The following is a 115232-nucleotide window of genomic DNA, read 5'->3' on the forward strand; positions in this document are numbered from 1 at the left end:
AGGCATTTTCTGATGCTTGATCAAAAAAGTTTTGGGTAATACGTATTTCCTACGTAAAAGGGAATGTAAGTGTTGTAGCTTTCCTTGTATAGTCATTAGGTTTTATTGGCAAGCCACGCAGCAAATAGTAAGTACCATGTTAAGTCACACATATGGACTATATTGCTTTGTAATATCTCCATTGCTGTGGAACAGAAGCATAGTAGGTAGAAGACAGGATGGTCTGTGGGTGACTCTTCCGGTCACAGCTTTTCCTTGAGCCAGTACTTACTGTTCAGTGCAAGCGGATGGGGAGATCGGTTACTAAAAGTGGGCTTGCATCATTAACATGATCACTTGTTTAGTTGTCCTGTTGGAGTTGAGGCTATTGCACCAAATAAAGACCACTCTGGGGGCAGTACAAGGGGAGAGGAAAAGGTGGAGTTGGAAGTGATAGTCTTGAAGTCTGCAAGAGCTGCATTTAAGCAGCTTTAGAAATATCTCTCTTCTGCCTTGAGGAGCAACATGGGCTCTCAGGGACTGAGAATTGCATTTGAAGAGCAATCACTGCTCATTTTGGTGTCAACTAGAGAGGTCCTGTGGCAGCAGGTAGATGATTTTTGAAATGAAGTAGTGTGATTGAACCCAGCTAGGTTTTAACTGGAAAGAGGGAGCTGGAGATGAACGACTGTGCATCTGGCTTGCTGAGATTTGGGGACAGTACAATATTGGCTGTCACAATAGATTTCTCAAAGCTTATTTATTTTTGGTGGTGCAAGTTGTGCTCAGAAAAACAACAAAATAATAGCAGAATCTAGAGTTGAGTGTGAACATTTAACTCAGCTGAACTAATGTACTCAGGCCTGGAGAACTTCTTTTCATCCAATTATTCTATTTTCCTTTGAGTCATGAGTAGTAATTGAGTTGATCTGAGTAATTGAACAAGTTGGCAAGAAAGAAGCTCACCCTAAAGTTTTCTGGTTTTGAAAAGCTGAATCTGAACTGTTGTAAATGCAGAAAATGTGGCTGTGTGCTGTTTGTGTTTGGTTTGCTTTCTATTGGGCTTGAAAATAAGATTTGAAATGAGTCTTGTTTCAAGAAGCAGATGAGAGTGAAGAATTTAAAACAAAAAAAGCCTCAAACCCTCAAAATGCAGCAGGCTGCTGACCAAACTGATAGCATTAGCTGGCTGTCCTTTGTGCTGATTGATGATTTATCGCTATCTTAACTTCAAAATAGATTTTGCAAGAGAGCGTTCCTGCATTATTCCCATCGGGGAGACAGTTTACTTGAATGAGGTTGCTTAAAGCTCTGACCTATATATCAGAAAAAGAAAGTGGTTTCAGCCTTATTGCAAGTGGTTTGAATTTCGTGCCAGAAACTTGGCATTATGTAACCAGGTTTCCATTATCCCCACCGGAGAAAAAATTGAACACAATGTAAAATATACTTAAGATTTTCTGGGTTGTTAGTTTTGTGGGGGATCAGGAACATGCGGAAAGGTGTGATCAGCACCTGGCATTATAGAATTTGTGCGCACCACCACTCATATATTTAAGTGTGTCTGTGCACATTTGTTGATGTTTCTCACAGGTCCTTATGTCAGGCTCCAATACGCTCTAAACAGCTTATTTTAGATATTCCATAGAGGGAGCTCTTAATGTTTGTTTAATATCAAATTTAATATATTAGGCATTACATGTGATTTGCATTTAGAAAAGTCATACAACAGTATGCTGAAATCACAAGACAAGCATAATATAACAGTGGCCATATACAGCAGAATCACAACACAAATGTGATTCCTGTTACCAGTCCTGATCTGCTCCACCATCACCGGGAAGTAACATATGGGTTGATTCCAGCTCAAGGCAGTTGCTCTCTGCAAGTTTCATTTTGTGGGTTGCTCAGTTGTTAACATTCTGTGTGGGCTGAACCCCGTGTCCGCTTCCCCCTCGCTGGTCTGGCTGGCTCCGGAAGATGTGACACTCCAGTGTTTACCTCATGGACATGGTACTGCCATTAAAGATGGGCAGTACAAGGAAGAAGGTGCTTTCTGAAAGGGTGCGGGTTTTGTCCATAGCCTACTCTCCACAGACAGTGAGTGCTGTTATGAACTTCTACTCTTTTCATGGTGTGGGAAATGAGGACTTGCATTTCAACTAAGCTCTTGTCTCCTTTTGTAATTAACCAAATTCTTTTACTTCAGGGGAAGTTATATACTCTTAGCATACTGCTTAATAATGAGATTCAGACCGTAAGTGGAGGTTTTATTTTAGGAACTTCAGTTGGGTTTAGACATAGCTAAAATGATTCTTTTCATTCTTTGATGAATAGAAGAAAAATAGATCATTTGCTGTCACATTAGTATTCCTCCATCAAGATTCCAACTTAGTCCTCTACTAAGTAAAACGGAAGGTAGCATGAATGTTTTTTAGATATGCACCAGTCTATAAAAATAGCTACTTGCTCAACACCTCTCAAAAACTTTATAGAGGTCAGGCAGGTTAGCAAGCTGCAAAATGTTGCCATCTTCTGCAAAGTGCTTAGGAGGTAAAAGATGGGTCCTAAAAGCTTTGTAAAGTATATGTTCCACAGTCCACTTCCATGTTGTTGAACCAGAGTCACAATCTTCGTTCTGGAATACAGAAAAAGATAAAAGGACAAACAATTAAACTGGAGTTTTCTTGTTCCAGAGGGAAACACTCCTTAAGAAAACTTAGTAAGACTACAGCGACTGTCAAATTCCACTAGTATTAGAGAAGTTCATTATATACAATCAATTTTAAGCTCTGGAAAGTTACTTGCAGAATGGACTAGCTTAACTAAGTGATTAAACTGATACTTAAACAATCAGACTATATTTTAAACTTATATGCATCCTTATTCTTTAGAAATTTATCATAGCTCAAGAGGTTAAAAAAATACATCCCAAACTCAGATGCCAAGGACCATTGAGATATTAAATACACTGCAACACTCAAGAGGTTCTCTTAATACTTATAATACTTAATATAAGTCATGGTCTTTCAGAATCTTGCCACACTGCTATTTGATTCGCTTCACTGAAAGTAGAGTTAGGATTAGAAGTCTATAGTAGAAGTTTCCTGTGTGGTGTCAGTTCTTTGTTCATTTCTAGTTTCATATTCTTGTACCTGAGAGTCTGTTGGGTTGGCTTCATCTATTATATATTGCTTTCTAATAGAGTAGAACATAGCTAGTTCTTTACTTAGGCTTTCAAAACACTCCTTTTCTTCATCCCAATTTACCTGTTACAAGAAAGAGAGGTCACTTAATAGAATCTGGGTAGCAGTCAGAGACTTGATAGAAATTCTTAAAATGGAAAAGTCATAATAATGTCTTGGCCATTTTTGTGCTGGTAAGGTAAAGGCATAGAACAACAACAAAAGGGTAGAAATGCAAGCTTTCAAATAAAAAAATATATTCTCATTTGAGCAGGAGTTAGGAATGCAGAGGCAAAGCACAACTCATCAGTAAACACAGCAAAAATATCTGGAGCACGTTACAGTACTTTTAACCAACTCCAGCCCTTCCTTTGCAGCTTCTGATGAATTAATTTGATTCACTTCACTCTTTCCTAAACAGAAAAAGTCATTTGTGAATGAGTAAATTAAGAGAATATACCTCTGTGGCCAAGCGAAGGATAAACATAGGCAGTCCTTCCAGCGGTGGAACATAGTTGTCTATCAGAAGTGGTAACCCAGTAAGGTTTCCTTCCTGCAAGGCAATGCTGCTGCTTCAGTAAAAGAAAAAGGAAAGTTCTTTCTTGCAATAAATGCACCAAAACCATAACCTATTTATTTTCAGACTGATTCTTACCAATTTTAGTGAGCCTTAGGGATGTCTGAAGTTACAAGCTTTTAAAGCCTGATGCCAGGCAGACAGTTAGTGGCGGTGTTTTAACTTCACAAGGCCTGGATTTGAGCCGCTCAGCTCAGGGAAACCTGAATTCAGCTTCCCCCTCTACCTCTAGCCACTGACTACACAGATCCCACTTCCTAGGAGAACATGTGAATGAAGCGTCTTGGGTGATATGACCCTTGATGGAGCTGTTCAGTTCTGTATAGAATAACAGATTCATTAGGCCACACACAAAAAAGACACATTGAAACAAAAGTGATGCTGTAGCCCTGCCTGGCTAGAGACCCAGTTACGCTGCACACCTTGTTGGATAAGAGATCTGCATTCTAGTTACAGGAGCAATGACTAAATTATTTTATTAAACTTATTTGTGTAGCCCACTTTTAAAAGCAGCATTAAGTGCTGAGCATTTTGAATGAAAGGGGCAAGCCATAGTAAGTACTGCAAAAAAAACACTGCGGTTATTTGTTAGTAGAATGTAACACTATTCATTTACTGTTGAAGTAATAGCAGCAGTCACCTCATCGATTTCAAGAGAAAAATAATCTTTCAACATTTCACTCTTCTTTTTCAGAAACTCCACAATGTACTCAGCAAGCCCTTCTTTTGGGCCATCTTCTTCTGTCCACCCACTTTCAGGATTCTCTAAAGCAAGCATGGAAAGCTGATATAAAGGAGCTGGCTCCTAAAAATGGAGAAGGGAAAACTGTTGTTTATGATCACCACACTGCTGGAAACCTATAGCTTCTTCTTTCACATATATAAACTAACTATAATACACTGTTTCTGGTCTGCAGAGCAAACAGTTCTGCTTACCATAAACAGTCTAAGTAGTATGAATTTATTTCTCATATGATTCTGTGCTGTCCACAATCCTGCAAAGACATGTGACATTTACAGGATAAGCACTAGCATTCAACAGCTTATTTCTTACAGACCGTCTGTTAAAATTCTTTGTCTCAATGTAACGAGCAGAAGCAAAACTTGATGAATATTTAGAAGTGACACTAATAAAAAGCAGGCAGGATGACAACTTTCAGTTGCAGCTACAAAATTGCTAACAGAGTTTTCTACATTCTGTTACTGTAAAAGAATCAAAACACCACTCTTCTAGTGGACAAAACACACCCTGTAAGACCATACATTTTTCTGAAACAACAGGCTTACTATAAATAAATTTTAAAATATTTTTATCTAGAATATAATGTAAAATCATACTTACAGACAACCTTAAGACTCCAAAGTTTGCAAAGTCATAAATAAGTATCTGGTAAAAGAGTTCTTGGCTAAATTGAAATACAAAAATAGTTAAATTGACAGCATCACATTATCTCCAAGTTACCTTGATTAAGAGTGGAAAGTAAGGGTCATCTTGCAAATATGGATGGATACGTACATTTGATATTAACAAAAATCTTACTTTAACTAAACAATTTAAGATTTACACATGCTATCCAGATATTTAAAATTAAATCTGTTTCTTGCTTTCTGCCATCACCCACATTTTTTCAGAAATGTTACATACTCAGCATAGAGCTGCTGTCAGTTTATTCCCAGATACCTTGTACTTTAACCACTTTACTCCTTTGCTGCACTGCAAGAAATGCACAGGATCTTGGAAACTGATAAGACTTGTCAATCTTAAGTGTATTCTCTTATTTGTTACAAAATTTACACAGTTGGCCCAGTAAGAGAGCATGTGCAAAAATACAAACTTCGTGTTAGGATCATGTCCTACAGCTTCTCTTAAGGCAACTGGATGCAACGTTTTACGTAACTTTTCCGAAGCCTTTCCTTGCTCTTTTTTGTACAGGGTGCTGTAGCCCAGCTGCTGTAGTGGACAATCATGATGCAAATAAAATGTTTTTCCCCTTCTCCCAGTCTGTGAGCATGCAATACAGTAGCTGGCATTTTAATTACACCGATTCCCTGCAAGTTCTCCCAAGCACGCCAGACTTGTTTCCACTGTTCTGAACTGATTGCTTAATCTTTGGCCTCATAACTTTCCAGACAAGCAACAAGAAAATGATTTTGTTTTCCCTGTCATTTTCTGCCTTCTTCTAATTAGCTTAGTAATCAGTAGTTGTTTCCACTGCCAACAAGTCTAACAGCTTCTTTACCTGAGTTTTGTTGTATTGAGGAGGTACAGTTTGGTCTGATATTGGGCCAGAGCCCACTGAGGACTGACACAGCCAACAAAGGAATGATCATGTAGCATCTCCTGAAGATCTGAAACGATTGAGGGGGTGGGGAAGAAACAAAAGGGTATAATTTTACATTTGCAACCCTGCCCTAATGTATTCAGTTGAGCGGTTTGTGTCTTTTTAGTGTTAAAGCCTCAGATTACTGTTCAATCACCTCTACCCCCCGCTGCTTCTCGTAGGCATGTACTAGCAATTATCCACATTTTGAAATATTAATAATTTGTGTGCATACACATATACTCACATATATTAAAGCATAAGTGAGAATAGTTACATAACTGTTAAACTACAAACACAAATTTTAAAAAATTAACTGTTTGCCTTTAATAACCTTTCACAATTGGTTTGCAGCCACAGGAGATTAATAAGGGAACACAGACATACTTCAAAGAAAACTGCAGCTGTAAAACAATTTCAAACAAAGTCTAATATTGTCAGACTACAATTCTGAAAGTATGATAGAATAGATCCACAATTTATTTTTTCCCCCAAATAAGCACTGCAGTCACAATACGTACAAAGCACCACGCTCACTACCCAAATTCCATTGTTACCTTTTTCCAAAGGATCACAATATTACAAGAAGAGCATTTATTTCTTGCAAAGGTCTCTTGTACATATTTCTTACACATGTGAAGAGAAGACACGTCCTCAAGCAGCTGCACAAGTTCTACCATGTATTTTGTCACTTTTTTTTTGACATTTTATGGCTCAGGGACAACTGTTGGATTTTGGTATTCAGACAGTAACAGTCAGATATGGAATTACCAGCTCAGAATTACCATCCTAATTAAAACATTCTTCTGGAGCACAAGTGAAGTGTAAGTGCAAGCTTTCTAAAGATCAAGAATTTATTTAAAAGTTATTTATTACAGATATCTGTTAGTGCAGCCATTTTAGCTGTGGAGCTTCCCCAATTCTTACTACCAGAAAAATGAAAATAAATTCAACAAAAAACTCAGAACACAAGATTCCCAGCATTTAGACTGATTGGGTTATGTGACTCAGTATGACCCTGGTGGCAACTGAAGGAGCTAAGAGGGAAACAACTCTACGAAGAATTGCAAACCCTTTACCTTTTTCCCTCTTTCTTACCAGAAGAGAGAACAATATTTCACCAATCATTTCATAGAAGCGGGACAGATACAAATGAAAATGAAAAGCAAAAGCAGTAAATAAAAACTATGATTATCAAGCCTGTCCCAGTCTACTTCACAATAATACAGCTACGCAATTTTTTTTAATGACCATATTTTAGCTGCCACCTCTGTTTGAAAATGCCAAAATAACTTAGCTTTTCAAGCTGTGATTTTTCAGTGTTATGATGCAAGTTAAGGTTTGCAAGCTATTTAGAATGCATAAAATGTTTATCAGCTAACAAGGTACACTGAAGTTTCAAACAGTCCTGCAGTGTGGCTCAGTGAGGCAGCTCCCTGCTCGAAGATTGACCCTTGACATTTAACGAGTGGTTTTGGTAAAAGCTGACTTAGCAGCACAGTGAGCTGACTGGGCCACCTTTTAAATACCTCAGCAGCTCAAACACACCATGTTTAGTTGGTGGAATAACAATAATCTTGAGAAGCAAAAGCCTTGTTTACTTGCATGTGCCTGGTTACTAATTTCCTCCTGGAGAGTCAACACACTGGTCAAGTTGATAATTCTTCTTTTAGGGGTGCAGGCAGCTGTCATGTCCTTTCTTGTGTCATCTTCCTCCATTTCTACGTCCACATCTTTCCGTGGTCTCTTTCTGCAATACCGAAACACAATCAATGACGTTCAATTCTCCTGTCACTTTGGCAAAACACACATACAACAGATGGGATGCTCAATTCACATGCTGTACGTTACTACACAAAATGCAAAAAAAATTTCCCAAAGCTTCCCAGAAAGAAAGAAAGACTGTTTTCTTTTACTTCTGGGGAGTAATTTGCTAGGAAAAGATAGTTCATAAGAGAATTTATGAGTGTCTAATACCAATCACATCAGACATCTGTTGTTTAAGCACCAGGATAATTGGGCTCTAAAGGACACATTAAAAAAATGTTGATATTTCCAATTTTTTTTTAATTATCATTTTTCTGTAATACTGATGGGGTATTAGATTCCCTCAGAAGACTTTGGTTTCTTGTAACAGCTCCTGCAGGAGCTATAGAAAGATTACAGTGCTTTTATCCTTACTAGGGTAATGTCTGCAAAATTCAGTGATGTAGATTCTTTCTATCCCCTCACAAAAGGACGGCCTCCAAATTTAACAGATCAGTATGACCTCCCTAAAGTTAATGTCACTATTTATACTGTTTCCTGCCTTCCAGCATGCATGGAAATCCCATTCCAGTTACAAAATTTATCACAAGTTATGTAGTTTACAGTTCACAGATTAAGTTAAATTCCTCATTAAAATGCCATGGAACATTATTGCAGGAAAACTTCTTTTTTTATGACTAAGCAAAAGTGAGAAGAGATCAGAAAAATCTTCAGTTTCAGGGCCGTGAAATAAATAGGTAGCCTTGCATGGACAGATGAGACTTACCGAGGAGGCACTGTCTCAGGAGACAAGTGTCCACTCTCACTCAGCCCCCCAGGCACGACTGTGTCCTGAACATCAGCCACTTCAACTACATCACTGACATCTTCCATTTCAGCATCCTGTGGCCTGTCCACACCTTCCGGAGGTCGCGCGTTCACCTCTGTCGTCCCTTCAGTGGGGCCTGTACTTAGGGGGTTGTTCACTGGCTGAAGAAAAGCGTCTAATTTCTGCTCTCGGGAATCGGTGCGGACCATCTGATGCGCGTAAACTTTGTCGCTCGTTCCTTTGGTGACCGCAGAAGTGTTTGCTGCTGATTTCACAACCTCGCTGGAAGAACAGTCGGCCCCCGGAAGCAACGTCTTTGTTCAGATATGGGGAAGTAAAGAGAAAAGATTCAACAAGAACAAAAAAAAACCCACCACAAAGATCAGCTGCATTTCTTACAGCATCTTACTGCTTAGAAGTAAGTAACTGCCAAGCCCCACAAACACAGTGTCAGCTGCTTAAACAGGCTGCCAGTTTTGAACTCGCTATACATGTAGCACAGATGTCATCATCTTGGCAGTTAGGGAAATCATCAGCTAGCATGCCCTTGTCTCAGAGAAAATCTTTAACTTAAAAAAAAGCACATGGAATTTTTTTATACAATTCTTACACTATGCTCTATATAAAGAGAGATTAGGAAATCTTTTTCCTGATTTTTTTGTTTTTCATCTAGATCAAATCAAACATATTGTCAAATACACAGAACAATCAATTTCCTTGGTCACATTTCACATAAACAAAGGCAGAATAAAAACAATTTACCAGATGTGAAGGCTAATATACTTTGTCAAATAAAAGACCGAACAGATGCTTGACAAAAAGGTACGTAAAATACTTTTAAATCCAGCAAAACTTTAGTAAGTTCACTGCCACATTAACATTGGTATATTACAGCAATCTCTTCCCTGGAACAGATGATCTCAATCCACCAGTACAACACTGATGACTATCCATCCCTGCATAAATTATACTACTGAACTGAGTAAACATATCCACAACAGTTAAAACAGTGCAGAGCTGTGGTCACTTGAAACGTGTATTCTCACCTGAGTGAAGTACATCCTTGAAGAATTAGAGCCCAGTAACTTGTTCTCTACATGTCGTTGCACATGCTCTAGAATACTGTCTTCATGAAGGAAATGGACCTCATGTTTTGTAGGGTGCACATTCACATCTACATTTTGGGGAGCTATTTCCAGGCTGGAAAACATTTTAGAAGAAGTTAACCTAAAATTTGCCATGGATGGCAGAGAATGCACAAATTGGTTCAGTACTGTGGCCATTACTCCATGCAGAGAAGCCAAAATGGTCCTGAAACCTCCTAAAGCGACACCAAACAAATCTGACTGCAGTGTGTTAAAAAATAATTACTCTGAAGAACTCTTCCAAGCTCACCAAAATCTGCTTACAGAGGTAAGCTTAAACCAAACTCCCCATTGTACGACTACAAAACAGTTTTTAGAAATATCTTTTACTTGCAGTGCCTCATGAGTTAATGACTTCTGATGCCTTGTCATTATAACCTCAAGCATGAATTCAATTAAATGCTACAATGCAAGAATTTTATTGTTAGAAAGCACTGGATATCACCAGGTTTCATTAGTGAATAGCGAGATTCAACTGCTTAGCAATTACAAAGCCAGATTTTCCTTTCTATGTCCTTTAAAATTTGGAGAACAGTTTCTGTTCAATTTCAGCTATTACTTGACCCTAAAAAATTATTTATTTCTTGTAAGAAATATGCAATTCACTTTTTCCTGCATTAGGATACCAAAACCAGTAACTGTTAGAAATACAAATGTAAATCCTAGCAAGGTAAAACATTAATGAGTTTGTAATAAATGATCTGACTGGTCCTAAATGCTCTGCTGTACTCCTAGCGTAACACATTTTCCTAAGTGAAGAGCATCCATAATACGAAAAGGACTTAAGCTGAAATTACAGACACTCGCTGTTTCTGAAAATAAGCCCATCTTCTTAAGATTCCTTTAATTTGATTTAATTATCTCCCGTCTGGCAATTAGGTACCTCAGTGCAATGCTTAATACTACTATCAGGAACACAAATGCCCTTCTAAACTTACCCTAGCTATACCATATCCTACATGATAGTTTTAAAAGGCTACTTCTTCCCATTGCTTTACCTTAAGTATAGGAATGGATGCGTACTTTTTGGCAAATAAGCAGCATACACAGTTTCTATGGCTTTCCGCAAAGCGGCTGACTCAACCAATCGATCTGAAACACAGAACGAAATGCTGTTTTCAAAGAGCCCCACTGAAATACACTGCACAGTGTCCAATTATTCCTTCAGAACAACTTCATCACAGGACAACCACTATAATAATTTTTCCCAAGACATATTTATTCTTCATATAAAACCAGGAAAAGGCAATATCTTCCTAGTGTGTTTTCTATTTAGAAGTATTTATTTTCCCACAAATGCTGAAACAACCAGACTACTTTTTCATTATTTCATACAGTCAAGGTTTGTTGCATCTTATGTCTGTGTTGCTACAGAACGGAGAGACCACAGAACACAATTATAACCTTGATACTCTGCAAGCTTAAGTTTCTTTAGGCCTAATCTTAGCTGCTTTTACTATTCAGAGTACAAAACCTGATGCACATTACAAATAGAAAAACACCTTAAGCTCTACAATTAACTGTAATACTTATTATTCAATGTTTTTAAGAACACTCATGCATTTTATAGTTATTCAAAAAGTTTTGATCTTCTGATTATTATGTAAGCAACATATGACTGTACAACACACTGCTTATTTTTTTAAACTTACGGTTTATGAAGAGTAAAAATATACATTTCTTCACAGAGTAGTTTGCATTCGTGATGTAGCCTTTCAGTTTAAAGGCCAGACTTGCATCTTCACAGCCCACTTCTATCAGTTCCCTATTTACAGAAACATAAGCAAACTGAATTTTTCTGTTGATGCAAATTTCAAACAGTACCCACAAGTTGCAACTGTTCTATATTCTATTTATATCCTAGTTCATGAAAACATTAGAATTATCAGAGAGTTCAAACATTCATTGCTGAGTCACAAAAATGATTTAACCTGAACTGCCTTGTTTCTCCTTTCTAAGTAAATATAAAATAGTAACACACTATGACTGGAGTCTGTAAAACTATCCACAGTATCTTTTTAACACATTCACATATCACAGCATCCATAATATTATAACCATCTATTGATAATTCTAATATGCACTTCACTGTTTAAGCCATTGACAGTGATAGACAAGGACACCTCAAAGTTATCAGCAGCCAGGGAAAAACATTTATTTTCTTGAACTACTTTGTCCACTTTCACCAGGCTAATATTTGTAATTTTCATGATTCATTAGCCAAGGAAATCCACTTTGGTAGCAAGCCATTACGTCAGCTTCTAAAGTTAATATAGAAGAGGCTTATGGGCTACTTATTTCCAATTCAAGCCAAATATATACTGAGTGCCATTTTTATTTGGGTTCATTTTTTAAGTTGAAATAACAAGCTAGATTAAACACCACTTTTCAAAACATCTGGTCAAAACATTTAAGTTGAAGTGGACAATTTATTCAGAACTGTACAAAAGAAAAACTGTATCCAACAAATATTAGCAGTAGACAAAAAAAATGCATAAAAAATAAATGCAAACAACACTGCAAACCTTATCAGCAAAGAGCCTCTCCAGTTTGCTGTGTTTCATAAAGGTGCTTCCTTGTATTAAAAGTTAAATTCCGTACATGTGAAGTGTGACTTCAGCAACTGAATCAACATCTAAGTATTCATGGGACAAATGCATTCCAGAAGTCCATTTGATTAATTATTTACAGCTGAATGTCTTATAAAGAAAGAATTTTTCCTAAACTGGCAGATACATTTTTAAAAGATGAATGGTTTCATTTGTTTTCAACTTTTCTGCCTGGCTTACTCAGTATCAGCTAATTTAGCTTTTGTCAAAATATTAAACAATAAGATTTCAGAAAAACAAATCTGAGGAGACTTCAAAATTTATCCAATAGCAGACAGTGTAAGAAGTGGTCATATTTTCATGGTCTAGGAACTTGTAGAGAACAAAAGTACAGCTTGCTCTTTTCAAATGAAAGTTACAAACAGGTGGTTCCCTCTTAGTGCATTAAAGGAACAGCTTTGCAACTTCCCTCTTTGATATACTAGAAGAAAAAGTGTCACACATTCTACAAGACAAGGAATGTGTAACTGCAATGTGAATGGAGGAATGTGAACTGTAACTGCAACACTCCCTGTTCTCTGTATTTCGCATTGAAGGAAGCAGGGAAAGTTAGCACAGTCCACGCTCTTTAAAACAGAAAGAGATTTACTAGAAAACTTGATGTCAAAAGGAAAGTTAACATCAGCATACCTGCTAACAGCATTTCCAAAGATGGACCTGATGTTGTCCACTGTTGAGGCGTTTGACAACGTTCTAACATCTGACATGGTATCACCTTGCTAAAGAGAACAGAAATGAGTATGATCAATTCACAGTTCTGGCTGAAGTTTTAAAAATACATTAAACTTAACAAATACATTTCTAACACAAAGGCATGAGACTTAACATCATTAAAATGTGCTGTAGTATTATTTACTTATTTGTGTTCAGAAAAACAAGAGATGGTAAATGGCACAGGATTAAAAGATTTGCTAGATCATATGAGACCCATTCAGCCAGTGACTCCATCTGTGAAAGTAAGGAACATAAACAGTTTGGTAAATAATTATCAAGAATGCCAAAGAATGAAGGTGCTCTATCCCATCCTCTTTCACACAGTTATTAACAACCAGACTCTAAAAAGCAGCTGAAACAAAATAACACATCGACCACACAGAAAACCCAAAACTCCAAACAAATGTGTTTTTGTCTTGTTTACTTTTAACTAATGTGTTTTCTATCCAAATTGCATCAACATAGCTGTCAACATTTCAGTACAAGGGAAGGCTCTGTACACTTTTCCCATTGCAAAAGATGGAGTGCTAATTTTCTGGCATTTTCATATATCCACATTATATATATGTGTGTGTATATATACATGCACAAATATATAGAGACACACAGTGAAGTTATGAAAACTTTATTTGCATACCTTTTTAACTGAAAAGCTGATGCCTGAGTTATGGATGGCATACCTAAAAAAATACATAACCGTAAGACTGCAGTATGTGAAAGAAAAGGTTACTTTCCCTGAATGCTGAAAAGCAGCTAGTAATAGGAACAAACAATTTCCTTCCCTGTTACACAGTAAGGTGATGTGAGCCAAATTGAGCTTTTGTAGATTAAACAGCTATAGACTTAAATGTTTTCTATTTATAAGTGACCTGCAACAATATGAAATTCAAGGATCAGCTTAGCTTATTTCTCAAAAAAAACCCTGATGAGCTTCTATAGACCTGGTTAGTTCAGTTTCATTGCGCAGGTTTAACTTGAAGTACAGCAAAACCTCCTCAGTTTAACAGCATCAAGTCTCAACTACCCTCTCTCCCTGAAAATAAGACAGGGTCTTATATTAATTTTTTCTCCATAAGATGCTTACTTTTTTACATGTATAGCTACCTGTACACTATTTAAATTTACTTTATATATGAACTGTGACTAGGGCTTATTTTTGGAGTAGGGCTTTTATTTTGAGCATCCTCAAAAATCCCGAAAAATCATGCTAGGGCTTATTTTTGGGGTAGGTCTTATTTTCAGGGAAACAGGTACTATAGAGAAGGATCTGAAAAATTGCTGTCTCAACCTTCAACTTCCCCTACCCAGATGGTTCTGCTGTCTGAGACCTCAGGGCCAAGTTCTAATACCCTAAAGCTGCCTAACCCTGGCTCAAACTTCTAGGGAACTTGCTAAGTTGTGAGAAAGACCAGACAGTAGAACTTTGTAAGATGAGAAACATAAAAATGCAGACAGAGATCAGACTGTCGTCACTGGCACAGTTAGTAATTCAATAATTCAAGAGGAAAAAGAAAAAAAAGCAAAATCCTAATGGAAAAAAAACCCAACAAGTTGGAAGCCAGTAACTCAGCAAGACCTGAGATCAGCCTGTTCCACGGAGCAGCAGGACCTGACCCTTTGCTCCCGGCTGCAGTCTGCCTGGCCAGTAACCAGTCCGAAGTAGCTCATTCAGGGAGCAGACTAACACTTCACATACAGCCTTGCTGCTCTCTGCTGGCTTTTGTGTTTACTGAAAGCATAAAGCAGCTATTTTGGTTAAATTGTGTAGATCCTGCTTGCAAAGCCTCCACACGTGGCGAAAGATCTAACAAAGGGACCCAGGAAGGGAACATCTGGTAACTGAAGTGATACTAGTTTTGTTTTTCAGGACGTGAAACTGCCATTCAGCTTTTTCATATTCAGCCAAATCTCAATACCCTTGCACAGTTTTTACTTGGATTCTATTCAGTCCAAGTTCATTGAGAGTTGACTCAGTCAGGTCTATCACCATTTGTTTGCTGGAATCCAGTCATAGACTGAATACAGTGTTTCTCCGCTGGATTTTCTGTATCCAACTGAACTGTTATATTACACCATATACTAACAAACAGTTAAAAAAAAACCCTCAAAAACAACAACAAAAAATGACAACGCACACACATATATGCCAGTCGGTCTAAAAAATCAAGTACTCTCAATGGCAGCAAAAAAACCCAAAAAGAAAATGGAGCCTCCTATTTCAGTTTACCTGCTAACAACTTCTACTATTTTTGCATATTCTTCACTTGGATTTTTTAAAGCTTTCCTCCTTGTATTTACATTGTAAAAAAGATCTTCAACCTAGAGAGAAAAAGATCACAATTAAAAGTCATTTAAAAAAAAAAAAAATCTTCTCTCACTATATAATCCATCTAAATCCATCCTCTTTATAGATAATACAAAATTTTCTGAAAACATTTTAGTTTAGGAAGAATCAACATTCGATTTATTCCTTACCTGTTTAGCTTCATCTAACAAAATGCAACTCCAAAGAAATGTATGTTTTCAAATATTTTGATACATCAGATTTTCACCAATAACCATAACCTACAGCTCACTTTTCAGCGAAAGTTATATGCTTTCCATTGCAGATGACAATGGATTCCCTGATTACACTGTGTTTTGATGAAATGCAAATAAATGTTAAAACAGTTGCTTCAGTCAAGGCCATCAATGTCATTAAACCAGCAGCTTAAATTGCTCATTTTCACTATTTATTTAAACAATATGCGAATTATTTTTTTTTCTGCTATAGTAAGAAAGGCAGAAATTTAAAGTCCAGCTTTTTTTTGAAGATACATTATCCTAAATATTGACACATGAAGCTTTCTGGGTGCGTACTCCTGCTGCAAGACAAACACACAGCTGCAGACTTTCAGGCCAAGCTTCCCCTTTCACCCTACACTGTGCAACACGCACACTCCTTCCCATTCTGGGCTCTTTATTTGTCACAATCCAAATTCCAGCCCACATTCAAACCTTGCTATATGAAATATATGACTGAAAGACAGCAGGCCTGCAGACTATGCCAGCGCTCATTGTCCCACTCTGGCTTGTAAAAATAAACCACCCTACTACTATTCTGAGCTTCTTGCAGCCCTAAATGTCCATTTAGGCCTTCGGCAGTCCAGAAGGGTTATGAAATATTTCTGCTAGTGTATGACTATGCTATCCTCAGAAGAGAAAAAGAGGATCTTCTGATATTTACCTGTCTTTGGAGAAAAAGACATAGCAAAAAAAACCAAACAAACCAACATAATTTTGACAACATTCTACAAGGTGATACTGTCACGCACCTTACAATGTAACACGTACCAATAAGCGGTGCAAGCGTAACAACCAGGGAGCAGAAGAGGGGCAAGAGAGAACACGCACAAAAACCTACTGTGATCTGAGTTCCTTGGTTTCCAGCACAGGGTTTCGGAGGGCCTTTAATTTTTCCATCACTGTATACAGCTCTAAGCAGAAAACAATAAGTTGTAAGACATCTGGATTGGGGAGTTGGGGACAGAGGACAACAGCCAAAGGGAGAAAACAAAAGAAACCCCATCATCATCACTCTCCTCCCAGCGAAGAACTTGGGATACAGACAATTGGCTACAACTCCCTCCATTCTGCTAGAGGAAATCTGTCTTCACGGACTGTAGAACCAGTGGGTGAATGGGAATAACAGCAGAAAAAATGTGGCAGAAAACGGGACGTGTTCTGAAATTCCATTACCAAGACTTTTCTAGTAAAGGCAGAATCACTGTATTCTATCTTTCTTTAGTAACTAGACCTGGACTAGCAATAATTCTTCCACTAGACTTTACACTTCAGTTATACTAATAAGAAATTGTTGAATTCACATAAAAGATACATTTCCTTTTCACTTGTAACAGCATTTTTAGCGGAAAATATTTCTGCCCCACATAGGTCTTTCAGCAAGTTATACAGATGCATCATTTCACAGGCCATACTTTTTTGCCCTCTCACATATCCTACATACTTAATGCAAGAAAGACCATAGCTACACAATCTTTTGAAAAAAACAAAATGAAAAGCTCATTTTTCTCCTTCTTTTTCTTAAAAGTAATTGAGAAGTTAATGGATAGGTTTGCTTATATTTAGAGTAAGTTTGCAGAAGAATATTCAAAACTTTTTCTGAATAGGATTAGGCACCACACAAAACCAAACAAAGCTGTAAGTTCCTGTGTTCAGAGACTTATGAAATTTGCAAGACATGCTGACTGTGGATATACATAATTTTATCCTGAAATGGAGGGGAAAAAAACAAAAAAAAGGCAAAAGCTTACCCTACATTGGCTGTTGAAGTAGCCCCATATACACACACTCTTCTAAAATATATTGTTTAGCTAAAGCTTACCTTTAAAGCCGGGAATAAAAAAATCACTCAAACTATGTTCCCTCAAATTCTGGGTCTTTTTTGTAGCTACCCTAGAAACATATAATTCCTTATACCACCCTCCTTCTTAATAAAAGTACTGAAAAGATAACTAAATGCATCTATTCATTATCACATGTGGCAGAAGTTACTTGGAAAATAGGTAGCATACCTGTATGCACATTTTGCATCAGCTGTTTTAGTTGTGACAGTAACATGGGCAACATGACTGATGCTGGCCAATGCCTAAAGAAAGAGAGAGAATCTGTGTAAACTTTGCTCTGGAGACCATTAAAGTGTCCACACTTTAAACAGCATCACTAAATTTTGATACACCACTTGCAAGTTAATTAATAAAAACCCTTACAAGAAAATTGCAGGCTAGGAAAGCTTTAACGTATTTTAGTACCTATAACACTGACTTTTAGCCAGGACCTTCTTTTGGCTTTTCTAACAGTTCATTATGTCTGACAATGCAAGCCACTAACCATGTAACATAAGAAATCTGCAAAGTTATTAGTTGTGCCCTTTTCTTTCTTCCATGTTAAGAAATACAGCTGGAAGGTTTTAACCATTACTTTCTCATCCCTGCTCAAGTTCTTCTCCTGACTATACGCAGTATCACGAAGTTAGGTTACAATGGTTTTCCCAGAAAACTCAATGGACGTGTCTACACAGCCTGCTGAAACCAGCCTCAGGACCAGACTCCACTGGCTGTGGAGCTCTTACGCTGAAAGTGTGTGAGGAGGGCACTCAGTCCACTCTCCATCACACGCAAGGATCTATATATCTGAGCACAGGCAACATACTTAAATATCTTGTCGTCCATCTGGAGGGGAAAGCAGAACTCATCCTGGACTGTTCTTTCAGACAAGTTTAGATATAACCTATGACAGTCTGGAAAACTGGTATATCTGAGGGGTCAGAGATACCAGATTTGACTAACAGCAAAAGCAAAGAGGAGGACAAACGTGCATTTCAAACATTTAATTTTGAGTATGGTATTCAGACAAATATCTGTCATCAAAGATTCACCTTCCACTCAAATCTTTCATTGTCTTTACCTGTACGTTCCTGAAGCAACATTTGAGAAGACAGGCCTTGTCTTACTTTAAAAAAAATAAATAGATAGAATCATAGAATCGTTTCAGGTGGAAGAGACCCTCAGGATCATCAAGTCCAACCATAACCTAAGTCTAGCACTAAACCATGTCCCTAAGAACCTCATCTAAACACCTTTTAAACACCTCCAGGGATGGTGACTCCACCACTTCCTTGGGCAGCCTGTTCCAATGCTTCACAACCACTTCTGTGAATAATTTTTTCCTAATATCCAATCTAAACCTCCCCTGGCACAACTTGAGGCCATTTCCTCTTGTCCTATTACTTGCTACGTGGGAGAAGAGACCAACCTCCTTTCAGGTAGTTGTAGATACCAATAAGGTCTCCCCTCAGTCTCCTTTTCTCCAGGCTACACAGCCCCAGTTCCCAAAAACAATATATAGGTCTTCCTAGGCATTCATCTGATCTTGAAAGATATAGAAATGTATTTTGAACTATAGTCACCCAGCTGACTCTCTCAGAAAACAGAACCTTCTGTAAAGAGTATTGGGAAAGGGATAGTATGTAAACCCCACTACACCAGGGTAACAAACAATGAACACTTTTAAAACCTCACTGAAGAGCTTACCTCGCCCCTAAAACCGTACGTGGAAATGCTAGCTAAGTCTTCAAATTTTTGCAGTTTGCTCGTAGTAAATCTCTCACATACAATGTCCAGATCTTCTTTCTATGTGAAAGGGACAGGTAACAGTCACTTTTCACAGAAACATTTATAGGGCAAAATATTTTTTTTAAAAGTAGCATTAAACATCAGCATAGAGCTGTCAACTGTACTCACTCTGATACCACAGCCATTATCTTGGACTTGGATGAACTTCAGACCCCCTTCTTTAACTACTACCTGGATACTTGTAGATTTTGCGTCCAAACTGCAAAAACAAAGAAAACTTTCAAGAGAACAGTAATTCTAGAGAATAACAGACTATATGACTTCGATTTTTCCCACACAAGCGATAATTTGTTTCTACTCTAATTGTCACTCATATTGGAATTCATTCTGTTTCAAACGAATGTCTACTGTCTCCTCACTTTTTCTTGTAACCACTCTGATATATTATTCTAAATCACCATCCACAACAATTATGAAGAACTTTAATAAACTTAAAAGCTAAGAGCGTGCCTAGCCCAACAAAGAGACTGTCTCCTCATTACCAAAACCTGTTGCAAATTCTGCTGCTTGCTTTCACATGGCTGATACAGCTCACAACATTTACTAGTGAAAAGACAGACATTTTAATCCCAGATTTATCTTCAAAACAAATAACTGAATTGTTGACACTGAAAGCAAAATATTAATAAGTTTATCGAACAACAACAAAAACCAAACACAGATTTAGACATGCTTTTTGAACAGAGTTCAACATAGAATCATAGAGTAGTTTAGGTTGGAAGGGCCTTTCAAAGGCCATCTAGTCCAACCCTCTTGCAATGAGCAGGGACATCTTCAACTAGATGAGGTTGCTCAGAGCCCCGTCCAGCCTGGCCTTGAATGTCTCCAGGGATGGTGCATCTACCACCTCTCTGTGAAACCTGCTCCAATATTTTACCGCCCTCATTGTAAAAAGTTTCTTCCTCATGTCTAGCCTGAATCTCCCCTCCTTTAGGTTAAAACCATTACCCCTTGTCCTGTTGCAACAGGCCCTGCTAAGAAGTCTGTCACCATCTTTCTTATAGGCCCCTTTTAAGTACAGAAAGGCCGCGATAAGGTCTCCCCAGAGCCTTCTCTTCTGCAGGCTGCGCTCTCCCTAGCGCAGGCCCCACACTCTCGGTGACCGTCCTTCGTTACCGGCACCATCCCCTCACCACACGCCGGCTCCGCGAAGCGGCGGCAACAGCCGCAGGGCGCCCAAGGCCTCCAGCCCCTCCCGCTGCCCGGGACAGGACCGCGCTGCCCCGGAGCAAGGCCGGGCTGCGGCCCAGCGCCCGCCGCAGCCGCCTCTCCCCCTCCCCGCCAGGGCAGAACCCTCGTTACCAGTTTTCTATCATCTCCTTGATGGCGTTCGCCGGCCTCTGGATGACCTCGCCGGCCGCGATGCGGTTCACCACCGTTTCATCCAGCCGCCGGATCACGCCGGCCATCGGTGCCGTGACAGGAGCCGGGCGGGAAGGGCGAGGGAAGCAAAGGACGCCCGAGGCAGAAGAGCGGCTGCTCGGGCAGCCACAGCGAACGGGGTCTGAGGGGAGAGGAGCGGCGCTGGGGCTGCTGCTCGGCGGCGGGGGGGAAGCCCAGGGGGATTACTTAGGGTGCCCCTGTGGGCCAGCGGAGACCGCACGGCGGCTACGGGGAGGGGGCAATGCGGGTGAGGGCAGCGAGGGCCCGGGGCCGGCGGGAACAGCGCGGCGAGCGGGACCGGGTCGGGAGGTAAGAAAAGGCCGCGCGAAGCCGCTCCGGCGGCTCGCGCCAAACCACATCCCACAGCCTCCTGCCCCCTCGAGCGGGCGGCTCTCCGATTGGGCGACTCAAGTGTCCATCACACCAGCGCTTTCCTTTCCGCGGTAAAAATAAACACAGAGTGGGCAAGGGGGAGCAACGCGCCGCCTGGCGGCAGGAGGTTGCGCTGCGCGCGGGGTTGCTGCGCGCGTGACGCCGTGCGTCTCGGACATCGGCATGGCATCATGTCATGGCATCATGTCATGGCATCATGTCATGGCATCATGTCATGGCACTACGTCATGGCAGCGTGCCTTGGAGAGGGGCAGCTGTGACCGCAGTGTTTGTGCCATGCACTGATGTGCCCGCAGCCTGCATGTCTCTCCACGCCTGTGGCCACAGGAGGTGCAGTGACGCGTGTCAGTCACTGCAGTGAGCGCTGTGGCGCGTGTTTGTGGTGGCAGTGCTGGCTATGCTGTGTGTTCACAACAGCAGTACCTACTGCGCTGTATGGCTGACCACAGTACCTGTTCCACTAAATGTCTCCTGTAGAATCCTAGAGTAGTTTGGGTTGGAAGGGACCTTCAAATGTCATGTAGTCCACCCACTCTGCAACGAGCAGGGACATCTTCAAGCGCATCAGGTTGTTCAGAACCCCGTCCAGCCTGGCCTGGAATGTCTCCAGGGATGGGGCATCTACCACCTCTCTGGGAAACCTGTTTCAGTGTTCTACCAACCTCACTGTAAAAAATTTCTTAGTTATATCTAGTTGAGTGTAAATCTCCCCTCTTTTGATTTAAAACCATCACCCCTTGTCTTATTGCAACAGGCCCTGCTAAAAAAATCTGTCCACATCTTTCTTATAGGCCCCTTTTAAGTACTGAAAGGCTGCAATAAGGTCTCCCCAGAACCTTCTCTTCTCCAGGCTGAACAACCCCAACTCTCTCAGCCTGTTCTCACGGCAGAGCTGTTCCAGCCCTCTGATCATTTTTGTGGCCTCTTCTGGCCCCTCTCCAACAGGTTCATGTCTTTCCTGTGCTGAGGACTCCAGAGCTGGATGCAATATGCTTTCCAAGATATGTCTGATGACTGCATGCATAGCAATATGTGCCTATACAATCACAGCACACATTGTCAGGAATTTCTCAAAAATGTAAAGCAGACAATTATTTGCGGCATTGGTAAAACTTGGCAGCAAGCCCTGAGCTTTTGTGACTCCTGGGCTTTGGAGACACTTGTCTCATGGAGCTCTGGTTCTCTTCACCAGTGCATACAGCCCTGCCTGTGGTGCTGGGTCTGGTGGTTGGAGCATGGCTCCCTCGATTGCAGCTGGGGAAGGGACCACAGCTGTGATTAAATGAAACCTGTAGTCTCTTGCAGTGATCCTGGCCAGGAGATAATTGCAGGTGAAGGCTTTAGTGGACCATATATGAGTTAAACTGCTGCACACCCAGCATGGTCTTTGGGCCTGTGTTGCACCGCACAAATCCCTTGGCTGCAGGACAACCTCTGCTCGCTGTAATCAAGCAGCCTGCAGGCAGCTCCCCCTCCATACCAGCAATCACACCATCTGCATGGCCTTGCCCTTATCTAGAAATGCAGCAAGAAGTTCTCATGTGAACATCCTTCCTGTTTGACAGTAGAAATGATGAATGGAGTTGTTTTTCTGTAAGAAAATCCTACAATAGCTTGGATGACCAAAATGAGGTAACCATTTCTATGGATGGGGTCTGCACAGTGCGCTGCACGTGCACTGGAGGCCTATTCAATGCTGCACAACTTGAATTTCCCAGCATCGAAAGACACATAATATTATCTATACTATTCTCTCTCTGTTTATAGTGCTATCTCAAATAAGAGATGGCAATGGGATCATAACAAACCAACACCTCCTGGAGCAAAAACAGCTCATCATGGCATTTTCCCAGGTACAGAAAATGCCGCTTCTCTCAGGCAAGCTGCAAATGGAGCTTCGGAGAAGCAAAAACTTCTCCACGAAGGCAGATTCATTGCAATGCCTTGTCAGGCTGGTATAGTGAGTGCATCACTGTGTAAAACACCACAGTATATTCGTGTCTTTTATGAGTTGCTTGTAGCTGCAATGCCAAGAAATGGAAATCACTCCAGTTGAAGATGTTCTACTATTAGCACCTCTTCATCTCATGTAGTGTAACTTAACTGACACATCACCCTCTTCATAAACACCTGCCTTAATGTTTTTGACCATACATTAATTGCAAAGTGTTGACAGCAATCAATAAAGCAGTTTTGACTTTGCAGAAGAAAAAACATGCAAACAAAAAAGAGAACTAAAAATAACATCCTTAGAAGTAAACTGTCACGACATCACTTTGAACAAGAGGCTGATGGGCTCATGGCTGTGCCCTGGCCAAGAGCATGAAGAAGATACAGGCACTGGAAGGAATGTGTGAAGCATGAAGCAAAACCATTTTTTAGTGAGTGCTAAGGATTAAGTGGATTGCTGGTACCTTGCTATAAGGTGCTTTGCCTTGCAAGGACATTTTTCTTGTCAGCCCTGTCTACGATGGTTGCTATAAAGTATCAATCTGTCTAATTCCTGTCCATATGGACAGGTGTCTGTGGTGCGCCCAGGCATGAAAGATCTCCACAAAAGCCACTTTTACGGCTGACTTCAGGCTCCCCACTTGTTGTCCTTGGCAAAAATACCTGGGCTGATGGCAGCCGTCCTGCTCTGCCACCTCCCTGGCCATGGCTTCCCAAACCTTCTGGTTACAGTGACTGGGCCACGGTGCACTTTTGTTGGACTCTCAGGTAAAGGTTTGAGACTTGGGTACAAGCCTCCCTTGTAGCATGAGCAGGGCAGGTGACAAAGGATAAATAAGCACAAAGAGATGACAAGTGACTGTGCAGGAACCTTGGCTGTGTACCCACCCGGGGAGCATCAGAGCAGATGAATTTGGGTCTGCTCCAGAATTTGAGCCTTGGGGAGGGAATCTAGTTTGAGTGGCCTGGGACAGTCCGCCACAAGCCTTGGCCAGAGCAGCCAGTAACAGGAGCAGGAAAGCAGAAGGCATCTGCTGGATCTTGGTGCACAATCTGGAACAGACCACATTTACTCAAACTCTTCCTTGTCTGTGTGGTTGCTGACAGCTATTTGCACTGTCATCGACAAGCCAGCAGCAAAATTTCCACCTTTTATTATTTATACCCGTGTTTCAGTTTGTATCATACAGATGCAGTTCATCTTACTGGATGTTGATGCATGAAGATTAAAAATCTTGTGTTGTCTGTGCCAAACTCCCAACTTCCATGTTGAAGCTGATGTAGGTAAGTCTATTTCTGTTTGGCTGTAAGTAGCCATATTTGCATCTCAACTGGTCCAGCTGGAGGTCAGCTCTGCCTCTTCAGTATCCTACAAACTTTGCTCTGATGCATTAAAATTTAAACTGTTGTTTTGTGTGACAATCCATTAAAGAAGGGAAACATCAGGCACAATTAATCACTAAAAATAGTTTACCGGAGAAGCCTCATAGAGACATATGTGTCATGGTAAAATACCTCTTTGATTTTTAGTCTTTTTTTTCTTTTTTTTTTTTTTTTTCAATCTAAGAGGATAAAGAGTATGCAAATTTGTTTTTATTAAAGCAAATCAAAACCGAATTATCTAGATTTCATTTTGAATAATTTAGGAAGATTTAACCAGTATATTTTGATGCCAAGGCTCAGAAGTGGTGCCAGGGCAACAGAAGTGTTGAAGAATGAATGAAAGAAGCATCTTTGAATCTTAATGCTTTTTAAGATCCCAAAGAGGAAAGCTCATATATTTAGCAATCAATGCTAAGATATTTCAGAAAGCAAGGATTAGTTTCATAGAAACATATGAAAATTAAAACAGCCTCACGATCACTAGAGAAATGTAGTGAATTTTTGCCTTGGAGACACAGAGAACATTAAATTAAAAAGAAAAAAACAATGTAGTGGAAGAACTGCAGTCTTAAAAAAATCTTTCTCACTGCTGAGAAGATGCAGCCCAAGTGCCAGTAAACAATATGGATTTTGAATGTTTTGATTTTTATTATAATTTTTCTTTAATGCAAAGATCTGTCTAGTTTGAGGTCTGATAATCTTCATCTACTATATTGTATACCATTTTCAAGTCTTACCCGCTTATCTGCAGAATGTACTTACTATTCCAACTCAAACGTATTAAGAGGTTCAGAAAAGAGTTTTTAATTTATTTGTAATTTGTTAGTGACCCATTCAAAGTCAACATTGCTTTATTTGTCTTAAGCGATTAAAAGAGAGTATTAAGAAATAGCGAATAAGTTTTAAGGAAGAATTGGAACATGGGATTGTAGCACAGGGGAAACAAGTAAATCGTGGTTGGCACAACACTGTCTTCTCCTTTACAAAACAAGAACCCAAGACTACACCCTCTAACATGAGGCCAGGCTACAAAAAGGCAGAGACCTGCTACACTGGAGAAAGGACTGAAGGGTGATTAAATCCACTTGAAAGGTTACAATTATTAAGGATTTAGACTGCAGCTCAAGTAGAATAGGAGGTTAAAAGATGAGGATTGCTTGAGCAAAAAAAGCCTGATTTTTTTTTTTAAGAGAAGCAAGTTGGACGGCATTCCAGAAGTAAGAGGGTTTTTTCTACACTAGTACTTTTATAAAATTTCTTGCAAGAAACAGCATTTTTCATAGGTGATATTCCAGTCTCTGGAAATGTCTTCTCATTTGCCCTTAAATAATTTTCCTTGATGTGCATTTTAATGGGACATAGTATCTTTCACCCTTCTTACAGTTTTCGCTGCCAAACAGCAGCAAAATTTATGACAGCTTCTTAAAACTCTCTCCAGTTGGCTAGAAAGAGATAACTGAAAGAATGCAAACTAAATAACCTTGATTCACAGACCTCTGCTTCTTCTCAGCTTGTCTAGACAAGCACCCAGAGTGTCCAGGCAGTTCTTTTAACCCTTACCATTGCTTAATACAGACCTGCTTATCCTCCAGTGAAATTTCATGCAGCTTTAGGATACACAATAAAACACAAGCACAAAATTTGTGTTGTTGTGGTTGGCTATATGCCAATACCAAAAGCAATAGCACTGCTGCTACTGCTAAATTACTAAACTTATTTGCAGAGAAGGAGCTGCTCCTAGTTAATGCAGTGGCTACCTGAACACCCTCCTCCTCAAAAAAATATCCCTCCCCAAAGACAGAAAAAAGCATCAGATTCATGTTCCATTGAAACCAAATTATCCCATATATAATTCAAGACAGCTGGTGTTGCTCACTTGACACAAGATCACTTGTTAAAATGAAGTAATTATATTCTGAGTTGGTATCTCACAGCTCAGGGCCAGGTGAAAATGTGCTTCTACGAGTGGAAGAGTTGCGCAAGACCATGTGCCACATGCCTTCATACACAGGCTCAGGCATTTACACGTTGCAAGAGGAGTTTTTGCTAGAAAATATTGCCACAATTAAGATTGTTCACCCTAGTCTATAGTGCATTTTTATGAGTTCTGAAGGAAAGCAGGTTCTGGAAGCTCATAATGAGAAAATCACTTTGAAGTCCAAATGCTGTGTGTTTATATATTCTCATCATACCCTGTGCATGCAGTGCTGTCAGGTAAAGAATTATTATTAAGCCCACTTGAAAGGACCCAGATGAGCAGGATGATTTGTGCAAGGCCCCATAGGACATGCCTCATACAATTTGGAAACAAAGTTCATTCTTTTTGTCAGCATGTTAAACATAAAATCACTTATCTGCCTAGAATATGAGCATTTATTTACATGGACCTTAAGACATCCATAGTTGTCTTTCCTAGAGAAAGCATCATTTACTCTGCTATCCACAGTATTGTTACACTCCAGGTCTTACAACACATTGCATATGTGAAGTTAAGCATTTATTGGCATTCTAATCAACATCCAACAAAGTATTAATATTAGCCCAATTGTAGTACTACCACAGTTCACAGTCCCAATTAGTACAGGGAAGTCTCACTAGTACAGTTAAAATAGTTACATGCAAAAGGCTTCCCTCTTTCTCTGGTGTCCTGCTCCCTCTTCCAGCATCTCCAGCAGAGTCCATCACTGACAGATCAGCACCCCAGGCTCTTTCCTGGGAGGAGGCTGATGCCAGGCTGGAGGTTCTCTCCTCCTTGGTGTTGGACGCTGCCTGGTTTTAGTTTTATTAATATGTATTCTTTCAATACAATCTGTGAATGTGAACTTGCTCCTCAGTGGTTCTCAGTTTTTCAGTTATCTGTTCTTTCTTTGATATCTAAACTGATTTAACAAGATTGCCCTCCTGTAATGACTGCTGTGGTTTGTGTTCATAGCCTGGCACCTCTGGTACTATCCCATTTTTTATTCTTGTACCTGCTATTTTGTTCTAGGATAACAGATAACACAGTCACAGAAAAAAAAACTAAAGCTAACCTAAACCCAACCTGACCACTAGTTAATTGCTATCACCACTAAAATAAGGCAAAATCAGCTTAAGCCAATGTAAGCCAGACAAGTGCTGAGACCCTGCCCTGTTAAGCTAGTGCAAATCCTTCAGCTTTCACTTGCAATGGCAAAAATGGTATTTACTTGGCTGCAGACAAAGTCCTGATTGTTAGGGAGGGCACTGCTGTAGGCAAAGCATTTTGTAATTTTTCGTTGCAAACATGCATGAACATTACTTGTTATCTCTTATTTTCCTCTGACATTAAAAACTGTCACAAGCAGAACACTTATGTAAATTAATCACACATTGATACAGTGGCAGCATTTTCCATGTTCCTAAAATTACACAAAGATGGAACTTATGAGACCAAATTTATGCAACCTTTCTTTTTTCTCCCATTACAGTAACTAACTGCTTTGTTTGTTGCAGTGTTTAAATTTTTCCAAGCTACTGTTCATGATGATGCTAGTTTTTCTGATATTTATCTTTTCCTTTGAAACAAAAAATCTTCTGGGCCAGTCAGTAAGTATAAAACAAAAGCCCTAGTTTTTTTTTTCCTTCATTTTTGTAACTAATTTTCTGTGTCACTATGTATTCTGCAGAACGTAAGACTTTATACAACATTTTATGAGCTCTGGATGGCAACCTGTATGATGGTGTAATACTACTGCATAACATTGTACATATTCTATCAGTGATTTTTTTCCTCTGGGATTTAGTATATTTTGGAAGATCAGCTCTTTTGGCATAGCCTCAGCTAGGGAAAGCTTAAGATTAACTTTAAAGTGTTGTATTATATATAGAATTATTATATATTCATGGAAATAAATTTGAAGGGTAAACATTTTAAATTATATATGGGTGTCTTCATCCTGAGATATAAGAAAGAATTTTTTTACCATGGGAACAATCAATCACTAGAACAACTGCCCTAGGGATGGAGTAGAGCCCCCATTGCTGAAGGTTCCCAGCATGCAACTGGACAGGGTGCTAGATAATCTCATCTAGGCTCCCTTTCTGTCATGGACAGAATGAAAGGGATGCACTTCACTCGTAAGAGAGAAGCAACCATAAAATTTATTGATATAAAACAGTGAGGTAACAAAGTTCAATGGTAAATATGACAGTGGTTTAACAAGATTTGATGGCAAGGTACACATGATTACTTACTGCATAGGGGACAGGATCAGACAGGATTGTCAGGAAGACCCTCCTGTTGAGTCACAATGTTCAGAAAGGACCTTCTTGCTTTCTAAACTTCTTCTCAGGCTGGGGTCTAGGTGCAGCTGGATCCAGTCCTAGTCCCAGACTTGGTCAAGGGTTTATGTCTAAAGGATTATGTATGTGCAATCAATCTTTTATATCGCTTAGCTAAGATTTCAAATTTTAGCATGCTGTTAGTCACTTACCAAGGATCTGTTGCAGCAAGGAGTCTCTCAACCTTGAGGAGTAACCTTGAGAGGTGTCCCTACTCAAGGGAAGATCCTGGCGTGCAGCCCGCTGCCATGCAGGAGACCCCAAAGGGCTGTGCACTGTTTATGGAGTAAGATGATTGATTCATATTTGCATATCGACTGCAGATGTTAGTTTCTTCCAAATTGGGCTTTAGTCGAACATTGACCAGCACTGTGGTTAGGTGGGCTTGTTGCCATAAATTACCCCTTGGCTGTTGTGTTGTTATCTGTCTCCCCCAAATACACTTAGAGAGGGATGCAGCCATCATGACCAGACACATCCATCACCACTGCCACTGGTGGTTATCACTTGAGCAGGGCTACAGGACAAGGTCAGGTCAGGGGTGGAGACAGGAGCACACCACCACACTTTCCCACGAAAAGTTGGACCAAATGATCTTGGGAGACCCCTTCCAACCTGGCCTCTTCTATGGTTCTGTGATCATTGCACGACTGGACTGCAGGGAAAAATAATTGCTTTCTAATATTTTCTTTGGCAATAAATACTGGGAGTGTTTTAACCTAATTTTAATGTGATTACTAGAGGATGAAAAAGCCCCATTTTGATTTGCTCTTTAACTTAAATACCTTACAAGAATAGAGAAGATATATATGCTGAAGTTTCGATACCCTAGCCTTTCCTTTAGTAATGAACTAGCTCTTGAGAGATACCTGAGTCTGGGGCCAAAAGCTCTTTAATGACCTCCATATTCCTGAATCTTCTGAGATAAAATAAATGAAAAAAAATTAAAAAAGCTTAATTTCCAGAAAGAAGTGCAACAGAGGATAAACCATACTCTCTCACCTCGAGTCAGTACTCTGCATGCTCTAAAACTTATAACTCACTTTTTATTAAATATGTAACTATTCAGTTACTGGGCAGCATTTGGGGAATTTTTACCACTGCTGTTCTCAGGGTATTTAATTTTCCTTCAATGGATATCGAGAGTAGCAAAAGCACCATCAGCTGAGAACACATGCACGGTTTTGGATGCACTGGGATTTGCAGCACTGTGGCAACTACACTTACATTGGTAATTGAATAAAAATGACCTGGGGTTTGTGCATGGTTTACCCTCTTACTGTGCTGTAATTAGGAGGGGGGAAGAGAGAGGAAGGAGGAGGAAATCATAAGAGGTGAAAAGAGGCTTTTATGTTAGTGGAGGGCAAGTGGGGTGCTGAAGCTCTTCCAAATTTTCACTTCTGAGTTTCACTTCCATGGAGGGACCTTGTTCCTAATGACAATAAGGACTAAAGCAAATAGCTACATGTCCAACCAGGGGAAGACCCCATGCTGCAACTGTTGTTCAGAGGAACCACCTAACCAGAAAAGCACAGTGACCTGCAGAATTTGGTAAAATCTGCATCATATTCTGCAGAAACTTCTTGGGCTTTTAGTTAATAGTATCTGCAGTATGTAACTCTGAATTTGTTGCCTGCTTGTGCTATGGTGAGTCTGTGAGACTTAAAAGTGCTCTGAAAAATTTGGTGAGACATTTGAAAAAGGAGCATTCAGACATCAATTAAAGAGATCTTAGCCACTTTTGAAGGTAATCAGAGTATATTGAAGCTATATTCTTCAATTAGTAGGACAATAAATGTGCAAACAAGATGTGCCTTTTTGCAGGATATGGAATGGAATGAACCTCTTTTTCACCACTTTTTAAGCTTAACACAGTGGACATTTAGTGCAGGGGATGTATGTGAGGGAGAAGGATGGATATAGTGCATGGTAAGAAGTAAGTGATTCAGGAAGCCAAATCTCCAGCGGCTCCAAAACCAGGCAAAGGTCTAGATACTGACTGAAGAAGCAGTCCTACAGCTGGAGAAAACATCCTGCATGGATGGAACAGACCAAGGGGTGTGATGGCTGGATGCTCAGTTCTGTACAGGAGCCATCCTGTACCCCTGGAATGGAGGGGATCATGCTGGCTTTGTTGGAAGTCCTGGAGGATGGGTGGCAGAAAGTGTCCTTTTCAGTAGTCACTGTCATTAGCTGGTTTTGGAAGGCTGAATCACATAAGGGGAAAAGAAGAATTTGGAAAATCCGTTTGCTCCTCTGCACACGTGGTGGTGGTGCCCACTATTGGCAGTAAAAACAAATACCTTCTGCTTAAAAATTGGCATGTCCTCATTACAAAAACAAACATGGAAATTCCTGACAATGTCTTCAGGTGTGCAGCTAGGAGTGTGCTGGTGCTGAAACCTGGATGAGAACATCCTGTGCAGGTTCTTGACAGGTTTCCTGATGCACAAGTATCTCCCAGTCTTTGGGCATCTTTCCTAGGGGCATTCCTCTTCCTTTCTGTCACTGAGACACCTCTGTTTCTCATGAAATAAAGCTCAATGCTACTCTCTCTTTCTAAAATCCCATTCAGTTCTTGGTGTCTTAGATGGATGTATCCTTTGCTGATGCAGGCTTCACCTTCACACTCCAAAGCAGGTAGTGGCTCTTTGCTACTGTTATTTTTGTGATTGGCTTTATGTGGTCTTAGCTATCTTGGGGCTTATATCATTCCCATATCACACCATCCACGGGTGGCTGCACCCCATTAGATGGTATGGAAGCACAGTGGTGTGGATCTGAAGTTGTTGGCTTGAAATTACCCAAAGTAGAACTAGGGTAAATGTGTGGATTTACTTCATAACAAAAGATTACGAAAGTATGCATCTTTGTTTTATTATTATTACACATTTCTCCCAGGATGACTCATCTCTGATGACAAGCCCTGTGTTTTTGTTTGTTCTGTTGCTGCTGGCTGCTGATTGCCCTTCCTCCGAATTCCTTCAGGCATTGCTGCTGGGGAGACTCACTAGTTCCAGCCCGTACCAGTTAGCCCCAGGGTGTGCCTTTCCTCCAACCTTCATCTGCTCTGTTCTCCACCTTTCTCTTTTCTCTCCTCTGCTCCTACTTCCTCTTGTTCAGCTATTTTATCTCCAAAACAAATAGACTGAGATGACAGGTGCAGGAGAATGTTTCTTTACCCTGGTCACACCTATTGCTCTTCCTACCTGTACTTCATCACTCACTTGGTGTCGTTTCTGCCTCTCGTCGGGCTGGGTTATTCCACATTGTTTAGCAAACATAAAAGGAGAGCAGGCCTCATGGTGTAAAAGATTTTATTTCTTTCATAAGAAGTTATACAGTTCTTGCTGTCACAGGACTCCAGTCCCAGCTCAGGACACAACTGTTTTAAGTGTATAAAGAATAACACTGGAAAATGGCTGTGGGCTGCACTGGTGGCAAGCACAGGAGCAACAAAACCCCTTGTTTTGCAAAGAGCACCAAAGATTGTGTGTGGATTGCCAACAACTGCTTCTACAATGATACAGATCTTTTCTTGGAGGACTACAAAATGCCTTCATAGACAGTCAGATGTTTTACAAGTATACTAGCATATATGATGCTGACATAGGCAAGGTTAAGCAGTCAGGCTTTAAGGAAAAGGAGTAACAGAAAAGGATAATAAGCAAGATACATTAGACAAGAGAGATGTGAAGGCATTTTTTTCACCATTAAGGCAACTAGAAGGAAAATTATAAAATTGACATGTATTTGCCATTATTTGTGTTGCACTATCCTTTACTTATTATGCGCTTATGATTCAATTTAACGTTCTTTTAAAGTTATTATTGAGAAGTACCTGCTTTCTCTGGGACAGGTTTCATGAACTCAGAAATAAATTAGGGTAAACACAAGTTCATCACTAACATTACCACCTCAGTTTGGAGGTATGCTTCTAAAGTAAGCAAACATCCTGAAATAAGCAGCCTGATAGAAGCTGCAGCTTGGCTATCTCCACAAAACCACACCTACCACACCTACAACCACAACCATTTGCCCTCATTAATAATAGCTGGAGGCATCATTTATGGCTGTTGTATTTTTGTTGACTAACTCTCTAGCGCAGGGCTGTTATACCAGGAAAAACATGTATTTCTGTGTATGGTGTCAGGGAGCAGCAAGGGCCAACAGGTCCCCAAAGGACAGAGAGACATGGGGATCCCTGAGGGACCAGCTGGGCAGGGTCTTCCCCACCCAGGTTCCATCCCACTGCCCCCAGTGAGGGAACTGGGCAGACTGGGGGCAGCTGGGAACAGCCCCCTGCCCTGGGCATTAGACAGCTCTATGGGGATGAGCTGAGGCCAGGCTGGGATGTCAGCTTACAGGTGGGGATCAGGATCAGGCCCAGTGAGGGGAACTAGGGTCAAACACAGCCCCGTGATCACCAGGTCCACAGGCAGGAGCTGGGGGGTGACCCAGATGAGGTTGTTCAGTGCCCTTAAGGCTGATTCAGGTCCCCAGGGCCCTGAAGTGTGATGTAGTTTGTTGATTTACCAGTTCAGGTTCTGTCAGTGTTGGGTGCATGTTGCCACTACAATAAAGGCAACGCCTTCAGTTGGGAGCTGAATCTGCACCCCACCAGACACAAGTCTCTTGCCTTGAACCCTGTGTTCAGTTTTGTGCCTCTCATCATAAGAAAGACATTGAAGTAGTAGAGAGAGTTCAGAGAAGGGCAACAAAGCTGTTGAGGGGCCTGGAGCACAAGTCTGATGAGGAGCAGCTGAGGAAACCGGGGCTGTTCAGCCTGGAGAAAAGGAGGCTGAGGAGAGACCTTACTGCTGTCTACAGCTACCTGAAAGGAGGTTGTACCATGGAGGGTGTTGGTCTCTTCTCCCAAGCAGCAAGTGAAAGGACAAGAGGAAATGGCCTCAAGTTGTGCCAGGGGAGGTTTAGATTGGATATTAGGAAAAAATTCTTCACTGAAAGGGTGGTCAGGCATTGGAACAGGCTGCCCAGGGAAGTGATGGAGTCACCATCCCTGCAGGTGTTTAAAAGGCATATGGATGAGGTTCTTAGGGACATGGTTTAGCGCTAGAGTTAGGTTATGGTTGGACTTGATGATCCTGAGGGTCTCTTCCAAGTGAAATGATTCTGTGATTCTGTGATTCTACGATTTTATGTAGCAGGATCTGAACCAGGCTCAGCGCTGTGCTCTTAGGGGCTGGGAGATGCCGGCTGCTCTGGAAAGCAAGAATTGTTGGTGAAGCAGCTCCCTCAAGCTCAGCATGGCTGAGGGCTTGTGACACAAGTTGTAACTGCCTATGTGTTACAAAGGGTGGTCTTCCCCTCCAAGTCAGGTTTTTGCATCACTGAAAAAGGATAAGAGCTAAAAAGCATGATTTCTAGCATCAGCTTTGTGCCAAGGCCCATCCCTTCTATGCAATGGATACGCCTCCATCATGAGCTCAAATGTGCAGGTTCATGTCAGTGGTGACATGGCAGTGGCTGGATCTGTTACTCAATTTCCTATCAGAAAGAAATGTTTTCCCTTGGAAATGTACCTACCATAATGCCTGTACTCTATAGTTGTGACAGAAGGGGTTTAGGAGCTAGGTAGAGAGGCCTTTATGCATCATTTTATGCTATTTTGCTGGACTTTATGAGCATGTCCTCCCAGTGCTCCTCCTTCTGTGCCGATGCCCTCATATCAGCCAGCATGCCTGACCGCTTACCTGAGTGCCTGGGTGCACCTCCCCTGGTGGGTCCAGCCTTTCCAGTTTCTGTTCCTTCTCTGCTCTCTTAGAATGGTGAAATGCAATAATTTGTAGAGTCGGTAATCCACTGGCAATGTGTGCGTGTGGCAGGGACACAGCTTTGGGAAGTATTTTGCCCTTCATGAGAAGGAAATGCCCCGCTGCACACCAGCTTAAGGCTCACAAGCTGCCAAGGGTCATTTTTACTGCCGAGTTAAACAAACAAAAAACAGAGGTTTCGTTTTGTGTCTCATGACGTGTTTGACAAACAGACTCATGGCTTGCAAACATTGCTTGTTGTGCCAGTGTTTAGGTCAGTCTCCTCCAAGCCAAAAAGCAGCATTTTCCGCTTTCTGTACCAGAACTGAGGTGGGTTTGGTGTCTCTGCACTGAAGTGAAACACCCCTAAATAACAACGATAAGGAGTTTGGAGGTTACATGAAATGCCAGATACCTTAGTCCCCATCAGCCACTCATTCTTCTCAACATTTTTGTTCTGCTGATCAACACAAGCACTTTTGCCTGTCTAGGAACTGCAAAATTCCACCCATGAACTTTCAGTTCTTTAAGTCATTTATTGAACAATATTACAATGGGGAGCATGCAGTTTTCCCAACTCGTATTGATGCAACTCCAAAATATCAATTGTGGCTGTACTTCTGCCTGTCTTTTTTGTTTATTTATTTATTTTAAATTAAAGTGGCTTCACCTTGTTATTTCGATGCGTTTCATGTGGAGTGAAGTGGTAAACACCCCCATGCTAAGGTGAGCATTACTTTGTTTCTCCAGTCCCTAAATGCAGGCTAAGTTATGTGAAAACTCAGTGCAGAAGATAGACGATTAGCAGAAATTCATTTTTACATGAGAAAGATGTGCAGACGGTGATATTTGATGACAGAACAATCCCATTAAAAAATGTGGTGCACAGAAAAGTGAACTATTGGACCACCTCTTGTCAAGTAGTGATCTTTGGCTTATTGATCCACATTTCCCAATGGGAAATTATGAATTAGGAAACAATCACGACAGGAGACGCCTTTGCTCTTTGGGGTTTCCTTACACCGCGGAAGACCAAACCAGTGGCTTCTTCCTCTGAGCAGTCGTTGTCTTGAGAAATCACGGGTGACAGTCACGCGCCTCGGGATGAAGGAGTGACCGAGGGACGGACGCTGATTTTTCCACGTACGCTGAAGACATTGCTACGTCATTTTTCAAAAAAAAAATTGGCATTTACACTCCTGGCTGCGGCGTGGGGGGCATAAAGCCATCTTGCAGGTTTCTCAACGTCCTGTGAGGAAATGGTTGCCCGGTAACACAAAACAGCCACCCCCCCTACCCCGCCCGGGACCCGGCGCGGAGGGTAGGGGACACCACCCCCCCTCAATCCCCTCCCCGGGGGCGGGGCAGTCTCGGTTTCGATTCCCCGCGCTCGCCCCCTACACCCGCGGTGATGACGCGGGGGGCGGAGCGGGCCGCGGGGTGCCCGTGTTTATGGGCAGCAGGAGGAGCGGGCCCCGGGGACCTCGGTGTACGGCGGTGGCGGGGCCCGGCAGGTAGGTGCACCCCGCTCCGGGCATATGCGTGGGGGAGCGGCGGGGGCATCGGCGGCCCTGCGCCTGCCTGGCGGCACCGCAAAGCCACCGCGTCTGCAGCCGCTTCCTGCGGGGTTTTTTGGGGGGGTGCGGCTGATGGAGCCACGGTCGGGGTGCATACCCGCCGTGACTGGAGCTGCCCGCGCTGCCTGCCCCGTAGGGTTCTGCCTTGCATGCATTGCGCGGTTCGTCGTGCACTGCGCGGCTCTGCCTGCACAAGCAATAAGAGCTGTTGCCCCGGGGCGTAGTGGGTTCCCACCTTGGTGGAGCTGGCGTGAACTTCCCGTGTACTTAAGCGGGTGGTTCCCACAGATCAGGAAGTTGTGTGTGTGCGGGGAAAGGGGTCGCGCTTCGCGGGTGCGGGATTTAGCGTGTGGGGTGTCGGGGAGGGAGTGTGGCCGGGCTGGTTGGGAAACCTGCCAGGGAATGTGGGGGGTGGTTGGAGGAGAAGAAGGGAAGAGCTCATTCCTGCCCCTGCCAGGCGTCGGGGAGTGTGTGCCGGCCTGGTACAGCTTGCGCGGAGGAGCTGGGGGAGACGGGGTGATGGATCCGTGCTTGAAAAGAAGAAAGAAAACTCCTTTGGCACAGCCTGGAGCTAAGCATTGTCTTCAGTGGTTTTGGATCCTTTCCCTGAAAAGCAAAACTGTTTTACAAGGTCATGGAGTGGTCACTTAACAAAACAGACTTTTCGTTTGAAAAGGAGTTTGAGCACAGTGTGCACTTCAGAAGAAAAAAAAAGCAAAAAGATCTCTCATCAGTCTTACTATTTTTTTGCCAATTTACAGAAAATGAACTTCAGGTTGATAGAATGGGCTTATTGCAAATGGGAAGAGGCTTTGTTTTCTCATGAAAACGTGCAAAAGGGAGTGTTTTCTACCAGTGTTTTTGCCATCATGCGGTTAAACGTGTCAAGTGGTGGCTGTGAACTGTGCACAAGCTTGAAAACCTTGTTGTTTTGTTTTTCCCATTTCAGATGTGATATCATCTTGAGCTAATTTGTACCAAGGAAATATGAGGCTGTTTGTTGCCATTGCTTTCTTAGCCGGTCATCTCTGTTTGATGACAGGAACATTGTTAGGCTGAGCAAACAAATGCAGCAGGGTAAACACCTCCCTCTTGGACTGAGTTGGGTCTTGTATGGCTGAGCCTGACCAGGAATTTCAAGGTTGTTGTTTCAGAGAACAGGAAGCAGGGTTAACTTTTTCCACTATTTTGTGAGTTGTTTTTTTTTGTTTTGTTTTTTAATACAGTAGTGACACAGTTTAGATAGCATGTTGAACATGTTTTTGCATTATTTTTGCTGTATGTAAAACGGGAGATGATGCAAGTCCTTTCCTCATTTACTGTAAATCCTAAGTATATGTATGTATACAGAGAGTTCTTTAAAATGCAACTCCATACTTGCCTCAACTGTATGTTCTCTTAGGTATAGCTTGTTATTGGTAGGTTATAAAGAGGAGAGAATAATTTGAAACTGAAAGTGAAAAAGCCTGTTTCATTTCACGTAGCAAAACAGGGTGTGCTGGTGAACTAGGCCAAACCTGTCACTGCTGCAAGCTGTGAAACAGTCTTCAACAAAAGAATAACCAGGTGATCCTTGTGTTCTCTTCTAGCTGGGTATTCCATGACTCTATGGAAAGGTAGTGCACATGTACTCGGTGTGAGTTCAGCTTGCAAGAAAAGGAGGAAAGATATTCCGAGATGCCACCTTAAATCCAGGATGATATGTCGTGGCCTGGTGTGGATTATTGTGTCCAGTTCTAGGCCCCTCAGTTCCAGAAGGACAGGGCACTGCTTGAGAGAGTCCAGTGCAGGGCAACGAAGATGATTAAGGGAGTGGAGCATCTCCCTTATGAGGAAAGGCTGAGGGAGCTGGGTCTCTTTAGCTTGGAGAAGAGAAGACTGAGGGGTGACCTCATTCATGTTTACAAATATATAAAGGGTGAATGTCATAAGAATGGAGCCAGGCTCTTCTCAGTGACAACCAATGATAAGACAAGGGGTAATGGGTTCAAACTGGAACGCAGGAGGTTCCACTTAAATTTGGGAAGAAACTTCTTCTCAGTGAGGGTGACAGAACACTGGAACAGGCTGCCCAGGAGGGTTGTGGAGTCTCCTTCTCTGGAGATGTTCAAAATCCGCCTGGACACTTTCCTGTGTAACCTCATCTAAGTGTTCCTGCTCTGGTAGGGGGGATTGGACTAGATGATCTTTTGAGGTCACTTCCAGTCCCTAACAGTCTGTGGCATTTGTCACCAAATTAATCAGCAATGTGTTGAGGTCTTGCCTGTAAACAGAGAGCACTGTGATATCTTGTCTTTCAGTAGTGTTATTTTTCTTTGTAATTTTTCTAGAGGGCTTCCGAGAATGTGGTGTAATTTCAGTGGTGTGAAGATACCTTATAGACAGACTCAGGACATCCCAAGTGGTCTGTAGGAGCCACTCAGTCAGGTTTCAGTTGCCCTATTCATGGATGTAAAATTCTGTTTTCACAGGGTGTGCTCATGGTATAAAGCAGGTAGAGAACTGGTGTCCAGGGATCTGTGCACCCGTCTCATTTCATGGAAAGTTTTGCCTTGTTCTTGGTGATGTGCTTTTGATTTCTGTTTCCTTGCCATGTTCCTTCCTGGTCTAGAACCTTTACTGTGTGCATGTCAACCACAAGTCTCTGCTCAAGAGGACTTAATTGTAGCATTTTAGTAGTGTCCTTGTCCTGAGGTTTTGCTTGGGTGAGTTGGCAGGGTTGGCCCGGTACTTCTGGCCAGGTTTGGGTCCTGTTTTTGTGGTCTTGTTTGCTGGTCATGCATCTGAAGAGGAACTGAGCTTGCTAAACAGTGTGAGCTGCGTGAGTTTGGTGTGTGGCTAGATGCAGTTGTCAGACGGCTGGGCTTAGTTATGAGTAAATGTGCTGGTTTTGCAGGGATTAATTTTCTTAATAGTAGTTAGAATCTTTTCAGTAACTAGCACAGTCTTTTGTTTTGGATTTAGTATGAGAATAATGTGATAACACACTGAACTTCCCATGACTTTGCCTGAGACAGAATTAATATTTTCCTTTCCAGTAGCTAGGCTGTGTTTTGGTGTTGGTATGAAAAAACAATGTGAGGACTTGCTCGTGTTTTGGCTATTGCCAAGGGACCAAAGGCTTTTTCAACTTTCCAGCTGCAGGTGCATATAGAAGCTGGGAGGGGGTACAGACAGGACAGTACCTGGATTGATATCCAGGCTGGCCAATGAGATATTCCCTACCATGGGTGTCATGCTCTGTATGTAGCCGGAGCTGGCTTTTCTGGCTTGCTGTCTTTCTGGGATTTGTTCTTTGAGACCAGGGCACTGTTCTTCCGGGATCAGCAGTTTGGTGTGATCGTGTTTGAGTGCATACTACTGTCCAGGTCTCTGCTTTTCCAGGATCAGCAGTATGGCATCAGTGTTCACAAATCATTGCTCGGGGATGGGTTGGGTATCACTGGGTGGTAAGCAATTGCATTGTGCATCACTTATTTTTGTATCTGTTATTATTATTATCTCTTCCTTTAGTGTCTTATTAAACTGTTTGTCTCTCAACCCATGGCTTTCTTCTTTCCCTTTCAGTTCTCACACCCATCCCATTTGGGGGTGGGGTGTGAGTGAGCAGCTGTGTGGTCCTAGTTGCTGGCTGGGGTTAAGCCATGACAGCTCCTGAAATAAGTACATATTTTCTGCTTTTCACCATCAGGGTTATGCTTATATGCATTCAAAGGAGGCTGTTTTTGTCAATAAAGCAAATAAAACTGGCTAACAGGCAGAGCATTGCCTCTTCAAGTTATGGCCTGCTAGAGCCTTCTCATCCTATATTTTTCCTCTTTTCTTCTTGGTCCTGCCTTGACATTCACACATATTTATACCAGGACATATGGAACACGTTATTTGGAAGATGTATTTGCTGTGTCCTTTTGCTGGTTGACTGCTGGACTACCTGGATGGATGGTACCAGTGGTGGGCACATGGCTGGAGGGGTCCCTCTGATGTACCAGGTTTGGGTAACACGACAATATGTTCTCAGTGGCACCATGCTCTCTGAGCCAGTGTGTGATTGTTGGGCAAAAGCTAATGAGAGCCTGGAGATTGATAAGAAAACACGAGTTATTTGAATGCTGCTGAAATATATTTAGTTGTCACTCAACCACATTTTAGATGCAATGTTGGGCTTTTTTTCTCCTTACCTGTTCCCAGTTGGTAATGTCTGCCTGTTAGGTTAAGAAGGAAGAAAGTTTATTTATTCCTCTGCTTAATAGGAATGAGGAATGTACAGTCTTTAACAGTCAGAATACTTGGAAATAGGAGGATGCTCCTTTTTCACCACATTTTAAATTCAGAGTTACTAGATTGCTATACTCCATTTGTTGCTTACATTGTGGAAAGCTACTGTGCTTCAAGAATAAAAACATTGTTATACTACCAAGTAATGCCATAGGGATGGAATCTCAAAGTTTAACTTTTGGTATCAAGAATAATTAAAAGCATGTATTTCCAGGTTCAGATGTTAAGAAAGCATGAGCTGTCCTCTTGAGGGAGATAGCTGGTATAAAGAACACAGCAGTTTTCAAGAATGACAAATGGGTTTTCTGGGCAGTCTCTATTCGTGTTTTCAGGCTCATCTGCTTAAGCGAGAGTAATCAAAACTTAGCCTTTTAAACCCCAAAAGCTGCTCTGCTTCTCAGGACAGTCTGACTGAAGCAGTTCAGTAAGATGCTGACCATTACAATAACACAGGAGTTGGCAAAATGTGAAGTAAATAGGAATTTTGCCCACTGGCAACAGTATGGGTTGGAACCGATTGTTTGTGACTTAACCGTATAATATTTTGATTTAATGCAGAGGGATCTTGACTGGCTGGATCAATTGGCTGAGGCCAATTGTATGAGGTTTAATGAGGCCAAGTGCCGGGTCCTGCACTTGAGTCAAAACAATTGCAGGCAGTGCTACAGACTTGGGGAAGAATGGTTAGAAAGCTGCCTGGCAGGGAGGGATCTGGGGGTGCTGATTGACAGCTGGCTGAACATGAGCCAGCAGTGTGCCCAGGTGGCCAAAAAGGCCAACAGCATCCTGGCTTGTATCAGGAATAGTGTGGCCAGCAGGACTAGAGAAGTGATTGTGCCACTGTACTCAGCACTGGTGAGGCCCCACCTTGAATACCGTGTTTAGTTTTGTGCCCCTCATCAGAAGAAGGACATTGAGAGAGTGCAAAGGAGGGTGATGAAGTTGGTGAGGAGCCTGGAGCACAAGTCTGATCAGAAGCAGCTGAGGGAACTGGGGCTGTTCAGCCTGGAGAAAAGCAGGCTGAAGGGAGACCTTATCGCTGTCTACAACTACCTGAAAGGAGATTGTAGCATGGAGGGTGTTGGTCTCTTCTCCCAAGTAGCAAGTGATAGGACAAGAGGAAATGGCCTCAAGTTGTGCCAGGGGAGGTTTAGATTGGATATTAGGAAAAAAATTCTTCATTGAAGGGATTGTCAGGCATTGGAACAGGCTGCCCAGGGAAGTGGTGGAGTCACCATCCCTGGAGGTGTTTAAAAGGCTTTTAGATAAGGTTCTTAAGGACATGGTTTAGTGCTGGAGTTAGGTTAGGTTATAGTTGGACTTGATGATCCTGAGGGTCTCTTCTAAGTGAACTGATTCTATGATTCTAATTCTTTGGGTAGAAATTAATATGCTTCATTTTGCTGTAATGGTTGTGCTGGTGGCCTCAGTCCAAAAAAGTGAACAGAGTAGACCATCATATCTGTTTTTGTTGATTGTGTGTTGTGTTGTTGTTGTTATTGTTGTGGGTTTTGTTTGTTTGTTTTCTTTTCTTTGAAGGACAAGGTCTCAACAGTGTGCTGGGAAGGGTCTTCCAGACCTTAGAGTGTCCCTGCACATTTATGTGTTTCATGGACTCCATAGTTTAGGAGAAATCCCCGCTTTATTGTTTTTGGCTGGGGTGGAGTTAATTTTCTTCACAGCTTGTATGGTGCTATGGTTTAGATTAGTGACCAAAACAAGGCTAATAACGCTAATGTGTTAGGTGTTGCTGAGCAATGTTTGCACAGTGTTGGGGCTTACTCTGTTTTTCAGTTTACTTCCCCCCCCAGAGAACAGACTGGGGGGCCTGCAATAGATTGTGAGGGGCCACAGCTGGGCAGATGGCCCAAACTGACTGAAGGCAGAGTCCATGCCATGTAACGTCATGCTCAGCAATAGAAAAGGAGGGGAGGTGGCTAAGGGAGATTAGCCATCTTTTGCTTGGGACCTGGCCGTGCGCTGGTCTTCCTGTGGGAGGTGATGAATGATTGCCTTTGCATTGCTTGTTTTGTTTCCTTTCTCTCTTCTTCCGCTTCTCTTTTGCTTAGTAAACAATTTTTATCTTCCTTTTACTTTTCCTTTCCTTTTTACCCATCCCACTGGGTAGAGGGGGGAGGGAAGCAAGCACTTAGCTGACCACTGGGGTTAACCCACAGCACTCACCAAGACAAAATCTTTCATTATTTATACTCAGATGCAGTTGTGACCTTTACCTGTACTGGTTAACCCAGCACCTGTCCTAATTTTTGGCTGGGATAGAGTTATTTTTTTTTTTCCTAGTAGCTGGTATAGTGGTGTTTTGGATTTAGTTTGAGCAGAAGGTCGATAATTTCAGGAATATAAGGGAAGATTGGGAGGAGGATTGTAAACACGGTCAAATTACTTGCAACTGTGGTGCAGAAAAACACTTATATCATAGTAGTTGCTCTTTGGTCTTGTGTGCTTCACAAGTGGAACCTCTGTGTTTAGGTAACATAGGCCTGTGGTGGACTCAAAGGCACTTTATCGAACATGCTTGAGGTTCCTGCTCTGCTGTGAGGAAGATCAAAGCATGATGGAAAAACTGCAGCTGCATGAGTACTTGAAATACAGGTGAAAAGCATCAGGGTTGGTAATCCTCTAACATGGACTAAGCTCCTCAGTACCTGCATCTCTGCTTGCGTGCCTCTGCTGGAGTGCTGTGTCAGGGATCCTTTGGTTTGCAAGGTAATGAAAATAAATTTACTCTTTGCATTTCCTCCATGGTTTTGTAGTTGTTCCTGTGTACTGCCCGTGCTCAATCCCAGCAATAATATACTGGTGTTTTGGTTGGTTGTGGTTTAACCCCAACTGGCAACTAAGCACCACACAGCTGCTTGCTCAGCGCCCCCTGGTGGGATGGAGGAGAGAATTCATAGGTTGAGATAAAGACATTTTAATAATTAAAGCAAAAGCCACACACACATGCAAAGCAAAACAAGGGATTCATTCACTACTTCCCGGGGGCAGGCAGGTGCTCAGCTATCCCCAGGAAAGCTGGGCTCTGTCACATGTCACCATAACATGAGAAGACAAATGCCATCACTCTGAACATCCCACTCTTGTTCTTCCACCAGCTTTTTAACTGAGTATGACATCCTATGGTATGGAACATCTCTTCGGCCTGTTTGGGTCAACTGTCCTGGCTGTGCCCCCTCCCAGCATCTTGTGCACCTGGCATGGCATGAGAAGCTCAAAAGATCTTGCCTACTTTAGCAACAACCAAAATGTCAGTGTATTATCGACATTATTTTCATCCTATATCCAAAACACAGCACTATTCCAGCTACTAGGAAGGAAATTTACTCTATTCCAGCCAAAACCAGGACACCGAATTAAGGACATGTTAGCAAGGAGGCTGATGATAAACAAGAAGCTGGGAGGGGACTGAATTGGGACAGCTGACCTGGACTGGCCCAAGGGATATTCCATACCATATGATGTCATGCTTAGTATATGAATTTGAAGAGTTGTCCAGGGGGTGGTGATTGCTGCTCGGGGATGGGCTGGGCATTGGTCAGTGGGTGATGAACAGTTGCTTTGTGCACTGCTTGTTTTGTATATTGTTTTATTATTATTGCTATTAGTCTCCCTTCCTTTACTGTCTTATTAAACTGTCTTTATCTTGACCCATGAGTGGTTTTGTTTTGTTCTGTTTTTTATTCTCTCCCCCATCCCACTGCTGGGTGAGGGGGATGAGTGAGCAACTGTGTGGTTCTTAGTTTAACCTCAGCTGGCAACCATGACAGTAATAGCCAACATTTTTATGTAATGGTTGCCGCGTTCAGAAGGCGTAATATAATAGGACTTGAGTTAATCCACTGGTTTTGAGTTAAAATTGTTTATGCTTCAGGAAGATGTTAGGCAATAGCAAGACATGCTGTGCTAGTCAGTGCAGTGATTCTTTTGGATCATTAACTTAGATGGCAGATTTGCATGCCTGCATATTTCTTGGGTCTGCAAACTTTGGTGTAGTTGCCGAAGCCTGCAGCAGATATCCCAATTATTGAAATTACCTACAGTTTGGTGCTTTGGCTGGGAAACTCCAGTGCTGGAAGAGGATGGGAATTCGTGTTCTGCTGGAAATCCTGCTGCCTGGAGTGGGGAGGGGATGCTGGCTCTTCATATGAAACAGGAAGCTCAGTTCCAAAACTTCTCAGCACAGGGCACGTTTGAAAGTCCTTTTAAAATGTGTATTGCAATTGAGGGTTTTTTGTTGTACAAATAAATACTTTTTATTTGTAATTATTCTTCAAGTAGTTTAAAATGAAAAGAGAAGTATAATTCTGGGTAAAAATTTCACCCTAAGCAGAAGGATAGCCTTCTTAACAAACAAACAAACAAAACAAAAACCAATGAATGCTTGAAATTCAACTATGATTTAGAAAACCACAGGTTCATGTGTATTGCTGCATGAAGATCCTTTGCCATTGAATTGTCTGGGTATAATTCTTGGTGAAAATAAATTATGTAACCTTCTGATACTAAAACGTTGAAAGCTGAAAGAATTATGAAATCATGAGTTAGAACTATCTTTTAGCACTTGCACTTAGCAGTGCCATCCACAGCATGCCTCTTTGTACCTTTGTGTTCAGACTACAGTACTGATTCTCAGTGTTTCAGTGTCATCATGAGAAGTACTATAGAGAAGATACGCCAGTAGCATTTCTTAGTTTGTCCATAGGTTCATATACTTAAAAATATCTAGTTTGCTCTGTTGGGAAGAGACCCTGCAGATTATGTTGGCAGGTTGTGAAGTTACATACTATTAACTGGTTTTGTTCCAGGCCTACTAATGCGTGATAATAAGTGAATCTGTGCATTCCTTTTTGGTGAATTAATCTTATTTAATAGTACTGAGATTTGTGAGTTTCATATAGGTTTTTTTGCAGGTAATGGAGCTGGCTTTTAGTCATAAAACCCATCTGGTTACTAACTGTTAGAAGTTATGGTGACATTATTTACTCTAACAAGTAATGTACTGAAGATAATGAGTAATAGGGTATCTATAATGAATAGAATGTCAAAAGGATTTAAAACAAGGGTTAAATATCCTTGAATGTCAGTATCCTTATCTAAATTAACTTGGTATGTCAGCAAAGTTCCACAAATTGGTGTCCTGAAAGGGAACTAACTAATTATAATAAGAAAACCACACCTCTACTCTGGAAGTCGCCCACTACCTGAAGACCCCGACCCACTGAACGTGAACAATGAGTTTTTAAGACTCTGTATCTTTAAACGAAGGTGAGAAGACTCTTAGCCAATTAACGTATATAATAGGTAGAAATGCATATGTAGTAGAGAGGAGGAGTTCAATACAGACCAATGTATAAATAACCTGAGTCTTGGAAACTGAGGTGTGCTAGTTTAGCGGACTACCAGCTAGCACCCCATTCTGAGCAGAATTGTAATTAAATTAATATATCAACTCTGTGTGTGGATTGGGTGGAGAATCCATCTTTGAGACAACACATCTGTGAAGACAGTTCTGCACAAGACTTTAGCATTGGATTTTTCTCTTGTCTGTGACTTTGTGTTGTTTCTCAACATACACATAGCTGTTTTTCCTCTTTTGTTTGTTGCCCTTATCTAGCTGCTTGATCATGTGATAAGTTTTATGTAATGAACCTGATTTTGCAGTTCTAATGATTAAATATGTTTTCAGTCATTTGCAGTTAATGCCTGTTTCAGCTTTTGTTTTCTTCAGATGCTTGCAATATTCATTTTAATAACTGTTTTGTATCTGATTTGAAGTCCTTATGTACTACTAAAATACTTACATTAGTGTTTTCATGCAGTAATCCAGTTTCAATGTGGTTTTGTATCCCTTGGGTTGTTGAATGTATACCCAGAGAGGCTGAACAAAAGGCATGAAGATAAATAAAAAGCAAGTAAATCAGTTTTGTGTTTAATTGATTGAGATGTATAGCTTCATGTATTTCTTAAACATACAACCTCTGTTCTCTTGGGTATTTCCTTCTGCGTTTAGTGTGTGTGGGCATGCATTTAAATAATTTGGAATCTTAATTTTAAAAATATAGTTTGACTTGAGGAAAAGAACTGAAAAAGTGCATACCAGTGATAGATCTGTTTAGCTGAAGTTGATTAAAAAATAGATGGGAAGTTGAGGCATTGCCAGAAAAGAGGAGGCTGTCACCTGAGTTGTATTTTACTATTCCAACTGCAGCTAACAAAAAATGTGCTCTTTTGTCCTTCTTTTCAAATATGCAAAAACTAAGGTGAAAATGTAAGTGGATTTTAGGGACAGAAGTGTCTCATAAATCAGTGCTTCTGTTTGATTAATTTTTTTTCTCTTAATTAGCATGGATGCCATGGAATATGCACAACATATGAGACAAGCTGGAAACCAGGATTTTAAAAATGGAAATTATGCTTTGGCTATCAGAAAGTATGATCAAGCTTTAAATACGCTTGGTTGTTTAATACAATGGGTCCCGTAAGTATTCTTGAATTACAAGATTTAAACCATAAGACAGTCTGAAATTTTTGCAGTATTACAGTTAACTCAGAACTGTATTTCTTGCGCTGATACCTGATTTTCTTGTATCTTTTGTCACACTCTTCAGTGTACTAGTTTTATAATTGAAGAGGAATTGCTGTTCCTGCCACATATGTGGGAGATTAGTTAGTCACTGTAATCTGAATATTTTTATATAAGTATCAATTATAAATTAGTGTAATTAAAACACAAATTAATTTTCCATAAACCATGTTGGTTTCTGCTAAATTACTTCTGTTTCTTAGCTGACATGCTGAGATTCTGCCGTGTCTGTGGCCTGTTGCTGCATGGGTCATCCGACTAAAGTGATTCATGCAAGTTACTTTGTTCTTGTTATTTGATCTTTCTTAGTAATCTCAGATAATTTTTTAGCAGAAGAGTTCTTTGAGTATTTATTTCCAAATGTTAAGTGCTTGTTTTCATCAGTTAGCACCAGTTGCTAATGTTATTATGGATTAAATAGTTGAGTATTATGTTAACAATTAAATATTCATTACCATGTATTAACACTGCTATTAATGTAATTTAACACCAGCCATTCATTTATTTAGACTACTACCCATTTAGACTAAGTAGTAAAGTAAATCTAGAGCATATACAGGAAGTATGTGTGTATATATATATACATATATATATATGCACACTGGACAGAGCTGAGCAGGTTGCAACTAGCACCTGCCCCTCGCAGGCGGTGAGGCTTTGTTGTACCACAGGGATCTGCTTCTGAGCATCTCCTGTCCCCTTGCTGTAGGCTGCCTTGTCAGGATTTGCCTGTATGCAAGAGCATGCCCTGCATGTGTTTGGTGTAGTTGAAGCAACTTTCTTGAGTGTATATTTGTAGATAGGAATAAGATGAAGGATGCAGCTCTGTAGCACGTACTATTTATTTGACCACAGGCAAGACAAGTTTTCCAGGCTTCCCAGTTCCCCTGAACTGTAGTCCTGTAGTTTGTGTGTAACTCTTTCCAGAAAATCTGTTGGATCCAGCAGATGATTTACATACTTTAGTGTCGAGGGTTAAGACTGTGGGGTGACAATAAAACCCTGGCAGATGTATTGTTAACCCCCTCTCCCCCCCACTTCCCCCTTTTTGCCCCTCCCTCTTCCCCCCTTCCCACTCAGGACAGGTGATCGGGAGGGAAAGAAGGACAGAGAGAAGAGAGTTGGAAAAATTAACAATGTTTTACTAATGCTACTAATAAGAATAGAGAAAATAATACAAAATATACAAAACCAATCTTGAAAGTCTCAGCAACTGCAGAGCCGGCAACCAAAGTCCTGGATTGGACTCTGCAGCCAACTGGAGCTGGATTCAGTCTCTCACTAGGCCTCAGTTTGCAGGGACGACTAGCAAGGTCCTCTCCTAATGTCGGCCATAAGGAAAAAGGGAAAAGGGCCGAGATCCTCGTGATCTCCCACTTTTATATGAAGTATTCATGTGAATGGAATGTTATACGCAGTTGGTCAGTTTCTTGGTCACTGGTTTCTCGTTGCCCCTCTCGCAAGATGTCCATCCGTGCTTATCAATAAGTTTGTATTCCGTTGCTAGGTTTACCAAAACATGTGTCTGGTTCTCCAGGAAAATGCAGTTAATATGAAGGCTTTAGCTGACAGGCAAAATTCACTGAAAGAGAAACTTGTTTTTAACAAAACCAGGACATTTAGTAAATTCTTGTTCTCTAAAATATATTTCTTTGTTTCTTACCTGGTGTAGATGTGGATAATTCTGTTGACTTCATCAACTCGTGATACAGTAAAATGTGTTTAGGTTTTTTTTTGGTGACCAAAATGTGTTTAGCATTCTTTCCATCTAGCAGCTTCCATTTGTGTGTCTGTTTTCTCCCATTCTTGGCCACTGGCTTTCACTGAGACATATCTGGGCGTGTTAAGATGGTCTAAACCAGTGGGGTCAAACTCATTTTCACCGGTGGCCACATCAGCCTGGCGGTTGCCTTCAGAGGGCCGAATGTAGTTTTAGGACTGTATAGGAGTAGTTACATTTATACAGTATATATATACATTTATAAATGTAACTACTCCTATGTGGCCGCCGGTGAAAATGAGTTTGACCCCACTGGTCTCAACTCTTTCTAAATCCTGATACTGTGTTATTCCAGTGGGTTGGCTTTTTGCTCCAGAAAAGACCAGGATATCACTAAGGTATCACTTAGGATGTCACTAAGAGATTTTATAGCTGCTGTTCAAATGATCTTTGTTTGCTACAACTCCATTTTTACCTATGATTTTGTTAGGTACGTGGTATGTAGACCTTTTTCTTGTTGCTAACTATGAAGTACAATGCATCTTTTTTCAAGTGAGTAAACAGCTATAATGGTTATGCTAAAGACTTTTTTTTTTAGGTGTGCCAGGGACATAGCTGTGTTACACTGCAACAAATCAACTGCCTTGTACAATCTTGGTAAATGGAACGAAGCAGTGTTTTCTGCCTACCAGAGCTTACGCTGGGATCCAGAGTATATTAAGGTAGGCAGATGTTTAAATATCTGGGTTTTATTGTGTTTTGTTTTTGAGATGTGGTAAGCAAACATAGCATAAAACTCCAGGATGGGTGTCTGAGGCTGTACATGTGTATCAGAATTACTACTGTAATAGTACTTCTGATGAAATGAAGCAGTGCTCTTTTTCACCAGGAGATGCTGGTTCTTTCTGGGTCCCAATACAACGCTTTGCTTAAAGATAACTATTTCATTAATATCCCAGACAAGGTGGTAGCAAGTAATAAAATCTTATGTGCCCTTGTGATGCTGGAGACCCCAGGATGACACAGCACTGGCCACGTTTCTGCTGGGGACGCGCAACGCTGCGTAGATCCCATCAGTGGTGAGGTTTACCAGCTCTGTGTTCACCTATGGTCTTGCAGAGCCTGGCTTATGGTACAGATCCATCAGTCACTGACAGCAGCCAGGTCTGGGATGGGCACTTAGCTTTGAAGGCTCCCTTGGACTGTGTACCCTAATATTCTTTACATGTTAATGTGCCTGCAGTTCCTGGGAGCGGTACATGGTGCTCTAGGTCATGTTGTATTGCCAGTGGACAGAACAATACACTACACGTGCACTTGTGATTAAGTACACACTGATTAAATACACATTGACTCAAATACTCATCTGCTGGGAATAAATAGAGATTGTACGGTATTTATAATATGGAATCATAGACTTGGGTTGGCTTTTGTGTACAATAAATAGTCTTCAGGACTAACCGCTACAGACTCCCAGAGACTTTAGTAGAAGATATTTGATTTAGATATGGTAAAATTGCAAGCAAATATCAATTTAACTTGTACTGTATTGCAGTATGCCAAATACCTGGTTTAAGCAAATTGACTCCACTGTGACTCTGAGCCGGTATAACCTAGTTGTGTGGTTAATATAAACATATTCAGGTGCCATTGGCTGATGAATATATGTGTTTTGGTAAATTCTGCAAAATGCAGTGACCTGGGGACATACACTTATATTCAGGACCGTGTGATGAAAAATAAAATCAAACAACAAAACAAAACCTGTTCAGAGGAGGTAAAAATATTCTTCCTAAAAGAATGTCTTTCATCCTGTAGTTATTTTGCAAGTTTTGTATTCTGGGATCTGTCACTCATAGTATCTTTGACATCAGTAGCATATTGTAAATTTCAAGGGTGTTTATTGCACTTTTTTGGATCTATGTTTAAGAAACTGTAAAAATAGTACTACATGTCATTTTTATAGTGTAATTAGAGAATTTAGGAAAAATGATAACGTTTTATTTTGTAGTAAAGATCTCTGAATATTTTCCCAACAATGGTCTTTTTTGTTTTCCTTTTTTTCTCAGGCTTATTATAGAGCTGGCCAGTCACTGATCATGTTACCAGACACTTATGAGGCGATTTCTATGTTTCATAGAGGTTTGATTCTCCTGAATGCTTCTGCAGATCGAACTCAAGTTGCTGATTTTGTAGCAGGAATCTTCATAAGTGTCAACGGTAAACTCAAATAAAGAGTTTAATTTTTCTAACAGCCTTTCACTAGTGATGGCAATGTCACTACAACAATAACATCATCTTCATCAGGGCGTCCTCTGAGATCATTCATTTGATCCTTAGTGCCTCAGGTCTGTTTGAGGATTATGAATAAGTTGAGTGGCCTAATCAAAAGGATGTGGTGAACTTGGTCCAGTTTATATATAGCAGATGCCAACAATCCCAAAACACTGTGCAGGGGAGTGTGTTGTGTCACAAGAATACATCAATTGCGGAATAGTTAGAAAAGGTTGAAATTCAGAGTCAGAGAGGCAAGGGTTGAGATTTGTAGCTACAGACCCCTAAGGCTTTAGTGTTTTTTGTCCAAACCACTCTGCTTTTCTTTTAGCTAGGTAGATTTGAAAATAAGAAGATACTCAGCTTAAACTTGAGTTCACAGGGCAGTGTATTCCAGTGTGGGGGACTTTCCCTCAGCTAGCAATGGGCAGCAATGAAAAGAGGGAATTCGACATTTCTGTGGCATCATACGGGGGTTTTTTTGTACAATGTCCACCCTTTGTCTCCCTGCCTCTCCTCCTCTACTTGTGTTTTTGTCCAATTGACGAGCTTTGTCTGGTAGGGCCTGCAGGTGTGCCAGGAGATTTCTAGTTGTGCCCCTACTGCATTTACTTGAACTTATAGCCCTGTGTTAAGGACCTTGATTAGCTTTAGCAGCATCTGTAGCTGGGCTCACCTGCAGGTGGAAGAACCACCATGAGGTTCACAATGTCTTGAGGGTTAGAGGTGTTCCTTGAGGGCAGGGATTAAATTTATTTTTCCCCTTGTTTAGTGAAGACTGGCTGCTGATGACAAGGTGCCGTATCAGCTTGGTGGCTAGGGATATTTGAGCCCCTATTTGGTATTCTTCTAGGTATTAATCGGGCTAAAATTATCACTGTACAATGATGTACATTAGTTGGAGACCCCAACTTTTAAGTGCTGTGTATACTAAACAATTTTCTTGATTGCTTATTCTTGCAGATGAACAAGTCTTCCCACCAACTTTTCCCCCTGCATATGATTATATTTTCAGAGCAAGGTTTGATGCCCTGGTTTGGCAAGGGGTGATAGAAAGGTTGGCCCAGAAAGGGAAATGGCGGGTAAGTCTGTTGCTGCATTACCTACTGCTACAGAGTGGGTGCTCATGTCCTACCTACCTCATTGGGGCGAGCTCATGCTACCTTTAAAATTCAAAACAGGAGTATTTATTGTTTGCTAGTTAAAATGTCTTTGTTTTTAAGACTTGAAAAATACTTTAAGTGATAAATAATTTCTGAAATTCATTTCTCAAAGGGATACAGTGAACTTGAAGTCCTGCTTGTCTCTTGCTATTGTCTCTGCTGTAATTACAGTGCCATCTAGAGTCATTATTCTTGAAAGGAACCAGCGGGGAAAAAAATATGTGTTTATTTGTGGTCCCTTTTACTTTTCCTTCTGTATGACAAGCCGGATTTTTGAAACTGTCCATGAAAGACCCACAGATAAAGGGCCATCTCAATGGACCTATGTGGTTGTTTAAAAAAAACCCAGATCACTTAGAAAAATCAGAAGGTGAATCACCTGAAATTATTTTAATCTTTTTTATATTGACTGTAAAAAAAAAAAAAAAAAAAAAAAAAAAAAAAAAAAAAAAAAAATTGATCATTGTCAGGGTTACACCTGTATTGGCTGTCGGTGGTGAGGTGCTGGCAGGGGGGGCTGCAGGGTCTCTCTGAGTTTCAATGGCCCCACCGCAGGACATGACTGAGCCCCTCAGCTGTGGTGATTTTGCCTCTGGGAGAGGGTGTTTTAAAATGGGCAAAATCCTGCCTAGCAGAACAAAGGGAAAAAAAAAGTGAGAGAATCAGCCCTGTGAGCACCAGCGTGGCAGAAGAAGAGGAAGGAGGGGGAGGAGGTGCTCAAAGACAGGGGTTCCCTTGTGACCTGTGGAGAGACCATGCAGGAGCAGGCTCCTAAGAGGAACCTCAGACCATGGAGGACCCACACCGGAGCAGGAGAGAAGCATAAGGAGGAGGGAGTGACAGAGAGGGACTGCTATAGACTGACTGCAGCCTCACATTGCCCATCCAAGATCCCCTGCAGCAGACAGGGACGTATTCCGCTAAAATAGGTTGCTTAAAGCTCAGTCTAACCTGGTCTTGAACACTTTCAATGATGGGGCATCCACACTTTCTCTGGGGAACCTGTTACAGTGTTTCACCACCCATATAATAAAAAATTCTTCCTTATGTCCAGTTTAAACCTACCCTCTTTCAGGCTGAAACCATTGCACCTTGCCCTGTCGTGACAGGCCTTGTTAAAAAATCTTTCTTATAAGCCCTTTTTATATATTGAAAGGCTGCAATAAAGTCTCCCCAAAACCTTCTCTTCTCCAGGCTGAACAACCCCAACTCTCTCAGCCTGTCTTCATACCAGAGGTGTTCCAGCCCTCTGATCACTTTTGTGGCTTCCTCTGGACCATCTCCAATAGGTCCATGTGTTTCCTGTAGGGGGGCAGCATCACCTCCCTTAACCTGCTGGTCATGTCTCATTTGATGCAGCCCAGAATACAATTGGCCTTCTGGGCTAGAAGCTCATGTTGCCATCTCATGTCCAATTTTTCAGCCACCAGTACCCCCAGGGTCTCCTTCACAGGACTAATCTCAATCCTTTCATCTTCCAGTCTGTATTAATACTGGGGATTGCCCTAACCCAGGTGCAGGGCAACCTTGCACTTGGTCTTGTTGAACTCAAGGACATGCACATGGGCCTGCTTCTTGAGCCTGTCAGGGTCCTTCTGGATGACATCCTGTCCTTCAAGCGTATCAACTGCGTCACTCAGCTTGGTGCTATCTTCAAACTTGCTGAGTAATTGAATGTACCATGCAATCCCACTACCTGTATCACTGATGAAGATACTAGATAGTTTTGGTCCCAGTACAGACCCTTGTGCGGCACTTCTTGTTACTGGTTTCCATATGGACACTGAGCCATTGACTGTAACTCTTTGGATACAGCCATCCAGCCAATTCCTTATCCATCCAACAGTCCATCCATCAAACTCATATCTCTCCAATTTAGAGTTAAGAATGTTGTGGATGACTGTATTGAAGGCCTTACAGAAGTCCAGGTACATGACATCCACAGTTCTTCCCTTGTCCACTGGTGAAGCTAGGTGGGTTTTCAAGGAGCAGGGTAAAGTTTTTAGGGATACTGGGAAAACAGAAGAAGATACAGTATGCAGTTCTTGCTTTCTGCTCAGGATGTTGGTGTAGTTGGGTTGTCTCATCTCTATTAATGTAAAGGTCCATTCCTAAAGCAAAAGGTCACTGCAAAGGTGTATTGGAGGGACTTTTAAGGCCTGATCTTTCTACATGTTTGGTTGGTTGGTTTGCTTTCTGAGGAAACTTTCATCGGCCGCAGATTCCCACAGTCTACTGTGTATTACATTAATTCAGTTGGAAAATTAAAAAGGAGATACAGTGATCTGTTATGATCTTAAAAAAAGATCTGAAATGTTATTAGCTCTCATTTGCTTTCCTACAAGATCTTGTGAGGCAATGAAAAACAAAGTCTCTAAGTATGCTTTTAAGATCACTAATTTTCTTGTTGTTTGTTTGCGTTTCTTTCAGTCTTGTCTGTTGTTGTTGTCCGAGAAGAAAGAGTTGCCCACCAATCTCAGAGTCAACCAGTTATCCCTGAAGAATCTCTTTGAGGTAAAGTAGCATCCTTTAAATTTTGTCTATTTCTTTTCTTCCTGTTCACTTTAGTGAGAGATTTTCTGTCTTGTGGGCAGGTCTAAAACAGATATCAGAGAAATAAAATGGAAAATAATATATGGGCTTTGTATGATTATGTAAAATCATCTATTCTGTCCCTTTTCACCTGAGAATTAAAAAAAAAAAAAAAATCTTTAATTTGCATAATTTCTATATGTAACTTAATATTTCCTTGAATTTGATCAAAAGAAGACGTCTTTCTCTCAAGTACAGCAAGCTATTCATGTCACACTTCTAACCTGACAATTTAATGCTGAAAAATGCCTGACATCAGTTAAGTTGGGTATGTTTTCCAACAAGGAGAACATATATCATATGTGAGATAGGGTATTTTTATACTTTGCTAGCCTGTCTCTGAACTGAGTATGATTACAGGGAGTTGAGCTGGGTGCAGGGTTGGAATTTTCCCTTCCCTCAACACCCCAAATTTTTGGTAGGTTGCTTTATACCTGGGCAACAACTGCTAAACTTTCTCCCTAGAGGCTTTGACACATTCCACATGACTTTGAGGATTTTGTCAGGATGAAAGCATAGTCGTAGACTGAGTAACCACAATTCCTAATACCTTTTACTGAGATCGTCATTTGCAGATCACAAAATTTGATCTTTATGTTGCTCTTCTGAAACTTGCTCTTTTCTTTAGCTTGTAATTCCTCGTGTTCTGCCACATTAGTCTCTGCCCACAACTTTGTGTGAGCTAGGTGGCCTTGTAGGGCTTGCTGCTGCTCGCTCCTGTTTTTGTGCATGGATATCCCATCAAAACACTTTGGATGCATGAAGGGTGTGCACAGCCATTGCTTCTGGCCCCTTGGGAGCCAGGGTGTAGCTAGAGGCCAGTGGTGAGCCAGGAGCTGCTGGGAGTTCATCAGCTCTGCCACTCAGGAGCAGCCAGTGTCCATAGCAGTGACATATCAATTTTCTAAAGGCATCTCACAGTGCATGTGTGTTATCACACAGCAGATGTCCAACCTGTTTCAACTGTACTTATGTAAAGCCTTTCTTACAGACCATTAAAAAATTCTTCTCTATGCATTTTTTTTGTTTTATTCTTCCATTTCTTTGTGTGTAGAAGTTAATTGTAGTTCTGCTGTATATAACCTATTTTTAAAATATAGAGAATCATAGGATCATTTCAGCAGGAAGAGACCCTCAGGATTATCAAGTCCAACCATAACCTAACTCTAACACTAAACCAGGTCCCTAAGAACCTCATCTATATGCCTTTTAAACACCTGCAGGGATGGTGACTCCCACTTCCCTGGGCAGCCTGTTCCAATGCCTGACAACCCTTTCCATGAAGAATTTTTTTCCTAATATCCAATCTAAACCTCCCCTGGCACAACTTGAGGCCATTTCCTCTTGTCCTATCACTTGCTACTTGGGAGAAGAGACCAACACCCTCCATGCTACAATCTCCTTTCAGGTAGTTGTAGACAGCGATAAGGTCTCCCCTCAGCCTCCTTTTCTCCAGGCTGAACAGCCCCAGTTTCCTCAGCTGCTCCTCATCAGACTTGTGCTCCAGGCCCCTCATCAGCTTCATTGCCCTCCTCTGCACTCTTTCCAGCACCAAAACTGAACGCAGTAGTCAAAGTGCGGCCTCACCAGTACATGAGTACAGTAGCACAATCACTTCTCTAGTCCTGCTGGCCACATTATTCCTGATACAAGATATGGTTACCCATTCATTGTGAAATTCCATTAGACTTTACGCTGAAGTGTACTAGATTTCTAATAGTGCCGTGGTTCTCCTCTCTCTTCAGAGGGTGTTAACTGTAGGCTACACAGTACATTTACTTGTTGTTTTTTTTTTTTCTGGCTGGCAAATTAACAGTTTAGGGCATGTTGATGGAATCTACCAAAATTTGCTATTTGACTGTTGCAGTGCTTGTGGTACCTTTGTCATAATAATTTCAACTTAGGGCTTTTTCCATAAATGTATCTGAGTTCGGTGCCTGATGGAGTGAGCAGGAGTAATTCTGAAGAAGAAGGGAAAGGCAAAAGAAATAGATTGACATCTTTTCATAGGCTTGTTTATAGCAATAGGATAATTAGAATCACAGAGTAGTTTGGGTTGGAAGGGACCTTCAAAGCTCTTCTAGTCCAACCCCCCTGCAATGAGCAGGGACATCTTCAACTAGATGAGGTTGCTCAGAGCCCCATCCAGCCTGGCCTTGAATGTCTCCAGGAATGGGGCATCTACCACCTCTCTGGGAAACCTGTGCCAGTGTTTCACCACCCTCATTGTAAAAAATTTTTTCCTCATATCTATCCTGAATCTCCCCTCCTTTAATTCAAAACCATTACCCCTTGTCTTATCGCAACAGGCCCTGCTAAAAGTCTGTGCCCATTTTTCTTACAGGCCCCTTTTAAGTACTGAAATACAGTAATAAGGTCTCCCCAGAGCCTTCTGTTCTCCAGGCTGAACAACCCCAACTCTTTCAGCCTGTCCTCACAGCAGAGCTGTTCCAGCCCTCTGATCGTTTTTGTGGCCTCCTCTGGCCCCTCTCCAACCTGTGCTAGAGGTTCCAGAGATGGATGCAAGACTCCAGGTGGGGTCTCAGCAGAGCAGAGGGGCAGAATCACCTTCCTTGACCTGCTGGCCATGCTCATTAGCGGATGAGCATATACAAGCATGCCTTGATTAGCCATCATTTGGTAGGCATGCTGTCTTAGTCCCAACGGAGTAGCCAGTATGGGACTATATGCTACCCGCCGTCATCTGTTGTGTGTTTGCTCAGTTTCTTTCAGGAGGGGAGGGTGGCTCAGGGTTTGGTCCTGGATCACCCATGTCCATGGCCAGGCAGCAGCAGGGCTCTAGTGCTAGAGCAGCATAGCTGTGGTGGGGACAAGGCATCAGTGCCTGGGATTAAAGCAGCTCCCAAGCAAAGGTTCCCCTTGCAGCTGCTGTGGTTTGCAGCTCTTTGTAGTACCCCGGCCTGAGGCACAACACCATAGCAGTCCTGCAAGGGGTGTGAATGTGCTCCTCACACTGACACTAGAGCATGGTAGTGCAGCAGAGGACACATGTAAGGTGTCTTAGCAAAAAGTCCTTCTTCTAGGCAAGCCAATCAAAATGCCTCATTGATAGAGAAGGGTAAAAGTGGATCGCCTTGGCAAAATAGTATGCCCTTTGTTGCTGAATTGGCCCTACCAGTCTTGGCTATTCTAGTGGGTTGTTGTACATGTGAAGGACTGAAAAAGTCAAGATGAAGAATCTCTAAGCACTGCTACTCTTCTGCAAAAATTAGAAAATGTGGGTTTCTGACAACTTGAAGTTCCCCTGCTGCCATTACATACTGCCTGTAATTTGTTCTATTTTGATTTTGTAACTGTGCACAAACACTAATTCTTGCCAGTCAAAATTTGGCATGAGGTGTTAGAAAAAAAGGTTCATTTGTGGATGTTGAAAGCATGTGTGAAGACTGCTATTTAAAAATATGACTGGCACAAATGGAGAAATTATGTCTGAACGCTGTTTCCGAGCACCCCCTCATGTCCTGATCCTTCTGGCATATTGTCTCAATTTCCATCTGAGCTTCCTCTGCCCACCTCCAGAGTTCCCCATATTGCTGTAGCCCTTATAGACTGTGATTCTTGTTCATTAAGTCCTTGCTGGAAAATCCTTTTTCAGTTCAGCTACCTTCTGCTCAGGCTGTGTGCTTTCAATCTTGGTTTGTAAACTTCCTTGAAAATTCCAGACTTTTATCAGATCACCTTCTAGGAATTTTTCTGCCCAGAAAGCTGTCTCACTAGGCTTAACACCTTGTCTTTGCATGAGCAGTCATATTATCATTGTTCTCTTATTGATGCTAGATGCTTCCTGAGCTGGATGAGAGTAGAGCTTTGCCCTGTTCTCTGTCCATGGGGTTCCTGAGTTGTAGAAGGACTGGTTACCTGAGTTCCTTAAACCTTCTTTCCCCAGTCTCTAACTCTCTTTTCCCAGTTTCAAGTATTTCTCCAGCCTTTTCTTGCTTTGGAGTAACTGCCTGTGTAAGCTGCCTCATCCAAGCTTAAAAGCACAGTATCTGGTTACAGCAGTATTTGCACTGGGATACAGTAACACTTATGTAGACAAGTATAAGGAAGAAAGTTTCAGTCAATTACAGAGAAGGAATATAGAAATTATTATAAAAGAGACTTCAAGTTCAGTGTTCTTCAGAGCAGGACAAGATTGATTTAAGATAAATGTCTCTTGGGAGTATTTGTTTTGACCTTCTACTTGAATTGTTTAAGGTGTAATAGATGTTTCATTTTACAGTGGAATATGGATTGATTGTTATTGTTCCGCTGCTTCTTGTTGTAAAAACCATGGAAATTGAATTAAAAAAAGAAATGCCTTGTGTATGTAAAATAATGTGTTGTTCTCTTTGTTATCAGACTTCTGAGTTGTATGGTCACGGTGAGAAGATGCAAGAAGTAGCGGAGTTAGTCAAGTGGCTAATTTCCATGGGGGCGAAAGTTGAAACCATTGGAGTGTATCTACTTCATGCTGTTATCAGACTGTGTATCAAAGCAAGTGAGTGACATCTGCAGCTAAAATAAAACAACAGTGGCCTTCATCAGAGAACTGACAGCTACAGCTTTTTAATTGTTTATTATTATTTTTTTTTTAGACTAATGACATCACATCATCTAGGTATAACCTTGCATGTGTCAATAAGGCACTATTGTGGAAACGCTGTAAACAGTCTGTCTGATCATCTCTGCCTGATAGTGGTACAAGCCTAATATGTTTGTCCTCTTCCATGACTTGAAGCAAAAGTGTGATTGATGTGGGTCTTTCATAACCTGAATGTTTCAGCTTTGACAAAAATACAGTATTTCTTCCTGGCACCCCAGTGTGGAGCAACAGTTTCTGTATGTACTAAAGAGTTGTGAGTCAACCTCAGATTTGCACTTGCTGCGAGTCAGCGAGAACGTAGCGTCCTGTCTCCCACAATGCAGCTGGCTCTTACTGCGGTTTCTTTCACGTTTTTATCCTCTCTCCCACTACCCATCTTCAAGAAAAGGTCTCATACAGATGCATCTTGCCACTCCAGGATCTGTTTCTGCTGTATCTTTGTTTACCATGTATAACAAGTGAGGTTCTTTTATCATTTCAGGAAAGAACCATCTCTTCAGGTGGTTACTGACTCAGAGGCCAGACTTGAAGGAGAGGATCAACCAGCAAGACAGAGAGGGATGCACCCTCCTGCATATTGTGGCATCTTCCAGTGGATATTCCCAGAAACGCAGTAAATACAATTATTTTTGTGTGTGTGTATGTGTGTGGTGGTTTGTTTTCATATGGATAAATGAATAATGGAAGAAAAATTCAGACCCCAGTGTTTCCTGTTCCATGCTAAGGAAGAAAATAAGAAAGTCCTTTTATCTGAATGTAGACTTTGTAACGGTAACTAGTATTTAAACATTTCAACAACTCCCTTTTAGAACTCCAGTTGTGCCCCTTTTCTTTGCTCTTTGGTTTGACTGGTTGTGATTTTCCCACAACTATGCTGCAGTTTCTAGAATCATAGAAGTTACCTTTTAAAGTTTGTTGTGCCCTTAAAATCATATTAGACGACCTGGAGACCTATCCTGTTCTTTGAAATAGATGAAGATTTAAAACCTAAGTAGAAGTGTGCCTTGTCAGAGGAGGAAAATGAAATGCTTTCCTTCATGTTTTCTGTGGGATTTATGTTAATTTAGTCTTGAGTTTCTTCTTGTATTTTTTACTCTGCCCACTAGGTGGCAACAGGAAATAAACATCAATGCCAAGATAACACCAGACTTCCAGGTCATTAGATGCAATGACATTCTAGTGGGTCTTGTTAATAGTATGAAAGAAACGCACACAACGTATATCTAAATAATTTCATTTTCTGGAAAGGTATAACATGTCTCTTACAGCAGTTCCATCTGTTGCTAAATGACTCCTGTATTTTCCAGAATAGTCCATATATATATTTATTAAAGTTTATTTTTATATTTATATAGTACATGTATATTATATACAGAATAAATATTTTATATGTATTAATTTATTGAAGTTTATTTCTTTATATTTATATATTATATATATATACAGGGCATTTCAAAAAGATGGACCCAGTTTGAAATCCCACTGGTTTGAAATTGGGTCCATCTTTCTGAAACACCCTGTATTATACATTATTTTTATACATATATATATATATATATATATATATATATCTCAATATATATAATATATATTATATATACAAGTATTATAGTATATTTTAGTATATTATACTATATTTATTATATTTATATTTAGAGTATACTTGTAAACATATATAGAAATAAACCCCTGCACCCTTCTGTTAACAAAACCAGTCCCTAAAATAGCTTGAATGGTCAGTCTTAGAGAAACAAAGCAAGGCCTTTGTGTTAGTCTGCATCATTTTTCCCTCATCTAGGTTTTGCCTTTGGCACATGCAGTAGCAGAGGCCGTGTGCTGTGGTGGTGTGCCTAGGGGAAGTGTCATGGTCCAACACTTATTTGTGCACTGTCTCTCAGTCTTCTTCTCCATGACTTGGTGATCTGGTGCTCCTGCACTCTCCCGGCTGTTCTGAGGACGTGGCTTATAGCAAATATGCCTCTTTGAGGCAAGAGGAGCACAAGCAGGTGCTTGTAGGGCTGCAGAGTTTCCCCTGGTAGTGCAGTGTGACATACTATGAAGGGAGCATGTCATCTTCCAGAGTATTAGATACTGTGTCAAGGCTTTAAATCACCACTATATTTATGGTGTTTATCTGTTATCTGTAATACTTGTGAAATGCTATAGGGAATAGTAGTTTCTATTGAAAGTAATGGTACCTACAATTAGTCAAACTAGACATCTTTGTTATAAGGCTTATTACCAAGAAAATCATGTGGTTTATGTTCACTGGAATGAAACTCAATGCCTAGCTGTGTATATTCATGCCTAAATATGTGGAATGTTCTGGTTTATTGAGTCACCTTCCAAACAGTAGCAAAATCCCTTGTTTTGAATTTTTCTTTATTTACAGAGCAGTTTTCTTAGAGCCTGGAGAACAGGGTTGAGACATAAGGGAGGAGGTAAATTCCATATAATTCCTCTGGCTAGTGAGATGCTCATGAGGCACTCAGTCACTTTGTGTTTCTGTGCTTGCATTTCCCAGTTATTAATAATAAACACAGAATTTTCCTTTTTTTTGAAGGGGTTTCTTTTGGGGAAAAATACTTGACAATATGTCATTCTTATGACACTGGAAAAAATGAGATTTATTTTTTCAATTAAAGTTATGCTAGAAATTGTGCTAGGAAGTTAACAATAAAAACAAAAGAAATGGAAAAAGGCAAAAAAAATACCTGAACAATAAGAATTATTCTTCCTCTCATGTTTTTTTCATGTAATGTTTTAGGCCAAACAGAAGATGTGATCATGCTCCTGAATTTTGGGGTTGACCCTACTGTTCCAGATGCACGGTCAAGATACGTCATAGATATCTTGAAAAAGAACAAAAACTTCGATGCTGTAAAAGCAGTCAACAATCACATTGAGAAACGTACTTCCACTGAGAAACGGACAGGTACTACATGGACTGTGTGCTCTTCCTGTTTTGAAATGATATCCTTTAGATACAAAATCGTTTTATTTGTAGTCGGTAGTAGTATGTGCTTTTTATGTAACTCTTCCTATGAGTTGTCACCCTGATCTCCTATTAGTCAATGATGAACATCTTTTACTTGCCTGAAGGTGCATACTGTCCAACTGATGATCTTAGTATATCACCTAATAAGTAACTACAAGTTGCTTTAAGTTACTATAAGCCTTTGTTTATTTTCCTCACCCTTGGCATGATGTTCCCCCATCATAGAAACTGCTTCTTTTTGATGCTTTTTCAGTTTTAACCTTTTACCTTTACTTTAGTGTTTGGAAAATGAAACAGTTTGTTAAAGCGTTGGTGACATATTTAAAGTGCTTTTAATAACAGAAAATATTGACAAAAAAGAAGCTCTGAAATGATGAAAATGTGAGCAAGAAGTTGCTGACACTTTAAAAAAAAAAATAACATTTTAGTGAGAGATCTTTGTTCACAAAGTTCTAGCCTTTGATCTATGTCAGTGATATGCAGCTAAAACTCCTGTATGACTTGGAAAATTTTAACCTCTGCATGTTTGGGAAAAGAGTAGCTGAGCAGACTATCAGACTAAAACTACAAGAGCTTTTCATAAGCAAAGCAGGGGAGCTAAAATGGAGTTGCACTCTGGAAGTATGAGGAAACTTCAAAGTGCATTTTAAAAATTATTAACAATATCTCCAGACATTTTGCAAAGGACCTGTTGTCATACAGAAAGACACAAATCTTAATTGTCTTAATGTGAAATTCCAGTCTGCTTTTTTATAATAGCCTGTTAATGCTGAAAAGGATTCTGACTTGTCTGGGGTTTTTTTATAAGTTTCCATTCTGGAAACTAATGTGTCAAGTGTGATTGCCCAAATAATGGTGATTTCCTCTTCCACTCCAATAAATGAGAAAGGGAAAACACACAAATTGTACGGTTCTCCCCCAGCATGACAGTATCGAGACTGGCTATCCCTTGTTTCTTATCTGCCCTGATGAATGGAGCAAGCCTGAGCCGCCTGTCCTGCAGTGAGGTCAGAGAGATAATAGCTGGGGCAGGAGGTGGGGAGCTGTCTACACTCAGGACCCCCTGTGGGATGCACTTTCTTGGTTGCTGTTTACATCCCAGCTCTGAAAAAGACTGGTGGGCCACAGACTTTTTGAGGGGTCCAGTTGTAGGAGGCCGCTTGGATAAGCTCTTTGGAGTATCCACATGAGAACTGAGGGACTGGCTGGTCAGGCAGGATGTTCCTGCTGGACTCTGAGGTTCAGAAACTGAGGTGGATACTGCAGCTCATCCTTTCGAGTTGTAGTTTAGACTGCTGTTTAAAATCAAGTCTGAAGCATGGACATTGTTCATCTTAAACTTTACTGAAGAAAAGTCTGAGATGGTTTGGTGCCTGATCTGCTTGTTTTCTGTGGCACTGTCGAGGGTTAAGATTGCGGGGTGACAATAAAACCCTGGCAGATGTATTGTTAGCCCCCTCTCCCCCTCCCACACTTCCCCCTCCCTCTCCCCCCTTTTTCACTAAAGAGAGGCGATTGGGAGGAAAAGAAGCACAGAGTGAAGAGAGTTGGAAAAAATTAAAGATGTTTTACTAATGCTACTAATAAGAATAGAGAAAATAATACAAAATATACAAAACCAATCTTGAAAGTCTCAGCAACTGCAGAGCCGGCACCCAAAGTCCTGGATTAGACTCTGCAGCCAATCGGAGCTGGATTCAGTCTCTCACTAGGCCTCAGTTCGCAGGGATGACTAGCAAGGTCCTCTCTTAAGGTCGGCCATAAGCAGCAGGGAAAAGGGAAAAGCAACAAAGATCCTCGTGATCTCCCACTTTTATATGAAGTATTCACGTGAATGGAATGTTATACACAGTTGGTCAGTTTCTTGGTCTCTTTCTTCTCGTCGCCCCTCTCGCGAGATGTCCATCTGTGCTTATCAATAAGTTTGCATTCCATTGCTGTGTTTACCAAAACATGTGTCTGGTTCTCCAGGAAAATGCAGCTAATATGAAGGCTTTAGCTGACAGGCAAAATTCACTGAAAGAGAAACTTGTTTTTACCAAAACCAGGACAGGCACTAACCAACCAGAACTTTAAGGTAACACCTGTATTAGCCATATTACTGTATTAGCCCAAAGCATAACCTTTTCAAACCAGGACTTGCTTGTGTCATGCAAATCTCAAAGTACAGATGGAGAAAAAGACTGCACAGGCAAATCAAACTTGGCAAAAAGCCAGTTTCATGTCTGTATTGCATAGAAGTTTGCTGGAAAGCAATAAGTTTCATTGTACTTCCATCTTATGGCTCCTGGCAAGCACATTCCCACAGTTCCCCTTTCTTTACTGTAGAGATCTCCTGCTCTGCGCTGGAGAAGGTCTTAGCCCAGTGGTTCTCATTTAGGAGGTTAACACCAATTCCCCTGCGGTGGTAATTGCTTTGGTTGCTGTTCCAGGTAGCTCACCTTGTCTTTTGTAGTCAATTTTTCTTTTGCCAGTGCACAGCCCCCAAGAGGTTTCTAGGCTTAATGCAAAATGGGAGACTGGAGACTAAGACACGGCTTTACAGGTGACAGTCTGAGGTTAATCCTGGCTGCTAGAAGGATGACCAACGTTGTCTGTCCCTTTGTCCTAAGGCATAAAGCTGCAGTTTTGTTTGGTCTTTGATGTACTCCTCAGAGCCTTTAGGAAAATCAGGCCAAGTCTTTCAGTTGTCATTTAAGGGTATTTATTAGGACATAATCTAAAATCTGCTGTTGCCTGTTACCTACGTATCTCTTAAACTTGTAGCTGTGATTTTGGTGTGTTTGTGTCTTGTTTTGTTTTTTAAGAGGACAAATTATTTTATGGCTGTATTTCTTAAATGACACTGAGGAATAAGACAAGCCCAGGACACCTGATTAAGCTGAAAACATAACTGGTTTTAGTCATCTACTTAAAAAATTCTGAACAGTGGTATCACTGCAAAGCAGCAGTGTTCTGCCTGCATGCAGCTCAGCAGGTCAGCCTGTGAACTATTACCATTTTCAACCCAGTGTATTATGGTAAGGAGTATATTTAATGAGTGTGTCAAATACCCTTTGGGATATGAAGTCCATCACAGGACTGTTTTTGACAGTAAGAGTTTCAGCCATCTGATTTTAACCTGCCACAACACATTTCTCAGAGCCCTGAAAACACGACAGCAAGGAACTGGATTTTTCAATTTCTGTAATGTTTTGCAGGGGGCAATGAAAGCAGAGCCATAGCTGATACAGATTCTTTATTGGATGTTATTGAACAGTTTGTCCAGTTCTACAAGCTTGAAAATGGAGCACATCATAAAAATGTTTTGAAGGAAGATGCAGTGAAGCAATTTGTGAAACAGCTGTCTTCTGTGAAAGGTACAGCGAGTTCCCATTCTCCCCTCCACAAAACTCAATTGCTGTGAAAAATGTGTTTGATGCTAACATACAGCTTTTGGTCTCTTGCCCTTCCTCCCCTTCCCTGCTTCTGCAACTGATATTACTCAAACAGTGCACTTCTACTTATTTTTACTGTTGTGTTTTGCACTTAGAACCACCAGAATATGCACAAAATTTCAGTATGATGAATCAAAATGTTCAAACGTGTTTGTCTGTCAGCATCAGGACAAAAAGATGCAAGTGTACTTTCAGCTTAATGGAGTTCATTATGCTGAAATCAGTTTACAATGAGATTGATTTTATTATGTGGTTTGAGTGAGTTGTGTTGTCTTGGTTGTCTTGCAGAAATTCCTGAAGGGATGATTTGCAACATCTCCCATGACTGTGCTAACAGCTTCATAAAACAGTTACTGGAGAAGCAGATGTGGCCTAAAGTTTTGCTGCTGCTAACAGGGAAAGCCAATGGGGAAGCGCCGTCTGGTGGAGGACTCTTCAAAAACTGCAGTCTTACTGATGTTGACATTGGCAACATTATCCAGCAATTTGACAAATCAGATGAGCAAGTGCACCTCATAAGATGCTTGATTGAACAAGGAGGTGAAAAACCGTGCAATATTGATGTGTTATCACAGATCAGACATTTTATTTGGCATGTTTGGAGCAACATTGTTTCAGAAATACCAACATATATTTTTTTGTGGCTGTGTCTTAACTGCAGGAGCTTGTTGGAGTGTAGTTGATTGGCTGCATCCGCTATGTGTGACATGGGGAAGCTAGTAAGGCTGTGTGGGATGGAAGATGTTTTTCAAATGAAATTGGGATGTGAGGGTTGGTAAAAGATAAAAGGCCAAAGATTATTGTTACTTCTTTGCTTGTAGTTTGTTTTTTAATTTCTCTGTCTTCAGCCACAGTATTATCCTCATAGAAACTGTAAGCCAGGGTTCAGCCTGTTGTTACAAGTAATTGACTGCTTCAGTGATTTCAAAGGCATAAGCAGATGTCTTTCTTTTTTTAGCTAGCGTAGACATCATAGTTTTTCTTGTTTCGCTTGAGGTTTATTCCTAGGATCACTCTGGCATTTTTCATTTCATTATTTAGCTTGATGTTAGCTATAAATTATGGGCACACAGTCCTGCTGCAACCTTGTGAGTGCCAGAGGTGCAAGAAGGCTTCTTGTTTCAATCAGTGACTGACTCACTTGAAGACACGTTCTCGCTTTTTTGTCTTCCTATCACAACAGGAGAACTGGTTGCTCAACTTAATGGGAGATCAGAGGAGATTCTGAAGATTTTCTTAGTCAGTAACTCTTTAACAGATGCATGTAAAAAGCTGACAAAAAAAATGTCACCTGCTCAGCAGTCAGCATGTACCTTCATCTGTTTAGAATTTTGTGTAATTTGCAGATTTGACCTATTGGATTTAACCCTTGATATTTTCATATTCTTCACACCAGCTCTGCCAGATGGGACTGGAACCAACTCGGAAATACCGCTGAAAATATGCCTCAAAAAGAAGTATTTTGAACTGGTATATTTGCTGCTGACCAAAGGTGCAGATCCTCGAAATGTCTCTATTGCACAAGGAGATACCCCTTTGCATGCTGCAGTTTCCATCTGTTTAAATAATAGAGGTAAGGCTTGTGTCTGCCTGGGCCGAGGCGTCACAAAGGGCTCTAGCAGAAGTGCACCGTTCGTTTTCACAGCAGCTGTTGAAAACGTCCCCGTTTCTTACCTGTCCAGCCCACTGCCCCTTCTGCTGCTGTTTACTGATGTGATAGCAGCAGATCAGGGTGTTTGACTGTGTGTCAGACCCCAAAGTTTGCAGGTCAGAGGATACACACCAGTCTTTGTTAAGCTGATGCGTTCTGCTTTCTGGTTGCAGTGGCTGGGACTGAGAGGAGAGTTAATGGCAGCTCAGCTGACCAGGGAGAATCAAACAGCTGTAATGTTACTGTTTTAGGAACATATTCTTCTGTAATCAAGCTGGTTTAGAAAGGGGAGCTCCTCTTTGAAACCCTGTAAAATGTGTACTGAGTGGGAATGAAGCAAACAGGAAGGATCTAGGAAGAAACAAAGGAAAACGCAGAGCAATGACAGCAGACTTTAAAGGAAATTCTGCAGTGGCATCTGAAATCTGTTTCTCTGTTTAGTTGTAAATCAAGCAAAGTTTAGTTCAGAGGAGTAGTGAGTGAAAGGACTGTAGGGCTTACATGAAGAAATTCAGATGAACTATCAAATTAAGCCCCAAGTCAGGTTTGATTTTAAATTAAGAAAAAAAAAAAAGAGATGAAGAATTAAAATAGTTAAAAATCCTGAATTTATTAAAGTACACACATTTAGTTTAGTAGCTTTAGAGAGATTAAAAGCATAAATACTGCCAGTTGTAAATCATAAATCAGAAGATTATGAAGTACAGTGACAATATCTTAAGCTATGTGAAGAAATTCCACCTCAAAAAACTTTACAATGATTTTGGTGTGTCACTATTTTACAGTTAGGAAAGAAAAGTTGCACATATATTATCTAGTTTAAATCACATCTATTATCTGGATTAAATCCAGAAAGCCACAAAGTGTATGTATATATTTTGTTCTGTTTTGTTTTGTTTTGTTTTGTTTTCCTGGGGAGGTATTATGATAATCTTCTTTTGTAGGAGATTGTTCTAGGGACCTCAGATATCTGGAAATAATTTGTATTTGCCACAGGTTACTTTAGTAAACCAAAGTTATCTGCAGCAGATTACTTCTGGATGGCATATTAAAATGAAGCAAGTGACCCCAGAGCGGTACCCAGAGCTGCTGCCTGTGCACATGACCCGAGTCACCAGCCCACACTGGGTAGCAGCCGGGGCTGGTGTTGGAAGGTGAACAAATGTGTCTGCACCTGGAGGTTAAAAAAGGAATGAAACTGACTGATGCTGCAGGAACAATTGCAGCACTAGGGATTTTTAAGGCTTTGCTGCCATTGCATTGTTTTTCCTGGATATTAAAAAAACTCACTTTTGAGCCATTTCAAATAAGCATATTTTACAAGCATGAAATGTGGATTTTTTTTTTTTAATTTTGAAAGCAAGTTGATTTTAATTTAATAGCTGCAAGAAAAAAAGGGTATTAAAAATTGTTGACCTGCAAAGCAGCCTTGTAAAGCAAGTGATTATTTTTTGTGTTCTTTCTTTCAGATAACACTGGTTTTAACATCCTGAACTATCTACTTGATCTCTTTGCTTCAAGACCTTCTGATTTTCCATTTCTTAATCCAAACATACAAGATGAGAATGGAAATACAGTGATGCATGTTATTTTTCAGAGAGGATTTTCAAAACAGGCTAAGAGAATAATGGAGTCATTGGCAAAATTTGATGTTAACTTTAATATAAAAAACAAATTGGGAAGAGATGTGAGGTATAGAATTAAAAAAAATGACCCACTGCTACTTGCTTGGAATAATGCCACATTGGAGAAGAAGAAGCACCGACAGGATATAGCAGGGCAGTCAGTTAAAACATCTAAGCCCGTTCCAGCCTCTGAGATTTCACAGCCAAAGAGCACAGGGCGTTCTTCATCTGGATCCTCATTAAAGGCACCATCTGGCAACACATTGCATAATGTTTTAAAAGCCCCATGTTCTGTAAAGACAAAGAAAGATCAATTGGTAAAGCAGGAAACAGAAAGAATAAATAGCCCGTTAACGCTGCGGGAAAGTCTAGTGCAGGCAATCACAGCTTTAATTCAGCAATTGAAACTGGGTGACACCCTGAGAAAGGATCATCCTCTGGTACAAAAGCCATCTTCAGCCCAGACTAATTTGGAGGAGGAAAGAAGTGAGTCCTCACAACCTTCTGGAAGCATAGCTTATCCTGAAGGAAAAGGGGATGACTGGGAGAAAAATAAGGGAGCAGGGGAATTTAGTATGGACCTGCCTAGTGGAGGGAAGAAAGAACCAGAGGAAGAGGAGGGGATGATTCTGGATATTGAGGCATATGTGCAGGAGTTCGATAACATGACCTGGGAAATAGAGTGCACTCCTGAAATGCTGAAGACATTGGGCAGCAAAGCGGTGCCTCATTATCTGAAAACTAAAACTATAAAGACAATTAAGCAGCTTGGCAATGGGGAATGGACTAGGGGTCTTCAGAAGCCACTGAAACATTTGAAAGCTGATATCCAGCTTTATGAAGCGAAGTTGGGCAAAGGTGCAAGAATGCTGTGGGAACTTGCCATCGACTTTTCTCCTCGTTGCAGTGAGAGTGCAGAAAAGATTATGGAGGCAGAACAGACAGAAAGTCTTCCAGAAAAATCAGGTAGAGTTTACACGGAAATAATCAGAATTTGGGCCATTGTTCTTGACCACTGCAAGCTGAACCGTGTCTTAGATAATATATGTATTTCCTACAATCGTGGTTTATCCTGCATCTTGAGGAAAAAGCTCAAGGGCATAAATGAAGGACATCAGAACCACAACGTGACAACACAGAAGCGTGTTCCACGTTGTTACATTGAAGATCTAGAGGCAGAAAAATCAAAAGAACATACCATACCTGAGTATTTCCCTCCAGCTAGTGCAGCAGAATTGGAATACAACATAATGAAATTTCACAGCTTCAGTACTAACATGGCACTTAACATTATAAATGATGTACATTCTTCTGTTGAATACCCCTTCCGAGTCGGGGAGTTGGAGTACGCAGTAATTGACCTCAATCCAAAGCCCATGGAACCAATCATTTTAATTGGACGAAGTGGGACAGGGAAGACGACTTGCTGCTTGTATAGGCTTTGGAAGAAATTCTATTCATACTGGGAAAAATCCACCTTGGCAAATGGTCCTCTGCTGGAGAGGCAAACTTGGCAGCAAAGGCAGTACAGTGGCATTGAAGAAGCTCAGTTACAGAAGGAAGAGAGTGAACTAAATCAAGACAGTGATGATTCCAGTGAGGAGCAAGTGAGCGATGAGCAAGACGAAGACAGTGAGGATGAAAAGGTTCCTGCAAGCACAAGTGGTGCAGAAATGAATTTGTGTGATGACCATGAAGACGACCAAATGTGTGGTGCAGAAGCATCTGACAGGCTGGAGCACCTGCACCAGATCTTTGTGACAAAAAATCCTGTCCTGTGCCAAGAAGTTCAGAAGAATTTTATTGAACTTAGCAAGTCTTCCAAGGTAACCAGTCACTTCAAGCCCCTGGAGCCAAATGTTCACAAGCTACAGGACATTAAAGATGAAAACTTTCCACTCTTTGTCACCTCCAAGCAGTTGTTGCTTTTACTGGATGCATCCATGCCTGATCCATTTTTTCCAAGAAATGAAGATGGAAGCCTTAAAAGAATCATTGTGGGTTGGAGTCCTCAGGAAGACTTGGTGGTACCAAATTGGCAAGATGAAGATGAAGAAGGTAATGTTGAAGCAGAACACGATGATGAAAGAGCTGCAGATGGGTACTCTAGGGAAAGTGATCTTCGGACTTTTGTGACTTACGATGTATTTGCAAATGAAATATGGCCAAAAATGATAAAAGGTAAAAGCTTGTACAATCCAGCACTGATTTGGAAAGAAATAAAGTCATTTCTGAAAGGCTCTTTTGAGGCACTCAGTTGCTCTGGGGGTAAACTTACTGAGGAGCAGTACAAAAAGCTAGGCCGAAAGAGAGCACCAAACTTCACAGAAGACAGAAGTGAAATTTATCACCTCTTTTGTCTTTATCAGCAGATACGATCGCAGAGAGGTTACTTTGATGAAGAAGATTTGCTATATAATTTATCTCAAAGACTCTCAAAGCTCAGGGTGCTGCCATGGTCCGTCCATGAGTTTTATGGTGATGAGATACAGGATTTCACCCAAGCTGAGCTAGCACTGCTAATGAAATGTGTCAATGACCCTAATGCCATGTTTCTAACTGGTGACACAGCCCAGAGCATAATGAAAGGAGTTGCTTTTCGTTTTAGTGATTTGAGGTCACTGTTTCATTATGCAAGCAAGAATTCCATGAGCAAGAAGCAGCGTATTCGAAAGCCGAAAAGGATATATCAGTTGTACCAGAACTACAGGTCCCATTCAGGTAGAGTAACAAATTTATTTATGATCTGAACCTGTGCAGATGTCACTAATGATTGAAGTTTTCTACTGGTGAATGCAAAGCATCTTTAAGCAGCCTGTTTTTTTAAGAGATCAGATGGTCACCTTTTTCTGACATGCAAATTCTGTGTTTTGAAACCTGAACTGGAAAACAAGAATTAACTTTTTTTGAACACTCATGCTTACTGCATGTTTTGACTGTATTTATTTGAAGGAAAACTAAACAAATATGATTAATCATAACCATTTCTGTTGTCCCATCCCCAAATTGCTAGACTTTGCAGCATTGGTGCACTACTTCTGCTTTTCTTACTTGTTTCTCATTTAGGACCCTCATTTTGTGAGGATGCTGCTAAGTCTTTGTAACATCTGTTCTGATCTTTATTACGCCCAAGAATAAGGTGCATTCAAAATGGCAGAAATATGAAGTGGACCTTACAGCTTTTCTTCTCTGACTGGTGTTTTTTGCCATGTTATTTCTTAATTTCAAAATTCTAAAAAAAATCCTTTAAGAGTATGTTTGTGAGAGAGTACGAGACAGACTGAAATTTAAAAACTGTGTTCTGCTTATTTCAGGTATTCTCCGTTTAGCGTCTGGAGTGGTTGATTTGCTTCAGCATTATTTCCCAGAATCTTTTGATCGTCTTCCTAAGGACTGTGGTCTCTTTGATGGGCCAAAACCTACGGTCTTGGAGTCCTGCAGTGTTAGTGACCTAGCAATTCTGTTGAGGGGCAACAAAAGGAAAACGCAGCCCATTGAATTTGGAGCACATCAGGTTTGCTTTTCTTACTTATACAGCTTTTTCCAGATTCTTTCAGCTCTGTTGCTAAATCAACATTTTATATGGACTGCCCACAACCTTGTTTTTGAAGCCCTTCTATCTCTCTGATAAATTATGCTTTTTAAACTTAGAAATCTTTATTGAGTTGGTTTCTGGTTCTTCTTAGTACATGTCTGGCTCTTTTTGTTCTTTTTTGCATCAGGTGTTGCCTGTCCCATCCCTTTCTAACTCCAAAATTTCTTACACCAGATCTGCAACTGTCTGCACATACCACGCATTTGTCAGTCTTCTAGTGGCAGCTTTGTGACCTTTTTTGCAGAGTGTACTGGTATGTCTGTGTTAAATGTTACCTGGTTTTGAGAAGGCTCTGGCATTTTTGTGACATGTTTGTATGCTTTCTCTATGCAGCTATTACCATTTTTTCCCGCTTCCTAATATATATGTTACTTTTATTAACGTATTTTGTGACAGGTGGTATTAGTGGCAAATGAAACTGCAAAGGAGAAGATACCTGAGGAACTCAGTCTAGCACTTGTACTGACAGTTTATGAAGCAAAGGGCTTGGAATTTGATGATGTACTCCTTTACAACTTTTTCACAGACTCAGAGGTATTTAATTCTTATCAATTTCCTGCATTTTTTCCTTGTCTTGATTTGACATGTGGTCTAATTGGTTTCCAGCTGGGGAAGGATTCTCTGTTTCCTCTGAAGATGGGTGGTTTAATCACAGTAGAAGACAGGGCTAATAGCTTTATGAATTGAGACTGTCTTCCCTTTGTGCTGCATTTTCCTTCAGACTGGCTGTTGCAATTTAAGGGAGAACTTTGGGGTTCACACAATAGTGCAAGCACGTGCACACGCACATTTCTGCTGCGTACTGAGACTACTCTGCTAGCTTACATCTCGCCAATTCTTTTGGTGTGCTAGCTCATGGACTTGGAGTCATGTCTCAGCCCCAAACAAAATGAAACAGAATCAGAGACCTTGTCTTTCCAGGGTTTCCTGTAACTCCGGACCTGGGAAGGCTGTTGTCCCCAAGGCTCCTTGCAAAGAGATATTGACCACAGCAGCTTCTCTGTTGTTGCTGAACATCCGTGAACTCTCCTCCTTCCCCCAGTGAGGCAGCATCCCTAGTGAACATGCCTGCATAGACTGAGGAATGCCCATGACTGAGCTGTTCTGCAGTTAAATATTCAGGGTGAATGTCTCTGTTGCAGATACCCTCTGCCTCTAGCCCTCAAAACAGTTTCTCATGTGATTTTTAGCTGAAAATGTATAGTCCACCCCAGGAGGTTTTTAAGTTTAATATCAAATTTACTTATTTGATGCATTAGGTGTTGCATATGATTTAGCCTTAGCAGAATGATACAGCAGTATCCTGAAATCACAAGACAAGCATAATATAAGTGGCCATATACAGCAGAATCACAATACAAATGTGATTTCTATTAGCAGTCCCTATATGCTCCACCATCATGGTGCTGTGTGTCCCCAGGAAGTAATACATAGTCTGAAGCTGGCTCAAGCCAATTGTACTCTTCCAGGTTTGTTTTGCTCGTTGCTCACTTTTTGCTGTACCATATATTCATTTTCCCCCATGTTGGTCTCAGTGGCTCAGGAGCACATTGCTCTGTACTAGGTATTTTAGAGAAAGTTGTTCATTTGGCTTGATGGCTGCCTGCTACAGACGTGTATCTCAAAGATTACCCTCTATTCCAACTAGTGCCGAGATGAACTTCAGCTTTCTTGGTGAAAATTGATGGTTATTCTGTAAATTCTTCCCTGAGATTGTTGTTGTTTATCTCCACTCGTCTCCTCTGAGCATTCTTCAGCTGGGGGGGTGCATTGGTCAGTCACAATGTAGAGCCTTATCTTTTGCATATGTGGATAGTAGTTGTTGCTCCTTACAAGTAAACCTCATTCTCATGACTTTTTAGGCTAGCAAAGAATGGAAGATAATTTCTTCTTATACTCCTGATTCAGATGTGCAAGTAGGAAGAAAATTGCTAGTCGAAGTGCCTTTAGAGGATGCTACTGGTGTGCAAAAAAGAACTCCTTTTAGTGTAGAAATGTACAAGGTGAGTTTTTCTTAGCACTGGGAACAGGATAAACTAAATTCTTAAGTCTTAGAAGTAGGGAGATTTCTTGAAGAAATCCTTTGATACTTTAGTTGCGTGTTTATTGAGCTTACTTTATCTTTTTGGTTGTTCACATTTGTATTAATATAATCTTGATTTTGAAACATAAGAGGTTTTTTGCAAATGTAATTTGATAAGAGAGCAAAAACTACGTTTAATAGACTTTTATGTATATTTGCAGAACAGCTGTGGTTAAAGCAAATCAGCGTGGTGATATTTATTGTTACTTCAGTCTGGTTTCAGATCGGTGGTGTCATTACCTTAAAATTAAGGGAACTTTTTAGAATCCAGTGAATCAGATATTTTCAGGATTGTATTCTAAAAAATGAATAATTGTATGTGCAAGTGATTAGAAGGAAAATGGACCATCACACCTGCAGCTGCTAGATTTGCTGTAGCAGTAGTTGCATGCGAATTAGCTGTATAATGGCTTATGTAATTGAAAATCACATATTTAATATTTAGATTTGCTTACTTAAAGGTAGTTTCTTATTTATTTTTAATTCTGCATATGTTCACTGTTTTCTTATAGTTGCAAAGTACGTATCTTTCTAACAATCTAGCTCATCTGGCATTTTATTTTATTTTGGTTTGTTGCTTTTTGTTTTTGGCTTCTGCTTCAGATGCTGAATGGAGAACTAAAGCAATTGTATACTGCCATTACAAGAGCCAGAGTAAATCTTTGGATCTTTGATGAAGACAGTGATAAACGGGCCCCAGCTTTTAAGTATTTCATTAAAAGAGAATTTGTTCAGGTTGTCAAAGCAGATGAAAAGAAAGGTAAAGTTATCCTAAAACTTTCTTAAAAGACTTTCAGACAGGACAGCCTACTTATACTTTCTTGCTTTTAGGCTGTGTAATAAAGCTGGTTAAATTCCTTGTTCCCTCTAACAGTATGCCTTGATAACTGCCCTTGCAAATTTCCACTGATTTCAGTGGGTCTTATTTCTTTTGGCTCCAAAGATCAGTTGTATATGTTAATACATAACTTCATTATTAATTCATTAGTATAAGTTTTCCTGCTGTTGCAGAAGAGTCAGAGATCACTCAGATCTGATCTAGTAGTTAATTGAATTCTAACAAGTAGATTTAGGTATGTAAAATACATACCTAAATGATGGATTGGCAGTCAATACTATTTACTACACTTAATTAGTATGGGATATGAGGATTATCACATAAGCTTACTATACATATCTTCCACGTTACATGCATGCAAAATATGTCACCATCCCGTTGATACCTGGTGTCGGGTAAGGGCAATTTCTCGGCCTCAAGGGTTAACCCTGAGAAATGTCCCAACTCAAGGGGAGATCAGAGCTCCTCAGCCAGCCGCTGTGGGGAGGGATTGCTCAATGGACCCTGATGGCTGCAGATATTTATAGCGTGGAGTGTTTGATTTGTAGTCACATTTTCTGCTGTGTTGATAGTTTCAGCCACTTATCAGACCAGTCTCCAGCCAAACTGTGTTTTTTGTTTCGGTGCTGTGTTCTCACTGGTAGCCTCACACAGTAGGATTTACTTGGGTTAGGCCTCCTTGATGAGCTTCTGCTCGGACCAAAGTTTAGTTAGTTCAAACAGGAGGAGTGCATCTGTCACACCTGCACAGTAATGAAGGCTGTTGACAGAAAGCCATCCCAGCTAAAAACATTTTATCAAATGAAAGAATACAGTTTCTATAAAAACAGTGGATTTCCTCAAAGGTTTGTCTAAAAAACAAGCATGATTTTTAAAGGTCTTTCAAAACCAAACCAAGCTTGTTGATTTTCAGTGCTGATTGAGAGGGATAAAATATATTAACTCATAGTTACCATTACTGGTGTGAACTCAAATCATAAAGAGTTAGGAACATTATGATATGTTAATGCTTAGTTTTTGGTACTTGATAAATGGTTTCTAACATAAAATGATTACCCCAACCTTCTAGAGTTAGATGACAGCATGTTTGCTAAAACTTCAACTCCAGAAGAATGGATTGCACAGGGAGACTACTATGCTAAACATCAGTTCTGGGAGGTAGGAACATCTGTTTATCTGAAATAAGGATTCTTGTCTATTCTGAAATATTACTTTTTCTTTGCATAATTATCTGTAAACCTTCAGTTGCTCTGTAGCAGTTTATCTTACTTCATGGTTTGTAGTTGTGTAGGTGTCTACAGACTACTTGTAAACAGCTTGCAAGAAGTAAGCAGGGAGAGCAAGCCTTTGGTTTGTAATCTTCAATTCCCTACTCATAAATTTGCAGTCCAGTGAGGGAAAAACATTTTAATGCGCACAAATGAAAGATTATTCAAAAAAACTATTATTAGCAACAACTGGAATTGACCATAATTTGTGAATCGAAACCACGTGCTTGACAATTACACATTACTGTAGGAAAATGAAAACATTTCTTGGAAGTATATTTATTTGGGTGATGATCTCAGAGCCTTTTAATGTTGTTTTTTGACAGTAATTACTGATGGATACAAAACACACATTAAAGAGAAGCATGTAAGAACCAAGGGAGCACTAAGAAAACTGCAGAAAAAGTAGCAAAATGATGATTTTGTTCCCCTACTGTTTAAAGAACATGGAGATTTTACAGTCTTTTATTTCCTAAATTGATTGTTAATGCAGTCCAGATATGGGATGACAGGTAATGGGATGGAAGCAAAACCCACCCAGGACAACACCACCAATTATTCTACAGGGAATTATGGGAAATCTCTAGATCAACTGGCCTTGTCCTTACAGGTGATTTTAACTTCCCAGACATAAACTGGGAATATCATAGAACAGATAAAAAAGTCCAGGAAATTTCTGGAGCATGTTGAAAGTAACTTCTTGGTGCAGGTGCCCATCTAGATTTGTTCTTTGTAAACAGAGAGGGACTCATGGGCAAAGTGGTGATTGCTGGCTGTCTTGGTCACAGTGACCATGAAGTAGTTGTTTCAGATTGTTGGTGATACCCTGTTTCCCTGAAAGTAAGACAGTCTTATACTATTTTTGTTCCAAAAGATGCTTACTCTTTTACATGTATTGCTGCCTGGACACTATTTAAATTGACTTTTTGAAGAACTGTAACTAGGGCTTATTTTTGGAGTAAGGCTTATATTTCAAGCATCCTCAAAAATCCTGAAAAATCATGCTAGGGCTTATTTTCAGGATAGGTCTTATTTTGGAGGAAACAGGGTAGGAGAAAGACTGCCAGCAAAACTTTAACCCCTGGATATGGGGAGAGCAGACTTTGGGCTTCTGAAGAAGCCAGTTAGTCAAGTCCCCTGGAAATCTTACTTTGGAGGTCTTGAGCTCCATGAATACTGGTCACTTTTTAAGAGCCATCTCTTAAGAGTGTAGGAGCAGGCAATTCCAAAGTGTTAGAAGTCAAGCAAGTGGGGCAGAAAGCTGGCTTGGCTGACCCAGTGATCTTGTTCTAGAACTTAGGCAGAAAAAGAAAGTGTGTGAACATTGGAAGCAAGAACAGGCAACACAGGACAATAACAGAGATGCCATTTGCCATTGTAGGGAGGAAATTCGTGCAGCCAAAGCTCGATTAGAATTCAAGCTTGCCAGCACTGTGAAGGACAACAAAAAGGGATTTTTTTAACAATGAAAGGAGGATCAGAGATAACATCAGTCCATTAGCTGATGAGGTCAGTCATCTCACAAATTGGGACATAGACAAAGCAGAGACCTTTAATGTCTTCTTTGCCTCTGTCTTTAACACTGATTATGGGCCCTGGAACCCCAGAGCCCTATGTTGGAAGACTGTGACTGGGGGGATGACACACTCCCAGCCAACTTTGAACTTGTTTAACACTTCCTGCTCTAGCTGGATGTGCCTAAGTCTATGGGGCCTGATGTGATTCATTCCAGTGTACTGAAAGAGCTGGCCGATTTTATTGCAGGACTTCTCCATTATTTTTCAGTGGTGTTGGGAGTCTGTAGAGGTCCCAGTTGACTGGAAGCTGGCAAATGTCCCAATTTTCAAGAAGGGTAAGAAGGAAGATCCTGGTAATTACAGACCTGTCAGTCTCACTTTAGTGCCTGGTAAAATTGTGGAGAAGGTTATTCTGGGAGTTACTGAAAATCACCTGAGAGACAATGCAGTCATTGGTCACAGCCAGCATGGATTCACAAGGGGAGAGTCCCGCTAACAAACTTAATTTCCTTTTATGACAAGATCACCTATATAGTTGACCAAGGGAAGCCAGTATATGTGGTGGTTTGGGATTTTAGCAAAGCTTTTGATAATGTCTCCACAGTATCCTTCCAGACAAAATGTCCAGCACACAACTAAACATGTCCACAGTACGTTGGGTGAGCAGTTAGCTGAGGGGTCAGGCTCAAGAGTTATAGTGAATAGGGTTATATGAGGCTGTTGGCCAGTCACCAGTGGGGTTCCCCACTCAGGGCTCAGTTTTAGGGCCACTGCTCTTTAATGTTTTTATAAATTATCTGGACACAGGAATTGAGTGTACAATAAGTGAGTTTCCCAACAGTACTCAACTAGGAGAGGCTGTGGACTCCGTCGAGGGTAGAGCAGACTTACAGAGAGACCTGGATGGACTAGAGATCTGGGCAATCACTAACCATATGAAATGTAACCAAAGCAAGTACCAAATTCTGTACCTAGGGCAGGGTAATCTTGGTTGTAGGTACAAATTGGGGCACAAGAGGCTGGAGAGCAGCCCAGTGGAAAGAGATCTGGGGGTCTGGGTTGATAGCAAGTTGGACATGAGCCACTAGTGTGCCCTGGCAGCAAAAAGGGCCGACCATGCCCCGGGGGTGCATCAAGCACAGCATTGCCAGGTGGTTCCCCAATTCTACACTGCACTGGTGCAACCTCACCTGGAACACTGTGTGCACTTTTGGGTGCTTCAGTGTAAGGACATCAGACTATTAGAGAGGGGGTCCAGAGGAGGGTGGCCACCATGGTGAAAGGTCTCAAAGGCATGACTTATGAGGAGCAGCTGAGGTCACTTGGCTTGTTGAGCTTGGAGAAGGCTGAGGGTGACCTCATGGCAGTCTACAACTTCCTCAAGGAGGGCAGCGGAAGGGGTGACCAGCGATAGGACATGAGCAAATGGAATTAAACTGTGTCAGAGGAAGTTCAAATTCAATATTAGGAAAAGGATCTTCACTGAAAGGGTGGTTGGTCACTGAACAGGCACCCCAGGCAGTGGTCACAGCACCAAGCCTGATAGTTCAAGGAGCACCTAGTCAAATGGTTTAGTTTTAGGTAGTCCTGTGAGAAGCAGGGATTTGAACATGATGATCCTTATGAGTCCCTTCCAACTTGGGATATTCTATGATTCTATTAATAAAATTTTGGGATACTTTTTTGATGATGAAGAAGGAAAGCTTCCATTTTTTTGTTGCCAGCAACATATAATTTTTATAGGGTAAATAGATGTTTAGAACAACGCAGAAATCAAAATAATTAGTTGCCACTATACAGACAGTCTTTATCTTCCCTTGAAAAAGAAAATAGGCAATTTTCTAAATAGACAGAAAAGTAGTTAGATAAAAACCACACAGCTGAAAGAATTTTATCTTTAAAATCTGGAATGTATTAGCTGTATTATCTGCTCTTCTTCTTTCTTTATAACCCTGATCTTTGCTTATCATTGCTACATTAAGAAGAAATTGTCTGGTGAATTTGGCAATTCTAAGAATGACTACTAATGTGCAATTTCTGAACACAAGCAAACACTAAATTACTAGATAGAATAAAGAAATAATAATGGTGTTGCAGAATAAGTGAGGTGATAATGAAGCAAACCTTGCTAGGAACATAGTGACTCCTCTTGTTTCTCTTTAGCTTATCACAGAAAGGGCCTGTTATGGTAAATGCATGAATAAATATTCCATGCGTTTAGGTTTTAACTTTGCACACATTGGTTTTCCTCATTTTTATTAATAGAATTTATGTGGTAGATGCCTGGCGACTTATCAATTAATGGCTTAGGCCATCATTCAAATTGCATGTGCTATTTGTTCCATCAGTGTAGCAGGAATTTTGCTTTCACTACTTCCATGTAAAAACATTGTAATTAAAATTCTAATTGTGCTAGACACATGTGGACTGACTTAAAAGCTTTTCTTTTTGTCTTAAAAAAACACTGTAATGTTTTACCTTTTCCTTCTTCCAGGCACCCTGCCAGTCTCTCTTTTTTCCATTACAGTGACTGTAAAATTAAGTATTGCTTTTATGTGATAAGCCATGGGCTGGGTGCACATTTGTGAATGCTGTGTGTGATTTCACTTCAGGTAGCAGCCAAATGTTACCAAAAGGGAGGAGCAGCTGAGAAGTCAAAACTGGCCCTGGCACATGATGCTGTTCTCAAGGTGCACTCAAAGAAAAGCAGCCCCAGGTAAGTGTAAATGCAAAGGAGCAAGTGTCATTCTGCAGCACCAGACCTCATGTGTGTGTGCAGGGAGAGATTCCCACCACAGTTGTGGAACCGGACTGGAGATATCAGAGAACCACATGGGTGATACATCTTCATGTCTTTGTCTGGGGGTGGCAAAAGATTTAAGAAATTGGCAAGTCTGGCACAGCTCCAGCAGGATCTGGGGCACTGCTCCCTTTGGGGAGTAGTGAAAGCAGTTGTACACCATGGGCTGTCAAAACCACATGTGGCCATTGAAAGGGTTCACTGGCTATGTGAGAGAAAAGCAACAGTATGTGTGTTACCTCAAGAGGCTTTATAATCTTATATATAGATAGAAGAGCATATAGAATCATAGAATCATTTCAGCAGGAAGAGACCCTTGGGATCATCGAGTCCAACCATAACCTAACCTAACTCTAGCACTAAACCATGTCCCTAAGAACCATGTTTTTTAAACACCTGCAGGGGTGGTAACTCCACCACCCCCCTGGGCAGCCTGTTCCAATGCCTGACAACCCTTTCCGTGAAGAATTTTTTTGTAGTATCCAATGTAAATCTCCCCTGGCACAACTTGAGGACATTTCCTCCCATACTATCACTTGCTACTTGGGAGACAAGACCAACACCCTCCATGCTACAACCTCATTTCAGGTAGTTGTAGACAGTGATAAGGTCTCCCCTCAGCCTCCTTTTCTCCAGGCTAAACAGCCCCAGTTCCCTCAACCGCTCCTCATCAGACTTGTGCTCCAGAATCCTCACCAGCTTTGTCGCCTCCTCTGCACTGTCTCCAGCACCTCAATGTCCTTCTTCTGATGAGGGGCCCAAAACTGAACACAGTATTCAAGGTGCAGCATCAGCAGTGCTCAACTCCAGTTAACCCTACTGCTTATTCACTTAACAAAGAAGAAGAAATGGTGCTGTACAGTTGGGGAGAAAAGCCACTAACAAAAAGTGTGCTCTGAGGTGAAATTAGTATTAGAACCAATCTAAACTAAATAAGCAGAATTGGGTCTGAACCGAAGGGCAGTTTTAAAGGGACAGATTTTGAGATGACTCATTTATTTCGTGCTGTCAGCTGGGCAAAATAGCTCAGGGGAGGAAGTTTGGAGTTTCCTGAAGAGGCTGGAAAACTGTTTGGGACTTGTTGCAAATAAAACAAGATAAAATGTCATGGGGAGGACTTTAGAACTAAGTGAATTAATTCCTGTTCATTCTGGGGAGGCTGAAAACTAGCAGAGATACCAGAGTGGGTAAGGAATGACTAGAGCAGAGGAAGCTAACACTGAAGGGAGAAGGGGGAAGGTCTGGAGAAATGACAGGATTTAATCAAGATTTTACCTTTTTTAAGTACCTTTTTTATATTCGTGGCTCTGGCTAGAAGTATAAGGTTACTCATAAAATTTTATGATCATAGAGAAGTAGCTGATGGGACTGAAAAATCTTTTTTTTTTCAGTTGGCTGTAAGCTGGACTGCTTGTCAACTGGATAAAATTTGAGAAGAAATTGGATGTATTAAGATACGTTGATGGAACATATGTAATAATGAAACTGTGAAAGTGGCAGGTTTTTTTAGTAGAGTTATTAATGCTGGTGTACAAAGCATAAGTAAGATTCCTGTGTGGTCTATAATATGAAATTCTCTGTATGGTTCTGATTCTCCAGGCTCAGGAATGATGAATTTAGACTAGGTCTAGGAGGAAGATAGGCGTGCTGTGATGATGTCAGAAAGGCTGGACTTGTTTATTTTTACAGAACAAAGGCTGAGAACAAATTTGATTGTTGTCTTTAGTGGCATTGGGGCTAAATACCAGCAAGGAAGGAGAGAGTTAATCTAGAAGAGAGAAGGAGCACAAAACTACACTAGTGTATTTAGTTTGAGAATTTAAATTTTAAAAACCCCAGCTTTTTACTGCCATAGCAGTGAGGTTCTGGAACAGACTTTGGACAGAACAGTGTCAGCCCAAAATATGACTAATTGTAAGGTAATACCTCATAAGGTTATTTATGAAGAAAAACACAGGATGTCAGCATTGGTTGGATTCAGTGACAGATCATGTGATCCTAAACTTAATTTGGATGTCATTTGTTATTTTCTCCTACTTTCTACAGGGAAAAACAGATGGAATATATGACATTGGCTAAAACTTACTTGGAATGTGGAGAACCAATACTGTCACTAAAATGTCTGTTTCAATCAAAGGAACTCCGGCTTTGTGCAGAATTGTGTAAAAAGTTAGGAAAGGTATTAAATCCTCTAAACTGTCCTCTCCTTGTCACTTTCCTTTTCCTACAGCTATTTTTCCTCTCATATTAGTCATAAGGTAATAGTATTTTTCTCTGAAATTGTACTAGCTGAACTAAATGAGCCCTTTAAGCTGGGCCGTTTAAGAGGAAGCATTTGTCACAGAGTAGCCAGAAGAAGATGAAGGGGATAATGATGCAGTTATGCAGTCTAGGTTTATTTCTTTGTCTTTCCTCAAATGTCACCATCAGTCATTTTTGCTTTGCAGTCAAAAATTAATTAATGACTCATTTAATGAAAATTAAGCTGTTACTTCATTCAATACTCTGATACTGAAACTTCACTGATTACAGGCATCTAAATGGAACCTTGACACTTGCAAGGATTAAGTAATGGACTAACAATTTTCTAAGCAGATGAGGATGTTTAACATTTTTTATTTGCAGTGCATTTCCACTAGAAGAATGTAAAGTAATTGTTCCCAAATATTCTAAGTTTAAGTTACAACTTCCCATTCTGCATCCATAACTGTTTTAATTTAATCCTGTCGATTCTGAGAAATTTGCAAGTCAACAGTAGTCTGTGTGGTGTTTTTTCATAGCAGGCAGAGCTGGGCAAATAAAAAGTGCATTGGAAATCAATTATAATACCTTTAATTTTACATTGTAGTTTTTCAAACACAAATATTTTGAAGTTTTTTAAATAATATGTTTGGTTTTAATGATGGTGGCATTAGTATGTATTTGATTACATACAGATATTTTAATTACATTTTACTAAAGTGTTCTTCTCTATAAGACACATGATGGAATTACTAAATTTATTCTATTCATGTAGTTTTGACTGTTTGGAGCACTTCAGTTTCATTACTGACTTCTGCATTGCAGATGAAAGATGCTGCAGTTTACTATCAGAAAAGCCAGTGCTATAAAGAAGCATCTGAATGTTATGAACAAATTGAGGAGTTTGATCTGGCAATTAAAATGTACTGTCAGGAAGAACTCTATGAAGAAGCAGCAAAGGCAGTTGAAAGGTATGTCTTCCAAGACGGTACTGAAGTGTAATTATCTTTTCCATTTCCAAATTCAATATAATACAGCTAGTTCACCATAAAATTTTCACTGGAGTTTTGCCTCTTGACTTTGTTTTATATGAAGTTAAATTAACTTTGTCAAAATTCTCACTTGGGTAATGATAACATGGTGGAAGCTATCTACCGCATTCACAGCTGGAGCAGTGACTAGCTTCGTTTTCCTCAGAATTTTTTCCAGTCTTTATTACCTGTCGTGTAGGTCCTCCTTCAGCCAGTCCTCTGAACTAGATTCTGATGGTAAATATGACAAAAACATTTAATAGAAGTATTAAATACTACTTTTTTAAAGCATGAAATAGTGGTGGACTTAACCACTTAGTCACTGAGTTCTGTAAGCATATAACCATTAGATGTGTGGTATATAACGCAGCAGTTGTAGCAAATTAATTATTTGTCTCCCAAAATCTCTAACTTAGAGCAAAGAATAGTGATTTGAATGACCAGCTTGTGCTGCCTCTCTTAACAGATTCTTGGTCCCAGTCCCCGAGATGAACTGTTCCATCTCCCCTGTCCTGACTGGGGCAGTTAAGAGCTGCCTTGCACTGTGCATGATAAACTGATTTTATTAGTATCGTTTTGACAGAACTTTGCGTCTGGCACCATCCCTGTGGCCTCCTCAGCACATTCTTGCATACCCAGTTCATTTATTTGCCATACCTTTCTTTGTACCTAAATTGATTCATGGCTTTTAAAGAAATACATATAACAATTAGAATTCTAGCAAGGCCTACAGTCACATAGCCTCACTGAAATCCTTTGTGAGGTGCCTTTAAAAATGGCAACTTTTTTTAAGGACTAAAGCTTGTTTAATATGTAGAGGTAGTCTGATGAAAAAGTTCAAGCATTAAAGCCACCTTACCAACTAATGATTTTTTAAAATCAGCCTCCCCAAATCATTCATGCAAATTCATCAGCCTAGGTACAAAAATCTGTACTCCCACGTTTATCCTGAAAAAGATGGTAATGAAAGGCTATGATAAATTTACTCACCCATCAGGAAAAAAATAATTTATCCTCAGCATGGAGGAGAAAATACTTTTACAAGACTGGCTTAGGGAGATATTGGCTGATACGAAATTATTAAAATAATAATTAATAGAGTGTTTTAAAGTGCATGTTTTGAGAGATGCAACAAGGTACTTTGCTCAGGCATTTATTAAGCAGCCAAGTATGTGTCGGTACATACAAGAGAAATGATAGAGTTCTCTAAACTGATTGGTTTATGGAAATTTTTACATAATATTATTTATATCAGCCTGTTGAGAATTCATTGAAATTCTGATTTATTTCATTCTGTTTTCTGTTCATGTAAACAACGATTCCATATTGAGGCTTACTTTAATAAATAAAGATTACCACTGGCAAAATGTGATTAAATAATTTGTAGAGTGATTTGACAGCATGGAGAAAGATTCACTAATGCTGTGAACCTTGTGACTTGTTTGTATCAGAAGTTCTAATGATCTTGCCTTATGTTGTAACTAAACTCTTTCTGTAGATCTTTTAAGATGATGTGATTGTTTTTTTGCATGACAGACAAATCACTTGAAATAGTTGGTCTTTTTGAATGAAGGGCTTCTGGAGGCAGCTATTTGTTTAATTTTTTGGAGGCTTTTGAAAAACGCGGTATTTTTTTGTCTAGATTGCTCACCTGTGGTAGTAAGTTGGTGCATCTATTATTTCAGATATGAAGAGATGTTAAATACAAAAGGACAAATGGTTTCCAAACTCTCATGTACCGCGAATCAGTTGTATTTGGAAGCAGCTGCAAAGTACCTGAGTATGAACAGAACTGAGGAGATGATGCGAGTCCTCTCGAAACTCGATATAGAGGATCAGCTGGAGTTTCTGAAGTCTCGTGGATGCTTGCGCCAAACAGCAGACTTATTGAAAAGGGAAGGTCGAGAGGAAGAAGCTGCCAAGTTAATGAAACAACATGGGTTTGCTCTGGAAGCAGCCAACCTCACAGCTATAAAAGAGTTTCGTGCGTCGTGTTTGCTTGCTGCAGCACGTGCCGCTGTGACTTGCTGTTCGGAATCGGCCCTGGCAGACATGGAGGTCATCCTAAGAGAAGCCCTGGAACTTTGTGAACAAACTGGGCACAAGTCTGGCATTGCTGAGGCTGTGTTTTTGCAGGGAGCTCTGAAGGGAGACTTCGTCAGGCTGAGCAACGCGTACTGGCGGTTCCTATCTCTGAATCATTCTGCTGGTGCAGTGGAAGCTCTCTTTGCATTGTGTCGTTGCAGCACTGCTAGCCAGGACATCCTCTTTATGGCACCACGTGGCTTAATGGCTCTTCTGAGCCTAGTTAGGGGTTTGAAGAAAGCAGCCACCAATGTGGAGAAAGATATGGTGAAGTCATGCTTTGCCTATTTTGGGATTGTCCCAACAGGTGACAGTTGCCAGGTGTCTCAAAATGAAGCTGAACCCATTCTCAAGTTTTTGTCAGACAAGCCAAGTCTAAAAGAGAAGAAGACAAAAGGTGATTTCTCAGTAAGCACAGAGGAGGTAAAATCAGCTTTGAATCAGCACTTGTTAAGCAGATTGTGCTCTATCACCCATGAGTTACTGAACAAGCATTACCCTGATATTTGTGTGAAGTTCATTGCTGGCTTGAACTGTGAAGATAAAACCTGTGAGAATTACCATAGGCCCTTGTTGCGTCATGAAGCAAAGACGATATTTCAGTGTAAAATGCATCTGGTGGCAATAAATGGACTGCTGTTGGAAGCCACACGCACTTTCCCTAAAGAGCTACTGAATCAGTGCAAAAGCTTTGACATTTTGACTGCTGACAAATATGCATCATGTAAAGCCCTCCTACAAATGTTTTTTCCTAATCATTTTCATTTGAGAATCCTGTCTGAGAACCCAAAGGCGTGCAAAGAAACACTGGAGTTCAGTAACGTTATTTCCAAACCCTGTAGAGCGCTGTTGAAGGAGTACATCACATTTAAGTTTAAAAAGGAAGATGCTGTAGCCAGAAGAGAATCAACTGACTTGTGGCTAAGTGTCATGCAGGTTTTCATCTTATCTTCGGGATATCCTGAAGAGCTTGAGAAACTTCTTTCTAAGGAAGAGGATGATTACAGCAAAGAACTAAACTTTGTTCTAGTAAAGAGTAAAGGCCGAGGAGGAAAGGCCAAAGGAATAGAGGGCAGACATGGTATGTTGCTACCTGACAAAAATGATGAAAATGCAGGGAAAACACACTTGTGCTTCTTTCGACTTCTTGAAAATTCACTTGAGCAATTCTATGTTCATAAGAACCCAGAAAACTGTAAAAGGTTTTTTTTCCGTTTTATGAATGTCCTGGTCAAGAAATGCACAAGATACCTGATTCCAAGCATAGGAAACACAGTGATGTTGTTGGAATTCCAGTATATTCTTTGCTGTGCTGTCCTGATGCGTCTGTCCAAGAACCTTACTCTCTGCTTTCCAAAGAGTTACATTGCTCTTCTTCATTACTGGGAGTTTTTGTTCAGAAGCAAGGACCATAACAAAGAACTTCGAGACACATTTTCTATCATACAGGAGTACAGACCAAAGGACCCATATGTAGCTGTACAGAATTTCATGTTTCATCTCTGTTATCTAGCAAAAGTTTTGTGTGGAGTTCATGGAATGTTCAATGTCCTTCTGGATGCTTTCCAGGATCCTGACTGCATAACTTCAGGGGAGGCTGAGCGGACTGTAGTGCTGTGCTTAGTGATGTTACTGAATGCCGACCAGGTGCAGGATTCTAAATATAGATCCCACTTATGTCACTACTTTCCTGAAATCAAGGCAATGCTGAACTCAATGAGAAAAGACACTCCCTCTAAAGTGCCTGAAAGATTGCTAAGGATCGTGGAACAAGTGAGTGATGCTACACATGTAAGAGAAATCGCTGTAGGCCTGCAAGAGCTTCTGAAAGAGCGAGATGCAGAGTACTTGGTGGACTGCCGATGGAAGTGGGACTCTGCGTACACTCAGGGGCACCCACCCATACGGGGCATCCTGTATGAAACCATAAACCTTGACAGGTTTGTGACCTCTTTGGATAAGACAGAATATGCTGATGAACTAGAAAAGGAACTTGAAGGGGTTCATTGCTTAGAAGACCAAAAGGATCCCCTGGAAGTCATTGCACTCAGCAAGCAACAGAAGCAAGAACAGAAAGCGTCTGCTCAACGCCAGCTGCGTCGTGTCTTCCATTTTGTTTCTCTGTGCATGAAGTGGAAAAGGAAGGCTTGCTCCAAAGCTGAACCTGTTGCAATGGAAGGAGAGGAATTTTTATCAGACATCTTCAAAAAAGCAGATATTGACCAAACACAGTGTGACCTCTGTGGAGTCAGGTTCATCCAGAGCTCTGAGAACTATTTCAGCCGATCAGAAAACGTGGAGCCAGACGCTTCTGAAGCTGTGACACCAATGGAGATCAGTGGGGGAGAGAAGTTGCATGTAGAAGGGAGTGCAACTTCTGTGGCCAGTGAGGCTTACACAGAGCACAGAAACACAGATGAACACAGAAAGAATAATGCTGCCTACAAACACTATGCCGACTTCTTCAGAAGAAAGATAGATCCAATAATATATGATGGACTGGAAGTCGTGGAAGCTGTTACAGAGGAGACTTACACCCAAGATGGCTTAGCATATAAAGAGGGTTCCAACTTACGCCAGAGAAAAATCAAAGAGAATATTAAGAAGATTTCAGATGCAGTAGAGGAAATCTATGAGAGAAAAGACTGGGCTAAAGGTAGGACCTTTCCACTTTTACTTCAAACAATTTCATAAGTTATTTGTGGCCAAACTTCTCCACCTGACAAAGCTCCGTCTGAAAATCTTAATGTTGTCAATAGGAGGGTATTTGCAGGTATTTCAGGTAGCTGGGGAAAAGAGAAACTGAGACAGCTGAAAATATTAAAAAATATCTTCTCACCTCCTCCAAACACAAAGTAAACATCAGGTAGTACAGGTGAAGTGAATAGTGGTGAATTTTAACTACATGATCAGATGTGCAGTGTTCTCTGAATTTATACAGTCTTATGGTAGCCTGTTACGTTAGACTAGATAATATTTCCTAATTTTTCTACTATTTCTTACTTACTTAGTTCTGCCAGCTGTAGTAATTTGGATATGCAGAGGCAGAGTGTTAGGAGTACTTGGAATCTTTGGTTAAGGATATCCCTGAACTTGTAGTTTTGCTAGGGCTGAACAAAAGTGAATACTTAACTACAAATCTGTAGGGTGTCAGGCACTCAAAGTCAACCCTAGTATTATAAAGTTCAGTAAATTATGGTACTTAAGAGGTATGTATTTTGATATTTGATTTATTTTTAACTCGTATGCATAAAGCATTATTCTATGCTGATTTTTGAAAGCAAAATTGAATTGCTGTATGAGTAGCCTAGGAGCAAAATTGTTTGGGGTACTTGATGTGGGAAAGTGACATCTTAAATCAAAACACTGTTATTGGCTTTAGTTGTAGAAATCCACCAACCCTGTCAAGTTGTCACTTTGCCTGTGATGTCTGACAGTAATGAAAAATTGTGATATTTGATATGTTCATCAGCTCCGATCAGTGAAATGCATTAAATTTAACCTAACTAAGAGTTAGGTTGTGGTCTTCATGTGTAAGCTTTATATTTACTCCTTGTGGAAAGCTTTTACATATGGATGAGGTCCATAAAGTTTTGCTTATTACTTAGTTGGCTTTCTGTTCAATGAACCATGATAGTGATGAATATTATATATGTCATAGACTTAATTAGGTAATAGTTGATTTTCTTATGACAATTGTTTGATAAATGTTATCTTGTTCTTCCACTCAGTGAAACTATATTTACAGAAATTATTTGCCTTTGAGATTCATTTTTCCTCACTTTGTAACAAGCATTTTTCCAGTCCTTAATGGTGTAGTTAAGCAAGGATTACAGCGTCTTGGGTCTATGTTTTACTTTGACTTGTTTAATTTCAGAGGGATAATGAAAGCCAGGAACTCAAATGCCCAAAAATAGATCACAGAATGGTTGGGGTTGGAAGGGACCTCTGGAGGTCATCTTGTCCAACCCACTTGCTAAAGCAGGTTCACCTAAATAAACCAGAATGTTTTCAGAAGTTTCAGGTATACCTTAAAAGGGACAGCACAAGAATGGAGAGCCTCTCTGATAGTGCTAGAAATGTTGACTGGAATGGGGAGTAACACATACGGCATCTTCGTCCCCAGTTGCCTGCACATGAGATGACTGGTGACTGAGACTTCTTGCTTTGCAGCATCATCATAGAGCACAGCTCTGAGTAACTTCATTTTGTGCTTGGCTCTTAGCTGCTGTCCATCTCTTAGCTAGTGTTTTTACAGAATGTTAATTGTGCTCCATTTCAGCTGAAGAAATAATAACCAAACAAGCCAACAAATTGGTTGCCACCGTTGACGAGGCTCGTAAGTGGTTGAAGAAAATGGACTCTCATAGGATAAAAGAAGAAGGTATGTTTTCAAATTATAGACATTTTTGTGCCCCTGGAGGACACTGTTCTGTGATGGTCTCTTAGCATCACTTCAGTCTCAAAGTCGGCAGTGTTGAGGATATTCACTTGCCCTCTAGGCAACAAGAAGGGGGCACTTCTGTAGGGCAGGGAGATTGAAGAGGAGCCATCTTCATCTTCACCAGCAAGGCAGTGCTATTCCTTAACTCTAGTGCAGCAGTGCATTTATGGGCAGCTTGAATCCAAGTTCTTGGAAACCAGCTTCCTAACAAATCTAATCCTTAGCTTGCTTTTAAGGGTTCTCTGGAAAAATATTATATGCGGTTGGTTTTCTTTTGTTCTCACTTCCATTTCACTTGGTTTTGCACCAAAAGTAACATACGCTGATACAGTCTATTGCATCACAGACCTCTGAGGACAAATTTAAGACTTCATTGTTCCTACTTGTGTGTTTAGGTTTAAGAACATACTTAGGTGGTGGGATTGCAGCAATTGCATTAAAAGGCAGCAATGAAGTGATCAGGCTTACAAATTGTGCTACAAGTAAAGCATTAAAGTAGCTGTATTTTAGAAAATGATTGTGATAAAGCCTTGTGTTAGACTTTTCTATTCCAAGAAAGATCTAGTTAATAAGACTACATGGAAGTGCTCTCAGTGTCTCACAAGCAATATTGTAGTCTGTCTTTTAAGTCAGTAACCAAATATATTGTCTGCTGAAACTGAACCTTGAAGGAAGAGAGACATACTTCTTAAAGTCAAAAACAATAACAATAGAAATGGATTTTCAGTGTAAAAATGAATTACTAGTGGAGCAAGTGGCTTAGCAGTCTCTGGTTCCTAGCAGAGCTATGAAGGACATTATAATATTAAGCCCAGTACTTCTTAAATGTGATTATATGAAGGTATATTGCTGGCATATAAAATAGCAATGACATAGCTTGTCATACTATCAAAAGGAAAAGGTCCTGGGGTTTTCCATTCTGCATTAATTTCTTGTTTTTAATATAGGCTTTGTACATGATAGAGACTTGGAAAATGAAGTGGAAGATGAAAGCATGGCTTTTGAAGAACTCGTCAATAAAAAACTCTCAAGAAAAAAAGGAAGATGCGGGAAATGATAATTAGAAAAAATATGCAGATGGCTATTCTATCCTCAACAATGTAATTTTAGAATTTTAAAAGATGTTAAGAAGAGAGGGATGGGGTCAGAAATGAGAAGAGTCTGAAGAGAAAAAGCAAGTTATGCTGTTGGGTTTTTAATCACTTGTGTCAGAATAATTACCTATGTGCTGATGATGTAGTTGTTAAAACCTGTGACAAGATGAATTTCCCTCCAAATCTATGTGGTAGCTTGAAAGTAACAAAAAGCCAAAGAAAAAAACAAGTAGGAAAAAATAATGTTTCTGCCTCCTATTAGGGGTATTTTTCCACTCAGTCTTCTAATTTTTCTTCTTCCCTGTTAAATTACATCATCATTCTTCTGAGCTGGAATACTCAGAATAATAGAAGGATAGTTTCTCTGATTTAAAGAGGTTTTAATTGGTGTTTTTAGGTTACCATTGTAAATCTGCTGTGTTCTGAGTCTTCCTATGTTTGGAAAATTTTGAGTCTTTGGGTGAGGTACTTGCAATATCTCTCTTTTCTATTTTTATATACAAGAACAGTAATTTCTAAACACATTCCTATTTTTGACAGTGTGAATACTTCTAATTAGATATGCAAGTTATATATTGTATGTCTTCTATTTGATCAGGTTTTGATATAAACTGTTACCTGTACATATTGAAATAGAGATAATCTTTCTTTAAAAGAGTATTACACATTAAGTGTTTTGTAATTTTAATTGACAAAAGGCTTTTTGTAATGTATAATAATGTTTTTATAAATTCTGTAAGATATTGAAAATCACTTGATCTTGTCTTATTTTTTTGATTGCGTTCTGAAAGCCATATGTGGCTTGACTGCATGAATGAGATTTACAAGTTGGGTCCAGAGTATCAGTTCATACTGATTCGGTTTTACTTCCGTGATTTCAATGTCTCCAACATACTGTAGTCTCCTTTGGAAACATTTTAAATTAATGCATTTGAATGTTAAACATAATTAATTAGAGTATTATTTAGTTGTTAAAATATTTTTGTATTGAAGAGGCAGCCACTTTGTATACATAACAAATTGTTTCAATAATTACCTTTTGCCAAAAGCTTAATAACTTGTTATTATGCTCAGTGTCGTGGAGTGGGACATTTTACATGGGTAAAAATGAAATGTCACTGTAGAAAGGAGCAGCGTGGGCAGCAGTAATAGTTATCTATTGCATTGTAATTGCCGTTGTCTGCCAGAAGACTCTTTACCAAGTGCTTAGTTTTAAAGAAGCCTTGTTGCTTAAGCAAGCGTCTAGTAGATAGTTTAAAAACATACACTGATGAAATGTAATGCTAGTTGCTTGCACTGTATGGAAATCAAGAATTAAGAAAGTTGGATCATTAATGTAACTTCCTTGCCTTTTCTTCTATAATGGTGTGTGTTTTTCATTTGAAATTACTCCAAGAAATTTTCCCGATTACTTTCTCAGCTTGAGTATTTATGTTTGTGGCAGTAAATGCTACCTAAGCTTTTTAAGGACAATTACAGTTTTAAAATCCTTGTTGGCCACAGTTCAAAGATCTAGTGATCATACTTTCTTTTTATGGGAAAAATGGAGCTTTAACAAAATTATTGCAAAATGCCAACCGAAGGAGAACTAAGAACAGAAGTTACATTGCATAAAGCACTTCGTCTCGGGTACATTTCCTTGGTTCAGGGACCTGTCATCTTTGGTGTGGTTCAGTACAACGCTGATCATTATCTGACTCTGAATCAGCACTCCCAGATGGAACTTGTTTCAATAGCATTTGAAAGAATGACTGCTAGCCAAAACTAATGGCAGTTCGAATTTCACAGTTCATGGTTTCAGGAGTATATTAGGCTAAGATTTCAGTAATGTTCAAGCAGAGATGGGAAATCTAGTTTGATCTCCAGTCCAATATCAGTGCTTAAAGGTTTTTTTTTCCCTTGTGATGACACACGTAAATAAACATAAACCTTTCTTTTCCACGGCAGTCTCTTCAGATAATAATGATCTGTGTGCACTAATCCTATTTGAGTGTTTAATTAGCAAAAAAAGGGTTGTCCAGGTGTACCCTTGCATTTTTTATTTGTTTATTTTAAAATCTGTCTCACCCTGGTGGAAGCTCCAGTGTTCTGGCACCAGCTAATGCCTTTGACTCAAAGGGCTTAAGAGCCATGACAGGTGCCTTGGTACATGCGAGATGCTTATTGCACTGAAACCTTGGAACCGAGTGGAACTGGATGCAGGCTGTCAAGCGAATCCACCCACTTCTGCCTGTCTACGCCACGCTGAGTTGAAAAGAATTTAGAAAAGGCTTCAAAAGCACAGAAACCAGTGACTTAAAATCTCTCTCCCTGGTGATACAAAAATGACACCTAAATGCAAAAGAAGAACAAACTACATACTGCAGTTGGAAGACAGGGGTGTGGTCTGAAAGGTGAAAATTCTCCAAATACCAAACTACTCAAGAAAAAAAAAATCTCTTGCTCGCTTCAACCTCATATTAATACAAAGGACTGTATGGTAAGTGATGGGTATTTTCCACCTGTTTTGTTTATTCCTCTTAAAATCATTGTTTCGTAATATTGCCCCCAGTTTTATTCTAAAACACTTTCCTAAAATCAGCTGTTACAAACTCTGACTCAGCAAAACATTTAAACACTTGCAGTTTTTTTAAGTATTTGCCTTCAGTCCTAAAGGGAAGCCTTTTGCCTTTGTGCTCACTGAAAACATAAGAGGGAAGAAATTGTCTTATCTCCGTGTAAATAATAAGTAAATAAATAATAATAATAATCATATTCCTGCCAGCAGTCCCTATGACATTATTTGCTGAAAACTGATTAGAAAAGCACCCTTCCTTGTATGAAAGGGGACCACAGCTGTTCCTGCTGAGCTTCTACTTTTGATGTTGGAGCATTAAATTTTCACGAAAACTTTCACACCTCCACTAACTAAAGTGTCTCCAGGTCTTGCTGTGTGTTAAAATTTATGGCACCTCCATCATTCAGGCTTTCAGTTAGCGTGCAACTCGGGAATTTATTAGCAAAGTACCAGGCAACACCCGTACTCTTTACTTCTTGGTGTAGCAGATGTCAGAAATTTTGAGTCTCTTCCCTAATGCACATTTCTAAGAGCTGGTGTGGCTGGGATTGGAAGAGTTTACATAGTTAATTTTGTAATTTCATTACTACATTCATATGCCAAGATTTCTGACTGTACATATACTCAAAGTCAATGTGGAACACTTAGAGCCAGACAGTTAAACACTAAAGCAGTTCAATTTTCAGATTAATAGTGATTACAAACAAGTAGTCTGTGAGAATTAGAGCATTTATTTCAGTGTTCTGATGTGGACTTCTACTTTTTTCAGCCTGTGGTCTGAGCATGGTATGTGTATGTGCACAGGTGGTGTGTATTCATGTTGTCATCTTTGCTGTGTTGATGCTGCCTTGTTGCAAGAGGATGGGTTGCAGTGTCTTCAAAGTCAGATGTGATCATCCTATGCTGCTCGATCTGTGGAAATAGTTTTCAGTTATAAATTGGTAGAAGATGCTTACTTGCCTACAACCCATCTTCCCTTTAGTCTAAACACAAAGTTTCATGGTTTAAATAAAGACGTAATTGTAAGTTACTTTGATTTGGCTTCTGATCATCTGGTTTCTGTATTGTCCTGGGTAAACCAGTGCTGGAAGCTTAGCAAAAAAATGATAGGTTACCTCTAAGATCTTCTTCAATAACATAAATAATAATTATACCAGAAAGTAGTTTTCATTAAATCTTGCAGGAGTAAATCCTTCTAACCGCCTTTTGCGAAGGGATGAGCGGGTCTTCACTGAAGCTACACCACACCAGTTCAGTGATACGTGCCTCTCTGTGAATTATTCATTGTAACGTGTGCTTGTCTTGTGCGTGATATTCATGATGAAATCATGGGATGAGGTTTTAACCTTTGAACAGTCAGGAACAAAACACTTGAGCTGTTTAAAAGTTGGCTGATTATCTAGAAATAGGGTAGAGCAGAACATTAACAAGGAGATCTGCTGCAGACCTTCGAGTTACTCTAGTATTAGTGATGTCCCACTCAAAGTCAGCATATATGTAGTTTCGGGCACCCTACATGCATTATACAGCCTTTCCCTCAGGATTTTTACATTTCTAGTAGTTTTGGGCAGGGTTCCCAAATGTAGAAGAGCCCACGAACATGAAGCTACTTAAAAGGACTCTGAAGCAGAAGTAGATGAGGTGCCTATTTCCTACGGAGAAAGTTGGGTACTTTGATAAGATGTGGAGCAAAAGAGCACTGAGCTGAGAGGTACTGGTGATCTGAAATGGTGTTTCAGATGTCAAAAGAGATGCAGAAAGGAAAACACTGAATACATTTGAGCTTTGACTGGGGGAGTCTAGGAGCAGAAGAGCATCAGAAGGGTGCAGTCTGGAAACCTTCACTAGTCTCTCTGTCAAAAAAAAAACAGATCAGAGTTCTCTATTTTCACCAGGAGACAGCCAGAAAAAAAAAAAGATTACTTGGAGGAGGATGTGATGATGAGTTACTTATATAGTAGCCAGGTGGCTGGAGTCCTTCTCTAGGCTGCTGAGATGGGCAGGTTTTAAACTTACCCCTCCTGGGAGGATGCTCTGAGCCATGGGCTGTTTCCCTGGAGGAGCATTCACTGCAGCTGCTGCTGAAGGTGACTTAGGTCAGGATTTTTTGGGAGGCCAGAGAGAGGGTGGAAGAGGGACCCATTCAGGAAGGGAGGACATGCACTGCAGTTGTGGGTGTCTACACCAGTAGTCCCACATGTGAAAAAACTACCAGCCCTTGAAAAAGGACCAGTAGCATCAGTGCTAGTGGTACTTGGCCACCAGGGCAGGGTTGAGCCCCCTTTCTCTGATAACTGACTGCCGAATTCATTGTGCAGCAAAACAACTTCAGCAGGAGAGGTGGAAATACCAGCAGGCACATCATCTGCTAAGCTGTAGGAGATGCGGAGTTAAACCTGGATCTCCTGTTCCGTGGGAGAATGCTCCGATATACAGGCTGGTCAATAGTGACCTTTCTATGTTTTATGGGGATGCCCACAGTGTGCAAGAACCTTGGGGACTACTTTACTGCACTAAGGTAGAAGATGAGAAAGATGCATTTTCTGGATCCTTGTTGGACTTACAGGTAAGGTAACATGCTGAGCTGCCTAACCTTGTCAAAATATGCCAGTCTGGGTGTAAAACAGAGATACTGGTTCAGACCAACGGTGGTGCAGCTGGATATCTTGCATTTGATATTGGCCAATTGCTAATCCCATCCATTTTCTTCTGAAGCCCTTCCCTCTACCAGTCTGCTCCTTTATAGGGTCAAGTTTGAAGTGACATTACCTTTAAGGCAAGGAATGCTGTTTCACAGCCCATCCCCATGGTGATGAGGCTACTCTTGCCCTTGTGTCCATTAAATGCTGATATTACTTACATAACTCCATCAATTTTTAGAGTTGGGAGTTTTTAGGATAAACTGGTACTTTGCAATCTTATATGATAATTTTTCACTTAAAAGTGATGGAGTAAGTTAGCAGTGCTGTTGTATTTATTTGAACCATGATGATCAGGAAGATATAAAGTGTGTAAATACTTTGTTTTAACAAATCATTTAGAACCACATTTTCCACAGTTCCTAGGTAAAACAAGGTCAAATTTCCTTAAAGATGCACTTTAAGCAGTTAACAAGGAACACTTGGCTCAAGACCTGCGTGAGGAACAGAGAGATCAGGCTGAAGTGAATAAGTAAGTAATGAAAAAAACCTGTCAGCTTCCAAGTCACTCGGTTTGTCTCTGTGAGTAACATGCCTTTTTCTTGACCCTGTCACTTTGAATGTGTCTGCTGTTCAATCTGATGCTTTTCAGACAAGATTAAACACCAGCTAATAGAAAGGAATTTCCCAGGGTTACATTCACAGTTTCTCACCACTCTTTACTTTGGCTGGAGGAGTCACTGATGTTTAAAAAAGGAATAAACTTGTAGTAAAATGAGCTGTACCTGTGAGCTGGGGTATTTATAGCTCTGTGCTCTGCAGAAGTCTTGTTGTAAGGGGAAAGAAAAGACTTTGGTTGTTGTGTGGAATACTTTTTGTGCTGAGAATTAAAACTAGATTGCTCTTTGTTACTGAACTCTGAATATGGGTTGTGGAGGAAGGACAATTTTGCTCATTTCCACCACCAGCCCTAAGGACATAAATCCTTTTTTATCCCCTCACCTTGCCCATTTTGTGTGGTCCAGTTCAGAAATAGCTATCTCTGCCCATTTTTGCTGAAGGATCTTTTTGAAGCTCTTGTGGCTTGTGAGTCATCGAGATAAAGATGGCAAATCTTCAGTAGGTAGTGTTTTGGGGACCTAGATTAGACAACTGCCTTTTGCCAGGAGGACCTATAACTCTCTTGGGCAGCTGTCAGGACTGACTCAAGCTCGTCCAAGGCTGGAGCCACCACTTGGGACTGGCTGCCATTCCCCAACTGTAAAACAAGCCCTTCCAGGTGTAACGAGCTTTTAATATGAACTGGAATCGCCTGGTAATATATCATGGGGCTTTGATCGGCATCAGTGCTTTTTTGATTGAAGCCTTTAGACAGGATTTGCTAGAGCACAATCTGAAGAAGTTGTGTCCTTGTAGAAGAAAGGGCACAATCTTTCCCTGTTGAAAGCTGTAGTATGGACCTCCATTTCCATATTCCTGTTGACCAAAATTGGAATAGGAGAGGAGCAGAGCCCCTGTTTGTCTGAGAGCCGTCTTCTAGCCATCCACATTTTGTATTCATTCTGCAAAGGTTAATAAAATATTAGCTAGAAATGTGGGATTAAATAATCTATCTACCTAGATCGATTGATATATAGACTTCCTTTGACCAATCAAACTCAAAAAGGTCCCAAACTGTATAAATCTTATTTGCTTTATGAAAGCTACAATAGTCAGAATAAGAATGAAGTTGGGAGGTTTTACCTCAATGATAAATGAGGCGATATCTCCCTTTTTAATCTAATTACTTTTATCCTTTCTCTTTACCGGTATTTCAAGCCCAATCCTTGAGATCTGGGCTAGAATACTGTCTGAACACAGGTTTTTGTTTTCCCTTTAGCTACATGTGGTGGGCAATCTTATATTCATGACCACAAGCTTTCCCCACTCCTCCTAGTGCCAATCCCACAGTTTTAGAGATGTTGCACACTGGCTTAAAATGAAAGGATTATATTGTGCGTTTGATTATTTGTGATGCTTTCTATATACCTTTGTTTCCTGAATCTTTTAAAGTGTCTTCAGCCAAACCTGATTTTCCTCCCCAGCCAGGGGTGCTTGATTTACCACTTGCTTTCGAAGAAAACAAAAATCTGAAGCAAGCACTTTCTTCCAGGAGCCATGTATTGAAGAGAAATACCAATTCGTCATGAGACTTGGGATTAAACTTCAAAATTTGGAGATTGTGAGGCATATGACTGAACTGGACTGTTTATGACAGAGGAAAGAGAAAGCAAAATAGTTTTATCATCAAATTTCCTCTGTTCAATTCCATTCCGAAGAGGTGGGGTGGAGGTGATCAGCAGTGAACACCATGTGAGATTTTACAGCAGCATTTTAGTCAGCACCTAATGAAGTGTGCTGTAGAAACCTCTTCTTACACAGGGTGTTAGCTAAGAAGCGATGTCATATTTCGAAATGAAGCACTTGGGCAGTGGGTGTGTGTGGAGGAGAGAGTGGGATCATGCTGTAAAAAGTGCTCACATTTTTAGCCAGACAGCACTTCTGCAGCAAATAAAATCTCTCTCTCCAACAGATGGAGGAGAGGTGAGTGGGAGGGAAGTTTGGAAGTGCACTTTGTCATTTCTGTTCGCTCACTGCTTTGGCTGCAACGGAGGGTGCATGAAATACCAGCCGATAAAAGGGTGGATTAAAAAGTGCAGCAGTACCAAGGAGGTAGAGGCAACTCTCCATAATTATGGAGCAACTTCCATCTGGGACCATCAAAATACTTAGCAAACATCAGGCAGCTGAGCTTTATGATATCCCAGTGGACATGTATCGATCATTCCTATTTACAGATGGAAAAATTTGGAAATAGAGAGTGTATGATGAGCTTTAGGTACACAAGAATATTGATTTGTAGGGGTGGACTTCATGCTATGAGCATCTTATGCTCGCAGCACAGGACCTCACTGCCTATAGGTGTTGTTCAGACTCAGACCGGCTGCCTGGCATTAACATGGACAGTTCTGTACGTGCCTGACCCAGCCTTTCCCTGGAATAGAGTGTCATTTACTTTCCTTGATCAGGATTAATTTACCTGTCACTTTCATTAGAACTGATGACTTTAAAGCTCTCCTGGAGAACAAGTTTTCTCATCTGAGAATGGCAGGGAGAGAATCACTGAGAGTATCTGTTTCTACTGTTTCTACCTGCAAAATCTTAATTTTTCCCCCTCAACAGTTGTTTTAAATGGGGAAAAAAGTATCTTTGTTGCAATATAAATTAATTAGCCTTCCACAATTCCTCAAAAAAGGACTGCTATTTTAAAGCAAGGTCAAAATCATGGTTACATGAAGATATGTATTTGGGTGAAAGGTTTAAACATGAGCTCAGAGAGATCTGTAAGTTCTGCTGTCCATGCACTGGAAGTAACTTTCTCAGTATGCTTGCATTCAGCATAAACCCTTCCAGACACATTTTAGTCTTATTTATACTTGTGGGAAAGTGAAGTAAATTGGTAAAAATCAGATTATTTTCACCAGAATGAATGGAAAACAAGCAAAACCAGTCAAGTTCTTCAAGTCTTAGTTCAGGGCAGTCAGGTCTCAATGTGCAAGCTGAGGTGGACTTTGTGAACTACTCTGAACCTGTTCGGTCAGAAATCAAAATAAGGATGTTCTTTTGGCAGTTTGACTGGATGTCGATAGTATCAAACTGCTGGTGAAGGCTACAGGGCAATAAACCTCTTGTTTTCTTTCTCAGGTTCTAGAAAGTGCTTATTTCTGTGGCTAGGAGACTGCGTCTCTGTGTATATGAGGATTTCTTAAGCTAAGCATCTGAAATATTAGACTGTTTTTCTTTGGGAGGTGATTCTGCCTCGGTCACACAAGGGCTTGGTGTTCTGGCTTCTTGATTAGGTATCCAAAGCATGGATTCAGCTCCTGGGTTTATGCATTTTATCTGTGATATCTCAGACCAATCAGTGCTGTTTGTTCCTGCCTTGCTAAACAGGGGTAGCAAAATACATTTGGCAAATGTCTGGTGTTCATCATCTTACTATTTTTATAATTGCAAACTATTTGTGTCTTCAATGCTGACTCATAAAGCAAGGTATTTCATTGAAGCTGAAAGGGAAATGACCCTGCATCTTTTCCAGCTTATTTGTCATCTATTTTTTCTGTCCCTCTTAGGGGATCTCTGTCCTACTTTCTGTCACACATATTAGTCTTGGCTGATTGATATGAAGAGATAAAGAGCCTTGAGCAAAAACAGTTTTATAAACAAAGACAGAAAAATTCTTTTGCTTAGTTTATGAGAAAAAAATATCTAAAGCAAAATGAAAGAGCATTAACTGACCCATTTCAGACTATCTTAAGAGCATGTTAACAAAGAAACTAAAATGTAAGTTTGATAGTTTATAAATTAAAAAAAAACCCCATATAAATAAATAAACCAATGGTGGCTTCATTGTCATATATTTCTTCTATTGAAATGTGTTTATGACTTACGACCTGAATAGTGCCATGAAAAAATGTGTATTGCAGATTAGATTTATGTATCAAATCCTTGTAAATTACACCTAGGAAAAAGTCTGTATTTGTTGTCAGTCACAGAAGTCCCATAAATGAAAAAGGCGAAATCACTTCTGGTGATTTTTCATGTAGAATTTGCTGAAGTAATAAATTATATGTAGATATTCTCACTTTTTGTGACATAAAAAACTGAATTCAATACAAAGACCATTAGAACTTGGCAAGTTGGTTGGGAGTTGAAACCTGAATGAAGAAAGTTTATACCTAATGACAAAACCCTGAAGAGAAGGAGTTAACATCCTCTGCTTCTAGGTATCTTGAAGGACATATGGCCACAAGGAATTCCTTACTCAAATAGTTTTAAATTCAAAATATTATTCAATAAAACATTTTGTTATTATTCATAGTATTCCATGTAATTAAATATAATTGAGTAAAGCATATCAGTTTTTGCCTTTTATATGTAATTGAAATTTCCATTCAAATTAGCTTAATGCAAATCATAAATAAAAAGGAATCCCCTTAGAAGTAAGAAGCATTGTCTGGCTTTTTCTAATTAGAGCACCATCTAAAAACTAAGTTACCTAATTATATGTTCTTCTTGTTACTGAAGAAAAAGTACCAGATTTAGGAAAAACATCTCACTTATTGGCAAAGCATCATGTCTTAATAATTGCTAAAAGCGAGAATCAATCTTCAGAAAAATAACTAAGTATAACAAGTGTGAGATAAGAATAAAGCCACATTTTGAATCAGGATGTGTTCTTTGCTGAGCTAAATCATGTTAAAATTAGCTTTTTCAGCCTTACCCATATGTTACCTTTCTCTGTGAGCTCTTGTAGGCTTTGCGTGCCTTTGATAAGAGCTGCGTTTGTGAATCTAATTTTTCTAGGTTTTCTTTCTGATATCAGTTGAGTAATGAACAATTAATCGATGACCTCAAATCATGTGGTGACTTCAAATTTACATCTTTCTCTCTGTCTTTTCTATTTAGTGAAAGCATGAAGTCAATGCGTCCAGTGGATGTGCTAGGCACTCAAATACCAGGTGCTTGGCTCCACAATGAAATCCAAAATCCTTTGTTCAGAAATATATACAGTTCATGAAGAGAATAAAACTCTTCAGGATGTGATCCAGTGTAGCCATTACACTGATTTATGAGACCAGCTAAAACACACACCAGCCTCAATCTAGGCATGTGGAAATAATGGAAAGAATGATGAACCTCTCTCTGAGGTGCCCTGGTGTCTACATGGGATCCATCTCTCTGAAGTGTCTCCTGAAGCTCCATCCTGAAGGCAACACTGAAATGGTGGGAGCATTTGGACACAAAATGGGAGCACAGTCAGGCTCTTTCCCACCCAGGATATTCAGACCAACATCTCCCACCTTTGTGTAATGAGACCATGACACAAAGCCAAGGCAAGGTTCCCTCTTGGACCTGGCCCTGTCATGCAAACAGTCATTAAGAGACTTACTGGGTGAGAAAGGGAGGGGGTACAGGGACCAAGACCTTGCAGCCTGGTGCTGGGCTTGCTCTGTTTTGGAGCCTGCACGCCTCTCTATGGCTCTACATTTTACACTAAACAGCTTCTGGATAAAGTGAAGGTGCTGACAGCATTTAGAGGTGGCTAAGGGGAAAGGGAGGTGCTCAAGAATATTATTTTGGTTTGGTCTCACTTCTGTGACTTTTAGTGCTTTCTTAAGTCTAGCTCTTGGTCGCTCCTCCGAGAGTTTAGAAGTAAAAGAACTGGCACTGCTTTGTTTCTCAGCACATGGATACTAATTGTTTCCCTTTGGATTTATGCCACGTCATTTAACAAAATACGCAGTGAATAAACAAAGCCGTAAGTCATGTGCAATCATACCCAACCTACTGGAGTTATTAACAGCACACACTCATTGACTTTGTAATGGAGAGATACAACTTTCTTTTAGAACCTCTCCTCAAAAAGCAACCATAGAAAAACCCACGCTCAGATGGACTTCATTCTGAAGAATTCTGAGAGAAGAATTCTGAAAGAATTCTTGTTGAAAATGTTTCAGTATTTACCATAGTGAAATTCCACTGAGTTGTCCCTCTTTGGAGTGCTCCCTGAATACTCAAAAACTGCTAAGCTGGTAATCTTGGCTCCAGAAACTTTCTATGCCCTTGCAATATAGAGGCATGTACTACTATAACACAGAAGTTTGATTAAAACTTTTTTTAAATGTCTGAAATAAATGAATTCCCATTTCTGCCTTAAAAATAAAAAGAAAAGTTTAAAACAAAAAGCAATAATTTGTTCACATGGTGTTACTCTTTCCCTTATCAACTTGCTGAAGAGACTTGTTGTGGTCTTGATTCTTAAGTGCTGTTCGCACTCACCGCAGGACACGAAGCACTGAGTAGAGTGAAATAATGGATGTACCCTCCTTAAATCTTCCAGTGGACAGGGCAGGGAACAGCTAGTCTGCACTTTTTTTTTCAGAACATAATGTTAAAGACAGTTCTGTACAGACTGGATTGTTTTCCTTAGCTCTGATTTTGAGGAATTTGTCACACAATTGACAGTACTGACATGTGATCAACCCATGCATTGGCACATGTATGATCTTTATATTTAATACATTCAATAATTAAAAATGTCTAGCACTCCAGCCTCAATCAGTTACTTGAAGTGGGTAGAATTCATACAGGAAATGTCCATTTTATCTTTGAAGTATCTCTAGGTTTGTCCCTAAAATGAACAGTTATCCATAAAAGCATCTCATCTGGTTGGTTTCAGCAAACAGACTAGGAGTTTTTACATCTCAAATTAAGGCTGACTTGCTCTTTTCCTCATCTTTGACAGTAAAACTCAACAGATTATTCTAACTACTCCCTGATACAAAAATGATGTTTTGAATCATGTCTTTAGATTTATGCAAAGGTCTAAGCTATGCCACATTTCAACACCAGCTTCACATAAGGAAAATGCATAATTGAAGTGCGTTTGACAGTCTTATGGTGATCTTCAGCACAGGCACAGGAGGATAAAGGGCTGGCTAAAAACTCCAATTAAGTTTTGATTGTAAACTTCACTCCTCTCTTTACAAAAATCATCAGACAGATGCTGTATCTTGTTAAGTAAGAAAAAAGAAAAGAGAGAGCTGGTGAGATGCACAGTTTTTCATTCAGATTAGTTTGCAGGTGCTGCTCACAGGGCTTTACTGATGATGGTGAATCAGTTGTCTGGGTAGCAAAATATTGTCCCCAGGCTCCCAGGCTGTGAGCAAACACTCCGCCGCAGGCCTGTTCCTAACAAGTGTAGAGGGATTAGAAACCATTTGCCTACTTTGAAGTGTTTCGCTCCTACTTCCCCATGTGAAAGAGGTTTATGGATCATTTAAGGAAGGAAAAAGTGGTTCTTGCAGGGGATGTCTTCGAAGTGAACTTAAAGTGTTGGGTGACATAGCATGTTTTCCAGGCAAACTGCTGCTTGACTAGAAGAAGTAACACAGGCAGCTGGCCGCCCACTGCTTTGTGATGCCTTTGCGTGAAGTCTGGTGCCACATGGGGTATTGTGAAGTGATCTGCAATGGATTTAAGATGGCTTTGAAGAAACTGTCTGAATTTTCTCAGAGGGAAGGAAATTTCCACCTGTTTTTCTTTTCTCACCTCTTCAGCATTGAAATGTTAAGTCTCGTTTTCCTTGGTTTAGACATAGTCTGTGAGGAACTGAGAAATGAGAAAATGAGAAAAGTGTAAATAAAAGATAGCCATCTGCAGCTGTAACAATAAATAGCATTGTCTGTAAACTTAATACTTGATCCATGTCTTCAGTCTGAGGAGAGTGGAAAAGCATCCACATCAGTGCACTATTCTTCATTATTCAGCATGTGTAGAAAAAATTCATCTCTTTAAGCAGGAGGAAAATTAGTCTAGTCTTAAGTCTCTTAGTTCAAAGCAGTTTAAAAGCTTAGCCTAGCTGTTTAGGAATAAAATTTGAATGGAGGACTGGTAGAAAGGTGTTCATCTCTTGCAGAACAGACAATTTAACTGTGTCATAGATCATCTCCGCAATGGTGCACCCACATTAACTATTTGAGCCTAAGCCTCCTCTGAAAACAGGACCTTACAAATAGCATTGGATAGAGCACTAGAGCATAAGCTGGGCCCACAGATCTGTGCCAGGGAAGGAGAAACAGAAAACATCTTAACAAGATTATCTTATGCCAAGTTCTGTTCCAACAAGATGTGTCTGAGAGAGGGGCTGCTCTGATTTAACTGAGTTGGGAGGGAGATGAGGGATTGTGCCCATACCGTTTGATGTGTAATATATATGGGTAGAAACAGGGAAAGGAGATTGTTTCCCTCTCCCTCTAAAGGAGCTTATTACTGTATCTGAAGGACAACTGGCAGAGGAAAGGCTACACTAGGCATGGTCCTCTTGGCTGAGTAGCCATGGTTCAGGAGGCCTTCCAACTTTTTCTCCACTTTCTTTCACCGCACTATGAGGAGAAGGGCAAAACCAGAAAAAAATGGCTTGCTGCCCTGTGGCTGTGGGCTAAAGCACCATCTCCTTTGAAATCCTAATAAAGCACTTAACTGCTTGCTGTTGCCTTTTACATCTTTCTCCTTTACCTGGGTATGTATAGATTGGCAGCTACAGTATACAGAAGCACTTTCAGTACTTGAGCTTCCCCTGTGTTCCCTGGGGTTGAGCAAAGTTCATTAGGGCCATACACTTTCTCATGATTTTTCACGTTGTCCAGTTATGTGCTTTTGCACTCTCATTTTGCAAGGCTAAGTCAGGGAAGCAATTAAATTAATGCATAAAGAGCTCAAAAGCTTGTAAATAATGCAATACTGCATATTGGCACAGAAAGCGAAGAAAAGTGCTATCAAAAAAAGGTGGCAAGGCTTTTAAAGTGCTTCTCTGGTGGGTCAAAATGAATGCCATGTGCCCATTTTACTTGTTCTTCTAAAATCAGCAGTGTCTGTGCTGCAGTGTGGCCCCCATCTTAAAATCAGTGTTTTAAGAAAGTTGTTCTGTGAGTAGTGGGACTAAGCGATCCCAGTTTCCTATGCATTGCCCTTTGCCTCCAGTCTTTTATCTCCCCTCTATTACACTTTCCTCCAATTTGAATAATGTCTGGTCTCTACCACGTGCTCCTGATGCAGCAGCTGTCAATTCTTGACCTGAGAAACAGGGCCAGACCTAATGTGAAGCTACCCATGGAAGATTACCCATGTTTGACTGCCAGATGGTTGTCAGCAGCTGCATGTGTGAAGAATGGCCACATCCTAGTTGCTTTGCCTTCATGAGGGAAGACAATTGGGCTTTTTGTGTGCTGGCCAGCTTTAAGTTTTCACAAAGTGTATACAAGACAGTTATATTTAAAATGTCTACCTTTTTGTCAATTTTGGTAGAAATTAGCCAGTGGTTTCAAAATTATAGTGTGAGAAGGGTGCCAAGTAAGACAGTATCAACCTGCAAGGTTGATATTTCCAAGATAGTCTTTGTCAATCAGGAGGGCTAAGCATTTTTTTAATGGTAATACAAATTCTCATATAACTGTAGCTGAGGCTTCAAAATATCATCGTTACATTGTAAGTTTAATTTAAAACCAGACAAACAAGTTGCCAGAACAGTCTCACCTGTTTTGGTTCTCTTGCTGATTTGGCATCTTGTCCATCTAAGTCCAGCATAAATAGCTAATTCTAACCAGGGCTCCCAAAAGCTATGGAGTGGCACCAGTCGTCCTAAGCATGCAGAAAAGGAAGAGCTGATGACTGTTTTTACACACCATCTTCCTCTAAATGTTAGACGGTGCTTTGCAATGTACTGTTATTATTTATACTTCAGAAATACCAAGAAGTCCTTGCTGAAAGTGGAGCCTGAAGGTTCTATTTTTTTGTATCTACATGCTGTAGGAGATAATCTTGTCCCCAGCTCCCCTCTATGCCTTTCCCCAAAAATATCACAGCTAATTAGGCAAAGAGTGGAAGAGGGAAGACAGGCGCCACAAAATGAGGTGACTTGCTCCTGGCTCCAGAGCAGATCAGTGTCTAAGCTGAGAATAGAGCTCAGCCTCCCGCCTCCCCATCGGAATCTCTTCCCTGGACTCCCCCACCGCGTCCCAAGGTCCCAAATAAAATGTTGCATTTTTAATATGGTGTTACAAAACTCAAAGTTTTAATGAAACATTCTAAATACTTATTTAATGTAGAAAACTGTGAAAAACCCTTGAAATATGCTGTGTCTTGGGATATGGCTGAGCAGTATTCTCTCACTTTTATGCAAGGTTATTATAATCTTTGTTGAAACAAGGAAAAAAGGGGGAGAAGATAGTAATTCATTTCAAGGATTCTGCTTCATCACATGCTTGACAGGAACTCATGAATTGTCAGGCTGCTGTGACCTCTCATGAGAATTATATTCCCATTAAGTATATTTGTGTTTACATTATCTTTAGCATAAATACATGAACATGCATTTACTATGCACGAACACTCCATGCATTTACCATGCACGGGCTTGTCTTGTCTCTTGGCCTTGTCGAACTGATACAATTTCATTCACCACCACATTCTTTTCCTTAATATACTTTTCTCTCTTGTAGGACTTTTCTTTCTTCATTACTGACTTGCATCACAAATGGTCTTTATTCCCCTTTTCTTCTGAATTAAATAGATAAATGCAGGTTCCTGTGGATATGAAAGGGGTTATGAGTCATACAAACATAAATATGTTAACTTCTCCTTGTGTGGGTTGAAATCCATTAGAAACATTCTTATTCCATGTGGCTTAACCTTGCTCTTTTTTCCTTGTCAGTTTTAACTGACAAGCCACGATTAATTAAAATGTAATCTTGGACACAGCTCATCAGACTGTTAGACCTGGGCATCACAAGGCATTCGTGTAATTCCAGGTGCAAAGACACGCAATTTTACATTGTTGCCTGTCGGTATCATTGTACTATGATGATAATGGATTTAATACCTGGGATTGCAAGGCAATCTTTTGGGGGTTAGGGCAGTACAGCTGAAGGTTAGATTCTCTAATTTCTCCTCCCTATTGAGTACAAAGCAACAGATTCTCTCCTGTTGCAAGGGCTTTTATATTTCTTTTTTCAGCTCTCATAAGGATATGTATACTAAGGGCAGGCTGGTCCCATAGCCTGCTTTCCCAGATGGTTTTACCTGCCATAAGTGGCTGCTGTCCATGAGATCCCCACCTGTGTAGGTTACCCCATGAATGAAGGGAAAAGGCCTCAAGTTGCACCAGGGGAGGTTCAAATTGGACATTAGGAGAAATGTCTTCACTGAAAGGGTCATCAGATGTTGGAACAGGCTGCCTAGGGAAGTGATTGAGTCACCATCCCTGGAAATGTTTAAAAGACATGTAGATGAGGTTCTTAGGGACATGGTTTAGTGCCAGTGTTAACAGTTGGACTCAGTGATCTTGAGGGTCTTTTCCAACCGAAATGATTCTATGAATCTATGATTGATTCTATAATTCTCCTTGGGGAGGAGTGGTGAAATGCTGAGTCCCCGTGTGCCTGGGTTCCCTCCATGTCACATGTGCTTCTAATTGAGAGACAGAGAAGGCCACCAGGAAGTCTGCTGTATTCAGCACTGTACTGCAAAACCATGGGGAAGCAACAAGTTCTGCCCTGGGGGAAAAAAGGAAAAGTGATACTGTAAGCAAGCAGAAAACAATGGTGATGTGCCCTTTTTGCTGTCTGAATTTTAGCTGTAGTAGAATGTCTCCAAGAGTGAGGAGGAGAATATGGATTCCTTACCCATCTTTCCCAAGAGTCATAAGCATTATCAGTTAGACTGGACCTTGCACAAGAGACAGTTTTCAAGTGTTCTTAATGAATCCACAGAGGATGGGATGTTTCTTATGATGATGCAAAAGTCCATATTTTTGTTTATATTTGAGAGGTTTCTCAGATCAAATCTGTAGTTTTAAAATTCTTGCTTTTTCCACCAACAGTGAACCAGGGAACTGGCAAGTTCTTATTTCAAATGATAAGCTTTAATTTAAGTGAGGATTAATTTGAGAAAGATCTACAGCCATATTACACAGAAGACTGACATCAGTATCTCACGAAGTCCTTCCCTTTTGCATGTGTGAACATGACAGGCTGTGGCCATGTTCCCCAAAGATGCACAGAGGCTGGTCAGTTTGAGTCCAGCCCACCTACTCCTGGAAACAGAAACAATTTCCCTGTTCCAGACTTTTTATTCAATACAGAAGTGAAGAATTGAATTTACTCAAGTGCAGCTGCTGAACATGGGGAGAGAGAAACATATATCGCCCATCAAATTGCCTAAAGAGATGCCCAGAAAATCAGTGATGCCTCTTCTGCCTTGTAAGCGGCAGCTGTTTTCCTCAGGTGGCACTCAGAAGCCAGACATGTTCATCAGTACTGACCTGTGTTAGACTAAATGACCTTGGGGTAAAAGATGGTGTCAGACTGGCATTGTTATTTCTGGTTTACTGATCTGTTTTTCCCATCCATCCTTATTTTTCTGGTAGTATTCCATTTCTATAAGAATATAGACATATATAAGAATATAGACATACGTAAGAAAGAGGCTGCTTCCAAACACTATGAATTGTGTCATTTAGAAATCTACCTGTACACTATCTCACAGTGTTTGCAGCTAAATTCTCTGTTGCCTGAGACAGTGGCAATGAAAATTTTGTCTCCCTTAGGCTAAGATTCCTCTTCACTTCACATGAGGGTATGAAATAAGCTGATAGGTAGCAAGCAGAGGTATTCTCAGCGGGGAGAACGTTCAAAACTTCCGAGCAAGGAAGGGAGTATATTTTCAAAACTATGTTGACAATCAAGGAATTTGGCTTCTTAAAAATCCACAAGCTTATGTGTGTGTAGGTATCTAAATACCTATGGCACTTTTAATAAATGCATCCAGCATCAAATATTGCAATGATAATGGTAAGTATTGAGACACATAAACTCGGGCAGCTGGGGTTCTGCTTCTATTTCTGTGACTTGCTATGTGACCCTGAGTCTCTTTGTGCCTCAGTCTTCTCACATCTAATACTCATTTAAGATAGTAAAATAAAAGACAATTTCTGCACCTTAACTGTTTCCTCCAGCTCTAGATTTTGGTCAGGTCATCTATTAATGAAGTTCCTATGTGCCCTACATCACTGTGTGAGATTTCACTGAATGTTGATGATCTTTGAGATACTTGAATGAAAGGCACTAATAGGATATATAACAAAATGTCTTCCTTGAGAACTGTCTTAATGATGGACATGCCATTTTGAGAGTCTTCCTAGAAGGCAAGAGTCATAATCCTGTACATATTAGTTTAGCACAGGTAAAGGACAAATCCAGAGTGTGAGGGGATGTCAGGCGGTCACAGTTTCTACTCATACAATACTAATGAGTTCCTCTTAAAATAATACATTACCAATTTCTAAAACAAGTCATTGAGAATTATCCACATCATTAAAACATTGCCATTTATAATACAGCTATTATCAATGCCCTTTTCTATTGCAGCTTCTAATTATCTGAATTTGACACTGATTAAGTATATTCATGAATTAGAAACTGAAATAAGGCAGTATGTGAGAGGAAGATAACACAACTTACTCTGATGAACCTATGGTGCTTTTTTTTCTAAATATGCCCTTTAAGCAAAAAGTTAATTCTGGAAAGAAGTACAGAATGATGTTCATTATCATTATTGGTTAGGTAATAAGAAGTTGCCGAAGTCTGAGTTTTGCTTTGAGTATCTGCTGGTCTGCTGACTGAGGCTGAGGGTGTTTTGGATCCTGATCTTTTATCTTGTGAATTTGTTCAGTGCTGTTGTGTAAATGACTGTAATATCACTGTTCTGACAATATGATATATTGTCTTGGTTCCACTCAGGTATCAGGACTTGGTGTTTCTATTTGGAGCGATTTTCTGCATTACATTTAGCATACATCTAAGGAGTAGCATGGATGTAAGTATTTAATTTTTTGTAAAATTTATTTTTGAGGGTGGAGGTTAAACATGTGTTGTTCAAATACAGTTGGGCATTTGTTTTTTGTGGTTAGAATAATGCCTGTCATTTTTGTTATTTTGTGGGTGGCTTTTGATTTCTTATTGAGGACAACTGAAAAATTTGCTTCTGGAGTTATAACAGCAGCTGACTGTTAGCTACTATCACCTTTATTCAGATTAATTCCTTCACCTTTTGCCCCTTGTATTTCATGTACTCAATCCACAGAACACAAGATGGAAACGTGATTTGGAGAGAACTCACTTTTATTTTAAATCCCCTGTAAAGGTCAGGGGTTTTGTCTTTATTTTTATATTAAGTGCATCAGGTTTCTTTCTTAAAAGGGCGCCATGATAACTGCTGTCTTGTTTACAATATAGATGTTTTTGCAAATATGAAATCATGCCTGTTAGTTCTGCCAGTAGCAGCAGTGTTAGGATGCCTGCCACACACGTCTGTATTTCCAGCTCTGTGTCGGCGAGAGCCACTCTGTGCCGCACGATGTGACAAATTTCAATGTGCCCAAAGCAACCATTGGTTCCTGGGTGTTTGGAATATCCCAGCGCTGTGCGGTATTCAGATTCATCTGAAAAGGAGAGGCACACTTTTCTTTATAGACTGAGGACAGATTACGTTATAGCGCTGAGCTTCAAGAATTCAAACCTGATTTGCCTCCTGGAGGACTACAAACAAACTGGAAAACCACTGTGTATGAATGTCTTTCACATACAAATGACAGGCTAACATTTTTATTATTGAAACCACATCATGAAACTGCTAATTTTATGCTGATTTCTTCAATATTCTAGATTAGATTTCTGGACATTAGGAAGACAGCTCTCATTAGACTTTGTGAATAAACTGATTAGCCTTAAAGTAGCTGCTTTTTTCTTGTCAATGGCCAATAGTAATGTATTTTAACTTACGTAAAACAGAGGCAAATAAATACATATATTTCAGTTGTTCCTCTGCTCTTCCTACTTTTTTCTTACTTGATATGGTAAGTGTGTACAAGCAATTTACCATTTTCAAAGCTATGTGTTGTGATATAAGAAGGGACAATCATATCTGGGGTACAACTTAACAAATGCACCATGACAAAATGAGGATTTTATTTTAATTTTATTTTCCTAAGAACATGATGAGAAACACAGAAAAAGCAATCTCTGAGCATGATCATCTAGAGAAAATAATTTCCCAAGAGGATCAGGAGGATCTTTTGTTTTACAGATCTCCTTTAAGTACAGCCCTTGAAACAGAACAGATGCCAGCAGAATCCTGGGTCTCGAGGGAGGAGAAAAGGGAGGGAAAGAATAGTTGATTTCTAAGACATAAGGAAATCATTGAGATTAGGGCAAGGTTGAAAGAAAACAGGATTTCTTCCTGGAAGAGGCTGAACATCCATTTCCAAGGATGTACCAACATAATCTGTTGTCAGTCATATGCATATGTAGATACCATGTGTGTGACCTGGATATGCAACACATCGACACATGTATTGACAACTTTCTGCTCATTAGTCATTAGGCTGTAATTTCAGCCTGTGAAATTAAGCATTCTTACAGGTTAAAAGGCTATTATTGAGGAGCAAATCTTGTGGTTTTTGTTTCTGCTTATTAAGAATTAGTAAAGGAAGTTGCAGATGGTTTAGTAGATGAATGGGATGGTTGAGATCACCAGCTGGTTAAAAAGTGGATTAAAAGGAAATCAGCTTCACTGACTGTTGAAGAGGTAACAAATTTCCAGAAGCAAGTAGGAATGAAATGTCTTCAGAAGTATGTATTCATTCTTCATCTGGTTTTTGTTCTACAAGAAGAGCTGTGAGTACTACAGGTGAGTGCTGACTTTTGAGTCATGTTGCATTCTCATTTTGGAAACCAACTGCAGGGAGTAATACCAGATAATGAGGATTGATACTTAGTTCTTCTTTGCATCTACAGACAGCAAATCCCTTTAACTGGTGTCATTATCCACATTTTACAGGTAGAGATGATCACACACAAAAATGTGGAATAACCTGATGGAGGAGTCCCAGAGCCAGGACCTGAACACAGTCCCTGAATTCTTAAGACAGCATTAAATAACTGAGATGCCAAGAACTCCAGAAATTAGCAGTGACATTGTTTAAAGAACCATCTGAAAGATGGGGAATGGCAGAAGACACCTCCTATTGACTTTAGTGAAGCCAAGATTTCACATGGGCATTGAGTGTGACAGAAGAGGTGACCTGTTACACCGTATCAGCTGCATGTGTGAAAAATGGCTGAAAAGCAACATGCTAGTTACTCCAGGCAGTTCTAACCCAGACCTATTATTTGAAAACAACTTTGATACTCGGGGCAAACAGATAATGATGATGTAGAATTAACAAGCTTAATGGGGTAAGGCAAAAATAAGAAAACAAATAAAGAATTACAGAGATTTTAAACTTGAAGATTTCACATGGAAGTGAAATTATGCTAAATTTTTAAATAGCAACTTGTTAACTTAGCCTTACAATTTGTTGCAGATTTTGATGCCCTGGGTTTTGACCAGTTTCCATTACATTGTCTGTCTATACTTTTATTTTACATGGCTTCATTCATCAGATAGTCTAGCAAAATCTAAATGCTCTGTATCAGAGCCAGAAAATATATTTGAACTTACTGTCCATGTCTTTACATGCAACTCTTAAGAATCACAGTGAAAAACATTTCAGGATAAGTATTTACCAAGGTCTACATTTACAGAGGTGTTTGTGTCAGACTGTATAGCCTCAAAAATTATTAAATACTCTGGAAGTAAAATAATAGAAGACAAGTTAGTTAAATTGGGCAGCCAAACAAAATTTTCAGTAAATGACAGAAATGAGAGTATAAGGGATATTTATTTAGCATGTTCTGCTTTGTTCTGTTCATACAATTTGAGCCCAGAATGATGGAGCACTAAGTCTTTTAGTCTGACCTACTATATATACTTGGCCACTAAATTTTATCCAATTATGCCTGGGGTAAATCCAATTACTTCTGTTGGGATACAGTATGTTTTTCACAGAGACATCTTGTTTTATTTGGAGATTTCCAGAGAAGAAAACACAACTTCCCTCCATAATTTGTGCCAATGATTGCTCGTTCCCATTGTTAACATTTCTAATTTGAATTTGTCCAACTTCAGCTTCCATATGTCGACCCTCTGTTATTCTATTCCCCTACAAGATTAAAGGGCCTTCTAATTCCTGGTATTTTCCCCTACGAAGGTATGTATGTGCTGTTATCCAATTGCATCTTCTTCTTAGTATGGTAAGCAATTTGACTTATTTTTACAGAATCCTTAAATCATCTTTGTGGCTTGTCACTTGTCTCACATATTTTTCGAACAGGCCCCTATAACTGTGCATGCCAGATATGTGCATGCCAGCATCCCATGGACAGCCTGGATGCTGCAGCACAGGGAGATGAAATTAACTCCTTCGTCCTTTTCATGCTTTATGAAGACGTTGGGCAACCAGCTGTTCACGCATCCAATATATGCTTTATTCGCA

At 40.3% G+C, this 115232-nt stretch overlaps 2 protein-coding genes across 6 annotated transcripts; one reads left to right on the forward strand and one right to left on the reverse strand.

The window, feature by feature from the left end:
• Positions 1-1642: 1642 nt before the first annotated feature.
• Positions 1643-21070, reverse strand: MLH1 (mutL homolog 1). 3 transcript variants are annotated; one of them, XR_010470183.1, is made up of 19 exons: positions 20602-21066; positions 19408-19498; positions 19198-19296; positions 17680-17753; positions 16509-16581; positions 15333-15424; positions 13743-13785; positions 13022-13110; positions 11435-11547; positions 10781-10874; positions 9684-9837; positions 8596-8951; positions 7664-7812; positions 5982-6090; positions 5084-5147; positions 4382-4546; positions 3625-3736; positions 3135-3248; positions 1643-2617 (listed from the first exon to the last, which is right to left on the reverse strand). XR_010470183.1 is itself a non-coding variant. In XM_065051855.1 (19 exons), the coding sequence occupies exons 1-19, from the start codon at positions 20706-20708 to the stop codon at positions 2450-2452; spliced, it is 2247 nt and encodes a 748-aa protein (XP_064907927.1). In that variant the 5' UTR covers positions 20709-21070; the 3' UTR covers positions 1643-2449. The 3 variants fall into 3 exon arrangements, 2 of the variants coding, with proteins under 2 accessions (XP_064907927.1, XP_064907928.1); XM_065051855.1 differs by having other exon boundaries at positions 3625-3717; positions 20602-21070; XM_065051856.1 differs by lacking the exons at positions 10781-10874; positions 16509-16581; positions 17680-17753; ... (1 more) ...; positions 19408-19498; positions 20602-21066 and having other exon boundaries at positions 3625-3717.
• A 14786-nt stretch (positions 21071-35856) lies between these two features.
• Positions 35857-92755, forward strand: TRANK1 (tetratricopeptide repeat and ankyrin repeat containing 1). Of its 3 annotated transcripts, XM_065051849.1 has the most exons (26): positions 35861-35998; positions 42827-43063; positions 46177-46265; positions 46701-46835; positions 49259-49382; positions 50730-50880; positions 51898-52016; positions 54528-54611; positions 59052-59190; positions 59777-59908; positions 62063-62230; positions 65494-65652; positions 66019-66270; positions 67127-67303; positions 68851-71727; positions 72321-72520; positions 72998-73135; positions 74464-74604; positions 75288-75444; positions 76592-76680; positions 80920-81023; positions 83154-83286; positions 84174-84319; positions 86065-89120; positions 90747-90848; positions 91856-92755. In XM_065051849.1, the coding sequence occupies exons 3-26, from the start codon at positions 46249-46251 to the stop codon at positions 91963-91965; spliced, it is 8910 nt and encodes a 2969-aa protein (XP_064907921.1). In that variant the 5' UTR covers positions 35861-35998; positions 42827-43063; positions 46177-46248; the 3' UTR covers positions 91966-92755. The 3 variants fall into 3 exon arrangements, with proteins under 3 accessions (XP_064907922.1, XP_064907924.1, XP_064907921.1); XM_065051850.1 differs by lacking the exon at positions 46177-46265 and having other exon boundaries at positions 35857-35998; XM_065051852.1 differs by lacking the exons at positions 42827-43063; positions 46177-46265 and having other exon boundaries at positions 35860-35998.
• The last annotated feature ends 22477 nt before the right edge of the window (positions 92756-115232 follow it).

This window comes from Columba livia, chromosome 2, assembly GCF_036013475.1.
Source record: "Columba livia isolate bColLiv1 breed racing homer chromosome 2, bColLiv1.pat.W.v2, whole genome shotgun sequence".
Classification (NCBI taxonomy): domain Eukaryota; kingdom Metazoa; phylum Chordata; class Aves; order Columbiformes; family Columbidae; genus Columba; species Columba livia.

Coding starts and splice junctions, on each gene's coding strand:
- MLH1 (XM_065051855.1), bottom strand. CDS start 20,708: ATGGCCGGCGTGATCCGGCGGCTGGATGAAACGGTGGTGAACCGCATC. Junction 19,297..19,407: donor ATAATGGCTGTGGTATCAGA/GTGAGTACAGTT, acceptor CCTTTCACATAG/AAAGAAGATCTGGACATTGT. Junction 5,148..5,981: donor CTCAATACAACAAAACTCAG/GTAAAGAAGCTG, acceptor ATTTCAATTTAG/CCAAGAACTCTTTTACCAGA.
- TRANK1 (XM_065051852.1), top strand. CDS start 35,937: ATGGGCAGCAGGAGGAGCGGGCCCCGGGGACCTCGGTGTACGGCGGTG. Junction 74,605..75,287: donor TTAGTGTAGAAATGTACAAG/GTGAGTTTTTCT, acceptor CTTCTGCTTCAG/ATGCTGAATGGAGAACTAAA. Junction 83,287..84,173: donor TGTGTAAAAAGTTAGGAAAG/GTATTAAATCCT, acceptor TCTGCATTGCAG/ATGAAAGATGCTGCAGTTTA.